The following is a 121,896-nucleotide window of genomic DNA, read 5'->3' on the forward strand; positions in this document are numbered from 1 at the left end:
AGTGCTGATACTTCCCGCATGGACAGTCATTTAGATGTCTCAAGACAGCTTACAAGGAATCCCTGAATTGTGTACTGTTCTCTGAAGTTGCCAGATGTTGTATATATTTAATATTTTCTGCCAAGTGTTGTTTTGTACACCCCACACATGTTCTTAAAGGGAAACCTTTCTATTTATGATTAAAACAGCTTTACACTGGTTTTGTACTGGGGGTGATTGCAAAATGTCTTGTTTCCTGTGGTGAAGATTTGTCCATTTCTGAAGAGGACACCTGATTTGGAGGCGCTGTTGCACTAGTAACCAAAAATGTATATATGTATATGACTATGAGAGGTTTAAGGGAAGACCAAATTCTTCATAAACAAGTAGGAAATGGTAATTTTAATTGGCACCTGCTGTTAATGTGTATTGTCAGTCGTGTTATAAGCAGAACGAGTTGGCAGGCTGCTGGTAGACCTTCTGTGGAGGGAGGGGGTTGCACAAAACATGGCTCCACATCTGTGGTTTCCCTCATCATGGCTATTAAGGTTTGATTTGGTCCTTATAGAGATGAAGTAACTCTACTAAGATAAATTCATACACAACTTTGGTCCTGGCACTTTTTGGACCAAGAAAGCCTAAAAAAAAGAAAAAAAAATTTGTAGCGTTTTTTAGGCATTTTTGACCATAGAGTACATTTTAGCACCAATTTTATTGCTGTTGTTGGTATGCCTAGTGTGTTTTGTTTTTATTTTTTTAGTAAAGAATGTGAATGTGCCATCGTGTGATGTCACTTCCTTTGTAGGACTGTATGGGGTCAGAAAACATTAGTAAAAAAATTACAACACACATTCTACTAAAGAAGTTTTGGAAGAAGGGGAATAAATGCCAGGCCTACAGCATGCTGTGATTTGAAGAACAAACATACATTCTGGCACCAAAAAAAACCACTGTAAGGCTACATGCACATGAACGTATGTGTTTTGCAGTCCGCAAAAAAAACAAAAAACGTTTTTTTTGCGGCTCCATTGTAACAATGCCTAAAATGGACAAGAATAGGACATGTTCTATTTTTTTTTTGCGGGGCTACGGAATGGACATACTGATGCAGAATGGACACATTTTTTGCAGACCCATTGAAATGAATGGGTCCACATCCTATCCGCAAAAGAAAAAACGGAACGGACACTGAAACAAACAACGTTCGTGTGCATGTAGCCTAAGGGTGAAAAAACACCACTACAAAAAACCTGTAGTGGAAAGTTTTATTATTTTGCACCCCCCCCCTCCCTTCTCTCCAGTTTCTGCTTAGTTTTGACATTTGACAAACAGCTGAAATGTGACAGTCCATTATAGAGGACAGCTTGAATGACTGCTCCTTAGGCCTTGTCGTGTGGCCCGCATACGGTGGGTCCGTAATACACGGGCACCGGCCTGTGTGCACTCCGCATCATGGATGTGGACCGATTTAATTTAAATGGGTCCGCAATCACGGAGATGCGGAACGGAAGCACGGATCGGAAGCATTACGGAGTGTTTCCGTGGTGTTTCTGTCCGTGCCTCTGCACCGCAAAAAAATAGAACTGGATCACGGACCCATTCAACGGACGTTGCCCATGCATTGGGGACCGCAAGTTGCGGTCCCCAATGCACTGAACGGGTGCACAACGTTCGTGTGCAAGAGGCCTTATTTGGAGTTTGCTTTGTGACAGAAATCTCCCTTAGGGCTTATGCATACGAACGTATTTTCTTTCCGCGTCCGTTCTGGGGCTTTTTGCGGACCGTATACGGAAGCATTCTTGCGGACCGCAAAATACATACGGTCGTGTGCATGAGTCCTAACTAAGCAATCTCTTCTAGGCGCAAAGGCATCAGACAGATACTCGGTAGGGAGTGAAATGGAAGATCTTGAGAAAATGGAGCAAGCAGCCGTAAGGGAGGATCTGAGGAGCTTCCTAAGGTGTACTCACCAGGACCTGGAGGATGGGTCATCGGAGTCCAAGGGGTTCCAGGGCTGCAATAGTGGTATACAGCCTGGCATTTCCACAAAGGCTTTGTTAGTGAGGGAGACGTACTGCACTATTTTGGTATTAGAGTGTGGGCCCAGTCCGAGTCGCATGCATGGGTCGCTGCCTGCCGGTGGTAGGAAACAGGACATGCAGAGGGGCTCTGACTGATTGCATCGGAATTTAGTGTGGCAAGAGGAGCACGCAAAATGAGTGACCAAGGAGATTGTTTAGGGGTTCACAGTTCTGGGGTCTGACGTGGCTAAGATTAAGGCCGATCCTTGCGGCCAGCGGGGCATACTAAAAGGAATGACAGAATGGAATGCCCATAGACTTTGACAGGGGAAGAGAATGTCCAGAGACTATAATGAAGCCAAACGGAATGCCCATAGCGTGTAATGGGAAGCAAAGCATCAGATAATTTGTAGGCAAATCTGCAAAAAATATATCAATTTATCCTTTACCACAGATCTTCCCCGTCTATAGTAACATCTTTTACAATTGAAATAACTTTGGATTTTTCCTGTTTTCTATGGAATGACAGGTGAATAGCACAATGGAATGCCCATAGAGTATAATGGGAAGAAAGATGGGTCTTGGAGTCGAGAACCATATGACACATCAAATAAATCTTTAGCAGGCATACTATCCGAACACAGTAGCATTGATCTAAATTGAGATTAGATTTGAAATAAGTAGTTGTGGATAGCTCACCACCTTTCTCCGTGTGGTAAAGGTGCTCTAGTCTGGGACTGATCACCCAATCAGTCAGAATAAGGTAAAAATAAGTAAATGGGCGACTGGCACTCACTATGTGGGTCACAACAACAGCATTTATTAACCATAAAATAGCAAGAATTATATAGCATAATATTAAAACATCACAATTTCCACAAAAATTGTCACATAAAATATCCCCCTAAAAAATATAAGATAAGCAATCCACTGATGTATAAGCCCTGTGTATCAGACAGGGGGTCTTCTGTATGTCATACAGCCTGTCCTATCATCTTAATACAGTCCCAATGTTCCGCTTGTATAGTTAGCAGGTCTGTAACAGTGTCCCTTTAAATAAAGGTAATGTACATCCTGATAGTCAATGCTATCGTAAGGGCTGTTTATTTGAATCTCAATGTCCACAATATATTGCGGTCCGGACCTTATGGGGTCAAGTACCTCTTTCACAATATCTCATTTGCATCTGGTGGTCAATGCTGTGGAGAGATGTCGCTTACCGGTGTGTCCAAATGTCCGGCACTCTCGTTCTCCAGCTTTCCACACTGTGCGGCTGCAGTTGCTTCCGGCGTCCTCGCTCTCTGGTATATGTCACGTGCTCTCCTAGAGATATCGCGGGACTTGGTAACTCTGTTCCGGTATTCAAGTGCGATTGTCCTCGCAGCAAGAAGAGAAAAAATGGAGCGCTCCAAATTAGAAAGATGGTTTAAATGATCTCGATCATATCCGGATTTTTATCGGAGCAGGGATATAACGCCAGACGCGTTTCGGGGACTTCACTCCCCTTCGTCAGTGGCTATATCCCTGCTGTAAAGTCACATCCTTTTATATCGCCACAGGTCCATTGCAAACTTCGGACTGGAGTATGTATTGCGCACATTGTTGCATTTTTCATGCGTTTTTTGTGCAACACATGCGTTTTTTCTATATTTTCATCATAGTATCATAATGAATGCAGGCAATAAAGGAAAAGTTGCTGCCGGGTTGCTTTCCATTAATAAATATAAACAATGTAAAAATTGTATCAAAACACCATACATATATATAAGACGGGAATGATAGTCACTTCTGAGGTCTATATCAGTAAAAGAGCCCAATTCATAGGACTAAAAACAGCGTAGTCATCGTTATAATCACACTATCCCCCTTTGAAACTCTATCTTTTCAGACTGTCCAGTATCATATGGGTAGAAATGGGGAAGTGGGCCATTTCTACCCATATGATACTGGACAGTCTAAAAAGATAGAGTTTCAAAGGGGGATAGTGTGATTATAACGATGACTACGCTGTTTTTAGTCCTATGAATTGGGCTCTTTTACTGATATAGACCTCAGAAGTGACTATCATTCCCGTCTTATATATATGTATGGTGTTTTGATACAATTTTTTAATTTTTTATATTTTTTTATATTTATTAATGGAAAGCAACCCGGCAGCAACTTTTCCTTTATTGCCTGCATTCATTATGATACTATGATGAAAATATAGAAAAAACGCATGCGTTGCATGAAAAACGCAACAATATCGCAATGTGCGCAATACATACTCCAGTCCGAAGTTTGCAATGGACCTGTGGCGATATAAAAGGATGTGACGTTACAGCAGGGATATAGCCACTGAGGAAGGGGAGTGAAGTCCACGAAACGCGTCTGACGTTATATCCCTGCTCCGATTAAAAATCCGGATATGATAGAGATCATTTAAACCATCTTTCAAATTTGGAGCGCTCCATTTTTTCTCTTTGTGTGTGCACTCTTGGTCCCCAAATAAAAGTCACACTGGATATGCTGCTGTGAAACTCTCTTCTTATCTATTAGCACACGGAGTGCTGTCCGCATCTTTTGCGGCCCCATTGAAGTGAATGGGTTTTTGCGGCTCGAATACGGACCACATAAATGGTCGTGTGCATGAGGCCTTACACAGATTTACCTGCAAATGAGCTCATAGTTTACTTCCTATTATAGTCTATGGGCATTCCATTGTGTCATTACTCTTCATTTCAGAGAAACCAATGATAATCCCACTTAATCTCAATTTTAAATAATCCCACTGAATTTGAAGAGTAAGCCTGCTAAAGATTTACTTGATATGTTGAATGGTTCAGACTCCAAATGAAATTTTGCCCCCCATTATAGTCTATCAGCATTCCATTATTGCATTCTCTAGAAAACAGTTATAATCCAAGGTAATTTTCATTTTACAATATGCTACTCTACCCAGGGAACACTTGCTGTAAAGGTTAATTTCCTACATAACACAGATTTACCTGCAAATAAACTAATATTTTACTTCCCATTATAATCTGTGGGCATTCCATTGTGTCATTCACCCTCGTCATTCTGCAGAGAACAGTGATAATGTCTCCTAAATAATTATTAGATATGTCAAATGGTTTTGTCTCTAATTCAAATATTACATTTCCATTATTCTCTATGGGCATTCCACTCGGGTCCATTATTCTCTATGGGCATTCCACTCGGGTCCATTATTCTCTATGGGCATTCCACTCGGGTCCATTATTCTCTATGGACATTCCACTCTGTCATTCCTTTTAGTATGCACCGCCAGCAAGGGCAGATCTTAGCCGGTCTGTGAAAGTGTCCCCTGGAAATGTAGAAGAGAATGAGCTCTTGAAGAAGCTAGAAGAGGCCAGCTGTAAGTCGATGTTGCACAGTAGGTGCTGAACCATGAGGAGCCAGAGTGGAGACGACAGCCAAGAGCAGAGAAAAGTATTTGCGCCATGAAAGGTGCAGATAGATCCAGAGCCCACACTGTAGCCAGAAGTCCTGCCCCCGGAAGTGCAGCCAATGGATGAACACAGCTTATTATAGTCATAGAAAAAGAATATTGTAATCTTCCAATGACTTCAATAGAAAATTGCATTATTAAAAATAGAGGTTAATTAGGAGAACAAAACTGAAATGAATGATTTACAGCACTGGGGTCCTGGGTTCACATCTGACCAGGAGCAACATCTGCATGGAGTTTGTATATTCTGGTAGGCTGGTTTTCTACAAACACCATAATGAGGTTAATTGGCTTTCTATTAAATTATTCCTCATGTGTGTCTGAGACAGAGGAAGCCAAAATCAGGTGTGGATCGTAGGAGGACAGAAAGGGGTTATCCGATATCTAAAATATCCCCAGGTCCTTGAATAGATTATACTCCAGATTCCTGGACAGCCGCTGCTGCATCTCCACCATGGCCTGCTGTTTGCTGCACCGGCTGTTTTGATCTGAGTGACAGGGAGATGCAGTGGCGGCCGTGCAGGGATCTGGAGCGACGCGGGTGTCGGGGACTAGGCAGGTATAATCCATACAAGGGGCCTGGGGGGGGTATTTTAGATATCGGATAAGATACAACCCTTAGGCCTCATGCTCATGACCATGGTTTTTGTTCGCATCCTATCAGCTTTTTTTGTGGATCAGATGCGAACCCGTTCACTTTAATGGGGCCACAAAAGATAAGGACAACACACCCATGTGCTGTCCGCATCCGTAAGTCTGTTCCGTTTTGTGGACAAAGAACAGACATATGGGAAGGAGTGCAAAAAAAAAAATATGGCAACATCTTGGCCAGTATCCATTTTTTGCAAAAAGGGCAACAGCCATGTGCATGAGCCCTTAGGCCCTTTCACACGGGCAAGAATTCCGCGCGGGTGCAAAGCGTGAGGTGAACGCATTGCACCCCCACTGAATCTGGACCCATTCACTTCAATGGGGCTGGGCAGATGAGCGGTGATTTTTAAGCATCACTTGTGCGTTGCGTGAAAATCGCAGCATGTTCTATATTCTGCGTTTTTCACGCAACGCAGGCCCTATAGAAATGAATGGGGCTGTGTGAAAATCGCATAGCATCCGCAAGCAAGTGCGGATGCGGTGCGATTTTCACACATGGTTGCTAGGAGATGATAGGGTGAGAAACCCTGGACCCCATTAAAGTCTATTCACTGTATTATTTTCCCTTATAACATGGTTATAAAGGAAAATAATAGCATGCTTAATACAGAATGCTTACTAAAATGTGCCTTGAGGGGTTAAAAAAAATAATAATAATAACTCACCTAATCCACTTGATCGCGCAGCCGGAATAGTCTTCTTCTTTCAGGACCTGCAAAAGGACCTTTGATGACGTAATCGGGGACATCAGTGCAGGTCTTTCTGAATGAAGATAGAAGAACCTTCCATCTTCATTCAGCAGGACCTGCGCTGACGTCACCGCACTCACCACGTGGTGAGCACAATTACGTCATCAAAGGTCCTTTTACAGGTCCTGAAAGAAGAAGATGCCGGCTGCGCGATCAAGTGGATGAGGTGAGTTAATTTTTTTTATTTTTTAACCCTCAATTGACATTATACTTAGTTTTCTGAATAAAAGAATGCTATTATAACCATGTTATAATGGAAAATAATAAAATCTACAGAACACCAAACCCGAACTTCAGTGAAGAAGTCCTGGTTCGGGTCTGGGTACCACAGTCAGTTTTTTCTCATGTGCATGCAAAACGCATTGCACTCGTGCGGAAACAACTGAACAACGGAACGCAATCGCAGTCATAACTGTCTGAAATTGCGTGCCTACTCGCACGATTTTCCCTGAACGCACCTGCATCGCATCCGGCCCTCACCTGCGACGCCCGTGTGAAGGGGGCCGTAGAGTTCAAATCCTGTTGGTGAAATGGCTGATGTGCATGATAATCTGTACAGCAGTGGGAAATGATGGCATGTATGCGCACTGCTCATGGTCTGCAGGGTTTTACTAACCCGTGAACAGTTTTTTCCTACAAAATCTAGATTTCCAATATTTCTTCATGTTATAAAAGTACATTTCAAATTTTATGATTGTTAAAGGTCCATTATTTTTTTTTTTACAAAACTAAAAATTTAAAACTAATTTTTCCTTTAATTTATCCCCACAATTTAAAGGAACACTCTAGGAAAAATGTACACACTAGAACAGGTTCTTTCTTCGGTCTCTGGGCCATGCACGGCCCTCTCATAAGACAGTAGTGTGTGGTATCACAGGTCAGCCCTATTAAAGGGTTTGTCCAGGCTTTTTGTATTGATGACCTATTCTCAGGGTAGGTCATCAATAGGAGATCAGCGGGGGTCCGACACCCAGTACCCCGCCAATCAGCTGTATGAGGAGACATTGCACGCACATTGCCATCTCCCTTCTCTCTTCCTGTCAGCTGCTGCTGTCCCATATAGCACTGAGTCAAAACCACAGCTCACGATGCCTGGATGTGTTGTGCGGGAAGGGGCTGTCCCCATACACCAGCTAAAGAGATAATCCCAGCAACAATTTCTTCTGAAGAGTATACTTTTATTTCATCCAAAAATTATAAGATAGCAGGACGCGTTTCGGCATTGAGAAAGGCTGGACGAGCCGAAACGCCTCCTGCTATCTTATAATTTCTGGATGAAATAAAAGTATACTCTTCTATACAGAAGAAATTGTTGCTGGGATTATCTCTTTAGCTGCTGTCCCATAGACACACAGCAGAGAGCAGGAAGAGCACGTGCGCACAGTCTCCTCATACAGCTGATCGTCGGGGGTGCTGGGTGTTGGACACCTGCCGATCTGATATTGATGACCTACTCTAAGGATAGGTCATCAATACAAAAAGCCCAGAAAACCCTTTTAAAGTAATAGGGCTGAAGTGAAATATCAGACACACCACGCTGACAGGAGTAGCATGGTTTCTGAATCTCATAGAACTCCTGTAAAGGGGTTCAGTCATTACAGAGGACCTGTCCTACCTCCTGACTTGTCTGATTAGTTGTTACATGGAGAATGCAAGTAGCTACTAAAACAAACGTCTATTCACATAATGATGTTGTCACATTTCTCTATTATTCCTACTACAAGTTTATGAATGAATTGCCATCGGTCCAGCTGGGTGTTACACTGTGATAACACTGGCAGCACTGATTGGATAGTGTTAGACTGTACAGGGACACCCCCAACTGGTAACACCCAGAAAGACCTTTATTGCAGACTGCCAGTAATTCATTTGTACACTTCTAGTTGGGATAACAGAGGAACAGCACAACACAGCGTTATATAAACAGATGATCCAGAATTGTTATTACACAGGGAATTAACAGACACGTCAGGAGAGCTGACAGGTACATCAGAAAATAAAACAGATTATAAAATAAGGGTATGAGTCAATAACTGGCAGAAAACAATTATAGATCACACATTCCCTTTAATGTCCTTTCATTTATAGATAGAAATTATACAGATCTTTCAGGCATTAAGATGTTAGAGTTATTATTTTCTCAGCCTTTCACAGTAAGAATTGCCCCGTGCACCTTTACATTATAATGTGCTTACATACGGGGGGCAACATAACCTGAGAAAGTTAAAAGCGTAAACTACGGAGGGGTCCAACCAAAGTGTGAATTTGCTGTTCGGAGCACCCCCATCAAAGAGTAACCTCTTACGTCTCACTCTGACCAGATCAGGTCATTTACAGTGACATGCAAAGTTTGGGCACCCCTTGTCAAAATTACTGTAACTATGAACAGTTAAGAAAGTCAAAGATAAAATGATCTCCAAAAGGCATAAATATGAAACACACTTTTTGACATTTTAAGCAATATCAGTGTGTTATGTTGGTTTTGTACAATTTTAGAGTGAACAAAAGGAAAGGAGTGCCTTGCAAAAGTATGGGAACCCAAGGAGATTTGAGCGCTCAGATAACTTTGACTGAGGTCTCAGCTCACAATCATCGTTAGGAAAGGTCAGATGATGCACATTTCAAAGCTTTATAAATACCCAGACTCCTCTAAACTTGTCCCAAAAAACGGCAGCCATGGGTTTTAAGCAGCTGCCTGGAATTCTAAAAATGCAGTAGAAAGCATTTAGAAAGCAGTAGAAAGCTATAAAGACCAGTACAGTGGAAGTCAAGAGAAGATCTGAAAGACCAAGAAAAAATGTCATAGACAGTGGCTTGTAGGATTGCTAGAAAGGCAAATCAGAGCACCCACTTGACTGCAAAAGACCTTCAGGAAGAGTTAGCAGACTCTGGAGTTGTGGTACATTGTTCTACTGTTCAGCGACACCTGCACAAATATGGCCTTCATGGAAAAGTCATCAGAAGAAGACCTTTCCTGCCTGTTCACCACAAAATTCAGTGTCAGACGTTTCATCTAAACATGTCTAATGCATTTTGGAAACAAGTCCTGTGGACCGAGAAGGTTAAAACAGAATTTTTTGGCCACAATGAGCAAAGGTGTGTTTGGAATAAAAAGGACACAGAATTTCATGAAAAGAACACCTCTCCAACATTAAGCATGGGGGTGGATCAATCATGCTTTGGGGTTGTATTGAAGCCAATGGCTCGAGGAACATTTCACAGGAGGAATGGATTCAATGAAATTCCAGCAAATTCTGAAAGCAAACATAACACCAACTGTAAAAGAGCCTTAGATGAAAAGAGGATGGCTTCTACAAATGGATAATGATCCTAAACACACCTCAAAATTCACAATAGATTTACATCACAAGGCGCAAGCTGAAGGTTTTACCATGACCCTCACAGTCCCCGGATCTGAACATCACTGGAAAATCTGTGGATAGACCTCAAAAGAGCAGTGCATGCAAAACGGCCCAGGAATCTTACAGAACTGAAAGACGTTTGCAAGAAAGAGTGGATGAAAATCCCTTAAAGGGATTCTGTCACCTCCCCTAAGGCAAAAAACGATTTAAAACCAGCCATGCAGCACAGCTTACCTGGATTAGGCTGTGCTGTTCAATCTTGAAATCCGTCCAGCAGTTAGTTCAAAAAACGAGTTTGATCAATGAGGAAATGCGTCCTGAAGGTGCCCAGAGGGGCGTTTTTTTCTTCTGAGAGAGCCCAGTCCCGCCCCTCTTTCAGTGCCCAGCCCGCCTTCCTTGTATTTTCTAACTGCCGCCCCCAGCCTGCCACAGCCTCTCCTGCCTCTCCTCCCCCTCCCTCACGCCGAACGAAGTCTCGCACAGGCGCAGTACCCACTGAGGGCTGCGCCTGTGCGATCATCAGGAGACTGAGGGCGGCAGCTTCATCTTCGTCACTGGGCATGCGCCGAGCCCAGTGACGTCCGATGCTCGCTCTTCCCTGCTGACTGAGGGAAGAGCGAGCATCGGACGTCACTGGGCTCGGCGCATGCCCAGTGACGAAGATGAAGCTGCCGCCCTCAGTCTCCTGATGATCGCACAGGCGCAGCCCTCAGTGGGTACTGCGCCTGTGCGAGACTTCGTTCGGCAAGAGGGAGGGGGAGGAGAGGAAGGGGAGGCTGTGGCAGGCTGGGGGCGGCGGTTAGGAAGTAAAAGGAAGGCGGGCTGGGCACTGAAAAAGGGGCGGGACTGGGCTCTCTCAGAAGAAAAAAACGCCCCTCTGGGCACCTTCAGGACGCATTTCCTCATTGATCAAACTCGTTTTTTGAACTAACTGCTGGACGGATTTCAAGATTGAACAGCACAGCCTAATCCAGGTAAGCTGTGCTGCATGGCTGGTTTTAAATCGTTTTTTGCCTTAGGGGAGGTGACAGAATCCCCTTAAACAAGAATTGAAAGACTCCAGTCTGGCTACAAAAAGCATTTGTAAGTTGTGCTACTTGCCAAAGGGGGTGCTACTAGGTACTAACCATGCAGGGTGCCCAAACTTTTGCTTCGGGACCTTTTCCGTTTTTGTTATTTTGAAAATGTAAATGATAAAAATAAAAAAATATTGTTTTTGCTTAAAATACAAAGGGAATGTGTCATCTTTAATTTGATGCCTTTTGGAGATCACTTCATCTCCAACTTGCTTAACTGTTCACAGTAACAGTAATTTGAACCAGGGGTGCCCAAACTTTTGCATACCACTGTATATTAGAGAAGTCTAGTGTATGTAACAGGCTACATGGATAATTCTGATGCTATAACGTCGTCCATGTAGACTGTATGTTCTTTAACCATGGAGGGTGATACTGTCCCCAAATGCAGCATTGGACACCCCTATATCCCTAGTTCTAAGGTAGAACCTGGTTTGGTGAAGCGGATCACTAGTCTTTCTTTTTGGTGATGTTTTGGAAAAGAGAGGATTCTAGGTTATTATTGTCCACATCATTCCAATAAGGTAAGATAAAAGGCAGGGCCCCCAACTTCTTCTCCAAGAGAGGCCACAGCTTGGACTCCAGGAATTGGTTGCCTTCCTCTGATAAATGGAGCCCATCTGACAAATACACTGCGTAGTCCTGCAATGAACACAAGAACCGGTTACAAGTCGTGATGGGTTCTATATCAGATTATACGAGGATCACACTGTGGATTATTCCTGAAATAAAAGCCACCACATCCTCCATACAAACCACCTCCCATACCAAGTGACAGTAAACCACATATTCTGTGTTTTCTATGTTTAAAGAGGTTGTCCAGGATTTAAAATATATATATCTGTCTGATTACATCCAAAAACCAGCACCCCCTTGTCCACAGGTTATGTACGGTACTGCAGCTTTGTCTCATTGAGTACAGTGGAGATGAGCTGCAATAACAGACACAACCCATGGACGGAGGTGAAGCTGTTTTTGGATTTCCATTCAGGGCTGACTTACATGACCCTGCTTGGTCCAGGATACATGGCTGTGTGTCAGCTGCAGCCCCCAGACCAATCGCGGCTCCTCTGACCCAATACAGTCAGTTCCTATGCGATTGCGGGTCTATTGTACACATCATCATGTGAGTACAGCACAATAGACCCACGATCAGATTGGACCAGGACAGGGTCTCTGTAGTTGGTCCAGCAGATGCGGCTGATACATGGACCATGTTTTCTGGACCGAGCATGGTCGTGTGAATCAGCCCTTAGTGAATATTCATGGTGAGTTCAGCATATACTGATTACATTGAGCCTTAACATGGACATAAATCCTACTTTCCAGGGATGAATTCACATGTGGGAGACTTGTTGCAGAAAATCCCTGCACTTGTCAGATTGAACTTTATTGTCATAGATCAGCTGTATTTTATACTTGCTCAGAGTCAGGTTTGCAGAGTTCAGTGCACATGCTGCTGAAGCCACCAATCCAGATGTACAGAACTGATTTTCAGTTGCAGACATTTCTGCAATAAATCTGCCTCATGCAAATGTGCCCTATTTAGGTGCAGTACCCTCTACAGCCAGCAGGTGACCTGTTTTACTGGGATTATAATAAACGAGATAACGGTTAGCCATATACTACTTCGGCACACAGCTCTCTCTTCCTATTCCCCCATACACATGCATGCTTGGCTGAGCATGCATGTGCTGTAAATAGTAGAGGGAAGAAAGACACTGCCAGACACCTCTAGTGGATTGCTTATCTCCTCAAGGACTGAAGGGTCTGGCATATCAAAGGGGTTTTCTAGGATTTTTATACTAATTGATAGGGATCCGACACCTGGGACCACCGCTGATCAGCTGTTTGAGAAGGCACCAGCGCTCGCTGTAGCTCCATGGCCTTCTCTCGGCTCACCAAGCACAGTGCTGTCCATTATACAGTGGCTGTGCTTGGTATTGCACTCAGCCCCATTCACTTCTAAGAGACTGAGCTGCTCCTAAGCCACGTGACCGATGAACATGACGTCACATGGCCTAGGCTATGCTGTGGCACTACTGCGAGCACAGGAGCCTTCTCAAACAGCTCATCAGTGTGGTCCAGGGTGTCAGAGCTCCAGCGATCATATACTAATGACCTATTCAGAGGATAGGTCATCAGTGTAAAGGTCTTGGATAACCCATTTAATATCCTACATGTCCAACCCTTCTCTCCTCTGATATCAGATGTCCGATTCTGCTGAAATAGGTATGTAAGGGTTAAGCCGAGATAATCTAATGAGTATGACCAATGTAACGCTGATAGAATTGTTTTTATGGTCTGTCTAATATTAAAGGTGCAGTATAAGCTTTAGCCAGCAGGGGGGGGGGGGGGGTAGTTACTATATGTACACAGATGACAAAGCCCTGATTCCTAACTGTCATTAATGAGGCCACAATTCCTCTTACCGAGCCACCTTCCTGCATCAGCGTCCACAAATCCACAACATCCGCTCCATACTTAGCGCCAACCTGGGCACAGGCCCTGGCATACGCCTCGGTCACAGCGTTCAGACGGTTTAGTTTGTATCCTGTATAATGAGAGAACGGACAAAGATATCAGTGCAGGCAAAATATAAAGGTTCTGGAATTCTCGTCACATCTGTAATCAAGAGCAGCAGGACGCCACATCGCTGCTGTAAACGGGGTTGCAGACAGGGCTGTGTTTGTTGTGTGTGTGCATGTAGTAGGGCTGTGCATGTAGTAGGGCTGTGCGTGTGCATGTAGTAGGGCTGTGTTTGTTGTGTGATTTAGCAGTCCTGTGTGTGTGCATGTAGCAGGGCTGTGCGTGTGCATGTAGCAGGGCTGTGTTTGTTGTGTGCATGTAGCAGGGCTGTGATTGTTGTGTGCATGTAGCAGGGCTGTGTTTGTTGTGTGCATGTAGCAGGGCTGTGTTTGTTGTGTGCATGTAGCAGGGCTGTGTTTGTTGTGTGCATGTAGCAGGGCTGTGTTTGTTGTGTAGATGTAGTGGGGCTGTGTTTCTTGTGTAGATGTAGTAGGGCTGTGTGTGTGCATGTAGTAGGGCTGTGTTTGTTGTGTGCATGTAGTAAGGCTGTGTTTCTTGTGTAGATGTAGTGGGGCTGTGTTTCTTGTGTAGATGTAGCAGGGCTGTGTTTGTTGTGTGCATGTAGCAGGGCTGTGTGTGTGCATGTAGCAAAGAAATAGTTTTTTTTTTTACTTTCTGTTGTCTAATCCTGGTGTGCACCTTATAGTTGGGTGCATTTTATATTCTGTAAAATACAGCAGATTATTCTAATCACTTGCTAGTAGTATAGGGCCAGTTTATGAGAGCAGAAACAAGCTTCACCATGAGGTTACACCGACTGAACCGAAGATCCAAGTATCCCGAGCCCGATGCTGCCAGGGCTACACGTCTGCAATGCACATTTAATTATTTCCTTTGGGGAAAGAAACTGCAGGGAACCTCGTGACTATACGAAAAATCTGGAACCTCTGCAATATATGTAAGGCCGTCTGCACCTTCTTCCCCCAGTCAGATATGACTATTCATCTTAGTCACAGCTTGTGTTCCTCCACATCTCAGGACAATTTCTGCCGCACCCAGCAGTGTGATCCTGATGCCGTTACCTTTCATGAAGCAATGTTTTTCCCAAGACGGTTCGTGAATCGGCGGCGGTGCGATCAGAACGATTTTCTCCTCCTTGATATTGACGCTCTTCAAATACTGGACCATGCTTCTCAGATTCTCTGCGTATTCTTCCAGCGGGACGTGCTGCTGAGGGTTTTCCTCTATGTGAAAGGAGGTGAAATGAAAAGTAATTGTGTGTAATTCCCAGCGTGGGGATGTGGCCAGCAGGGGGCGCCCTCATTACTTGCAGGCAGAGTCTGGAAGGGTGAATAATACAGAGTTTCCAGGAGGAAGCCCTCGTGCAGGGCTTATTCTACAGCAGCGTAAAAACACAGCGCTGTACAATAACGTCCGACACAAAAAGGTCGGGGGAATGGTGGGCAATCCATTCTAGGTAAAGCAGCAGAGGCTTCTGGCTCACCCACTGTCACCCAATAAACCTTTATATCTTCTGGTGGGAGAGGCTTCAGGACTTTATTTGACCAGTGGGCCTATGCCTAGTAGGCCACCTGAGTCCGCAGCAGGCCACCGGCCAGGTACAAAACGATCTGATACTCTCAGCATTAATCAATGCAAGGAGCATCAGGTACGAGGTGTTCTTCTGAATTCAACTGAATCGCCGCCCTCAGGACAGTGATGCAGTTGAATACTGTGGCCGGGGTGGCAGTATTTTGTGCTGCACTGTGGTATTTGGTTCTGCTGGGGCAGTATTTGGTGTTGCACTATGGTATTGTTGGCCCTGCTTACGTGTGCTGCTCGGACCCCTCGTCAATCGGTACCCACTTACAACATGGGGCCACTTTTAGTTTTTTGCCGCCATGCCCTGACCCAGCAGTTTACAATGTAAATTTTAAAGGGTCACAAGCAAGATATCTGGATGGTTCCTCAGTTTGGATCACAACCAACCCCTCCGGGCTTCAGGTGACAGCACATTGTAACAAAGCGGATGGGGGTCCACTGAACAGATTTGTCTTTGGACTGACTACTCCTAAGAGCGTTATCTAAGTAGCCCCCCTGGTCTTCACACTTTAACCCCTACACAGGAATCTGGACTTTCCGTACAGTACACTGCTGACCCATGGAGGTCAAGAGCAGGGGCGTAGCCACCATGGAAGCAGGGAAGTGGCTGCTACAAGGCCAGAACTAAGGAACGGGCCCAGGAGGAGGACAAATGGATTTATTTTCTGGACGCAGGGAGCGCTGAGTATAGTGCTCTTGGCATTACTCCCCACTCCCTGGTCTTCTTCTCTGGACGCCTGCGCTTCTCTAAGCCCTTGCAGCACACAGCTTCAGGACAGGACGTAGCATGTGTAGGAGCACAGTATGACCTGCTGCTGGGCGACGTCAGGTCACAGGAGGAGTAGAGAGGTCATTTGTTTTGTTTGGTTTGAGGTCTGCATTAAGGGGACTGGGGGGTGGGTTGGGGATGGCATTTAAAAATCTGCTGTAGGACCCAGTCAGTTCTAGTTACGCAACTGGTCAAGAGACACCGGTTCGAGCGGTAAAGTGCACATCTCCCTGCAGCACCCGCGCCCAGTCCTCTAGTACATATTCAACTCAATAACAGAGGTCGGTGCGGTGCGGAGTTCTCCCTTTTTGTGACGTCCATACATCCTAATAGAGCACAGTGTGCTGTGATAGCAGAGCCCTTATAAATATGATTTAGCACAAAGTACGTTTACCTCTTATAGAACTGTCATTAGCGCCAAAGAAAATGGTAACGGCAGCAATGTCTGCAGCATGGGCACTGTCAGGGATGAGTTTTGGTAGGATCTGTTTAGCCCATCTGGTGTTGTAACCTGACAGGCCACGGTTCAGGACGTCACATTTTCTGCAACAAAAAACAAACAAAAAAACACACATTATACATGGTGAATATGGTGCACGCTGCACTGGGGCGGACCGGTAATCCGGTAATAATAACAACCTTTCCCTTTCTGTCCTGTGGAAACTGGGCTGTACTCACCGCACAAGCTTATTAGCCAGCGTAGCCCCCCAACCATTTGTTTCAAAGGCAAACTAAAAGACAAAAAATTAATATTTATTAACCCTGGTTTGTTAAAATTCCAGATTCCAGTTCTGGGGGGAAAAACTAGTTCTGGGTCATTTACTAAAGGCTGATGTTTCCAATACCACTCAGAGTAAAAAGTCCACCGAAGTAAGATGCAGTACATTTATTAAAAGGGTTTAAAGGCCATCTTTATCTTATCGGTGGGGGTCTGGCTCCTGACACCCCCACAATCAGCTATTTAAAGAGACTACAGTGCTCTAGGTAGTGCTGCGTCCTCCTCAACCAGAGACACCACATTCATCAGTCACGTGGCCTCCGCGCAGCTCAGTCCCATAGAAGTGAATGGGGCTGAGCTGCATTACCAAGCACAGCCACTATACAATGTACGGCGCTGTACTCATCAGAGCACCACTGTCTCTTCAAACAGCTAAACAGCTGATCGGCGGGGGTGTCAGGAGTCAGACCACCAGCTGATCGGGTGTCAGAGCCCCACAGTCTGATATCGATGACCTGTCATGAGAACAGGCAGTCAATACCAAATTCCTAGAAAACCCCTTTAAGAGGTGGAGTCCTCTTGATAGATTTGTCACATGTTCTGATTCCAGCTGGGAGCGTAGATTGAAATGATTGTAAATGTGTCCGGCTGTGCTGGACCAGTAAGAAACATAAAAAGCCACAAAATACGAACTGGGCACAAATCTGCAACTGTAATATGCCACAAAAATGGCGTACAAGTTTTTGTAACTGACCCCCAATATGTTCTATAAAGCTGGGACTAGCCAGTGATTTGATGGAAGTGGGTGTGCAGCTATCTTACAGATGACTTAAAGGGGTTATCCCATGATTAATGCACAAAATGAAAATCAGACATCATATTGGACATGACAATCTCTTTCTAACAAAGCTAGAACCAGCCCTGCACCTCACGTGGATCCAGAGATCTCCCCATTCATTGCTCTGCAGGATTATCTTCAGGCTGGCAGATGAGAGGGTGTGTCCTTCCTGCTGCAGTTCTCTCCCTATCACAGCTCAGGGTGTGTCCTTCCTGCGGCAGCTCTCTCCCTATCACATCTCAGAGGCATGTCCTTTCTGCTACAGCTCTTTCCCTTTAACTGCCACAGCTTCTAACAGAAGATATGGTTGGTGGCAGATGAAGATTTTAACTGAGCATGTGCGACCACCTCAGGTGGACAAGAAATAAGGAAAAGAACAAACAGCAGGTGGCACTATACATATAGATTTCATTAGCTCAGTGGCTATACTAAATTTTTAATTACATGCAATTACAAAAGTATTCAGATCCAGGTACTGGTTTTAAAAAAAGTTGAATATTTTTGGGGGCACAACCCCTTTAAATGTATTAAAATCGCCTGAAGGTCCCAGCTTAAAAGGGAAACTCTATTTCTGTGCAAAATATTGAAAACATGACACAGATGGCTCCGGATGTGTCCCGGGTGCATTGCGGCAAACCCGCACGAATAGGTACACAATTGCAGTCAGTTTTGACTGCGATTGCGTTCCGTTGTTCAGTTTTTATCGCGCGGGTGCAATGTGTTTTGCACGCTCGTGATAAAAAACTGAATGTGGTACCCAGACCCGAACTTCTTCACAGAAGTTCAGATTTGGGTTCAAGGTTGTGTAGATGTTATTATTTTCCCCTATAACATGGTTATAAGGAAAAATAATAGCATTCTGAATACAGAATGCATAGTACAATAGGGCTGTTCATTGTCCGTCAAAGTTTTGTTCTCCTTTTATCACTATATGTTTGTTGGAAGCACCTTTCAATATGCTTACAAGTATGTCATTTCATTCTTTCTGGGCATTTTTGTTTATAAGGCCAGGAGCACGTTTTCATCAATATCTCCCGACAAGGTTTCTGCTTAGACAAATCAGATCCTTTTTCAACGGGGTTCTTCACCTCATACTACAGTTGCCAGCAGGCTTTATTAAGATGACTGTAAAATGATGACCTCTTATTGTAGTGCATTATCTTCGAAGTACTCAATGTATTCTATCTACTTTGTTGATGCACGGTTTGTTATCCGTATATATTTAAATAATTAATAAAAAATAAAAAAAGTAGAGCTTGCTGCGTTTTTCACGCAACGCACAAGTGATGCGTGAAAATCACCGCTCATGTGCACAGCCCCATAGAAATGAATGGGTCCGGATTCAGTGCGGGTGCAATGCGTTCACCTCACGCATTGCACCCGTGCGGAAATCTCGCCCGTCTGAAAGAGGCCTAAGGATAAATACTTTTATATAAAACCAATCCCTCCAGGTCGAGAGTCTAAATTCCAAAGTCAACCTCTTGTTGGCGCCCATTTAAATGAATGGCGGCTATGTCCATACTGAAAGGGGATATCTTGTCTGTTGAGGCAGGAATTTAATAGATATCCATTGCCAGAGAGCAGTGCATTGTGGGATGCCAGAGCTCAGATAATCTGCGGTGATGTCTCTATAGGGACATGGCAGGGCGGTAATGATTATAAATGACCCTCTCCGGATAGAACGCCATTTATACGCTGAAGCGACGTCTCAGCACTTTTCATCACCTCAGGGTGAAGACTACGGATGCAAGCGAGCGGAAAATCTCCTTACCTGAGTGATCGAATCTCCAAAGAGGAGGACACGGGGATAAGAAATCATCTTGAGATTCGCTGTGGAAATCTACAAGACACAGAAGATGGGGATTAATAACGGCACAGCAGCCGTGGTACTACGTATTCCTATGTGAAGTACCGCGGCGGCCATGTCACAGGATAAACCATGTGAGGACTATAGGACCACTGCACACGTGGTGTATCTGTGTGCAGAGAAAGCGCCTCAAAACCGCACAGAAATCCACACTATTAGGGCTCACGCACACAACCAAAAAAAAGGAATGGACACGGACAAAAAAAAGACGTTTGTGTGCATGAGCCCTCAAATGCAATTTTTAGCGTGGATTTTCTATTTTAACAACCCCACTGACGTATGGGGAAAACCGCGACATATAACGTGCAGAATCACACACATAATTGACATTTTAAAATCTACATGGCATTTCTAATTCCGTGCAGAAAATACGTGTAAAGTGACCTGCGACCTATCAAATCTCATTCACTTCGCTGGTACTGTATTGGCGTTTTTTCTGCATGAGCGTCCGCACGTAGCCTGCATTCGGGCATTAAAATGCGCCAGTATTGAGGAGCTATAAATGGCAGGCATACAGCCACAGGGCTCGAGAGAATTACACATCTGTGTGAGTGTAGAAGGGACACAACACTGAACCTTAAAGGGGTTCTCCGGTATTTTCATATTGAGAGCCTATCCTCCGGATATCAGAGACTGGCAGGGGTCCGACCCTCCCCCCCAGCCGATCAGCGGTTAACGCTCCCGGAGATATGCAGCCTCCTCGCAGCTCACCAAGCACAGCACTGTTCACTGTATAGTGGCTGTACTTGGTATCGCTAGGATATGCCCCCATTGTCTGTCCGGCTACCACCAAGCGTTCTCCCCATAGAAGTGAAAGGGAGCACACCGCGCATGACCGGCCACCGCTCCCATTCACTTCCATGGGCCCGACAGAAATAGCAGAGCCAGTGCTCGGCTATTTTCGGTGGCCCCATAGAAAATAAATGGAGGGCAGCTGCGCATGCACAGTGTGTCCTCCACCACTTTCGGGGCTCCGTTCTCGATATAGGTGCAGGTCCCAGCAGCGGGAACTGCACCTATAGGACAATGGGGGCATATCCTAGCGACCCCCAGACACTGATGACCTATACTAAGGATATTATTAAAATCTCAGAGAACCCCATTAAAGTCAACGTATTCAAGTTCTACACAAGTTTTTTTAGTGTAGAAAAGGCACACAGTTTGTCTCAAGTCCGGTTTCGCAACTTTTTTGTTAAAACAGAAATGGGCAAGGCTTGTGCAGGAAGCGGCGGGAGCATCGCGGTCAGACCCATTTACCGACATGGCGCACATTACACCATAAATCTGCTCCCGCGTGGAGAGCGGAAGGGGAGACAGGGGGCGTGCCCGTTTTAATAATCTGCCCAGATGTTCCGCCCATGAGGTTCTTACTAAAACCAGTGTGTGAAGGCCGTCTTTAGCTTGATGGTTGCTAGGAGACTCTGGACGGACAGTTTTTTTTTTTTTTGACAGTTGTAGAAAATGGAAACAAAATGGACAAACGGAACGCAGTCCGAGATTATCCTGATTCCAAATCGGGTGAGTTTTACAGGTCTAGCCTGAACGAGTCCTTACAGTGCAAAGACACTACCATGAGCGATCTCACAAGTTGTTGTGAAAGTACAACTCCTATCATTCTGTGGCTCTCCAGGCCTGCTAGGAGTTGTAGTTTCACAACAGCATATATAACATATATAAGTGCACGTGATTAGTCTGTGTCACAGCAGGGGGCAGTAGTGAGCTTAGTGATCCCCTTCAGCACAGTATGGGAGGATCTTCCTGGTCTCCCTATAGAGAAGTGACCCCGGGGCCCTCCGCACATCCTGCGGACGATCCCGGCAGCCGCTGCTCAGTGACACGGACTCTAGATCCATAAACAGCAATGAGAACACTCACAGAACCCTACCCAAGTGTCGGAGCCGGCTCCGGGAGAGGAGGAGCGTGACGCGTCACATGACCAGATCTGCACACAAGCCACGCCTCCTCCCAGACACAATGCCGCAGCTTCCTCCTCCTTGAATGACCAGAACAGCGACATCTAGGGACATGTTACTATAATTACTCCTGGTGTAACAGGTTTGGTAAAATGGCGCCAACTTTCTTTGCTCTTTATAATGGTCAGTATATGATAAATGGTTCTCAAATTCCACAGGGAGGACACAGAAATGAGTCCAGGTTCCGTCTGTACAAGGGGTTATTGACAGCAGCGTGTAAATGCAGCCGTCTGTGGTCGCCACACATGGAGGCACCAAGGCCGCGGATCAGTATCAGCAAATAAAGCTCATGTGTGTCATGGAAAGCTGTGCTGCTGTGGTCTCATATACTTTGTGTATCAGTTGTTCATGATTTCTGCTTGCCGACATTGAATGGAAACCTTCATTGTTTACTTGCAGTGGATAAAACGGTGTCCTGGTCATGTAATAAGTAAACAAAACAACGTATGGCAGCACAACGTTACACATACAAACAATTAAACTAGGGATTATTCTGAATTAAAGTGGTATTAAACCTACTATAAATGGAAAAATAGAAGCTCTTTGTGCACATTTTTGATCAAACATATGTCAGGCCCATCTACCAGCCGTCAAGGTGGCTTCCGCAGACGGGTACCTAGCACTAACAGAACTGCGTCTCCTGGGCCTAACCTAAGCCTACAATGTTCAGGGCGGTGTAGGAACCAGCTACATTATACTCTGCTCAGAAGTGGTGGGTGGGGAGTGCTCAACCTACAGGAGGAAGCTACTCTCAATACTACAAGGACATTTAGACTGGCACATGTAATGGACATAACCATACCAACTTTTGAAAAGAAGGAAGAGGGTCACCATGTCGGGGAATTTTTTCTTCAGCACTAGGCCATGCCTCTAACTCCACGCAAAACATAAGTAAACACCTAATCCCAGCCAGTCCCCTAAATGCCCCCACATAGTAATTATTCCCCCTTTATGCCACCACACAGTATTTATGCCCACAGTGCCCCCTTCACAGGTTATGGCAAGATATGTGCCCCCTCACAGAATTGTGCTACCTTCACATGATTATGCCCAGCTGTGCCCCCTTCATAGGTTATGCCCAGCATTGTGCCCCCTTCACAGAACTATGCCCAGCATTGTGCCCCCTCACAGTAATATGCCCAGCTGTGCCCCTTCACATGATTATGCCCAGCTGTGCTCCCTCCATAGGTTATTTCCAGCATTGTGCCCCCTTCACAGAATTATGCCCAGCTGTGCCCCCTCACAGAATTATGCCCAGCTGTGCCCCCTCACAGAATTATGCCCAGCTGTGCCCCCTCACAGTAATATGCCCAGCTGTGCCCCTTCACAGGATTATGCCCAGCTGTGCCCCCTCCATAGGTTATGCCCAGCATTGTGACCTCTTCACCTTGTTTCTAGCAGCAGCAGCAGGATACATCGGCTGCTCTGGTCTGTGGAGGAGCCAAGGCTGACTGCTGGCCCGGCCCCGCACAGACCTGCAGGGGGGGGGGGGGGGGGAATGATGGAGCAGGGAGCCCACCGCTATCTGCTTTATCATTACAGGCAGATGTCTCTGCTTCCTATGGACGCTTCCTTATGGGACAGCTGCCAGAAAGCAGGACATACCTCCCCCTTGAGGTGAAAAGCATTGCACCCGCACTGAATCCGGACCCATTCACTTCAATGGGGCTGTGTACATGAGCAGGTTCTATATTCTGCGTTTTTCACGCAACGCAGGCCCCATAGAATTGAATGCGAATGCGGTGCGATTTTCACGCATGGTTGCTAGGAGATGATAGGGATGAAAGCAACCCCGGACCCCATTAAAGTCTATTCCCTGTATTATTTTCCCTTTAAACATGGTTATAAGAGAAAATATTGTCATTCTTAATACAGAATGTTCAGGCCCCCCAGAGCATTTCGCTTGGGGGACACATGGGGGCAATGACACCATTAATTTTTGTATTTCGGTATGGTTTTATTCTTTTTTCTCTACCCCCTCCCTTTTTTTTTCTTGCTTTCCCGCTCTTTTATTTCAGGTTTACATGGAATGGTTAAGTTCTGTCAGAATCAGCAGGTTTTATCCGGTCTCATCTGAGCCTTGGATGACAAGCAGGGGTCTTCTGATTGGTGCAGCTGGTTGCTGAGGGAGATTTACGGACAGCTGATTGGTGTGGATGCCAGCAGCGGGAAAATATCGTCCTTAAAAAGAGGGTTTCGGCGGCGCTTCTGGGCCAGTATTATCAAGACCGGATCGTCGCCCCTCCCTCCCTATTCTTATGCTTTATGTTGCTTTGCTTTATTAGAGGGGCTGTATCACTCAGCTATTGCTGAGTGGATTTTGGTAATTATTGGAATTTGAATTGGTTATTTATTTAATGAATTTGAAGTTTTAATTATTTATTAATTTATTTACCCTTAATAAAGCATTGCGGCCATTTTTATTCCAACACAAGGTGTCATGTCATTATTTTATGAATTACTATGTTTTAGTTATTAAGTCTGAAAGGGGTCATTTGCCTCCATGCTTAGTAAACTGTAGATTGAGGTGTTAAAAAAAAAAAAAAAATTAACTTACCTGTTCCAATTGATTACGAAGTCGGCATCATCTTCTTGCTTCTTCTTTCAGGACCTGCAAAAGGACCTTTGGTGACATAATCGCGTGTGAGCGTGGTGACGTCAGTGCAGGTCCTGAATTAAAGAATGTTATTATTTTCCATTATAACCATGTTATAATGGAAAATAATAAAATATAACGAACATCGATCCCAAACCCGAACTTCAGTGAAGAAGGTTGCTATGACGCCATGTATTACTGTACAGCAGCGGCTGCATGAAGCGCACGGCGTCATAGCAACCAATAACGCCGTGCGCTCATGCTGTCAGCAGGAATCACGGCCGGGTTTCCACGGTCCGCTCTCGGAATGAGGCCTTAGTAACACAGACACGTTAGATTTCTCCGTTTTTCCATCAACCTCCCCATCCTGGTGTCCCCACAGTGTCACCCCCCAATACTGTGCCCGTTGTGCCCCCCCAATGCCCCAGGTACTATACTGCTGAAAAAATAGTGACCCCAGTAGACATAATTGGGGTCATTTATCAAACTGGTGTAAAGTAGAACTGGATTTCCAAAGGAGCTGTCGAAATAAAAGCTGGAATCTGATTGGTTGCTATGGGCAACTAAGCCAGTTCTACTCTACACCAGTTTGATAAATGACCCCAAATGTCCCTATAGTGTCTACAGCAGTTATAATGTCCCCTAGAGTGCCCCAGTAATAATAACACCCTATATTGTGCTCCAGGCAATAATCAATGTATAGTGTCCCCAGAAATAAAAGAATTGCCCCTACAGTGCCTCCCCAATAGAAAGGCCCCCCACGCTGCCCTCATATAGTAATTTCCCCCACACTGCCCCATATAGTAATTTCCCCCACATTGCCCCCCCCATAGTAATTTGACCTACCCCACAGTAATTCACCCACACTGCCCCCATATAGTAGTTTGCCCCCAAACAAAATGGCCTATGGCGGTGATCGGCGGCGGGGCAGGGAACTATGTGCTCCCGTGCCTCGCAGCAGTATGTGGGCGTTCGGGTCGGCGTTGGGCCCCCCAGTGGTGCTGGGCCCGGGGCTGCTGACCCGAATGTCCCTATTGTAATCCACCACTGGCCATGCAGTTCTCTTGGCTTAGCGGAGCAGCCAGAAGCAGGAGCCCGCTCTGCTCAGCTAGTCCTGGCATAGTACTTGGGTACAGGGTACCCATGTACTATGTCAGGAGTTAGTAATAGTCCAGGGAGCAGCAATGAGCGCTTCTGCCCGTACTCACAGCGCTGCTGCTGCCCATTCATAAAATGAGTACTCCGTACACTGCCGAGCTGTCAGCGATGTACGAAGATCTGAGTTTTAAGTGCACAGTGAATGGGATGTAAAAGTATAGTAAAACTAGAAAATTAATAAATAAAGTATATTAGAAATTTAGTTTTTAGGGGATTAGGGACAACATATTAAAAATTATTATAAAAGTTTAGTTACTCTATAATGTTATGCCTGTGTCACCATTGCAGACTATTCTACCGTTCCATTCCGTAGTCTGCCTGCTCTTTTCAATCCACTCTGTAATCTGCCTTGCTATTTGTCTCCATTTAACATGCTGATGTTAAATCCGCAGGTCAATTCACCCTGCAGAATTTTCCAACAGTGTGTGGGTGAGATTACTGCGCATTTACCTCATGAAAATCTATGAAGGCAAATCCGGAACTTATACATCCCATGTGTGATAGACTATGAGGGGGGGGGGGGGGGGGGGGGGGGGCGGCACATCACTGGACTGAGAGAAGCAGGAGGGGTGTCTGTCCTAGCTGTGGGAGCCGTGGTTATGTGAGGGCACACACATGGTGAACAGGCTCGGGATGCCCCAGACAGTCCACCAGTAGAAGGGACTGTGTCATCTGTCAGCAAGCACAACCAGCTCCCACAGTTGTGTTCTCCACCCTCCAGACCCAGGTGGCTCCTTCATTACACACCCCTGTCTCTGCCCGGACCATTTCCAGGCGCTTAGTGGAAAGAAATTTGGTGTCATGATACCCATTACGTGTCCTGCCATTGATAGCCAGCCACCATCACCTTCATTTACAGTGGTATCATAAACAAGAAACATGGACTGCCACGGATCGGAACCGTATTGTCTTTGGTGACACATCCAGGTTCTGTTTGGGATCTGATGACAGTCAGGTTGGAGTATGGAGGCCTCGTGGTGAGCGCTTCAATCTTGTCTTTGCTGTGGAGCGACACACTGCCCCAACTGCTGATGTGATGATCTGCGGAGCCATCACATACGACAGTGGGTCGCCCCTAGTAGTAATACGAGGGACACTAACAGCTCAGCGGTATGTACAGGACATCCTGCGGCTACATGTGTCTCCAGGGGTGGACTGGGAACTTAAAGTGGCCCTGGAAAAAATACTAAAATTGGCGCCGTTTTGTAGTTCGGTCCAAACTGATGGAAGGCAGGGGCCAGCAATACCATATTGTGGCACACTATACCACCCCAACAGAGACAAATACCACAGTCCATCACAAAATACTGCCAACAGCACAAAATACATCCCCAAAAACTTCCACTGGCCGGCAGTGAGGAGGGCCCAGGCGGCCCCCTGCGCATTGGCCCCCGGGAGATTTCCATGTAAGGTCTAGGGCCAGTCTACCCCAGTATGTCTCTAATGGTAGGGCTTCCAACTGGCATTTTTCAGCAGGATAATGTTCACCTGTGATCTCCAGCAATGTACTGTGCATGCGCTGAATGCACTGCCACGAGATTTCAGGGCCAAGCGTGATTACATCTACACTGCCAGGCCCTGATAGTCAAAGAGGTGGTGGCACAGCCTGCAGGGAACACTAGTGGAGCCTCTGGGTGCAACTGCAATGTCCTCGTTGCACCAAGGGGCTTATTAGAATAAATAAAAAATGGTTATTTCTCTGAATAGAACAAGAGGGCACAAAGTGTACTGAGTCAGTGGAGGAGCACACCTATACAGGGAGATGGTTTCTTTGGAAGGTTTACAGTGACAGGTTCCTTTTAAGTCACAAAGCGACCCTATTTGTTTTATTATGCTGTGATGTACAGTAGTACGCAGTATTTTTTTTTTTCGTCTAAAAACCGGATCTCAGATGGAAATGGCTCAAATGGATGCCAAATGTGCTTAAAGAGGACCTTTCATCAATATAATTTTATTTAAATGACCCCCCTACCTAATAGTCCGGCATCCACTGATGTTCCCCCTTTTTTTTTTTTTTCAAATCGACCCCCGAATCTTGAAATAACAGCCTTTTTCTTCTGCTGCAGCGTCTGTCAATCAGACGCTTTTTTGTAGGGGGCGTTGCTCAAGTCTTTTCTTTGCTATTCTCCTTGGCTGAGAGCGCAGCCAATCGCAGCGCTCTCTCTCAGCCAGGGAGAAGGAGCTCAAGTTCTCGCGAGAATCGCGAGAACTTGAGCTTCCTAACATCCGGTTCCAGCGCCATCTTGGATTCCCCTGACGAGGATTGCGGCGGGTGAGGAAGCAGCGCAACGAGCGGCAGGGTAAGTATTAGAATATACCCCTAGACATCGAGCAAAAGGGGTATATTCTAATACTTACCCTGCCGCTCGTTGCGCTGCTTCCTCACCCGCCGCGATCCTCGTCAGGGGAATCCAAGATGGCGCTGGAACCGGATGTTAGGAAGCTCAAGTTCTCGCGATTCTCGCGAGAACTTGAGCTCCTTCTCCCTGGCTGAGAGAGAGCGCTGCGATTGGCTGCGCTCTCAGCCAAGGAGAATAGCAAAGAAAAGACTTGAGCAACGCCCCCTACAAAAAAGCGTCTGATTGACAGACGCTGCAGCAGAAGAAAAAGGCTGTTATTTCAAGATTCGGGGGTCGATTTGAAAAAAAAAAAAAAGGGGGAACATCAGTGGATGCCGGACTATTAGGTAGGGGGGTCATTTAAATAAAATTATATTGATGAAAGGTCCTCTTTAAGGCTACTTTCACACTAGCGTTTTTTTATTCCATCATAGGATCTCAATAGCTTCAGTTTTCATTGTCAATGGGAACAAAACTGAACGAAACAGAATGCAACAAAATGCATTCCGTTCCGTTTGGTTGCGCGTTTTTCTGTCCGCGATGTGGTGCGGAGCAAGACGGATCCGTCCTGACACACAATGTAAGTCATTGGGGACTAATCCGTTTTCTCTGACACAATAGAAAATGGATTGGTCCCCCATTGACTTTCAATGGTGTTCCTGACGGATCCGTCATGGCAATATAAGACATAATACAACCGGATCAGTTCATGACGGATGCATGCGGTTGTATTATTGTAATGGAAGCGTTTTTGCAGATCCGTGATGGATCCGCAAAAAACGCTAGTGTGAAAGTATCTAATCATGTTCAGGAAATAGAAAAAAAAAAATTATCATCAGAAAATAAAAACAGATGAGAAAATAAGGATATGTGTTGCTATCTGGTTGTAACTGGCAGAAAAAAAATGATAGGCAACAAATTCCCTTTTACACCCTTTAATTTATACAGATAGAAATTACACAGATCTTACAGACATTGAGATTATAGAGTTGTATCCTTCTCCCTTCTCCACAACTCATTTTCACTTACTATAGTGCAGTAAGAATTGCCCCAGTGCCCCTTACATTATAATGTCATTACATACAGGGGGCAGCAACATAACCTGAGAAAGTTAAAAGTGTAAACTACGGCTGGGTCCACCCAAAGTGTGAATCTGCTGTTCGGAGCTCCCCCATCACAGAGGAGTCTGTTACTTCTCCCTCTGACTAGATCAGGTCATTTACAATGCATTTGAAAAATCTTCAGACACTTTCACTTTTTCACATTTTGTTATGTTGCGGCCTTGTGCTAAAATCCAGATTTCCCCATCAATCTGAAATCTTTGCTAATTTATTGAAAAGGAAAGACTAAAATCTTGCATTGACATAAGTACTTAGGCCCTTTACTCTGTACTTACCGTATTTTTCGCCCCATAAGACGCACTTTTTCCCCCCAAAAAATCGGGGGGAAATGCCCCTGCGTCTTATGGGGCGAATGCGGACAATTTAACATCGCTGGATGCGATGTAGCGTGAGCGGGGGCCGGGGGAGGGACTGGAGGAGGAGCTGGGGGCCGGGAATAGCGGCGGGGCGGTGCAATCAATGTACTGTAGCCCCGCCCCGCCGCTCCGATATACTAATATTAAATGTCTTATTCGATTAAAATATATTAGATATGCCCCCTCACTCCTAAATTGCTAATCGTACCTTAAATCCTATTCCTAGGTGCTGTAATGCAGGCCGGGCGGGCGGCAGCGTAACTCCCTGATGTCACGTGCCTGCGCCGCCTACTTTATGAATAAAGCAGGCGGCGCAGGCAAGTGACGTCAGCGAGTGACGCGCCGGCCGCCCGGCCTGCATTACAGAAGCTAGGAATAGGATGTAAGGTACGATTAGCAATATAGGAGTGAGGGGGCATATCTAATACATTTTAATCGAATAAGACATGTAATATTAGCATACTGGGGGCGGCAGAGGCGGGGGCGGCGGCGGGCGGGCGAGCTGATCCGTGGATGGCACAGTTAAGGGGGGGGGTCTGTGGATGCCACTGTTATGGGCTGGGGGGCTGTGTATGCCACTGTTTTGGGCTGGGGGCTGTGGATGGCACTGTTATGGGGTGGGGGGGTCTGTGGATGACACATATATAACAGTGCCATCCACAGATCCCCCCTGTAACAGTGCCATCCACAGATCCCCCCCCCCTGTAACAGTGCCATCCACAGATCCCCCCCCCTGTAACAGTGCCATCCACAGATCCCCCCCCCCGTAACAGTGCCATCCACAGATCCCCCCCCTGTAACAGTGCCATCCACAGATCCCCCCTGTAACAGTGTGTCAGTCATCCACAGATCCCCCCCATAACAGTGTCCGTCATCCACAGATCCCCCCCATAACAGTGTCCGTCATGCACAGATCCCCCCATAACAGTGTCCGTCATGCACAGATCCCCCCATAACAGTGTCCGTCATGCACAGATCCCCCCATAACAGTGTCCGTCATCCACAGATCCCCCCCATAACGGTGTCCTTCACAGATCCTCAGTAATAGTGCCACCCACAGACCACCATTAGTTCCAAACCCACCAAAAGCACACCTTTTGGTTAAAAATATTTTTTTTCTTATTTTCCTCCCCAAAAACCTAGGTGCGTCTTATGGGCCGGTGCGTCTTATAGGGCGAAAAATACGGTAGTTGAAGCCACTTTGGCAGTGATTACAGCCTCCAGTCTTCTTGGGTATGATGCCACAAGGTTTGCACACTTGAATTGGGGAATTTTCTGCCATTCTTCTCTGCAGATCCTCTCAGGATATGTCAGGTTGAATGAGGACATTAGGTGGACAGCCATTTTCAGGTCTCTCCAGAGATGTTCAATTGGGCTCAAGTCAGGGCTCTGGCTGGGCCACTCAAGAATATTCCCACAGTTTTCCCTATGCCACTCTTGTGTTGTCTTGGCTGTGTGCTTAGGGTCATTGTCTTGTTGGAAGGTAAACCTTCGGCCCAGTCTGAGGTCCACAGCATCCTGGATAAGGTTTTCATTAAAAATATCTCTGTACTTTGCTTGACCTTCTGGAAGTTTCTCCCATCTGCACACAGGATCTTTGGAGCTCAGCCAGAGTGACCATTGGGTCACCTCTCTCACCTAGGCCCTTCCCTCCCTATTACTTAGTTTGGTTTGGCAGCCAGCTCTAGGAAGAGTCATGGTTGTCTCAAGCTTCTTCCATTTAAGAATTATTGATCCCACTGTGATCTTAGGAACTTTCAGTGCAGCAGAAATTTTGGTAACCTTCTCCAGATCTGTACCTCCACACAATCCTGTCTCTGAGCTCTACATGCAGTTCTTTTTCCCCTCATGGCTTGTTTTTTGCTCTGATATGAATTGTCAGCTGTGAGACCTTCTATTGCCAGGGTTGTGACTTTCCTAATCATATCCAATGCACTGAATTTACCATAGGTTGACTCCAATCAAGGTGTAGAAACATCTCAAACATGATCAAGAGAAATGGAAGGTCCCCAGAGCTAAATTTCAAGTATCATAGCAAAGGGTCTCAACAGATGTCCTGGTGAAATTTAAGCTATTCCTTTTAAATCAATTTGCAAAACATTTTACAATTCTGTTTGCACTTTCTCATTATGGGGTATTGAGTGCAGAATGATGGAGAACCCTTTTTTATTTTTTTTATTTTAGCACAAGGCCAAAACATAACATCATGTGAAAAAAATGAAAGTGTCTGAAGACTTTCTGAATGCATTGTGCATAGAAGTCTAGTGTATGTAACAGGCTACATGGATAATTCTGATGCTATAACGTCGTCCATATAGACTGTATGTTCTGTAACCACGGAGAGTGATCCTGTCCACAAATGCAGCATTGGACACCCCTATATCCCTAGTTCTAAGGTAGAACCTGGTTTGGTGAAGTGGATCACTAGTCTTTCTTTTCAGTGATGTTTTGGAAAAGAGAGGATTCTGGGTTATTATTGTCCACATCATTCCAATAAGGTAAGATAAAAGGCAGGGTCCCCAACTTCTTCTCCAAGAGAGGCCACAGCTTGGACTCCAGGAATTGGTTGCCTTCCTCTGATAAATGGAGCCCATCTGACAAATACACTGCGTAGTCCTGCAATGAACACAAGAACCGGTTACAAGTCGTGATGGGTTCTATATCAGATCATACGAGGATCACACTGTGGATTATTCCTGAAATAAAAGCCACCATATAAACCTCCTCATGACTATAAACCACATATATATACTGCTGCAGTGATTTAGAGGGGAGGCGAGGATGGGAGAAGTGGTAGGGGCTATGATGGTGGTAGTAGTTCTCACAGGTAACGGTGGCAATCTTCCCTCTGCCTCTCCCAGGGTCATGCACAGTGAATGGAGGCTTTCTCCCCTCAGAGCACACCCTGACTGAGGCTCCGGCCTGGTGGTAGTTGGGGTGCCCTTGATGGAGGATGTTTAGCAATGCAGGAGATCAGGTAGAGTGAGGGCCGGCGAATGGTGGCGACAATGACCAGGCCATTTGGTTGCAATAAATTACATTTTATTGAATAGATAATGGGAGTAGTATTTCATACAGGAGTAAAAAGTCTACTTCCAGCTAGTTCCTGCGCCAGAGGCTGTAAGGAACAGCTGCTTGGTGAGGGTGCTCAGTGTCGGACCCTCACTGATCAGATATTGATGATCTATCCTGAGGAGCCTGGAAAACCCCTTTAAGCGCCCATTTTACAGAAAGACAATCACTTGAATTTTTGTATAGTCATTTGAATGTTACAGAGTAAAATTTTCCCAATAGTTGGCAGCATCAATGATGGTAGTAGTAGTCCTCCCCGAGTCCCACTCTAAGTTCACTTTGCAATCCTCCTAAATAACCACAAGCGTGCAATTCCGTTCTCATTAACTATTTCTGCAATTCTCAGGCTGAGGGGGCAGATCTCTGATATGTATGGTCAGTTCGTCTCAAAGTGTGGTGGGTGCCAGAGGCATATAACCTTGTCAGCATGCAGTAAAGTCTGAATGCCATCAATGAGCAGTATCTTACTGTCTGAATCCAGTGCACGGCCTTGTAATGTGGTCTGAGGCCTTCCGTGGACGTCTGTTCTCTTTCCCTCAGGGATGCTCTATCCGTTAAAGTGGTATTCCGTTTTTTATTTTATTTCTTTGTATAATAGGAAATAATATAGTATTCAAATACACATGTATTTAAAATTTTGCTTAAATATCTTTCTTCTATAGGGTGGTTTACCCCTATCTGCACAGCAGAATGGTTTAGTTTAGCCCATGAATCAGTCAGTCCCATGTAATGCATCCATGGCCTAACTGAAACATGGCAACAGTCATTTGACACTCCACTGACATTCAGTAAGCAACAGTGTTACATGACATATGTGCTGGGTCAGCACACAGGACATGGGATAGCTACATAGGAGTAATGGTGGAAACCATTGTGGCTATTATAACAACTACTTGACTGTATTTGGGTTTACATGGCTATCTGTTTCCAGGTGATTTGTAAAATGGCTGCCTGTCTCTAGGTGATGTTGTCATGTTGTTAATAAAGTTAACTGTAAATTAGAAACACAACACATACAGGGAAAACAGGGTGAACAAAGTCAAATGTGCTTCTACACAGGCACTGACAGACATGAAATGCTGAAGTGCTGCTGCAGCCATTAATACTGCATACGTGTGCTGCACCTCAGTAAACTGCCATTCACCAGTAAGATATCTGGGCAGTTAACTAAATGCCAGAGATCACATGACAGGATTGAGGGTCACATGACTGACCCCATCTTTAGTCCTACGGATGCATTTTACAGGACAAAAATGGGCCATACCATTTTTTTTCTTTAGAGACTGACTATTGTGTGAATATAATAAAGGTCTGTGAGCAAAATTTTAAATAAATGTATATTAGAGAATTGTAACTGACTATTCACTAAACAAATAAATGTAAGCTTTAAAACCGGAATACCTCTTTAAGTTGTTCTCTGGCAGCTTTTCATTCACTTCAGTGGGAGCTGAGCTGCAGTAACCCAGCAAGGCCACTGCACTTTAAATGGCGCTGCGCTTCTTATTCCATTTACAGTGCAAGTTCCAGCACCGGAGGCTGCAAGGAACAGCTGATTGGTGGGGGTGCTCGGCGTCGGACCCTCACCGATCAGATATTGATGATCTATGCTGAAAATAAGCCATCAATATTAGGAGCCTGGAAAACCCCTTTAAGCGCCCATTATACAGAAAGATAATGGCAAAAATTTGAGAAATTATTGCTGCATGTAATATTGTGCAGAGGTCAAATAATGAGTGATAAACCGTTCCTTTTCCGTGGATTGGACGTATTTCGTTAGTCACCGTATCCCCTCATCTAATCAGAAATCTGCCAGTAGTTGGCAGTGTAAATGCTCTAGGGTCGAATGAGCAATGATCACAATAACGAGCAAGCAGCAATTATTGTATCATGTAACTGAATGTCGCAAACAACTCGCTAAACCGTCACTTGCTACTCGTCTAGAATGTTTGCCCATCTAATAGAACTCCAAATGTTGAAGGTGAAGTATAAGCTGTAGCCAGCAGGGGGAGTGACTGCTATATGTACACTACTGTCAGTGATTGAAAGCCCCCCGGGTGATATATAAACTGTCATTAATGAGGCCACGATTCCTCTTACCGAGCCACCTTCCTGCATCAGCGTCCACAAATCCACAACATCTGCTCCATACTCAACGCCAACCTTGGCACAGGCCCTGGCATACGCCCCGGTCACGGCGTTCAGACGGTTTAGCTTGAATCCTGTACTGACAGAGATATTAGTGTGAACAATATATGAAGGACCTGCAATTCTCGTCACTTGTAATCACTTTCTAAGAGCAGCAGGACGCCACATCGCTGCTGTAGGGGCAGTAGTAAACTTCAATAAAAGTATAAAAGTTTTCCTGCAGTGTGGATGTTTGAAACCTGCGGCATGGCAATTCTTTCTGCAGATTTCATTCTTTGCAAATCTGCCCAAAAAATCACACATGGATTTGGCAGGGGAACACACCAAATTGCACAGAAAATCTGGGTAAAAAACAATCATGTGGGCAAGAGGAGAAGAAGATAGCCGCGGCACTTAATGTCTTCAGAAATATTCCAGTGTTTATTCACCAAAAATGCAATGTTTCGACTTGTGTGAGTCTTTTTCAAGCTCCATCTTGAAAAAGACTCACACGAGTCGAAACGTTACTCGTTTGGTGAATTAACACTGGAATATTTCTGAAGACATTGAGTGCCGCGGCTATCTTCTTCTCCTCTTGGCTATTGGGAGCCCAGCAGGCTAGGGCTCAACACTACTGGCACCGCCACTTCATGGACCTACAGAGAAGTCTCAGTGAGTAGTGCTGTCTTACCTATTTATGCCTTAGGGCTCATGCACACGAACGTATTTTCTTTCCGTGTTCGTTCCGTTTTTTTTTTTGTGGGGAACATATGCAAAACCATTCATTTCAATGGATCTGCAAAAAAAATGGAAGGTGCTCCGTGTGCATTCCATTTCCATATGTCCATATTTCTGTTCCACAAAAAATAGAACATGTCCTATTATTGTCCGCATTACGGATAAGGATAGTACTGTTCTATTAGGGGCCAGCTGTTCCGTTCCGCAAAATAAGGAATGCACACGGACGTCATCTGTATTTTTTGTGGATCCGTTTTTTGCAGACTGCAAAATACATAAGGTCATGTGCATGAGCCCTTAATCATGTGTGCAGGTACCCTGAGGGGTTTGGAAAAAACCAGGTTAACGGGAGGAAGTGTGCTTAAAAAAAAAAAAAAAAAAAAAAAAAAAAAAAAAAGTGAAATGACAAATCCCTGGCAGGTCCCAGACACTCTCTGTTTGCATGTCCTGTGGCGATGATGTCACATACATCCACATCACCGCTGCAACCAATCACTGGCCTCAGTGTTCTTACGTCACACATGCTAACACCACCCCTGAGGCCAGTGATTGGCTGCAGTGATGAAGTAGATGTACGTTATGTCATCACAAGTAAAGAAAGACAGGTGGGAACCACCAGAGTAGCAGGGGATGTATCGGGTTATTTTTTATTATTATTTTAGGGCATTTCCTCCTTTTAACTTAAAGGAAATGTGTCACCAAAATTGTATCTCCAAGTTAAAACCAGACAGTAACACATATCCTTTTTTTCTAATCTCTTTTTATTTTCTGATTGCAGATATATTTATTCTATTGCTGAACATGATTACGGGGGCGGCCATCTTGCCTGAGATGTTCTTAACAGCATTTAGAAAGCATTAAGAAAATTGCTTTACGGCAGCCCCATGGTCCATAGACACAATGCTCAGGAGGCGATCTTATTGACTTCAATAGGAGAGTCCTCTAGGCATGCTCTGTGACAAGGAAAGAATAAAAAAGCTTTGATAATCACCTACTGTGAATAGTGGATCTGCCTTATCTACACACAGAGGTGATATCACTACAGGCAGGATTAGAATGACAGACAAGCAGATAACGTCAGCAAAGTGAACTGTACAGGCCAAGAAGTGGCACCTATTATTAGGCTTAGTTTCCAGTGGGAAATATGAAGGATTTTTGTTTTTTTGTTTAAATATAGAGAGTGACAAGGAAAATTAAAAATATCAACAAAATTCTTTAAAAATGTGTTAAACATAAAAATGTAACTTAAACAATAGGTCATTTTCTGATGACACGTTGCCTTTAACTGTTTCACCCTCCAATGAACCCCTTTATGTCACAGTGCACCCTCAATCACTATCTCATATTAAAACAGTATAGGGTTAGTTTTGAAGGCACGTGTCTACATGTATCTAACCCACCAGCAGAAACACGTTTAGCCTATCCATTAGGTTATATAGAAGCTGTCAGGGATACACGACTGCTATACAAAGTTAATTATTTTCTTTTGGGGAAAGAAGCGGCAGGCAACCTTGCGACTATACCAAAACTTAGGTACACGTAAGGTACACGTAAGGTTGTCTGCGACTTTTTCCCCCAGTCAGATATGACTATTCAGCTCAGTTACAGCTTGTGTTCTTCCCCATATCAGGCTGGAGAAGAGAATACCACGATGGAAGATTTCTGCCCTGCCCCGCCGCGATCCGATGCTATTACCGTTTGTGAGGCAATGCTTTTCCAAAGTTGGTTCGTGAATCGGCGGCGGCGTGATCAGAACGATTTTCTCCTCCTTGATATTGACGCTCTTCAAATACTGAACCATGCTTCTCAGATTCTCTGTGTATTCTTCCAGCGGAACGTGCTTTTGAGGATTTTGCTCTATGTGAACGGAGGCGAAATAAAAAGAAAATGAAAAGTAATTGTGTGTAATTCCAAGCAGAGCTTTTGTGGCCAGCAGGGGGCGCCCTCATTACTTATGAAGGATGCTTTGCAGGCAGAGTCTGGAGGGGTGAATAATACAGCGGTTCCAGAAGGATACAGAACAGATGAGGCATGGCCATTAAAGTCTGGAGGAGCTGATGAAATGTGGTATAACGTGAAAACACTGGTAAAGTGCCCCTCCCCCGCCACAAATCTTACTTCCCCTAGACACAGAGAACCCGGCAAACGTACGGCCACTGTTCATGTTTGTCACTAAGTAAATGCAATTCTCTGGACATTATGTGTATCATGTGGACACCGAACAAGTGACTTTTTTTGGTTGTTTTTGCATTTATGTAGTAATGTCTTAAAATTTATTTTAAACCAAATAATTGTCTTTTTTTTGCAGACTTGAATTATTATTATTTTTTTATGGTTCAATCTCTTTTTTATTGAAACATTTTTAAACAATAAAGCGTTACTAACTTTTGAATGTCTTGTGATGAGCAGGTGCAAGAGACTTCTAGGATATTGAATGCATATACACTAACAAATCTGAGAAGTCCAAAAAAAGAATAGTACAATGCAGTACAGGTATAAAAAAAAAAGATAATTCCAACACCTGTTGGTTGAAACATACAATTCCAATTCGAAATTTAGTTATTTTTAATTTTTTACTTTTTTTATCCCATATCCAAACCTGCTAGATTTCTGTGTGTCAACGCAAGTCACAGTGAACTTGGTGTGTAGACAGCCCTGTGGTTCCCCAGGCCCCTCTTATTATGCTGCTTGATCTCCACAATCATACAGTTAAATGGCTGAGATCAGAGGTTCCTCCAATCTCGACCATCAGAGCAGGAGTCGGACTGTCAGCAGACATCCAGGCACCATCTTCAGGAAACCACAGGACGCTCATGCAGGGCTTTTTCTACAGCAGCATAAAAACGAAGGGGCATATTTATTAAGACCGGCGTTTTAGACACCAGTCTTAATAAACCCCTAAGCTGGCGGTGGTTCTGACGAAGTTATGAAGACCTGGCGTAAGCGGGGAGAGGTCGCAGATTGAGGTGCAACTAACAGTTGCGCCTCAATCTGCGCCTGAAATACGCTAATATAGGCGTATTTCAGCATCATAAATGAACCCCATTGTGCTGTACAATAAGGTCTTCTACAAAAAGGTTAGGGGAATTGTGGACAATCCATTCTAGGTAAAGCAGGAAAGGGTTCTGGCATCAAATGGCTGGCTAACCAACTAGATCACCCATTGTAACCCAATAACCCTTTTGAACTTCTGGTGGGAGACACTTCTGGAGTTTATTTGATCCTCTGTACCCTCAAGCGGTGACATATAACATCAGGCAGAGGTCAGGGCAGGCAGCTCAGAGTCAGTATAGCGATCAGGCAGAGGTCAGGGCAGCCAGGTCAGAGTCAGTATGGAGATCAGGCAGAGGTAAGGGCAGGCAGCTCAGAGTCAGTATGGAGATCAGGCAGAGGTCAGGGCAGCCAGGTCAGAGTCAGTATGGAGATCAGGCAGAGGTAAGGGCAGGCAGCTCAGAGTCAGTATGGAGATCAGGCAGAGGTAAGGGCAGGCAGCTCAGAGTCAGTATGGAAATCAGGCAGAGGTCAGGGCAGGCAGCTCAGAGTCAGTATGGAGATCAGGCAGAGGTAAGGGCAGGCAGCTCAGAGTCAGTATGGAGATCAGGCAGAGGTAAGGGCAGGCAGCTCAGAGTCAGTATGGAGATCAGGCAGAGGTCAGGGCAGGCAGCTCAGAGTCAGTATGGAGATCAGGCAGAGGTAAGGGCAGGCTGCTCAGAGACAGTATGCAGATCAGGAAGAGGTCAGGGCAGGCAGCTCAGTCAGTATGGAGATCAGACAGAGGTCAGGGCAGGCAGCTCAGAGTCAGTATGGAGATCAGGCAGAGGTCAGGGCAGGCAGCTCAGAGTCAGTATGGAGATCAGACAAAGGTCAGGGCAGGCAGCTCAGAATCAGTAAAGAGATCAGGCAGAGGTCAGGGCAGGCAGCTCAGAGTCAGTATGATCAGGCAGAGGTCAGGGCAGGCAGCTCAGAGTCAGTATGGAGATCAGGCAGAGGTAAGGGCAGGCTGCTCAGAGACAGTATGCAGATCAGGAAGAGGTCAGGGCAGGCAGCTCAGTCAGTATGGAGATCAGACAAAGGTCAGGGCAGGCAGCTCAGAGTCAGTATGGAGATCAGGCAGAGGTCAGGGCAGGCAGCTCAGAGTCAGTATGGAGATCAGACAAAGGTCAGGGCAGGCAGCTCAGAATCAGTAAAGAGATCAGGCAGAGGTCAGGGCAGGCAGCTCAGAGTCAGTATGATCAGGAAGAGGTAAGGGCAGGCAGCTCAGAGTCAGTATGGAGATCAGACAAAGGTCAGGGCAGGCAGCTCAGAATCAGTAAAGAGATCAGGCAGAGGTCAGGGCAGGCAGCTCAGAGTCAGTATGATCAGGCAGAGGTCAGGGCAGGCAGCTCAGAGTCAGTATGGAGATCAGGTAGAGGTAAGGGCAGGCAGCTCAGAGTCAGTATGGAGATCAGGCAGAGGTCAGGGCAGGCAGCTCAGAGTCAGTATGGAGATCAGACAAAGGTCAGGGCAGGCAGCTCAGAGTCAGTATGAAGATCAAACAGATGTAAGGGCAGTCATCAATATGGAGATAAGGCAGAGGTCAGAGCGATCAGGTAAGGAAGCGAAGGGTCAAATTCAGAGACATGCAGAAGCTGGTATACGGGAGAGAGCACACAAGATAAGTAGCACACCTTTGCAGGAAACTAGACATCTAGAGCCTTAAATACTGTGAGGTGTACAGCCATTGGCTGGGGAAGATTAAAGAGGACCTGTCCCCTCTCCTGACGTGCCTGTTTTAATAGCTTCATGCATTCCCCGTGTAATAACAATTCTGGAGCATCTATTCTTATGGCGCTATGTTGTGCCATTCCTTTATTATTTCTACTAGAAGTTATGAATGAATTGCTAGCAGTCTGCAGTAAGGGTACAGAGAGGTGGTAACCAGATTGGGGGGGGGGGGGGGGGGGGGTGTACCTGCACAGTCTGACTCTATCCAATCAGTGCTGCCATTTTCAGACTGTGCAGGTACACCCCCCCCCCCCCCAACTGGTTACCTCCCCTCTGTACCCTTACTGCAGACTGCTAGCAATTCATTCATAACTTCTAGTAGAAATAATAAAGGAATTGCACAACATAGAGACATAAGAATAGATGTTCCAGAATTGTGATTACACGGGGAATGCATGAAGCTATTAAAACAGGCATGTCAGGAGAGGGGACAGGTCCTCTTTAATGTGTACGCTTGATGGCACTTTAAGAGGCAAGGGCGTGTGCACTCTATAGGCAGACAGAAGCAAACTAGGCATCTTCCCTGCAACACCCGTGCCAAATCCTCCAGTACATCCACCACTCCACTCAATAACAGAGGTGCGGTGCGGAGTAATCCCCCCCTGTGACGTCCATACATCCTAATAGAGCACAGTGTGCTGTGATAGCAGAGCCCTTATAAATATGATTTAGCACAAAGTACATTTACCTCTTATAGAACTGTCATTAGCGCCAAAGAAAATGGTAACGGCAGCAATGTCTGCGGCACGGGCACTGTCAGGGATGAGTTTTGGTAGAATGGGTTTAGCCAATCTGGTGTTGTAACCTGACAGGCCACGGTTCAGGACGTCACATTTTCTGCAAAAAAACAAACATTATACCCTATTTATGAAGCTACACCACTTTCTACAACTGCTGCATTTGTCATCAAAAGTGGATGGGGCTTTGGAACTGTAATGTACATGAATATGGTGCACGCTGCACTGGGGGAGACCGGTGATCCGGTTGTACGGTGCATCGGTAATAATAACCTTCCCCTTTCTGTCCTGTGGAAACTGGGCTGTACTCACCGTACAAGCTTATTTGCTAGGGTAGCCCCCCAACCATTTGTTTCAAAGGCAAGCTAAAAGACAAAAATTGAATATAACAGAATTGTATTAAAATTCCAGATCATCTGCAAAAAGAAAAAGGGGGTCATTTGTTAAAGGCTGGCATTTCAGATACCAGTTTTAGTACAAAGTCCACAGGAGCATGATGTAGTAAATTTTCCAGGAGTTAAATATTGATGACCCATCCTCAGGATATGTCATCAATATCTGATCAGTGGGGGAATCACACTGCTGGCACCCCAACCGATCAGCTCGCTGATCAGAGGCGCTGACCTGATATTACGTTCAATGGTCGCATGGCCTATTTGAAGCTCAGTCCCATTCACTGACCTGTAAAATCGTTTTCTCACTATGTTCAGTGGGGGACACAGAAGACCGTGGGTATAGCTGCTGCCACTAGGAGGTGACACTAAGGAGTTAGCTCCTCCTGTCAGCTATACCCCTTCTGCAGATACTGAGCTAATCATTTTGTACCCAAGCAGTAGGAGCAGCTAGGAGAACCCAACCGAAGGAGAATCGCAGAACTAGAGAAAATTCCTCAGAACCACAAACAGTGGAACCCATCCCCCCAAAAAAACTGCTAAATAACTGGGTCCCCCAATGAACGTAGTTAAGTGAGAAAAGGATTTTACAGGCGAGTACAAAAATTACAATTTCTCGCTACTGTTTTTGGGGCATTAAGAGGACGATGGGATTTTCCAAAGAAGTTGCAGAGGGGGAAAACCAAAGACAGAGCCCAGCAACCGGGAAGTATCTTGAGATGCCAAGGGAATCGATCCATATACAAAAGGGGCAAGGATAAGACAAGAAAGAACCTTGCCTTATTGAGCTATGCTGATCAGAAGGCCATCCTAATACAGGGAACAATAGGGGGCCTAGATCCTGCATGACAAGTGAGAAGAAGTCGTCTGGTTGGAGAACGAAGAGATTGCTGGGCACATGATAGGATGAGAGACAGCCGAATGGACTGCCCAAACAGGCCTTATCGAATGTAGTAAAACAAAGAGAAAATACTTCAGTAGGGATTCCAAAGAGAGGATGAGTGACCACAAGAGGACCCAGATAGTATAAACGGCAAGGGGGCGTCCACCCACCAGTGGGAAAGTCTTGGAAAAAATGCCAGGACCAACCCATGCTGGGGATAAAATTATAACCTTGGAATAAAAACTCAAGGAATAAACCTTGAAAAAGGAATAAACCTTGTGTGCACCAGTAAGATGAACTGAACCACAGAGCATCTACTGGAGATCCTGGAGAGAACAGATCCTGTGAGGGACCCAAGGAATTACATATATAGGACTGCAGAGAACCCCCTCCTCTGTGGCTCTATGGAAACACAGACTGAAGACTATGCTGGTGGGATGCGGAATTACTCTTCAGTGGGAGCACTGAAAACAGGAACATCAAGAGAAATAGAGATGGTCCAGGGAAACTGGAGAATAGAATGGGGCTGTAGAAAATACAGAAGTTACTCCGTGTGCATTCCGTTTGTCCACATGGCCGTTCCGCAAAAAAGTAGTGCATGTCCTATTATTGTCCGCAAATCACGGCCCGAGGCCCCATATTGCTCATGTGTTTGGCGCTTAATAAGTTAATGTTTCTGTATACGATCCGCAAAAAACGGATCAAATACGGAAACCATACGGATATGTTTTGTGCAATAACGTAACGGAAGACTTAAATCAGAGAGAATAAAACCTCAGATACCGAACAACGGATCAGTGAAAAATGGACCGCAAAACAACAACGGTCGTGAGCATGAGCCCTAAGACTAAGATAGAGAGGAGGAAAGATAATGACCCAACTGGTGACCAGAAGTCTGGATAGTCCTGATAGATCGGTATTCACGTAAGAGGGGAGCTAGCCATGTGCTTCCAGACCTGGACCTGTGAGATATTCTGGTGGCAACAGAAAGAAACCTTACCGCTGGGACAAAGAGCACCCTGTCAAGTCGAGTACCCAGGGGAGACCTACAGAGGTAGGCTCATCTAGATACAAAGATAGTCCTCAGGCCAATGCTGAGGAGACAAAACGGCATCTCGGAACCAGGCAGGAATGATGAAGCATAGTGCCTAGTAAGGAAATATACTATGTCAACAACATGACTACTATATATAAGAAAGCAATAATATGGAAAACACTTGACAGCTGCAGCGGAGAGCAGGCAGGTGAGTCGAATTCAGGTCAGAAACCCGGTTCTAGTGAGTTTCCCGAAATTGTCATAACCCTTATTTGGCAAGAGAGAAATCACACCGGCTGTTAAAGGAGGTTGCACGTTTCACATTAGAACTGCGTTAGTTTGTCAGAGACAGCATCGAGCAACGGCAAGAAAACTCTGGCATAAGAGCAGGATTTTTGGTAATGTGGTTGTCTGGTACATGTCAGAACTGCATAGGCTTACCGAAACTGAATGAAATGATACTTAATTTACTTTGAGGGGTAATGCGGGTGCCAGAGGCACTACACAGGCTTCCTACAAAGTGCCTATGGAGTAAGTGCAGAAAAAACCTGTCACAATGATATGAATTGCATCCTCAGGAGCCCCTAAGATAAAGGACAAAGAACAAGGGGGGCCTGCCTGAACATAGAGCCCTCTTTCTGATAGCGAAGTAGTGGCAGAGTAGGCCAAAAATAGGGTCAGGAGAGGAAAGGGGACCTGGTGGATGGCAAGGGAGATATGCTGTTGGTCCAGTGCTCCTGCACCACTAAGGGTGCTGTAGAGGAGTCTGCTGGACATGCCACCTACTAAACCACAAAAGCAGCGGCTTTTATTATCGGAGAGGCAGGGGCTGAAAGGGGCAGATGAGACCCATGTCCCTCACAGCGGCTTTGGGCACAGTAGGAGATTGAGAGCCGGGGGGGGGGGGGGGGGGGGGGGGGAGAAAATGATGATTACACTTACCGGTAATCGGATTTTCCTGACCCCACGACAGCACCACTGAGAGATGGCTCCGCCTCCATGGACAGGAAACCTGTAGCATAAAAAGGTGGAGCCGCTCTCCCACCTCAGTGGGTTTACAGAGCATGAGAGGGACTCCCCTTTTGGTTAATTCGACATATACACACACATTTTAATTTTTTATTTTATTTTTTTGCATCACACCACGTGAACTTCTTCACCAACCACCACCTTAGGGAGGGAATTAGACGGGTGCTGTCGTGGGGTCAGGAAAATCCGATTACCGGTAAGTGTAATCATCATTTTTCCCCTCCCCCACGACAGCACCACTGAGAGAGATTACATAGAACTTCAAGGGAGGGTGACCACTTCTAACACCTTAGTACCAAAAAGGAGGTCAGAAACAGAGTCGAGTTGAAGCCTATAGTGCTTATAAAAGGTAGAAGGAGAAGCCCATGTGGCCGCCCTGCAGATCTGGTCAATAGAAACATTGGACCTTTCTGCCCAGGAGGTAGACATTGCCCTGGTAGAGTGAGCCTTCAGGGACAGTGGAGGAGAAAGACCAGAACACGAATAGGCTAGAGAAATAAGTTCTCGTATCCATCTAGCAATAGTACTCTTAGAGGCCGTATTACCTTTCCGAGCCCCCGCAAATAATACAAACAAGGAAGAGGTTTTTCTCCAGTCTTTTGATCTTTCCAGATAATGGATCAGGCATCGTCTTACGTCCAATAAGTGCCATCTATCTTCCTCCTCAGTTTTTGGGTCTGGAAAAAAGACTGGCAAGACAATTTCCTGTACCCTATTAGTTCTAGAAGGTACTTTGGGGATAAACTTTGGATCTGGCCTAAGAATCACTCTATCTTCCCGTATGGACATAAACGGGGGGTTGATGGACACTGCCTGAAGCTCGCTAACCCTACGAGCCGAAGTTAATGCTATTAGCATGACTAATTTTAGTGTAAGATTCCTAATAGAACTTTCCACCATAGGCTCAAAGGGGGGGCTGGTCAAAGCCTTTAAAACTAAGTTTAAATCCCAGGGGGGGAACCTGGGGCCCCTGACAGGTGCAACCCTATCTACTGCCCTAAAGAACCTGACTACCCAGGGATCCATAGCCAGACTCCTACCACTTAATGCTGAGAGGGCCGAAACCTGCACCTTTAAAGTGCTCTTGGCCAAACCTAACGACAGACCCCTCTGTAAGAATTCTAGGACCTGCCTGGTGGAGATTTTCTCAGGCCAGACCTCTGTGTCTATACCTGAAAAGGAAAGGAATCTCTTCCATATTCTCGCATAAATGGTATTAGATACCCTCTTCCTACTACTAAGCATGGTGGAAGTCAAGGCTTCTGAGAAGCCTTTCCTAATCAGGTACACCCTCTCAATCTCCACGCCGTTAGATGTAAAGATCCTATCTCTGGATGCATTACTGGGCCCTGCCTCAGGAGATCCGGAAAGTCGGGAAGGACCCATGGTTCCGCTATCGACATGGATCTGAGTAGGGAGAACCAGGCTCTTTTTGGCCAAAAGGGGGCGATGACTATCATGTCCGACCTCTCTTCCCTTATCTTCCTGAGAACTCTGGGTAGGAGCTGTAGGGGGGGAAAGGCATAACCTAGGCGGAATGTCCAATCCAGGAGGAAGGCGTCTACCCCATAAGGGGATTCGCAGGGATTGAGGGAGCAAAACCTCTCTACCTGTCTGTTCTCCCTGGTGGCAAATAGATCTATTTCTGGCACCTCCCACCGATCCACAATCTTTGTGAATATGGCTGGATTCAGAGACCACTCCCCCTGTCTTAGACGATGACGGCTCAGGAAGTCGGCCTGGACATTTTCTTTCCCCCTTATATGTAGGGCGGATATGTGGATTAGCTCTTCCTCGAACTCTGAGAATATTATCTCTGCCTCCCTCATCAAAGATAGGGATCTGGTACCCCCTTGGCGGTTCAGATACGAAACCACTGTACTGTTGTCCGACATCACTCTGACATGTTGGTGCTGGAGTTCTGGCAGGGCTGTTCGTAAAGCCAGTAACACTGCCCTTAATTCCTTCCTGTTGGATGAAAACTGTCTCTGTACCGGGGACCATATTCCCTGCTCCAACCGACCCTGAAAATGTGCACCCCACCCCCAAGGACTGGCGTCCGTAGTGATTACTACTGGATTGGGGTAACTCCATGGAGTGCCCTGGTCTAAGTTTTTCACCTTTAGCCACCAATTGAGGGAGCTCAGTGTCCTCTGGCTGAGACATATCTGAGAGTCTAACATTATCTCTTTTCGTTTTGTCCAATTTAAAATCTCCCATTGTAACGTCCTTGAATGGAACTGAGCCCAACGGACTGCTGGGATACAGGCCGTCATTAATCCTAATAGAGACATTGCTTTCCTGACCGACATCTCTGGGTTCTGCTGAGCCTTGCGGGCTTCGTTCTGGATCTTCCCTATCTTCTCTGCTGGTAGGAAAGTCCTTTGTTGTAGAGAATCTAACCGAAGACCCAGAAATATTTGATTTGTGCTGGGTTCCAACCTTGATTTTTTGGAGTTGATCATCCACCCCAGCCTTCCCAGGATCTGAATTACTGTCTGGACTGATCTCTGACATATTTCCCGTGATCCCGCAATAATCAAGAGATCGTCCAAATAAGGAAGGAATAAGATGTTTTCTTTCCGAATGAAGGACGCTACCTCCGCCATTACCTTGGTAAAGGTTCTCGGGGCAGTTGCTAGGCCGAAAGGCATAGCCTGGAACTGAAGGTGTCTGATATTGGTACCCTCTGTCACTGCTACCCTTAGGAATTTTTGAAAAAGGGGATGCATCGGGATATGTAAGTATGCATCCTTTAGATCCACCACTGCCATAAAGCAGCCCTGGAACACCAAATGAATCGCAGATTTTATGGTCTCCATCTTGAACTTTTTTATTATTAGATGTTTGTTCAAATGCTTCAAATTTATAATTGTACGGTAAGATCCATCCGGTTTTTTGACTAAGAACAGTGTGGAATAGAAGCCTTTTCCCTGTTCTGTTTTTGGCACTGGGACTAACACCTTTTTCCCTATTAGCAGATCTACCTCTTCTGATAATCTCCTGGATTCCTTTGTCACTATAAATTTTTGAGGACGATGACCTAGAAACTGCAACCTTAAGCCCTCTGTTATGATGTTGCTCACCCATGCCCCTGCTACCTCTCTCCAGGCGGAGGGAAAGAACTTTAGTCTTCCCCCTACCTGCAATCTGGCGTCATTTCTTTGAAGGTTTATCCTTCTGGGAAGAAGAGGAACCTCCAAACATGAAACCTCTGTTCCCTGAACCCCTGGGCCTGGGAAACTGATCTCTATCTCCCGGCTGTCTTCTCCCCTGAGATCTGGGGCCGTACTGAAAGGGACGTCTATAGGGCCGAAACTGGGAAAAAGAGGACTCCTGAGGCATTCTCTTTTTCCTATCAGCCGCCTTCTCCAGAAGGGCATCTAATTCAGGCCCGAATAAAAACTGTCCCTGACAGGGGATGCCACATAAGCGCTGCTTTGAGGCCATGTCGCCCCCCCTCCAGTTTTTTAGCCAAAGGGCCCTACGGGCGGAATTAGAGGTGGACGCAGACCTGGCTGCTAAACGAACTGCCTCCACCGAGGCGTCTGATAGGAAATCTACAGCCTTCTGAAGGGTCGGTAGAGAGTTTAAAATCTGGTCTCTGGGGCATTTATCCCTCAACTGACCTTCTAACCTCTCTAACCATAAAGCTAGGGATCTGGCAGTAACTGTTGCTGCAATGTTGGGCCTAAAGGAGGCAGTGGATGCTTCCCAAGTATTCCTTAGGCAAGAGTCGATTTTTTTGTCTAACGGATCCTTCAAAAAACCCATGTCATCAAACGGCAATGAAGATTTCCTGGACACCTTGGAAATGGCCACGTCCAGCTTTGGCGCTTTATCCCATGAAGTGGAAGCCTCTTCCTCGAATGGGTATTTCCTTTTAAAATTTTTACTAACAAAGGCCTTCTTATCCGGCTTTTTCCACTCCCTTTCTATTAGAGCCGATATGCTTTTATGCAATGGAAAACATCTCCTCTTCTTTTCTCGCAATCCCTCAAAGACTGCATCTGCAACGGACCTATCTTCCCTGATATCCTCCAGCTCTAAAGTGGCCCTAATCGTTTTTAATAATTTCTCTGTGTCCGACACTGGGAACATGAATCTTTTCTCCTGTTCTTCCTCCGCAAATGATGAATCCTCGGACCGGTCATCTCTATCTTCTTCGCTAACCGAATCCGGTTCTGAATCTGTTTTATCTACCACCTTCTTAGATTTCTTTGACGTCTTAAGGGATTCCTTAACTTCTGTTTTAATGAGACTCCTAATGTCTCGCATAAGGTTGGGGGATTCCTCCGCCAGGGTCTTTTCAATACAGTCCTGGCATAACCTTTTACTATATGACGAGGCCAGGGGACATCTACATAAAGCACACTCTTTGTTCTTTTTCTTAGATGCGGCTTTCTTAGCTGCCATCTATAACCAATAACAGAACAAGGTACACATCAGAGACTTCATAAAACTTCAGTGCCTTACCCCATAGGAAGCCTGTCCTATACCGGCTGCTTTTCTGGTTCCGTCTCCTCTGGTCTCTTCTCTTCCTCCATGATAACCCTGGAGGTATAGGGAATAGAAGAGTCAATACAGCACAGGGAACAGCACCTCTCTTCTGAGAGTTCCGCATGTTCCCTGGGAGCGCCTCCAAGATGCTGCCAACCTCTCACTGCAAGGAAAAAGGGGAGTCTGGCCGAATTCTGGTCCTCCTCTGTCCAGCCGAGAGCACAGCTATCCTCCAACTGATCGCCGCTGTGTTCCGATCTGTTGGAACGCAAAACGCTTCCTATATCCGGCCCGGAACCGGAAGTCGCGTCAGTGGAACGCACGTCATAATCGACGTCATTCCTGCGACTTCCGGTTTGGCGCTCCGACACGCTCCACTGCCCGGCGTCTGCCCGCAGTCCCCGCTGGGTGCGCGCCAGGGATGTCTGCCCTCTGGCATGTTCCCCCTCGCCGCCTGCCTCGCGGCCACACTCGGGCCTCTCCTTTGAGGGACCGGTGTCTTCAGCCCCTAGGAGCAGCAGCTGGCCCGGACCAACTCCCGTCCCTCAGCAACGAACTGGTAAGGGCTGGCGTGACCCATGGTTCTCTAGGCTTTCCTAGGATTTCCAAGCCATGGGTCCCTGCAAGAAAATACTACAAGTCTCCTGCCCAGGGACAGGAAACCTCACTGAGGTGGGAGAGCGGCTCCACCTTTTTATGCTACAGGTTTCCTGTCCATGGAGGCGGAGCCATCTCTCAGTGGTGCTGTCGTGGGGGAGGGGAAAATCTCCCCTATGCTAAGGAGGCAGCTCCGGTGAAAGTAGAAGGCCTTGATCCAGATGAAGGGGTGGAGGTGCAAACTAGAGCAGATTTTACCAGGTATGCCATGGATGAGGTCTCCCAGGTGCTCATGAAGAATGCTGCCTGGATGTTAAGAAGGACATTGGAGGATAAATAGCCGTCCTCCCAACAGGCGGATGCAAAGGGGCCCAAATAACATGAACACTGCGGGAGTCCAGTCAGCAAATCCAGAGGGAAGCCAGGGCCTGGAAGTAGGTGCTGGGGTAGGATGTAGTAGGTCCACCGGGTGCAGGGCCACAGCTGGGCAGGGAGGCCAGGTGGAGAGGGGTCCCTACCTAATACCCTGGAGGGCTGCCCTGGAACTAGAAGGGAGAAGTCCTAGATCCAGGGAAATTCAGGGAGCACAGACCAGCTGTGGTGATATAGGGATTAACCTCTCAGTGACCAGAGTGTCGGGACAGGAGAAGAAGTCCCCAGTTCTGGCTGGAGCCCGGTCAGCTAGGTGGACGTGTTAACCCTTGGAGTTGGTTGGGTTGTGTGTAGGGGGGAGTAATACCTTTCCACCATTTTATGCCCCTTCCTCATGTCCAGCCGGGTCACCTTCGTCGGCATGCTGTCTCTTGGGCAGGGAAGCTACACCTGAAAATGCAGTGACTTGATGAATAAGGTGATTTGATGGTTGGTGAGTTATGGTGGATTTACATTCTAAAGGCAGGGAACGAGCAAAAGCTGCTGGTCTCCCTCCTCGACTGTGGGGTAACAGGAGGTTAGAACCGTCCATGTTCCTACTAGAAGATGAAGAAAAAAATAACAAAAAATTTCAGAAGATCTGCAAGCAGACGTGTCTACCTCCTACCAGACATTAGCTCAAGAGGGGTAGAGCGGACAGGAGGAGCTAACTCCTTTTTTTCATTTAGTGTCTCCTTCTTTTGGTAGCTATACGCACGGTCTTTTATGTCCCCAATGACATGAGCGAGAAAACTGAAATCTAATTCAGATGTGAGCAAAGATTTCAGTAACAATCACGTCAGCTTTCTGCGGTGGTCCTGCCATTGTGGGATGCCAGAGCTCAGAATCCGCGGTGATGTCTCCATAGAGGCATGGCAGGGCGGTAAGGATTATAAATGACCCTCTCTGGACAGAACGCCATTTATACACTGAAGCGACGTCTCAGCGCTTTGCCTCCAAATCACCTTCAGAGTGAAGACTGCGGATGCAAGCGAGCGGACTCTCCTTACCTCAGTAATCGAATCTCCAAAGAGGAGGACACGGGGATAAGAAATCATCTTGAGATTCACTGTGGAAATCTACAAGACACAGAAGATGGGGATTAATGACAGCGCAGCAGCCGCAGTTTTAGGACTGTGTATCTCGTATTCCTATGTGAAGTACCGCGGCAGCCGAGCCCCAAGATATTAGTTCTCCTATGTGAGGACTAAAAACTAATTCTAATTGTGAATTATAGAACCGTCATATTGGGCAATAAAGAGTAAAACGGGGACTGGCATTTCACTGAGTGTCAAATCTGGTGTGCTGTATAGTTAAAGGGAACCTGTCACCGGGATTTTGTGTATAGAGCTGAGGACATGGGTTGCTAGATGGCCGCTAGCACATCCCCAATACCCAGTCCCCATAGCTCTGTGTGCTTTTATTGTGTAAAAAAAAACACGATTTTAAACATATGCAGATTAACCTGAGATGAGTCCTGTATGTGAGATGAGTCAGGGACAGGACTCATCTCAGGTTAATTTGCATATGTATCAAATCGTGTTTTTCCCCACGATAAAAGCACACAGAGCTATGGGGACTGGGTATTGTGGATGTGCTAGCGGCCATCTAGCAACCCATGTCCTCAGCTCTATACACAAAACCCCGGTGACAGGTTTCCTTTAAGTATTCAAAGGACGGAGCAGCTGGGGGGCTGGGGCCCAGTGTAGTGCATACTAATGAAGCTGTGTGGCCCTCCAGTTCACATGGGTTGGGGAAGGAGCCCTCTCCCCACACAGAGACATTGACTAAAAATATTATTTTACAGGGAGGGATTGAACCCCAGACCTTCTGTATGGAAATTTACCACTATACTATAGAACTGCCCTGGTGTAAGAAGAGGATTTTCTGGGCTTAAACAGATACTTAAATATATTACTGTTTTCTTCATGTAATAAATAATATTACTGAAATTAAGAAAAAAATTGCACTATTTTTATTTCCGCTCTGTACCAATCACCATACATAATGTGTTCACCAAATTTTTTATTTTATTTTTTTGGATGACAGGGCTACCAAATACTGTTATTGTAATGGTTTTTCCTCTGTTATTTTATTTTTATTTTTTATAACAGCTACAAAGTAAACGTTACTTTTTATTCTAAAGTTATTTTATAGGAATTTAACCCCCGGCCTTCTCTATGGCAGGCAGCAGGTTTACCACTACACTATAGACCTGCCCTGTTATAAAAATATAACTTTTACTTTTCAGGTTTTATAATAAAATTTTAAATTTTCTGCAATAAATACAAAACAATACAATAAATGCGTTTTTTGTCACATACCTACTATTAAATATCACAAAACAGTATTTGGTATCCCTGTAATCATAATAACCCGCACAATATAGGGAACACGTCACTTATGGTGATCGGTGAACAGCAAAAATAAAAATGGCGCAAAACATTTTTTATTATTGTTCATTTAAGGCTACTTTCACATATGCAATTTTCTTTCCAGTTTTGAGATGCAGCAGAGGATCTAAAAACGCTTCAGTTTGATTTAATACAACCGGCTGCTTCCGTTCCACTTGGATGCGTCTGCATTAAATAAAAAATGAACAAAGCAAATCCGGCACTAACACTATTGTAAGTCAATGGTGCCAAAACCGAAAAAAATGAATCTGGTACTTACATTGTTTTTTAGCGCCAGATCCGGCTTGTTCAGTTTTGCAAACCGGACACAAAACCACAGTCTGCAGCGGTTTTGTGTCCGGTTACAGAACGCAACAAACCAGAACAGAATGCATTCTGAGCACTCAGTTCCGGGTTGTTCAGTTTTGTCCCCATTGACAATGAATGGGTCCAAAACTGAAGCGTTTTCCTCCGGTTTTGAGACCCTGTGCCGGATCTCAAAACCGGAAAGAAAATCGCATATGTGAAAGTAGCCTTACCCTAAGGGCTCATGCCCATGAACATGTGCCGGCCGGGCCTGTATTGCGGCCCGCAAAATACGGGCCCTGGCCGTTCTGGAACGAAGGCGCAGAACCCCACGGAAGCACTACGGAGTGCTTCCGTGGGGTTTCTGTCCATGCCTCCGTACCACAAAAAAGTAGTGCATGCACTACTTTTTTGCGGTGTGGACCGTGGACCCCATTCAAGTGAATGGGTCCGCAATCCACACGTGGCGGCCCCGAGGTCGGTGCCTGTGCATTGCGGACCGCAGCATGGCCCCGGCCGGCACACGATTGTGGGCATGAGCCCTTAAGTTGATAGAAATTTAAAATCTTAGGGTGGGTTCACATCACGTTTTATGCCTCTTTTTGACATACACGTTAGAAAAAAAAAGGGATACAAAAACGCAGCACACCACGTTCTTGTATCCTGCACAGTCCGTTTTTTTCAATGGAACTCTATGGGGAACGGATGCCACTGTATGGTATCAGTCTGAGGCATCCGTTTAACGTATACTTTTTTTATATACGTTAAGCGGACAGGAAAAAACGTGATTTGAACTCACCCTTACTAATGTGTATGGCAAAATGGCCTGACGCAAAATAGAAAGTTATGGCTATGAATGCAGGAAGGGCCTAGGGGTTAGGGGCCCACACGGTTTGCCTGCATGGGGCCCTGAAAGTCCTGATGGCGGTCCCGGACATGACTGGAGGCCATTACCCGCACCCCAAACCACAAGATGATACACTGGAGAGTTGTCCGGACTCCCGGGTGGTAACATAATCTGCTGATATAAGGGCATATACAGGGCCGATATTGGCGGCTGCGGAGCTATAAGTAGCTGGTGACGGGGCTCGAGTGTAGAATGGACACCACACCAACTCATCAGTGAAAGGAGGATGGGTGGGCGGGGGTCATGTGCGAATGATCTACACCAGCTTTTTAGCATAAAAAAATCATCACCAATTTTCTCACAAGTGCAGTTTTGCTACTTTTTAGCCATTTCTGGCACCCTACTTTTCAAAAAAGTGAGCAGGGGAAGGCGGGATCTCCGTGGGGCGACACTTCCACACATTACACCAGAAATCTACATCTAGGGATCTGGCGCACGGACAGCAGACGTGACAAATGTATCAAGGAATGCGCCTCTTAACTGGTCGGATCTTCCACCAGTGGAGATTTTACTCAAACCGGTGTGTAATGCTGGTCAATGACCCCCGCTTGGGTCCGTTCTTCACCGAGGGCGGCATTATTCTGATTTTATTTTTTATTTTTTTAGGGTTAGGAAAAATGGACGACATGCTGACGCAACACAGCTGAAAAAAAGGGACAATTGGAACAAAGTCAGAGATAATCGTGGAGCCACATGGAAGGAAAATGGTCAGACAGAACACGGATGAGTTTTACGTCGCTTGTATGAATGAGCCCTAAGGGTACTTTCACACTAGCGTTTTTGTTTTCCGGTGTTGAGTTCCGTCACGATTCACAGGAGCTCAATAACGGAAAAAAACAGTTTTATCCTAATGCATTCGGAATAGAGAGCAATCCGTTCAGGATGCATCAGTTCAGTCCCTCTTACGTTTTTTAGCCGGAGAAAATACCGCAGCATGCTACAGTTTTCTCTCCAGCCAAAAATCCTGAACACTTGCCGGAATGTCGGATCAGGCATAAATTTACATTGAAGTGTATTAGTGCCGGATCCAGCATTGTGTTCCGGCAAAAAGGAACCGGCTCTCTGGTCTGCGCATCAGCAGACCTTTAAAGATGCAAAAAAAAAATTATATGGATCCGTTTTTCCAGATGACACTGGAGAGACGGATCCGGTATTTCAATGCATTTGTCAGACGGATCCGCATCCAGATCTGTCTGACAAATGCCATCCGTTTTCGTCTGGATTACCGGTTGGTTCCAGCGACGGAACTGCCTGCCGGAATCCTCTGCCGCAAGTGTGAAAGTACCGTTAATGCAATGACGCAACCATGAGTGATCTCACCCAGTTGTGAAACTACAACTCCCAGCATGACCTGCCATCCTGTGGCTATCAGGGCTTGCTGGGAGTGGTAGTTTCAGCAGGGGGCAGTAGTGAGCTTAGTGATCCCCTTCAGCACAGTATGGGAGGATCTTCCTGGTCTCCCTATAGAGAAGTGACCCCGGGGCCCTCCGCATATCCTGCGGACGATCCCGGCAGCCGCTGCTCAGTGACACGGACTCTAGATCCATAAACAGCAATGAGAACACACACAGAACCCTACCCAAGTGTCGGAGCCGGCTCCGGGAGAGGAGGAGCGTGACGCGTCACATGACCAGATCTGCACACAAGCCACGCCTCCTCCCAGACACAATGCCGCAGCTTCTTCCTCCTAGAATGACCAGAACAGCGACATCTAGTGTCCATTGCCGGAAGACCGACTTGTCTTCATATTGCATCTAATTTTCCTCAAGGGAAAACATATCGTTTTGTACTTTTTTTTACGTTGCATGGATTCATCATTTATCATAAATGTTACTATAATTACTCCTGGTGTAACAGGTTCGGTAATATGGCGCCAAATGTCTTTGCTAATGGCCTGGTCCATAGCTGTATAGTGAAATACAATTACTGCAGGGAAGACACAGACATGAGTCCAGGTTCCATCTGAGCAAGGCGTGATTGGCAGAACGGGGCCGTCTGTGGTCGCCACACATGGAGGCACCAAGGCCGCGGATCAGTATCAGCAAATAAAGCTCATGTGTCATAGAAAGCTGTGCTGTGGTCTCATATAGCTTGTGGATCAGTTGTTCAGTTTTCATGATCTCTGCTTGCCGACATTGAATGGAATCCTTTGTTGGTCACTTGCAGTGGATAAATATGTCCTGATCACGTACTGGACGCACTGGTGCACGGCTTCTCTGATAACTGGAGTATTATGAGCCGTGCACTGGCCGCAGTTCTGTCCTCTGGAGGGTGATGTCCATGTGGGACCTCATTAGCTGCAGCAGCAGACTCTGCAGGTACCTGCGGACATGCTGCGCATAGCAAGAGGTAAGACCTGGAGTGACGACGTGAAGAACAAATTGACATGCTGCTGATCTCAGACCCACACCACAGGTCACATCACACTAACATTTTCCAGAAGTGTGTCGCTACAATAAGGTAAAATGCCCCCACGTTAAAGGGAACCTGTCACCAGGATTTTGGGTATAGAGCTGAGGACATGGGTTGCTAGATGGCCACTAGCACATCCACAATACCCAGTCCCCATAGCTCTGTGTGCTTTTATTGTGTGTAAAAAAAAAAATTCACATTAATTGGAGAATGAACAGAACACTTGCCCGTCTCCTCCTTTTCATGTGCCGATTTGCAGGCACCTCTTCGGTCATCCAAGATGGCCGCATTGTTCCTCATCTGATCATCACTGGCATCTTGTAGTCAGACACTTCCCGCCTGTCCAGCCCTGCTCTTGGGTTGCTCACGTCAGCAGTGCTGTCCAACCCAAGGGCAGCAGGAGCGTCTTGTTCTACCAAATGCAGTCTGAGAAGCAGTGCGCCGCCTTGGATGGCAGAATCAGACTTGCGCTGAAAACATGACAAGGAGGGCACCATTGTTCTAGTCATTCTCCAGTTTATGTGAACTTTTGTCTTGACACAGAGGGTCCCTTTATTAGGCCTGTGGTTGGGTGCTATATAATCCCCGTAAAGAGCTACTTAAATTTGCCACTTGTCGCCATTTTGAAATGTTGGAGGGTATCCAGTGCTGGGTATTACAGCACGTGAGAAGAGCTTGTAGGAATCTCATAAGATTTTATTTTTCTTATTTAAAAAAAAAATGTATTCACTTATATAGCGCTGACATATTCTGCATAGTTTTAGAGACGTTGTCATCACTGACTGTCCCCAGTGGGGCTCACAATCTAAGGTCCCCATCAGTCTGTCTTTGGAGTGTGGGAGGAAACCAGAGAACCTGGAGGAAACCCGAGAAAACACGGGGAGAACATACAAACTCCATGCAGATGTTGTCCATGGTCAGAACTGAGCTAGTGTGCTGCCTGAACATCAATGCTACAGGATGGGTTAGTTTTGCACTCGTATTACTTCCCTATGAGCGAATGCAAGGCTACTTTCACACTCCCGTTTTCTGCAGATCTGCACAGACGGATCAGTTTGTATTATCTTTAACATAGCCAAGGCGGAACAATATTGAAAGTCAATGGGGGACAGGTCCGTTTTCTATTGTGTCAGTGAAAACAGATCCGTCCCCATGGACTTACATTGTGTGCCAGGACGGATACGTTTGGCTCAGTTTCGTCAGATGGACAACAAAACACTTCAAGCAGCGTTTTGGTGTCCGCCTCCGGAGCGGAATGGAGGCATACTGATGCATTCTGAGCGGATCCTTATTCATTCAGAATGCATTAAAGGGTTTCTACCACTTTGATTTCACATAATTAGGTGTCAGACACTAGCGATCCGCTAGTGTCTGCTCTGCCAAACTATCCTGCTATAATAGCTTTTGGGGCAGCCGTTTACCTAAAAAAAGAACTTATATTGATATGTTAATGACCCTCTAGGTGCTATGGGGGTGTCATTAGCACCTAGAGGATCGGTCTACCTTCTCAAGATGCCGCCGCCCAGCGCCTCCCTCCAGCCCACCCATCTGCTTCAGAATGCGATCAAACGGACGACTTCACGCGCATGCGCAGTGAATGTCCGACCGCTTCCCTGCTCAGACATCTCCACTGCGCCTGCGCCGATGGAGCACTATGACGTCATCGGCGCAGGCGCAGTGGAGATGTCTGAGCAGGGAAGCGGTCGGACATTCACTGCGCATGCACCGAATACAGCCGCGCACGGCGCATGCGCGTGCTGGAGGGACGCGCTGGGCGGCGGCATCTTGAGAAGGTAGACCGATCCTCTAGGTGCTAATGACGCCCCCATAGCACCTAGAGGATCACACACACACGCTGGGGATTATATATAATTTACACACACACACACACACACACACACACACACACACACACACACCTCTTTCTGGAGATCTGAAATGGAATACAAGGCACACAAGTCATTACCTATAAAATATTTAATGTTGCTTCTTATTCACAGCTCCGGTATCAGTCATTACAACTCATTATTTACAGCCTGGAAACCACTAGGGGCGATTTGGGCAGATCCAGCAATGGTTAGGCTCATTCACATACGAGCCATAGGTGCATTACTTATTAAAAGGAAACAAAACCCCCCAGACAGGTTAAAGGTTGGCAGGGCCGAGGGCGTCGTACAGTCTCTGAGCTGCCAGCTGCACCAATTCCCGCAGGGATTCATCTTCATCCAACCCTTCCTCACATTCCACGGTCTAAGGGGTAAAATAAGGGAGATGAGTAAAAGGAAAACCACATGAATTCTGTGAAGAACAAGCATCATGCAATCTGTCAAATTCAAAAAGCCTTTCCCGATAGGACCCCTGTATGAGCCATTATGGCGGCCATATTAATTGTGATGCAGCTTTTCCAGGGACGGATATACAGACGTGGACAAAATTGTTGGTACCCTTTGGTCAATGAAAGAAAAAGTCACAATGGTCACAGAAATAACTTTAATCTGACAAAAGTAATAATAAATTAAAATTCTATAAATGTTAACCAATGAAAGTCAGACATTGTTTTTCAACCATGCTTCAACAGAATTATGTAAAAAAATAAACTCATGAAACAGGCATGGACAAAAATGATGGTACCCCTAGAAAACACAGAACATAATGTGACCAAAGGGACATGTTAATTCAAGGTGTGTCCACTAATTAGCATCACAGGTGTCTACAACCTTGTAATCAGCCATTGGGCCTATATATATGGCTCCAGGTAATCACTGTGTTGTTTGGTGATATGGTGTGTACCACACTCGACATGGACCAGAGGAAGCAAAGGAAAGAGCTGTCTCAAGAGATCAGAAAGAAAATTATAGACAAGCATGTTAAAGGTAAAGGCTATAAGACCATCTCCAAGCAACTAGATGTTCCTGTGAGTACAGTTGCACATATTATTCATAAGTTTAAGATCCATGGGACTGTAGCCAACCTCCCTGGACGTGGCCGCAGGAGGAAAATTGATGACAAATCTAAGAGACGGATAATCCGAATGGTAACAAAAGAGCCTAGAAAGACTTCTAAAGAGATTCAAGGTGAACTTCATGCTCAAGGAACATCAGTGTCAGATCGCACCATCCGTCGTTGTTTGAGCCAAAGTGGACTACATGGGAGACGACCAAGGAGGACACCATTGTTGAAAACGAATCATAAAAAAGCAAGACTGGAATATGCCAAACTACATGTTGACAAGCCACAAAGCTTCTGGGAGAATGTCCTGTGGACAGATGAGACAAAAATCGAAGTTTTTGCCAAGGCACATCAGCTGTATGTTCACAGACGAAAAAATGAAGCATATCAAGAAAAGAACACTGTCCCTACTGTGAAACATGGAGGAGGCTCTGTTATGTTCTGGGGCTGCTTTGCTGCGTCTGGCACAGGGTGTCTTGAATCTGTGCAGGGTACAATGAAATCTCAAGACTATCAAGGAATTCTAGAGAGAAATGTACTAGCCAGTGTCAGAAAGCTTGGTCTCAGTCGCAGGTCATGGGTCTTGCAACAGGACAATGACCCAAAACACACCGCTAAAAACACCCAAGAATGGCTAAGAGGAAAAAATTGGACTATTCTAAAGTGGCCTTCTATGAGCCCTGACCTCAATCCTATTGAGCATCTTTGGAAGGAGCTGAAACATGCAGTCTGGAAAAGGCACCCTTCAAACCGGACACAACTGGAGCAGTTTGCTCATGAGGAGTGGGCCAAAATACCTGCTGAGAGGTGCAGATGTCTCATTGACAGTTACAGGAAGCGTTTGATTGCAGTGATTGCCTCAAAAGGTTGCGCAACAAAATATTAAGTTAGGGGTACCATCATTTTTGTCCATGCCTGTTTCATGAGTTTATTTTTTTACATAATTCTGTTGAAGCATGGTTGAAAAACAATGTCTGACTTTCATTGGTTAACATTTATAGAATTTTAATTTATTATTACTTTTGTCAGATTAAAGTTATTTCTGTGACCATTGTGACTTTTTCTTTCATTGACCAAAGGGTACCAACAATTTTGTCCACGTCTGTAAATAAGGAGCAGACAAATAGGATTTTAAAACAGGAACCAATTGGTAAAGGCGTTGTATCATGTCGCCGTTACTAAGGCAAGATGACAGTCCCGACCACCTCCCGGACGGGAAACTGCAGAACGCTCAGGCGCTCGCCGTATCAGTAGCTCTCATCGCCGTGCATGAGAGCTACGGAAACCATGTAGCACAGCAAGACCTCTCCAACGATGTCTATAGAATTTACAGAAAGTCAAGCAACTAACTTGGCCAATTCTTCCTTGAAGTTTATGGAGCCTCCAAAAATCTGAGAAAGGGAAGCACCATAACCCTGTTCATCCCAGAGGTAAGTAATAAGCCTTGTGGATCTGCCATAAATGATTACAATGGAAGTAACCCTTTAAATCTGTCTCGCTGCTGGAAAGGGCTGAAGGCAGGTTTTGAGGCTCCTGGGCAAACAGGACTAAGGCCAGATTACAGGAAAGGAAATAAAAAAAAAAATATAATATATAATATATACACACACATACACACACATATATACATACATACATACATACATACACTTTATTTTATTACACACAGACTCTTATGTATCCAGATTTGTGCTTCCATTTCTGTAACGGACATACCCGAGTTTCCAAAGACAAGATAGCCGATTTCCCGTCCACAGTGACTGTGACAGTGTTGTCATCGTTACTGGTCACGCACTCCTCGCCAAACATGTCCCTGTAGTGAGAACATTGTGGAAGACATAACCAGGCCTGTTATACACCGTGAAATTCCAATCATCTCTATCCTTCCCAAACGAGCTTCATTTGCTTTGCTATTGCGGTCTGATAATCTGCAGGTTACTGTACTAGTTGAAGCTCCCAGTACAATCTCACTATGGTTCCATTAGGTAAGGCCTGTGCCCCCATACTTACTGAAGCATAATCTCCAGTCTCTTCCTGTACGCCTCCATGTCCACTCCTTTACTGACTCTATGAGTCGCCGCTGGGAAAATACAAAAAATAAATAAAAATAATGAGTCACTGTAAATAGCATGACCTGAATATGTTACTGAGGTGCAACTAAATAAATGGCTCCTAGTACATGCCAGAGACAACAGTTTAGAGTCACTTTAAAGGGGTACTCCCATCTTAGACAATGGGGGCATATGGCTAGGATATGCCCCCATTGTCTGATAGGTGCGGGTCCCACTGTTGAGACCCGCACCTATATCGAGAACAGAGCAGGGAGCGCTGTGGCTGGAGGACCCCAGATTTTCCGGGGTCCATACATCACCAAGCACTAATCCCCGCCTATCCCATAGAAGTAAAATGGGAGAGTGCCGCGCATGCTCCCATTCATTTCTATGGGGCAGACAGCAATAGCCGAGCCAGCGTTCGGCTATTTTCGGCGGCCCCATAGAAATGAATGGAGGGCGGCTGCGCATGCGCTCTCCTTCACTTTCGGGGCTCCGTTCTCGATATAGGTGCGGGACCTGCATCTATAAGACAATGGGGGCATATCCTAGAGCTCTGCCCCCATTGTTTGAGAAGAGAAAACCCCTTTAAGGCTCTATTCACAAGTCCGCAATTCTGTTCCGCATTTTGCGGAACAGAATTGCGGACCCATTAATTTTTATGGGGCCACACGATGTGCTGCCTGGATCCGCACTTGCGGGTCTGCAATTCCGTTCCCCCCAAAAATAGAACATGTCCTATTCTTGTCCGCAATTGAGGACAAGATTAGGTATTTTCTATTATAGTGCCGGCGATGTGCTGTCTGCAAAATGCAGAACTCACATTGCCGGTGTCCGTGTTTTGTGGATCCGCAAAACACATATACGGATGTGTAAATGGACTCTAAAGAGAACCCATTGTCTCTCTACCATGCTGTCCTCACTGATTTCAGTGGGCTAGAATTCAGTACTTGTACAGTACGGACAGGGTGAACCTCACAGCTGTGCGGGGGAAGAGTCCAATGAGACTTGGGGCTTCACCCTCTATCCACCTCCTGCCCATGACTGGCAGGTTGCTTTCATGTTACGCATAGAAATAAACCCGCCAGTCATAGGCAGGAGACGGGGAAAGAATGGGGCCACGAGTAACACAGCCCTGGCGCACACCATGAGGTTCGTCCTGTCAGTGCCCTACAAGTACTGAATACTAGCCCAGAAGTGACATCCCCCTGATTTGAGCAGGTCTGTCACTATACTATGCTGCTCCCAGTGAGGGCATCATAGTAGATGTGACTAGTTCCCTTTAACACAGACACATACAAAGCAGGGAACACCGAAAAAAAAAAAAATATATAGCATCTGATCACCTGTCAGCAGAGTTCCTCTTTATAACTTGAAGCAGATGGTGATTATTGGCAGAGATCTACATACTAATAAAACCTGTCAGCATCTAGAACACAATAATCTGCTAATGCCTAATATCTGACAACAGATTGCAATAGCATCAGATAAGTGCAGACCGTCAGTCCCTTGTACCGTAAACAATTTTTACTTAAACTTTTTTTTTTTTGGTCCCTCTATGGGACTTCAACATGTGAATGCTAACAACATACATGAATATTAATACCACAGACTGCAATATTTCACTAGGCTCCAGGCTGACATCATGAGCGATTTTGCAGCTGGGGAGCCGTTCTGAGGTCTGAAGACCGGCTCAATAGCATCTGCGGGATGAGCTGTCCATGATTGGAGATATCTGGTAGGTGGTCAGCTGCACAACACAGTCATCACCCGCTGGCTATGACGCCAGTTCAGCTCCATCTTTATATTCTGACGGGAATACAGGGGAAGGGAGCGATCACTGGCTGACTGCTCCCTTCCTTATCAGAATCTACAATCTATGAGACTGATAGAGTATCAGTACTAGGAGTATAACTACTACTGCAAGCATGTAATATACGAGATGGGTGTGGTATTAGGTAGAACCATACAATTCTGGCCCTCCTACCTTTCTGTATACGAGGATTTGACTGCAGCTCCAGGACCACTGTGGCCACGGTGTCGGCATACATATCATTGGAGGGATTTGCCACCCACTGGAAGGAAGAAGATGCAATCAGGTTAAACAATCAGATAACCACATAACCCTATAATATCGTTAAGTCCTTTAGGGCAAAGTCATGTTTGGCCTTCAGGACGGCTCAAAACCTCAGACTATTTTAATAGTGATGCCAGCCCTTGAAATCATGGCTCCAAGGCGGTCCCTCCCACTTGATGGAGGCACCAAGGGGGTTATCTCATCACATAGGCACAGTGGCAGTGCTCATCTTAATGTAACTGTATTTCAAGGTGTTTTAACTACCAAAGATTCCTGATGTAGCATTACATCAATGAGACTTTAAAGGGGTTGTCCAGGCTTTTAACATTGATGACCTATCCTCATGATAGGTCATCAATATCAGATCAGCGGGGGTCTGACACCCCCACCGATCAGCTGTATGAGGACAGGGCACGGGCAGGGTGCACGTGCCGTCACTCTTCCAGCTGCTATGTCTATGGCAAAGCAGACTGTGCACACTGTCTGCTCATACAGCTGATCATTCATCTGATATTCGTGACCCATCTTGAGGATAGTTCATAGATATTAAAAGCCCGAATAACCCCTTTAAGATTGCTGAGGCTGAGTGGCCTATCAATGTGGACCTGTGTGGTCCCGTAGTTGTGGGCTGCCTAAGTTGATTGCTATTAGCAAAGCTAGTTAGGCTTAGAGGCCATACGTGGGTTGACATTGTAGTGACATTTCATGAAGGTCAAAAAGGGTAAGCCAGCACTCCCCATATTATCTCTCGTGCAAGGGCCCGATCCATTCCATAGTATAATCCAGGAAAACAACGAAACAGCGACATTTCATGCATGTCCGTAAAGAGCCACTGGATGGTGCAGCCAGGTGACCATACATTACTATGGCAAAATTTAAATGGGAACAGAAAAACAGACTAGTTCACAAGAATGTTTTTTTTCCTACAAATCCTTGTGTTTTAGTACTGCCTACAAAATCTTTCACAATTTGCGCACCACCGTTAAGAGTCTACGCTACTTCACCCTTTCTGAACATAAAAACTTTTCTACTGAAAATGAACAAAACGACCCTGAATAGTTTCAGTTAAGAGGAAAACGTATAAGAAAACTCTGCTCACCTCCAATATGACCATTCCTTGCTCCTTTACCACTGTGATTGCCTTGAAGACCCTCACACAGTCCTTTTCATTCACTTCAATTTCTTCCACTTCTCCTGAAAGAGTGAAAACACCAGGAAAGCATTATCATGTGTGGCTACAACGGCTTGATTTTCATAGTAGAGTATCCTGCTCCAGATATTCTTCAGAATAAGTTTGCGTCTGTAATTTTAAGCCAAAACCAGGAGCCGGTCAAAAAATACTGACCAAAACAGGTAAGTGTAAAAGTGGACTGACTAATATTTGGATTACCCCCTTTGCATCTTGTGACACACATGTACTGGATCTGTGCATGGGGAGTGTATGAAGAAGTCTCAGGAGCCAAGCTCTCTCCATGCATGGAGCGTGGCCACTGTGTTAGGCCTCATGCACACAACCATTTTTTTTTTAGGTCCGCAAAAACGGGTTCCGTAGTTCCGTGATCCGTGTCCGTTTTTTATTCCGTGGGTCTTCCTTGATTTTTGGAGGATTCACGGACATGAAGGAAAAAGTCGTTTTGGTGTCTGCCTGGCCGTGCGGAGCCAAACGGATCCGTCCTGACTTACAATGCAAGTCAATGGTGACGGATCAGTTTGACGTTGACACAATATGGTGCAATTGCAAACGGATCCGTCCCCCATTGACTCAATGTAAAGTCAGGAGTCCCTATTAATATACCATAGGTTCGGAGTGTTCTCCAATCCGATGGTATATTTTAACTTGAAGCATCCCCATCACCATGGGAACGCCTCTATGTTAGAATATACCATCGGATTTGAGTTAGATCGTCAAAACTCAGATCCGACAGTATATTCTAACAGAGGCGTTCCCATAGTGATGGGGATGCCTCAAGTTAGAATATTCTAAGAACTGTGTACATGACTGCCCCCTGCTGCCTGGCAGCACCCGATCTCTTACAGGGGGCTGTGATCCGCACAATTAACCCCTCAGGTGCGGATCATAGACCCCTGTACGAGATCAGGTGCTGCCAGGCAGCAGGGGGCAGACCCGCCTTTCTCCCCTGAATTTAACTCCTTGGTGGCCAGTGCGGCCTCCCCCCCTAATTAAAATCCCCACCCACCCCCCCATCATTGGTGGCAGCGGAGAGTTCCGATCGGCGTCCCAGTTTAATCGCTGGGGCTCCGATCGGTTACCATGGAAACCAGGACACTACTGCAGTCCCGGATGCCATGGTTACTTAGCAATTTTAGAAGCATTATACTTACCTGCGCTGTCTGTGACCGGCCGGGCGCTCCTCCTACTGCTAAATGACAGGTCTGAGCGGCACATTGCCTATAGCCACCAATTAGTTAAATACAGGGGAGGGAGGGGGCAGCACTGGCCACCAATGAGTTAAATACAGGGGAGGGAGGGAGGCGGGCCGCACTGGCCACCAATGAGTTAAATACAGGGGAGGGAGGGGGGCCACACTGGCCACCAATGAGTTAAATACAGGGGAGGGAGGCCGCACTGGCCACCAATTAGTTAAATACAGGGGAGGGAGGCCGCACTGGCCACCATTGAGTGAAATACAGAGGAGGGAGGCCGCACTGGCCACCAATGAATGTAATACAGGGGAGGGAGGGGGTCTGCCCCCTTGTGCCTGGAAGCACCTGATCTCTTACAGGGGGGGGGGCTATGATTCGCACAATTAACCCCTCAGGTGCGGCACCTGAGGGGTTAATTGTGCGGATCACAGCCCCCTGTAAGAGATCGGGTGCTGCCAGGCAGCAGTCATGTACACAGTTCGTAGTATATTCTAACTTGAAGCATCCCCATCACTATGGGAACGCCTCTGTGTTAGAATATACTGTCGGATCTGAGTTTTGACGAAGTGAAAACTCAGCTCTGAAAAAGCTTTTATGCAGAAGGATATTCGGATCCGTCTGTATGAAAGTAGCCTACGGCCACGGACGTCAATCTTGTGTGCATCCGTGTTTTTTCACGGACCCATTGACTTGAATGGGTCTGTGAACCGTTGTCCGTCAAAAGAGGAGGAGGGAGGGAGGAGGTCCTTATTGTCCGCATTACGGACAAGGATAGTAATGTTCTATTAGGGGCCAGCCGCTTCGTTCCGCAAAATATGGAACATGGTCGTCGTCCGTATTTTTTGCGGATCCGTTTTTTGGTGGACCGCAAAATACATACGGTCATGTGCATGAGGCCTTAAATAAATAAAAAAAATACGAATAAACTTGGACTGCTAAACATTCCTACAGCCAAAGCTTTCCAGCACTATAAGTGATTACGGATGAGTCACCAACCTGTGAGCTGCTGTAACTGGTAAGATAACAGGTTGAAAGGGCCTGTGTAAGGAATCGCCTGTGTCTGTGTCACTGTGCTCATCGCCAGATCAGTGTAATCTAAGAGAAAGCAGAGCGTGAAAATAAGTTATTATAACACTTAGAACAGTTTGGGGTGGATATCGGAGGATTATTGAGACAAGCAATTGTAGCTGTCAAACATCAGTCGTGAAACATCAGGTCTGTACAGGTTTTTAATCCTGGGTTCACATTACTCCCCCCCCCTATGTTTAACATACGTGTTGGGAAAAAACAAAGGATGCAAAAAACACAGTACACTATACTTTTCCATCCCGTATCGATTAAAAAAAAATATGCATAAAATAATGTATACTTTTTTTGTACAATGGAACTCTATGGTGATGTATGCCACCTAGTATGACATACGTTTCTTCGCCCAGCTGAGAATCAGCGCGGTCTCCACCACGACTGCCGGGCGCCACCCTGGTGATTGATGTACGCCACCGCCGTGGAGTTGTCAGACTGAACCCGCATCGGACAACCCCTAAGATGGTCGGTCCAATCTCGCAGAGAGCCGAATCGCCCTCAACTTCAGAACAATGATTGGAAGGGAGCGCTACTCGCGTGACTATACTCCTTGAACAGAGATATTTTCCCAAACTCCTGGTGGTTGGGGAAACATGTGCGAGTGACGGGACCTTCTAAAAGAAAAACCCAAGCAGGCAGATTACGTGCGGGATCCTCAACGTGCAACATCTCAATAACCGCTGTAATTAGATTTTCCACCATGGAGGACAGTTTGGACAACTGACCCTCCGGCGAGACAACATCCTCATCTGACTCTCTCCTCAGAACATGCCTCTTCAACTGAGGACTCGTCGGAGTGAACCTCTCTAGTAGGAGGAGAGGCCGAGGAAACGGGAGACACAGACACCCTTTTTTGGGGGGGATGTTCTGGCCCGTTTTGTGGGAGGACCGCGATGGGCACGCGCCCCATAATCCCCACAGTCGGACCAGTCAGAGGACTGCCTTGCCGACAAACGCCCCAATATTTCCACAATGGGCCTGTTGGTATTGGAGACATCCTGTACGGGCCCATTCCGGTTTTTCCGTAGCTTGGACAGCAGGGACCATCGGGGGAGTCTGACTGAGGGGATGGAAATTTTGCGCGACAACACACAAGCAAAATGAAGCACCAAAGAGACCATCTGCTTTGGGACCTGGGGCCAGACATAATGACACCCCTGGCACCCCAATGAGGATAAGGGGAAGGCAAGGCCCTGTAAGAAGGAGGACACGCCGGTGTGTGGCCACACAGCAGGAGCAGCCCCCTGTGCCCTGCACGCTGGCCCTGGAAGACGGACGCCCCCGATGCCATTTAAACAATTAAAGGGCTCTCATTGCCAAATAACATGCAGGGAGGAGAGGGTACTGGCAGGAGGGGCACTATGACTATGGGGCAGTCTCCAAAACAAAATTACATATTTCTTTTTATATGCTCACCTGTCTGGCGTCTTCTGCCCCCCTGGCTCCAGCCGGATCACCACCTTCAGTGTGCCCCTTGGTGAGGGACACTACACCGGAAACAGAGGGGACTTGCGGTGTGCGGCCGTGGTGATGCGAATGCTGGCGGGATGCAGAGGTTTTTACAGGAACCTCTGGTCCTCCTTTTCTTCTGGAGCACAGGAAGGAGCAGGGGGTTTTGGTGACCCCCTGGTCTGCCGTCTCCTGGTTGGGAGTGCAGGCAGTTTTACGGACAAAAAAACAGCAGACCTGCAACGCAGGGAGGTCTGCCTCCTATAGACACTAAGCTAAAACTGATTTAGCTTGGTCCCTGTAGGAAGGGAATAGCTGAAGAGGGAGGAGCTCACATTTTGTGTGCTTAGTGTCCACCTCCTAACAGCAACAGCTATACCCATGGTCAAAGCCTGTGTCCCCCAATGAGACGGATGAGAAAACTGGCCCATTAGTACCGGTGAGGTCACCAGGCTCAATGCTAGGTGGAAGCCTCCGCTTTGGAGAGCAGAGTACGTCACCGGATCGCCCAAAAAAGCCTTTGCCCTGCGTGATTCAGCACAGGGCAAAAACGAGATTTTTGTATAACTTACCAGTAAAATCTCTTTCTCGCTCTTTCCTTGGGGGACACAGAAGACCTTGGGTATAGCTCATCTCCATAGGAGGCGTGACACTAAGTGAAAACTGTTAAGCCCCTCCTCCACAGCTATACCCTCAGCCTGGAGAGAGAGACTGCCAGTTGCGTGTCCAAGCAGTGAGAAAAGGCAAAGCCCAACAAGGAACCAACAAGCCAACTACCCAACGGGTAACAAAAAACTCGGAAACTGTACAGAGAAAAACAATGAATGGGTGGGCGCTGTGTCCCCCAAGGAAAGAGCGAGAAAGAGATTTTACTGGTAAGTTATACAAAAATCTCGTTTTCTCGCCCAGTTTCCTTGGGGGACACAGAAGACCTTGGGACGTTCAAAAGCAGTCCAAAAGGGGGAGGGACCACAGCACCAAGGTGAAGCACCCGAAAGGCATCAATGAACCGCCGCCCGCAAACCCAGGCGGGGCAGGCAGCATCTGCCAAAGTCAGAGTATGCACCCTGTAGAACTTGTCAAGGCGTGCAAGGTAGACCTGTGGCCGCCTTGCCCAAATGCATGGCCGAAGCCCAATGCCTCCGGCCCAGGAGGCACCGACCGCTCTGGTGAAATGAACGGTGACACCAAGACAGAATCCTGCCCTAGGTGCGGAAACCTCAGCAATAGCCAATCTGAGCAAGCGGAGGACAACCACCCTGGAGTCCGTCAACCCTATGCACAGACCTCCTGGAAACCCAAGAGGCCGAACATCTACAAGAGTCGGAGATCTCCAAGTAAAAAAAAAAAAAAAACGGCAAGGCCCAAACAACGTCCAAATAGGTGAGGTGTTGAAGCGAAAGGCAAACACCACCTTCAGAAGGAAGGAAGGAAGGAAGGAACGAAGAAAAACGGGATGTAGAACAGCCCTGTCCTGGAAAAGACAGAAGGCTCGTAACAAAAAAAGGGCCATTCCGGCACCCGTCAGAGACACGACTGATACAGAACACAACCGTACCGGACAGAAGGGGTAGAGAGAACCTCTGTAACGGCCCCAAGGACAAGATTGGAGCGCCGAGATCTCAGTATATAGTCCCAGGGCGGTACCGAAGGACAGTACAGAGGAACCAAAGAGCCACTCCGAGGAAGAAGGTCTTGGCAGGCCCAGAGGGCCGGGAACGCTGGAAGAGGAAGAACAGCGCCGACACTTGACACCCCAAGTAAACGACAGAACCATGGGGAGAGAAATTCAGAGTGGGGAATGCACAGCTTCCCACTGAACCCCATACAAAAAACCCTAAGCCTTACGACAGATCCTGGACGAAACATAGCCAGGAGTGGACAGTAGCGAACCCGCTGGAGTCGCCTGGCAAGCGGGCGAAAACCCAATGTGATCAGGCGCAGACCAGTAACACGGGCAGAAGGGTCGACAAAAATAGCCCCGTCGGCCCTCGAACAACGTTGTCCCGTATCCACCCGAGTGGGGGAGCAGAGGACAGATGGAAAGAACCCAAAGGATCCGCCAGATACCAGGAGAAGACAGGCAAAAGTCCATGCTGATGTAACCACGTTGTACAGCCCCGGTGTGGGAGATCAAAGGACAATCTGGATCGAAAAAGGTAGTCCCCCCAAGTTATCAAGAAGGCAAGTCTACAGCAGGACCATGCAATCTGCACTCAGCGGGAGGACAGCACGCGGTAGACTCGGTAAATAGGCACACAGCTAATACAGCCAGTGTGAACCAGGGAGACAGCACGAGGCCAAAAGGAACACCGGAACCATCCACATGAACAACCATGCTCTCCCCAGAGGGGAGGACAGTGAAAGAACAGCCTCTGAAGTCCGGCGGGAAGCCACATCGGAGTGATCCGTACCGAGCGGGAGCCAAACAAAGCCGGCGAGATAAGGCAGTGGAGACAGAGGCCGGCATAACACCCTCCAACCGAAAGGAGGAGGGGTGGGCAACAGGGAAGCCATAGGCCAGCTGAAAAGCAGAACCCGCTACACTGAGAGACGCCCGGTCCACCGCCTCGCAGAAGGCGAATACCTTGGAGAACCCAGGGCGGAGGTCCTCCGGACCTGGGTAATCGAGCACCCAAGAGAAGTTGGGTGACCTTCCAGAGAATAGCAGCCCGAACCTGGCAGCAGATCAGACAGAAGCGCAGAGGCGCCAAGAGGAAGGACTCATACCACACTGCATCCGAAGAGGAGGAAATTGCAGCAGGCAAGGGAATCGCAGTCCTGCACGAGCCAACGAAGAATTCGAGAGGCGCTGCAGACAACAGCACTCTCGAGCATGTGACCACTAGCGCAGGGGAACAATGCCGCGGGAGGACGAATGGGTACGTATCTAGAGACCACGAACACACCCCGGGCGGAAGGGCCACGAAAGGAATGAGTACCACCCAGCTAGGTGCAGTAGCGAACAAGTAGAGCCCGTCTACTTATAAAAAGGTATATACCTTGAATACATTGGGCATTCATCTGCTGTTTGTTGGACACCACCTCAGGCCCACACAGTTGGACCGAATGAGCTCTTTAGAGAATAGTGCAAGGCTTGCTGGAAGCACCATATCCCAAGAGAAAAAAGTACATCTCAGGATAAAGGGGGGCATACGGACGAGTAGCCCCGTAAGCAGTGAGAAGGCCAACCCACCTATGGGAGGAGAAGGCATACACAGCCCAAACAACGGATAGAGCGCACAAGAAAGTCCGCCCACTGCAAAAAATAGTCACTCAGCGAAGAATCAGCCAGAGTCCAACCGTAACAATGGAAGTGCAAAGTGCAACCCGAAAGGTAGTCATGCACAAGACTAGTACGGCATGCGATGGAACGCAAACAGTCCGCCCAGAAAGGGGGGAAAATGTACCTGGCAACCACTGCAGAGGCCTGCCCAAAAAAAAAAAAAAAAAAAAAAAAAGGGGATGCCAAGGCCAGTACCTACTCCGGAAAGGTAGGGCATACCATACTCCGCCCAGAAGGGGGCCATGCCCATGGCCGCACATATCCAGCAGAACGCAGGAAGGTCCACTTTAGTGAAAGGGGGCATGCACAGGTTATTCTATCATTAAGTGATTGTGCAAAAATCCACCCAACACCGAAAGTCGTGAGAGTGCACCACTCCGCCAATGAAGGGGGACGTGTACCAGTCCAGCACAGCATAAACAAGGACAGCCGTGGATCGTGTGAGCGTGCAAAATGCCGCCCATGGAATAATGGGGGGTCATGCACAAGACCAGCACCGTATCCAATGGAAGTGCCAGCATTCCACCCAAGTTAGAGGGCATGCTCATGACCGGCAATGCATCCAGTGAGTGCAGTATTCCGCCCAGAAATGGGGGTCATGCACATGGCCAGCCACGCATCCAGTGAGAGCGCCGCCATGGATGAGAGTGCACGTATGTCGCCTGAGGAAAGGAGACATGTCCATGGCCGGCAGCGAATCCAGTGAGAGTGCGGCACACCGCCCACGGAAGGGGGGGGGTGGTCATGCAGATGGCCTGCAACGGATCCAGTGAGAGTGCAGTGTACCTATGAAAGGGGTTCTCGCACACGGCCGGCACCGTATCCGGTGAAAGTGCAGTATTCCGCCTAAGGAAGGTTTCATGCACATGGCCGGCAGCGAATCCAGTGTTCCGCCTATGGAAGGGGAACGTGCACATGGCCGGCACCGTAACCGGGGAAAGTGCAGTATACCTCCTTATCCGGGGAGAGTGCAGTATACCTCTCATGGAAGGGGTTCATGCACATGGCCAGCACCGTATCCGGTAAGAGTGCAATATTCCACCTATGGAAGGGTTCATGCACATAGCCGGCAGCGAATCCAGTGAGTGCAGCGTCCCGCCTGTGGAAGGGGGTCGTGCATATGGCCAACACAGCATCCGGCGAGAGTGCAGCAGTCCGCCTAGAAAAGGGGGATCATGCACGAGGCCAGGCCGCAGCCAGGGAGAGTGCAGTATTCCGCCTAGGAAGGAGGGTCATGCACCTGCAGCCACCAGAACTGGAGTGGGTGACGAAGTCTGGTCAGAAAAAAATCTGCATGCACTTGGCCAGCGCCGAATCCCGGGAGAGGGCAAGAAAAAACGCCTGGGAGGCGCCGCGGCCGGGGAACACGACACACCGCCTAAGAGAGGGGGGCATGCATACAGACAGCAGTACTGAATGATGAGGCTGCCGCGTCCTGCGCAGCCCACAAGTCCAGTTATTTAAAACAAAATAATAGTATTCTTTTTTTTTTTTTTATTATTATTTTTATTATCATTATTATTTATTTATTAATATTACAGCCTCCCTGAGGCAGAAGGGGGGCCACCATACAGGGGCACAGGCCCTCAGGAGCCGGCCAGTACCCAAAGGGTTAACAGGCATCTGGCCTGGGGGCGGCGCAGCGAACCCCTGGGGGTGGGGGAACCTCCAGGCGGGAAGAATCCGCGCCTGGAGAGTTCCCGCCCCCCCCCCAGAGGCCAGAATGTTGCGGCCTAGTAGGCCGTGAAGCCGGGGCCTAAATTTTAGCGTCGCCCGGCTGACCGGGGCCGCAAGTATTTAAAGTATCGGCCGGGCCTAAGCCGGCCGCGGGAGCCCCCGTACCGGTCGCGGGTGCCCAACCCGAGCGCCGGAAGTGCGCAGCAGGCCGCGAAGCCTGAACAAACTATGCAGCGCCCCGGCCGGCCGGAATGCACCGATGGCCGGCCGGGACCTGTTGGAACACAGCGCTATCCAATGCCGGCTGCGGGAGCCCACCCGGCAGCCGGGAGAATCAGGGACCCGAGAGGAGCGTGGAGGTGCGGCCCAGTAGGCCGCGATGTCTGGGCCCAAAGTTGCGGCGTCCGGCCAACCGGACGGATGGTCGGCCGGCCTAGTTAGAGCATAGTGCGCACATGCAATGCAGACCGCGGGTGCCCACCCCGCGGCCCGGAAGAGTCAGGGGCCCGAGGAAGGAGCACCGGATGGTGCGGGCCAGCAGGCCGCGAAGCCTGGACTAAATTTTGGCGGCGCCCAGGATTACCCATGCCGTCAGGAGCGGCAGCAGGTCCTGAGCAGCGCACCGGTAAGCGCCCCCTCTTTGCGCGCGTCCTGCACCAGCGGTATGATCTATGGCGGGGAAGAGAGGAGCAGATTGCCGCCTTGCGGCACCCCAGGGACCACCCTAGGTCCAGCAGGGCCACCCTATAGCCACTCTGCTATAAGAGACAAACATTTTAAATCTGTCTTTGGTAAAGCAATGGGTAATGCCTAAACCTTGCACCTCTCCGCTCTCGGATAGGCTACCAGTATGGGGGTCAGTCACGCAGGAGACCGGGGAGGGAGGGGACGTAGGGCTGGAGAAGCCACTCTCTCACCACAGATGTCTTCACCCTCGGTCCGTTCCAGCAGGGTCGCCCCTTCAGCTACTGGCACCGTAGTGGCAGGACGCTGGAAGAGGGGCTTGGCGTGCGGGCGACCCTTGCGCTGGCGGGATGCAGGGGAGCTGGGCTGCCCTGGTCCACCTTGCCTTCTGTGGGGGAGGCAGCAGTGCGGATGACCGGCACTGGCGCAGCTCAACCCCGGGAGAAACAGAGAGGTCTAGTGCGTCTCTGTTGTCCCGTATTCTGGAACAAAAAGAAAAGAAAAAGTAAAAATCAAAAATTTTAAAACAACAAAGGAGAAAACAGCCCTGCAGTAGCAGGGAGTGTCTTGCCTCCTTGGACACTAAGCAAAAACTGGCAGTCTCTCTCTCCAGGCTGAGGGTATAGCTGTGGAGGAGGGGCTTAACAGTTTTCACTTAGTGTCACGCCTCCTATGGAGATGAGCTATACCCAAGGTCTTCTGTGTCCCCCAAGGAAACTGGGCGAGAAAGAGAGCTTTGGAGCTTGAAGCTGTCTGGGTGAAAATGTGGATATGTCAAGGTTCAGCTCTGAACCCAGACAGCTCCTTTAACTTAAACTTTTTTATACATTAAGCGCAAGACAAAAACTTGATGCCACCCCGATCTAAGAATTCCTATTCACTGATGTGGGAAAAAAAAATAAAAAATAATAAAAGTGAGAAATTAAAATATAAAGTATAACAAAAAGTATAACCCTGTACCATACAACGAAGAAACTTTATTTCCATACAATCCTTTTAATATTTGATATCTGATGCAGTGTACTTTGGCTCAAAGAAATAAGCCAGGATAAGACTACTTTCATATCTGTGTTGTTAATTCCGGTTTTGAGATCCAGAAGAGGAACTGAAAACCGGAATTAAACGGATCTGTGACATTTAAAGGGAACCTGTCACCAGGATTTGTGTATAGAGCCGAGGACATGGGTTGCTAGATGGCCGCTAGCACATCCACCTGAGATGAGTCCTGTGCCTGATTGGGGATGTGCTAGCGGCCATCTAGCAACCCATGTCCTCAGCTCTATGCACAAAATCCCAGTGACAGGTTCCCTTTAAGGCATTTGTTTCAGACGGATCATGTTGCATTAAACTTAACAAACTGGATCCGGTATGAAAATCATTGCAATTCAATGGAGGCCAGATCCATTTTTTCCACAAAAAAAAAAAAAAAAAAAAAAACACGATCCGGCATAAAAACAAATTAAATAATCGACAAAACGGTACGTTTTGTACCCATTCATTGTCAAATATATACTGTGAACTTACTGGAGAGGTCACCTGGAGAAAGGATATGATAGTTGAAGTTTCTTTTTACCAGGATTCCCGAGATTCTTTGACCTTGTCCCGGCTTCTTATCAGCAAGCAAACCCATTACCTATGATAAAGTAGATTCTGAATTGCAACAGAGTATAACACCTTCAGAAAACCAGACAGGGGCCGCCCATAGACTGGGGCCGACAAGGTAAAACTGGTATAATGGCAGGGGCGTAGCTATAGGGCGTGCAGAGGTAGCAGTCGCTACCGGGCCCAGGAGCCTGAGGGGGCCCAAAGACCCTTGTGCCACACAAGAAGACACCAGTATTATACAGAAGTGCATGCGTTTCAATGTTTGCCTCAGGTAGCATGTAGGCAATGTGCTTCCCTGCCCCTGCAAACAAATCACTGAGGGAAGGGGGGCCACCAAGCTGAGAGGCTTCTTACATCTGACCTCTTACCTTGGCCAGTTTTTCTCCTCGGAAGTTTAGGGTAACAGCTTCAGTGTTCCTGGGGTTGTGAACCTCAATATCGACCTCATCGTTGTCTTCATATTCACGGATGAGAGCAGCTTTAAGACGCGCCATTTCATTCTGCTCACCGTGCACCAGTATCTGTATATGAATTCAGTTACGTGTCATCCATGAAACACCAGGAAGGCAGGAGAACTCTGTTCCATTCATAGATTTCCCAAGAATACTAATAAATAGTACATAAAAGATTCTTATAACCATCTGAAGGACTCACCACATGAGGGGGCTTTAGTGCACGGATAAATTCACTGGTTTGCTGGTAATCTGTGTGTGCAGAGAAAGAAATGTAATCCACAGACATCTTCAGAGGCAGCTTCTGGCCAGACATGGTGGTGATCTCCTCAGGCTCCGACATAATGTGCTGGGGAGAGAAGTTGTTGTTTGGTAACTGGGAATTGGGCCGTAAGTCTTACAAAAGGATGTAACTTAGTTTTCTTCTACCACTTCCAGGTGGAATAATGTGAATAAAGCCAACACGTCCACCAAGCTGGAGACAGCAATGTTAGATACTACAAAAGTAATAACATATCGTATTCTAAAATGGGAGAAACTTGCTCCATGAAAGTATATAATTCTGGAGTAATAACACTGCATAAAGCAAAATAAGTCATCCTATTATACCAGGCATCCTCAAACTGCGGCCCTCCAGCTGTTGTAAAACTACAACTCCCACAATGCCCTGCTGAGGACCGATACCTGTGCGCTGTTCGGGCATGCTGGGAGTTGTAGTTTTGCAACAGCTGGAGGGCCGCAGTTTGAGGATGCCTGTATTATACCCTGCCTCTGGCAGGAGCTTATAGGTGTACAAAGATGTCAGACGTAGGGTGTCACACATTGTGTCAAACCCCTTAGTCACTAGGTATTGCAGCAACATCTCCACTAGGTCTCTGACACTATTTCTCACATGGGATCTCCCTTTTCTACATACAGATATGCTGCTGATCCTCATGGGACCAGCATCTGAAACTGCCAGCAAATATGTGATATCACTGGGGAAAGTTCTTGGCAGCCACAGATTTCCAATATGGTACGACAAACCATCTACTAAAAAAAAAAAAAAAAAAAAAGGACAACCATGTAATGCATATATCTGAGTCTTCTAGAGTGTAAAATCTTTTCAACGGCTATGTTCTGGCCAAGTGGGATCCAGAGCGGGGAACCACTCCGCAGAGATGTGGAAAAGGACAATGTTCTGAGGAACAACAAATACAGGTCTCATAACTGCAGCTATAAAGTTCTGCAGGCACATACCTGATAACATCAGGCTCCAATGGTTTATGATGAAAGCTGCCCAGGTGTAAAGTACTCACAGACCTCACTTACCTTTGCTAGCGTTCCCTCCACACAGTACCCAGCGATGATCACACCGTTTCTTTTATCGGTACACCAGCTCTCAAACAGCTCTCTAGATAAACCGCTCTGCATCATACCCGGAGAGGCCATCACTACACTGGGACCTATGTCGTCAAAGTGATCCATGCTCTGAAATTGGAAGATGTAAAGTTTCCCTCTTGTAAACACATAGCAAATGCATTTATAGAAAGCCCAGAGATTGCAGCACACAATATGCAGTCAGACCTTCAGGTTGCTGATGTGCTTGAAGACAAACGGGTTATTGATGTTGATTTGCTTGCGGATCTTGTCGTTCATAGCGTTGACATAAGTCTGGTACACGGCCATACACTTCTTAGCCAGCGACGAGGCGTAGTATATGGGGATGTCGTGTAGCTCCGGGTGGTTCTGCCAGTATTCATCTGCAAGGAGGATTACAGACCATACATTATAGCTGATCTTAAGATCACCGTACAGATTGGCTAAGGATCGTCATTGCACTTTTGTAGTCGGGGACAAGACTGTGCTAGAAGTTGCAGGTTGTGCTGATGCAATACGAGCATAGTAGAAGACTGGCTAGAGGGATTTTGCTCCCTGCCGTTTGTTAAAGGCAGACATCATGTGGGTAGTGAAGACCAATACTATCCTGTATTAAAAGGGTTGTCTAATCTTGACATTTATGCATATCAAACGGATATACCAGGGATGCTCAACCTGCTGCCCTCCAGCTGTTTTAAAAAAACACAACTCCCAGCATGCCTGCACAACCTACAGCTATTATTTGTAGTTTTGCAACAGCTGGAGGGCCGCAGGTTGAGCATCCCTGAGTTATACCACACATGTCTGACAGATGCAGGTCCTATCTATGGGACCTGCTCATATGGCAAGAATGAGGCCCCAAGGTGAATGAAGACCAAGCAGTGCATGCACACCCACCTCCCCATTCATTCACTGTGGGACGGGCCCATAGACCTGTTAAGTGCATCTATTAGATATGTATGACCTATTCAACCCATATGCCATTAATGTCCAGATGGAAATACCCCTTTAAAGTGAACTGATGACCTATCCTCTTCCATAGCCTTCTCCCTGCTCACCAAGGACAGCACTATATAAAGCCAATGTGGTTGGTATCGCAGCTCGGCCCCCTTCACTTCAATGGAGCGAAGCTGCACCTAGGCCAGGTGAACGATGAACCTGACGTCACATGGCCTAGGGAATGCTCAGAGAAGGCTGTGGCGCCTTCTCAAACAGCTGATGCACGGGGATCATGGGTGTCAGATTCCAACTGATCAGATACTGATGACCTACTTGGAAGATAGGCCATCAGTTTTAAAATCTCAGAAAACCTTTTTAAAGATGCTATGGGAAGATAATCAAAACCATTCACCTAAGATTAACAGAAGTTCTTGAGCTCGTCCAAGAGCAAACACCGGGATGAGTCCTCTTCCTCCCCGGTTCACGATGTCATGTACTGTGTTACAGAATCTGGCCTCCCTCTCCTCCCGCTTCTCATGTATATGTGTGCCATAGGTTGACTCCTACAATGGATGGAAACAGGTTGTTTGTACAGACATAACTAGGACTAAACGCATAATGACCTCCTTTCCCAAGACACTGTCTAGCCCATTTCTCCAAACCAGCAGTATATTTCAGCCAGTTGTAGAGGTTTAAGGCTCACCTAGCCTTCCTTCGGTGCACCTACATGTATATAGGAGAAAACTGGTAACACAGCAATTCCATCACAAGGTTTTATTATCAGAAGTGAGCAGGCACGAGCCAGTAACTAAGCAAGGTATGTGCGGATCTCCATCATCTTCCTGCAATAAAGTTATAAGAAGGCATGCCTGCCATTCCCATTTTAGATCGGATGTCATTTACAATGCGCGATGAGAGAAGTTATTGGAAGCAGGACTTTCCTGCTGCTTTTCTGCAGCATTAGTTATACTCGGGGCAAAAAAAAATATACCACACCAAGAAGCTGTTGGAATGGAATGAAACTTTCTATGTGCGAATGTGATAATGATGTGTGTAAGTGATAACAATATAGGAGTGAAAGGATGAGTTTATTGGGGAAAATGTTACAATTGTTGTGCCGCCTCTATCCTGAATACAAGAAGAGATACGGTTGGGCATGGAGGCATACAGATTTTGTACGGTATCCTGCGGCACAAGTGCCCACAGATGTTGCAGTTGGGCCAGTAGATCCTTCACTCTCGAAGGTGGTGATAAACCTGGTTACTGGGCAGGTCAATGAAGTGTGCAACCCATGCTTTGTGTGGGCAAACATTTGGCTGAAAAATGCCAGCTGGAACCCCTGCCATGGCATTTCTACCCGAGTGTGTTATTTCTTTTTGTCAATGAACGTATATATGGGAGAATTTCTGATAATAAACACAAAGGGATTTTTCTATATGCAGTTCACTAATATAAGAAGAGTAGCTCTATGTAAGGCTCTGCTCACATAGGCGGTGTGGCTTCCATTCATACAGGGGCCATAATGGTTACGCTGGATACCAGCAAATCATGACAGTTCCCACTGACTTTAACGAAGTCCATAACATTCTTGCTCTCATCAGGTGTCAGACTTTATAGAAAGATCTTGAAATATGACACTTACAATGATTAGAATATCTGGCTTAATATTTGGAATTTCTGCTGCCATGAGATGTCTGTCCTCTTGTCTGGAAAAATCACCAGTGTACAGCAACTGTAAAATAAAGAAAACAAGAGTAAATCTAAAAAAATAAAATAAATGTAAAGTGTATTTTGCATAAAGAACAAAAACCATACCAATGAAATCTGAGTAACTTCTATACTTAACGCTTGTCAAGGATTTTCTTAAAGTTCTCCCAACCCAGCGGAACCTGTGAAGACAGCAATACTCACTGGCTCCCTGATGCTCCGTTCGGACGTCTTTATTGGACTTCCTGCATGGACGGGGTCATGTGTGCCACTAAAGCCAATGACTGGCCTCAGCAGTGATGTGCTGAGGGCAGATATTGGCTGCGGCAGCACATGTCCGTTTACAGGCTGGGGTAGGTAGGCTAGTGAGGAGCCTGAACGGAGCAAAGCAAGTAAGTACTGCTTGCTGGCTTCACATTTCCCGCTTGGTAGTGTGGGGGAGGGGGGGTTTACGGTAAGTACAAAAATCTAGTTCTCATATGTCTCATTGGGGGACACAGGTTTTGAACATGGGATGTTACAGAGCAGTCCCCAAGGGGGGGCATAACAAGAAACCCTCCCGTCAATCAGAGAACCGCCATCTGCAAAACTCTACGCCCCACAGACGCATCTAGAAAGATGCCAGCTGGGACAGAGACTCGAACGGCTCGTACCAAATCCAGGGTATGGAGCAACTGCTCCCGAGGATGACATGGGTGTGGACAAAATGAAGGGAGAATAATCTCATTTAGATGGAATGCTGACACCACCTTTGGCAGGAAGGAATGCACAGGGCGAAGGACCACCTTATCCTGATGGAGGATCAGGAAGGGCAACCAACATGACAGAGCCACGAGTTCCGACACCCTACGAATAGAAGTAATTGCAACCAAAAAAGCCACCTTATAAGACAGGAAGCGCAGTAACACCTGCTGCAAAGGCTCAAATGGAGAAGATTGGAGAGCGTTGAGCACTAGATTAAGATCCCAAGGATCCAATGGAGGATGGAAAGGGGGCGCACCCCCTGCAGAAAAGTTTGAACTGCCGAAAGCTAAATTCCGCTAAAAAAAGAATGGAGAGAGCTAAAATTTGCCCTTTTAGGGAGCTGAGAGACAACCCCAAGTCCATGCCTGACTGCAGGAAAGCCAAAAGTCGCGGCAAAGAAAAACAAACGGTAGACAGCTGTCGCCGCTCGCACCAACTAAAGTAGGACTTCCAGGTCCGGTGGTAGATTTTGGAAGACGACTGCTTCCTGGCCCGAATCATAGTCTGGACCACCACATCCGAAAAACACAGAGCCTTCAGTACGGCGGCTTCAACAGTCATGCCGGTAAATGTAGCAACCCTAAATTCGGGTGGAAGATCGGCCCCTGTGACAGCAACCAGCACGTTGCATGCCATGGGGTCCATGGACCGCGCAACAAAGTCCTCGACCTTGTTGTTGAACCGTGAGGCCATGAGATCCACATCCGGCTGACCCCACCTCTCGCAGATGGCCCGGAAGACCTGCGGGTGAAGAGCCCACTCGCTGGGATCGAGACACTCCCAGCAGAGGAAGTCTGCAATCCAGATGTCGACGCCAGGTATGTGAACTGCCGACAGTGCCGGCACAGGTTTCTCCGTCAAGCTGAGAATCAGCGCAGTCTCCGCCATGACTGCCGGGTGCCTCTGATTGATGTACGCCACCGCCGTGGAGTTGTCGGACTGAACCCGCACCGGACAGCCCCCGAGATGGTCGGCCTAATGCCTCAGAGAGTCTAATCGACCTCAACTCCAGAACATTGATTGGAAGGGAGCGCTCCTTGCGTGACCCTTAAAACAGAGATTTTCCAACACTCCCCCCCAAGCCTTGAGGATTGCGTCCATTGTTAAAGCTTTCCAATGGAGAGGGAAGAACGAGCGGCCCGACGCCAACATCGGAGAGACCATCCACCATCTGAGGGCCCAGCGCACTAGGACAAGGAGACGCATTGGCCGATCCAAGGAGGCTGGGGAGCGATCCCAGCTGGACAGAATGACTCGCTGAAGCGTTCTGGTATGGAATAGAGCATAGGGAACTGCTTCAAAGGCAGAGACCATGTGCCCCAAAGCCCACACTAGGGATCGACCGATTATCGGATTTACCGATATTATCGGCCGATATTCAGGATTTTGAACGTTATCGGTATCGGCATTTATTTTGCCGATATTCCGATAGCGTATGGGGAACACAGATCGCGCTGCTGACAGCGCTCTCCGTGTTCCCTCAGCAGCAGCACAGGGGAGAAGGAGCAGTGTCTCCTCCCCCTGTGCTGCTGCTGCCGCTCCAGCCAATGGGAGGACAGGGGACAAGAGGAGGGGAGGAGCTATGGCCACTGCGCCACCAATGAAGCTTAATCTCACATTAATTCATATACAGGAGGCGGGAGCTGCAGGATCACATAGCCGGCTCCCGGCCTCTATGAGCTGTAGCTGCGATCTGCGGTAGTTAACTCCTCAGGTGCCGCGGATCGCAGCTACTGCTCATAGAGGTCGGGAGCCGGCTATGTGATCCTGCAGCTCCCGCCTCCTGTATATGAATTAATGTGAGATTAAGCTTCATTGGTGGCGCAGTGCGCCCCCCCCCCCAAGCCCCCCAGTATCAGACATTGGTGGCGCAGTGCGCCCCCCCAATATTAGGCATTGGTGGCGCAGTGCGCCTCCCCCTCAAGCCCCCAGAGTATTAAGTATTGGTGGCGCAGTGCGCCCCCCCTCCCCCCCAGTATTAAACAGTGGTGCGCCCCACCCCAGTCGCAGTGCGCGTCCCACAGGATTCCCTCTCCCCTGCTCCTCCGATCGGAGCCCCAGCAGTGTAATGCTGGGGCTCCGATCGGTTACCATGGAAGCCAGGACGCTATTGAAGCCCTGGCTGCCATGATAAGCTCCATGCTACTGTGTGCACAAAGCACACAGCAGCAGGGACAGTGTGAGCTCCTATTTACCCTGATAGAGCTCTATCAGGGTGAATAGGACAAGGGTTCTAGTCCCTAAGGGGGCTAAAAGTTAGTTAAAAAAAAAAAAAAAAAAAAAAAAAAAAAAAAAAGAAAGTAATAAAAATAAAAAACACCAAAATATTAAATATAAATGAAAAAGAAAGATTTACAAAAAAATAAAAATACACATTAACAATAAACATTAATTTTCAGCAGATTTGTGGGAATTTTAATTTTTTTTCCCAAAAATGAAAATTCCCAGAATATCGGTATAAATTATCGGCTATCGGCCTGAAAGTTCACAAATTATCGGTATCGGCCCTAAAAAATCAATATCGGTCGATCCCTAGCCCACACGCAGCGACGAATGGGAACGGGAGCTGGCTGCAACAAGGGGAAAATCTGAAGACGGAAAGTGTTTTCGGAGGCAAGAACACCTTGGCATGACAAGTGTCCAGTACAATGCCCAGATAAATCAACTGCTGCGATGGATAAAGACAAAACTTGTGTCTGTTCACTATCCATCCAAAGCGCTTCAGGGTCTAGAACAATGTTCAAGCTGTCCGCCGTCCCCTATTAAGGGATTGCCATGATTCCCCTGTCATGGAGCAGGGCCATGACCTTCGTAAAGACCCTGGGAGCCGTGGCCAGGCCGAACGGGAGGGCTACAAAACTGGTAGTGAAATGGACCCACTGCGAACTGGAGAAAACGGTTGAGCGCCTTGAAGTCCAGAATGGGACGGACTGTCCCCTCTTTTTTGGGGACCACAAAGAGATTGGAGTAAAACCCCTGAAAACGGTCTTGCGCAGGAACCGGAACAACCACACCTTCCTGAAGCAGCTGCGGGAGAGGCCGGAGGAGACTACCGAAAAAAACGGGAAGGAGGGGAGGATTTGAAATCCAGCGTGTAGCCCTCTGCAATGACCTCCCTCACCCAAGCATGCCGAAACACATGAAGCCGGCCGCACACCCGAACGGAGGGCTCCAGGAGCCGCCCGTCATGCCACGGAGTTCTTAGGGTTAAAGGACTCGGAGCCCTGTTGACGGGAACACCAGGAACGGCGAGGCTTGAAGGAAGATTTGCGCTTCTAATCCGTGGCCAACTTGTCGGACTCCCTCTTGGGGCTGTAAAAACTCTGAAAGGAGCGAAAAAAAAGGTTTCCGCTTTTTTGACCTATTAGACTGCCCCCTGTTCTATGGTAAATGGGTGCTCTTAATACCTGTAACGTCTGGAATGATCTCATCCAGACGCTTCCCAAAAAGTCTGCTGCCAGTAAAGGGGAGGGCCGTCAGGGTCCACTTTGAAGCATTATCTGCCGCCCAGCAGGAGAGCCATAGAGTACGGCGAATAGCCACCAACAGGGCTGATGAGAGAGCCATAAACCTGGCCGTGTCCAAAGATGCTTAACAAATATATGCACTAGCATGCGAGAGCTGCAGGGCCACAACTGCAAGTTCCCCCGAGGGGACTCCCGAGTCGAGACCCTGACATAAATTACTTGCCCACTCCCCCATAGCCTTGCTCACCCATGTAGAGGCAAACACCGACTGCAGTGCTCACTGCTTCAAAGGCAGATTTTGCAAACGCTTCCAGCTTCTCATCTTTGAGATCAGAAAAAGAATCCCCATCCGCCATTGGCAAGGTAGTATGTTTAGCCAAGCGGGAAACTGGCGTGTCCACTATAGGTGGAGCCAACCATTTCTTAGTCAAATCCTCCGGAAAAGGATAAAGGACGTTCAAGCGTTTTGGCAACATAAAACGTCTATCAGGGAAATTCTACTCCTTGGAGAGAGAGGAATCAAACTCCTGGTGGTTGAGGAAACACTTGTGCGAGTGACGGGACCTTCTGAAGGCAAAACCCAAGCTGGCAGATGACGGTGCAGGATCCTCAACCTGCAACGTCTCAATAACTGCCGTAATTAGATTGTCCACCATGGAGGACAGTTTGGACGGTGAGAACACATCCTCATCTGACCCTCTCTCCTCAGAACATGCCTCTTCAACTGAGGACACGTCGGAGTGAATCTCTCTAGTAGGAGGAGGCGTGGCCGAGAAAACGGGAGACACAGATACCCTTTTGGGGGAGTATGTTCTGGCCCATTTTGTGGGACGGCCACGATGAGCATACGCCCCATGATCCCCAGAGTCAGACCGGTCAGAGGATTGCCTTGCCGACAAACGGCCCAATATTTCCACAATGGCCCTGTTGGTATTGGAGACATCCTGTACCACCCTAGACAGGAAACGTGCCCATTACGGTTCTTCCGTAGGTTGGGCAGTGGGAAGCAACGGGTCCGAGGCCAAGCCACTTGATGGCGGCACAGCACACGCAAAGCAGGAGTCTGACTGAGGGGTCGGAAATTTTGCGCGACACGACACACAAGCAAAATGACGCTCCAAAGGGACCACCTGCTTCGGGACCTGGGCTCTGGGCTCAGACATAGTGACAATCCTGGCGCCAAGAGGGGAAGGTTAGGCCCTGTAAGAAGGGACAAACAGCACTTACCCAGCCTGTGTCCCTCCAAACAAGCCAGTCCATTAGCGTCCCACTTTGAATCCAAAAGTAGGTGGAGCACATTCTACCTCTGCTCTGTTGCTGCCCCCCCCCCCGTGTCCGCCTCCTAGCGGCAACAGCTATACTCATGTTTAAAGCCTGTGTCCCCCAATGAGACGGATGAGAAAAGAAAAATCTTGGAAAACCCCATAAAATTGCACCCTAAAAGACCTATAGATGTGAATGGAGCTGTGGTAAAGTATGTGCACTGTTGTTCCATTCACGTGGGTAATGGAGAATTCACATGTGAGGGTCCAAGCAGTGGCACCCCTGTGATCAGAGACTTTTACGCAATTTTAAAGACAGGTAGCTAGAGGACAAGTGTCCTTTGTGAGGAAACGCCTTTAAAGGGAGTCTGTCAGCAGATTTACCCCTTTTTAACAGTTGCCATACCGCTGTAGCCGCAACACAGATGATTAACACAGTACCTTTATATGCTTTGGTGGACTTTTAAATATGCCAAAAACGAACTTTGATGAGGGCTCGCAAGTGCCCAGGGCTGAGTCCACCGTGTTGGAGCCCAGGCAGCTCTGCCTCTTCGGCTCTTATCCCCGCCCAGCCTCCTCCTCCTCTCAATTACAAGGCATAATGCACTAAGGGGGCACATTTATTAAGATCAGCGTATTAGACTGCGCTGGTGGTGGGTCGCTGAAGTTATGTAGAGGAGCTGGCCTCTTCATGACTTTGGCGTATCCACTGCCGATTCTAAATGTAAGCCAGCTTCCTTGCCGTTTTACATTTAGATCATTTTCTATGCCTAAACCAGGCGTAGAAAATTATGAATGAGACGTCCTGTCCCCTTCTCCGCTGGCGTGAGCGGGGGAAGAAGTTGCAGATTCTGCCGCAACATGGCGTGTAACAGGATCTGCTCTAGATTTTGTGGCGTATATCTGTTCATAAATGAACCCCTAAATCTTTAAGACAATGAGAACGTACTTTGACACCTGCAATCTCTATCATAAACATGGCGGCTCCCAGGACATGTCCAGCGTGATAACACCAAAACTTGATTCCTGCTACTTCTTTCACTTCATGGAAATTGATGGTCTCAATTTTGTCCATACTTTCTTCAAGGTCAGTTTCTGTGTACAGCATGTCATCAGCAGAGATGTTACTGAAGACAAGGAGAAGACAAACTACATTACAACAATGACTAATTGTGCTGAAAAAAACGATGCAAAAAAATGTGGGATTGTAAATAGCATAAAACAAATTAATGGATACACACCTGTTTCTTCGAGTGAGGCTCTCTTGTCCTTTCACTGCTGATGTCATCTTTGTGGCTGCATCAATGACGTCCGGTGCACAGGTCTCCACTGCAGCCAATTGCTGGCCTCAGCCGCGTATGGGACGTCTCAGCTGAGGCCAGCGATTGGCTGCATCGGTGACTTGTGCACAGAATGTCACCACTGCAGTCTGACATCAACAGCTGAATGACGGATCACAGAAAATGAGTATTCATTTATTTGTTATTTTAGGCTATTTACAGGGGTTGCCTATTTTATATAGCGCTGACAATATATCTTTAACCGCCTCCGGACCACCTAACGCAGATGTGCGGTCCGGAGGCGGCAGCCCTGCGCACGACGACGCATATACGCATCATCTCGCGAGGGCCGGGATTTCCTGTGAATGCGCGCGCGCTCACAGGAACGGAAGGTAAGCGAGTGGATCTCCAGCCTGCCAGCGGCGATCGCTCGCTGGCAGGCTGGAGATCCGAATTTTTTAACCCCCAACAGGTATATTAGACGCTGTTTTGATAACAGCGTCTAATATACAGTCATGTGAAAAAATTAGGACACCCTTTGAAAGCATGTGGTTTTTTGTAACATTTTTAATAAAAGGTTATTTCATCTCCGTTTCAACAATACAGAGAGATTAAAGTAATCCGACTAAACAAAGAAAACTGAAGAAAAGTCTTTTCAAGATCTTCTGTAAATGTCATTCTACAAAAATGCCTATTCTAACTGAGGAAAAAGATAGGACACCCTTGCCCCTAATAGCGAGTGTTACCTCCTTTGGCTGAAATAACTGCAGTGAGACGGTTCTTGTAGCCATCTACCAGTCTTCGACATCGGTCTGAGGAAATTTTACCCCACTCCTCAATGCAGAACTTTTTCAGCTGTGAGATGTTTGAGGGGTTTCTTGCACGTACAGCCCTTTTCAAGTCACCCCACAGCATCTCAATGGGATTCAAATCTGGACTTTGACTTGGCCATTCCAGGACTCTCCATTTCTTCTTTTTCAGCCAATCTTTGGTTGATTTACTAGTATGTTTTGGGTCATTGTCATGTTGCATGGTCCAGTTCCGCTTCAGCTTTAATTTTCTAACTGATGGTCTCACATGTTCTTCAAGCACCTTCTGATACACAGTAGAATTCATCGTGGATTCTATGATGGTGAGCTGACCAGGTCCTGCTGCAGCAAAGCAGCCCCAAACCATGACACTTCCACCTCCATGCTTCACAGTTGGTATGAGGTTCTTTTCTTGGAATGCTGTGTTTGGTTTACGCCAAACATGTCCTCTGCTGTCGTGTCCAAATAATTCAATTTTGGACTCATCTGTCCAAAGAACATTATTCCAGAAGTCCTGGTCTTTGTCAACTTTATCTCTGGCAAATGTCAGTCTGGCCTCGATGTTTCTCTTGGAAAGCAAAGGTTTCCTCCTTGCACACCTCCCATGCAAGTTAAACTTGTACAGTCTCTTTCTGATTGTAGAGGCATGTACTTCTACATCAACAGTAGCCAGAGCCTGCTGTAGTTCTCGAGATGACACTTTAGGGTTTTTGGAGACCTCTTTTAGCATCTTGCGGTCTGCTCTTGGGGTGAACTTGCTGGGGCGACCAGTCCTGGGCATGTTGGCAGTTGTTTTGAAAGCCCTCCACTTGTAGACTATCTTCCGGACAGTGGAATGGCTGATTTCAAAATCTTTTGAGATCTTTTTAAATCCCTTCCCAGACTCATAGGCTGCTACAATCTTTTTTCTGAAGTCCTCTGACAGCTCTTTTGCTCTCACCATGGTGCTCACTCTCACTTCAACAGTCAGGAGCACACCAAACTAAATGTCTGAGGTTTAAATAGGGCAAGCCTCATTCAACATGCAGAGTAACGATCTACTAATTATGTGCACATGGTGTGATATACCTGTGTGAGATCTGAGCCAATTTAAGAGGGAATACATGTGAGGGTGTCCTATCTTTTTCCTCAGTTAGAATAGGCATTTTTGTAGAATGACATTTACAGAAGATCTTGAAAAGACTTTTCTTCAGTTTTCTTTGTTTAGTTGGATTACTTTAATCTCTCTGTATTGTTGAAACGGAGATGAAATAACCTTTTATTAAAAATGTTACAAAAAACCACATGCTTTCAAAGGGTGTCCTAATTTTTTTCACATGACTGTACCTCCTACCTGGTCCTCTGGTGGTCCCTTTTGTTAGGATCGACCACCAGAGGACATAGGTAGGTCAGTAAAGTCGCACCAAACACTACACTACACCCCCCCCCGTCACTTATTAACCCTTTATGAACCCATGATCACCCCCCTGTCATTGATCACCCCCCCCCCTGTCATTGATCACCCCCCCCTGTCATTGATCACCCCCCCCTGTCATTGATCACCCCCCCCCTGTCATTGATCACCCCCCCCCTGTCATTGATCACCCCCCCCCTGTCATTGATCACCCCCCCCCTGTCATTGATCACCCCCCCCCTGTCAGGCTCCGTTCAGACGTCCGTATGATTTTTACGGATCCACGGATACATGGATCGGATCCGCAAAACACATGCGGACGTCTGAATGGAGCCTTACAGGGGGGTGATCAATGACAGGCGGGTGATCACCCATATACACTCCCTGATCACCCCCTGTCATTGATCACCCCCCTGTAAGGCTCCATTCAGACGTCCGCATGTGTTTTGCGGATCCGATCCATGTATCCATGGATTCGTAAAAATCATATGGACGTCTGAATGGAGCCTTACAGGGGGGGTGATCAGTGACAGGGGGGTGATCACCCTGATCACCCCCTGTCATTGATAACCCCCCTGTAAGGCTCCATTCAGACGTCCGCATGTGTTTTGCGGATCCGATCCATGGATCCGTAAAAATCATACGGACGTCTGAATGGAGCCTTACCAGGGGGGTGATCAATGACAGGGGGGTGATCCGGGAGTCTATATGGGTGATCACCCCCCTGTCATTGATCACCCCCCCCCCTGTAAGGCTCCATTCAGACATTTTTTTGGCACAAGTTAGCGGAAATTTTTTGTTTGTTTTTGTTTTTTCTTACTAAGTCTCATATTCCACTAACTTGTGTCAAAAAATAAAATCTCACATGAACTCACCATGCCCCTCACGGAATCCAAATGCGTAAACATTTTTAGACATTTACAGTGGAGGAAATAATTATTTGACCCCTCACTGATTTTGTAAGTTTGTCCAATGACAAAGAAATGAAAAGTCTCAGAACAGTATCATTTCAATGGTAGGTTTATTGTAACAGTGGCAGATAGCACATCAAAAGGAAAATCGAAAAAATAACTTTAAATAAAAGATAGCAACTGATTTGCATTTCATTGAGTGAAATAAGTATTTGAACCCTCTAACAAAAAAAGACTTAATACTTGGTGGAAAAACCCTTGTTTGCAAGCACAGAGGTCAAATGTTTCTTGTAATTGATGACCAAGTTTGCGCACATTTTAGGAGGAATGTTGGTCCACTCCTCTTTGCAGATCATCTCTAAATCCCTAAGGTTTCGAGGCTGTCTCTGTGCAACTCTGAGCTTGAGCTCCCTCCATAGGTTTTCGATTGGATTAAGGTCCGGAGACTGACTAGGCCACTCCATGACCTTAATGTGCTTCTTCTTGAGCCACTCCTTTGTTGCCTTTGCTGTATGTTTTGGGTCATTGTCGTGCTGGAACACCCATCCACGACCCATTTTCAGTTTCCTGGCAGAGGGAAGGAGGTTGTCGCTCAGGATTTCACGATACATGGCTCCGTCCATTTTCCCGTTTATGCGAATAAGTTGTCCTGTGCCCTTAGCAGAAAAACACCCCCAAAGCAAAATGTTTCCACCCCCATGCTTGACGGTGGGGACGGTGTTTTGGGGGTCATAGGCAGCATTTTTCTTCCTCCAAACACAGCGAGTTGAGTTAATGCCAAAGAGCTCTATTTTGGTCTCATCAGACCACAGCACCTTCTCCCAGTCACTCTCTGAATCATTCAGGTGTTCATTGGCAAACTTCAGACGGGCCTGCACATGTGCCTTCCTGAGCAGGGGGACCTTGCGAGCCCTGCAGGATTTTAATCCATTGCGGTGTAATGTGTTTCCAATGGTTTTCTTGGTGACTGTGGTCCCTGCTAATTTGAGGTCATTAACTAACTCCTCCCGTGTAGTTCTAGGATGCTTTTTCACCTTTCTCAGAACCATTGACACCCCACGAGGTGAGATCTTGCGTGGAGCCCCAGAGCGAGGTCGATTGATGGTCATTTTGTGCTCCTTCCATTTTCGAACAATCGCACCAACAGTTGTCACCTTCTCTCCCAGCTTCTTGCTAATGGTTTTGTAGCCCATTCCAGCCTTGTGCAGGTCTACAATTTTGTCTCTGACATCCTTGGACAGCTCTTTGGTCTTTCCCATGTTGGAGAGTTTGGAGTCTGCTTGATTGATTGATTCTGTGGACAGGTGTCTTTTATACAGGTGACTAGTTAAGACAGGTGTCCTTAATGAGGGTGACTAATTGAGTAGAAGTGTCTAACCACTCTGTGGGAGCCAGAACTCTTAATGGTTGGTAGGGGTTCAAATACTTATTTCACTCAATTAAATGCAAATCAGTTGCTATCTTTTATTTAAAGTTATTTTTTCGATTTTCCTTTTGATGTGCTATCTGCCACTGTTACAATAAACCTACCATTGAAATGATACTGTTCTGAGACTTTTCATTTCTTTGTCATTGGACAAACTTACAAAATCAGTGAGGGGTCAAATAATTATTTCCGCCACTGTATATTCCAGACTTCTCACGCTTTAGGGCCCCTAAAAAGCCAGGGCAGTATAAATACCCCACATGTGACCCCATTTCGGAAAGAATACACCCCAAGGTATTCCGTGAGGGGCATGGCGAGTCCATGAAAGATTGAAATTTTTGTCCTAAGTTAGCGGAAAGTGAGACTGTGAGAAAAAATAAATAAAAATATCAATATCCGCTAACTTATGCAAAAAAAAAAAATTAATTCTATGAACTCGCCAGGCCCCTCATTGAATACCTTGGGGTGTCTTCTTTCCAAAGTGGGGTCACATGTGGGGTATTTATACTGCCCTGGCTTTTTAGGGGCCCGAAAGTGTGAGAAGAAGTCTGGGATCCAAATGTCTAAAAATGCCCTCCTAAAAGGAATTTGGGCCCCTTTGCGCATCTAGGCTGCACAAAAGTGTCACACATCTGGTATCGCCGTACTCAGGAGAAGTTGGGGAATGTGTTTTGGGGTGTCATTTTACATATACCCATGCTGGGTGAGAAAAATATCTTGGTCAAATGCCAACTTTGTATAAAAAAATTGGAAAAGTTGTCTTTTGCCAAGATATTTCTCTCACCCAGCATGGGTATATGTAAAATGACACCCCAAAACACATTCCCCAACTTCTCCTGAGTACGGCGATACCAGATGTGTGACACTTTTTTGCAGCCAAGGTGGGCAAAGGGGCACATATTCCAAAGTGCACCTTTTGGATTTCACCGGTCATTTTTTACACATTTCGATTGCAAAGTTCTTCTCACACATTTGGGCCCCTAAATTGCCAGGGCAGTATAACTACCCCACAAGTGACCCCATTTTGGAAAGAAGACACCCCAAGGTATTCCGTGAGGGGCATGGCGAGTTCCTAGAATTTTTTATTTTTTGTCGCAAGTTAGTGGAATATGAGACTTTGTAAGAAAAAAATAAAAATAAAAAATCATCATCATTTTCCGCTAACTTGTGACAAAAAATAAAAAGTTCTATGAACTCACTATGCCCATCAGCGAATACCTTAGGGTGTCTACTTTCCGAAATGGGGTCATTTGTGGGGTTTTTCTACTGTCTGGGCATTGTAGAACCTCAGGAAACATGACAGGTGCTCAGAAAGTCAGAGCTGCTTCAAAAAGTGGAAATTCACATTTTTGTACCATAGTTTGTAAACGCTATAACTTTTACCCAAACCATTTTTTTTTTTTATCAAAGACATGTAGAACTATAAATTTAGCGAAAAATTTATATATGGATGTCGTTTTTTTTGCTAACTTTTACAGCTGAAAGTGAAAAATGTCATTTTTTTGCAAAAAAATCGTTACATTTCGATTAATAACAAAAAAAGTAAAAATGTCAGCAGCAATAAAATACCACCAAATGAAAGCTCTATTAGTGAGAAGAAAAGGAGGTAAAATTCATTTGGGTGGTAAGTTGCATGACCGAGCGATAAGCGGTGAAAGTAGTGTAGTGCCGAAGTGTAAAAAGTGCTCTGGTCATGAAGGGGGTTTCAGCTAGCGGGGCTGAAGTGGTTAATATGCATTGTGACAATCACAAACAGAAACCATCACATTGCCCGTAACCAAGCTTTCCAAAGACTGCTAGGATATGCCATCAATGTCAGATCATTGCAGGACAAGCAGTTGTAGTTACACACTGCACCACCTCTATAAGCTAGATGGCTTGCAGTAAAACAGTGAGGAGAAGGCAGCACTCGCATGAGCGCCGCACCCTCTTCTAACAGCAGATCATCAGGGGTGCCAGGAGTCAGACCACCGCTGATTCTGGTATTGATGACCTATCCAGATTCTCTTCAACCACTTGTGTGAACCATTCCTTACATCTAGATTACCTGACTTTGACGTAATCTGACAGCAGCCATCGATAAATTGCCTTAGTAGCATGTGTCATAAATGTCCTGCCTTTAAAGCTTGTCTTCTGCAGAAACCATGGTAGTGCCCCGCAGTGATCCAAGTGGAAGCTGAAGAGCAAACAAGGGAATTATAAACATGCAGGCAGCTAAATAGAAATTATTTAGTGATCCCCTAGACCAGGGCTGGCCAACCTGCAGCTCTCCAGCTGTTGTAAAACTACAATTCCCACAATGCCCTGCTGTAGGCTGATAGCTGTAGGCAGTCTTTGCATGCTGGGAGGTTTAGTTTTGCAACATCTGGAGAGCCGCAGGTTGGCCATCCCTGCCCTAGACCATACATGTCCAAACTGCGTCCCTCCAGCTGTTGCTAAACTACAACTCCCAGCATGCCCTAATAGCTCTAAGCTATCCAGGCATGCTGGGAGTTGTAGTTTAGCAGCAGCTGGAGGGCCGCAGTTTGGGCATGCCTGCCCTAGACGCTCATACAATGCTCAAGGACCAGACATTAAATATAGAAATGTACACCTATCATATGTGGACAATCTGCACAGTCATAAGAATTTCAATTCAGCCTTACAAGTAGTACATGGAATAAAAGAAAAGAAAACAACACGTTCATGTGGATTTCAATGTGGCATCAATGAGGAAAGAACAGTAGTAAATTGGGAATGTTTTGTTAGCGTAATCGCCTTAAAAAGAATGGCGGTCCATATTCATCAAGCCGTGAACTGTAAAGGGATGGCAAAAATGGAGCATGGCTTTAAAGTCTCAAAAGGCAAGTCTTATTTACAGCTAACCTTCACTGCTTGGACACATGGCAGAGAGCGGAGACAGATAAGACCCTGTAGTAGATGGATAAACCGGTTTCAGCTCAGTAGATGCCCCATATTCATCACTGTGGTCTGCACAGAGAATACATACTGGTGCAGCGCTCAGAGGTTTTGCTAGATTGCACCTTTTGTGTGGTACAGATTAGCGTTGAGTGAACTTGTGTTTTCAAGTTCGGCGTACAAGGTTCAGGTTAGCTAAGAATTGCAGTACGTAGGCAGTCTTTTTAAAGTAGTCAATAAGTCTACAGTTCGGAGAAAGGCAGCGCTGGATCCATGTTCTCTATTCAAGAATTCTGTTATGGATTCCGTTACCAAGGACCATAGCTTATGGTCCGTGGTAGCGGAATCCATTACGGAATTCTTGAATAACCTGAACCTTGTACGCCGAAGTTAAAAACAGAAGTTCGCTCATCTCTACTCAGGATGCGTTCAGTGAAACTCACGTTCAGTCAGTTTTGTCTGCGATTGCGTTCAATGTCTCAGTTTTTTCCACGCAGGTGTAATCCGTTTTCACACGCGTGAAAAAAAAACACGGAAGGTTTACAAACAACAACTCCTAGCAACTATCAGTGAAAAACACATTGCGCCCGGACTGCTTCTAGATTACATCAATGCAATGCGTTTTTCACTGAAGCCCCATTCACTTCTATGGGGCCAGGGCTGCGTGAAAAACGCAGAATATGGCCTCATACGCATGACCGTTCTGTTTTTTGCAGTCCGCAAACCGTGGATCCACCAAAAACGGAAGCCACCTATGTGCGGAACGGAAGGGGCGGCCCATTGTAGACATGTCTATTCTTGTCCGCAAAACGGACAAGAATAGGACACGTTATATTTTTTTTGCGGGGCCGTGGAACGGAGCAACGGATGCGGACAGCACACTGAGTGCTGTCCGCATCTTTTACAGCCCCATTGAAGTGAATGGGTCTGCACCCGAGCCGCAAAAACTGTGGCTCGGATGGGGACCCGAACTACGGTCATGTGCATGAGGCCTATAGAACATGCTGCAATTCTCACGCAACGCAGAACTGATGCATTTCAATGTACACAGACCCATTGAAATGAATGCGTCAGGACTCAGTGTGGCTGCTGTGTGTTCACATCACGCATTGCACCCGCATGGAAGACTCGTTCGTATGAAAGGGGCCTTAGTGTTGTGGAAGCCATTGCTGTAAGTGCACAGAAGACAAGATACTAGAATAGATTTTCAGGATGCTCATGGATACTATACACATTATATGTACATGTGATGAATTTGCTCATGGTAAAATGAATAATAACCAATACTCAATATGTCCATCAGTTAAAAAACTGCACTTTACTTACTGACTTATCAGAAGGAGATCAATCTCTGCAGGATCAATCAAATCAATATATGGAAGGGCATCCATTCCTTCCAGCCCGGGGTGAATGCCGCAATCCAGCTAAGGTTAGCAGAAAAAAAATACTGTTAACAATTGGTCATACAATACAAGGAGCTATTCTATGCTATCGGACAGACAGCGCATGTCACTGCTGTGAGGGAAGCAGCCATGTTCTTCTAACTCTGGGCCCAACCCAGACAGAGAATGGAACCGTGGAGTTAAAGGGTAACTGTCATATGTTTATTTTTTTTTATTTGATAGTTTATTAGAGCTAGGCATGTATACCTACGTTAGTCTGTCAATGATTGTCAAAAGATCTGTAATTACCTTATAATAACAGCTTTTATTAATGTCCTCTGTCCCTTTCCACTGCTCCCTTAACATACCGTTGCTAGGGCTTGTCTGTCTTCCTTTAGTATAAACAGAAGACAGAGGGGCGGTCCTTCACACTGCATGCCTGCATTAGGCTTCAGAGTGAGGAGGCGTGTCTCTCAGTAATCCAATCTGATTGGCTGGCAGGGAGCAGCTGGCTACAGCAAGTGTGTATGTGAAGTGAGGGAAAGCAGTTTTCCCCTCAGAGAACTGGCATCTTGAGAAGGTCCTCATATTGTAAATGTTTAAACAGCCGTAACTAAGGGAAAAACTCAAGGCAAACAGTGGTAAGTGAAGAAACTAAAGATTGCTTTATGCATAATGCTGTTCCACCAGTGACATGCTAAAACTGATTTTTTTTATTAAAACATAACAGTTACACTTTAAGGGGACGGTGTAAAACCAAATGTACTTTTCCAATGGCGTATGTACAGCAGGAAATACAGGGTTAGAGAATATTCCACTGGCGTTCAGTATGTCCAGGGGTATCTTGTGAGGAATATCCATTAGCCCTCACATCTGCCTTCCTTCTATACAGTGCCCTGCTGGTCCTCAGGATAACCTGATATAATGGCAGAATAACTGTAGCGCCCGTCAGAGAAGGCTCCTATCAAATACAAGTTACCTGGGTAGAAGGCTTCATGCACACAACTGTATGTATTCTGCAAATACTGTCCGTGTTGCATCTGCATTTTTTGTGGACCCATTGACTTCGTGGTCCACGTACTGTAGCCAAGTATAGGACGTGTTCTATATTTTTGTGGAATGGATATACAGATGTGGAAAGTACACAGATCATCCATGGGCTTTCTGTCTTCATATGTTCATTCTGCAAAATGCAGACCATGGACCCACAGAAGCCAAAGGGTCTGCAAGAAAAAAATAAATAAAATGCAGACGGCCCATAAACCGCATCCGTATTTTGCAGATCACAAAATGGACACGGTCGTGTGCATGAGGCCTAAAGCTGAGGGGAAAAAGTATTATAAATAAAGCACCTTAAAAATGATATAGCCCTCCCCTGTTGCCCGGAGGGGTCACTCACCATGATCTTTCTTCCTTTGAATTCTAGGATAATACATGATCTTCCGACCTCCTGACCAGCACCACTGAAAAATACACGGAACGCTCAGAAATTTGGCAGATCGATTTGCTCAGCAGCCTAATAAGAGTCAGACCTGGGCCTCCGGATTTTCTAGGCCTTGTTACTGCATAGAGGGCTGGACCCACACTGGCGCTCTTCACTAAGGCTGGGTTCAGACCTGAGCGTGTTACAGCGTAACAGCTGTAAAACGCCCGACGCCCCAAGAAGTACAGGAGCTTCTTTGGGGCGTCTTGTCGCGCGTTCCCGTACATAGACTTCCGGGAACGCGCGACAATGGGCGTTCGCTTGTTCCAGAGACGCGATTGTAAACGCGCATACAATCGCGCAGAAAGAGCGCTCCATCCAGAACGCTCAGATCTGAAACCAGCCTTAGGCTAGGTTCAGATCTGCAGTAAAATTTTAATTTTCTCTTTCGGAATAAGAACAGAAAAATGGATGCGCCTGATCCGGCATATGCCATACACCACCGGCCCCCAGTGGATCCCACTGACTATAATGGGTTCATCAGATTTCTAGTATGGATTCCGATATTCTGCTGGACAGGTATATGCTCAGGTCTGAACCCTTGTATTCTTCTACTGCATTATAGAAGCAGAACAAAAATGACGGCAGCTCTAGAACGTCACATCACAGGTTCCCAATGGACCCTATGACTATAATGAGATCCGTCAGGTTTCCATAATTTCTAAGCTCTTAAAGGGATACTCCCATCTGAGACAATGGGGGCATATTGCTAGGATATGCCCCCCATTGTCTGATAGGTGTGGGTCCCAGCGGTATATCGAGGTTCCCGGCGACCACCGAGCGCTCTCCCCACAGAAGTAAATGGGAGCGCACCATGGATGTGCGGCCACCGCTCCCTTTCACTTCTATGGGCCCGATGGAAAACGCTGAGCCAGCACCTCATAGAAATGAATGGACGGATGCGCAGTGCACCCTCCACCACTTTCAGGGTTCTGTTCTCGATATAGGTGTGGGTCCCAGAGGAGAGACACACACCTATCAGACAACGGGGGCATATCCTAGCGATATGTCCCCATTGTCTGAGATGGGAGTACCCCTTTAACAGCCTTCAATGCACAACTCCATACAGCGCAGTGGTGTCTAAGAGCCGCTTCATAAAATCCTTAAAAAGGGTTTTCCAAAACTTTAGCGCAAGACATTAAATGTTAAGAAATAAGAAGCATTAGGGCAGTGATGGCTAACCTTGGCACTCCAGCTGTGGTAAAACTACAACTCCCAAGATGCCCCCCTTGCTTGGCTGCTCTCAGAACTGTATAGATATAAATAGAGCATGCTGGGAGTCGTAGTTTCACCACAGCTGGAGTGCCAAAGTTAGCCATCACTGCATTAGGGTATGTTCACACAATAGATTTTTGGTGCGGATCCTGCAGATGTTCCCCATTGTATCCGTGTGTTAATTCACATATCTATTTTCCATCTTGCGCTTTGAAAAACTGCTCTGCGGACAAAAATAAGTGTCCCGTCAATTCTTGATGTGGAATCCTCGATCCAAAACCCCACTGAAAACGGGCAGGAATTAAAGTCGTCGCCAAAAAATGCAGCAGGAAAAAAAATAAAAAAAGTCCCAAAAAAAGTGATGAGGATTCAGCACAGAAAATCCTCTGTGTGAACAGACCCTTACTTTGCTGTTAATCTTCGGTGGTTCCAGTGATTCACGTCGCGGGCGCCACCACCAGAAAGACAATGGGGGGCTTAGGTGAGAAAGGCTTCTTTTAACAATTCCTTCCTACTTCCTAGGACCCCTTCAAGACATCGTCTGTTAAATTCATTCTACAGTTGTTTCTTAGTTATATTCGTTTATGGGAAAGCTGGGTGACAGCAGATGTGGCCCCTGTGACAGGCTCCTCAGCTTCCCAACAGTACTGAAAGGCAGAAGAATGGAGAGGATACCACTGAGCACCCAGACTGACTCCAGAATGGAACAGTGTGAAGGACTAGGGAGATCTGCCCTTCAGAACACTGGGAAAGCTGGGTGGCAGCCGTCATGGCGGACAGATCGTGGAGGGCGCACTCACAGCGGTCTGATCAGCAGCTGGTCACTCTCCTCCGCCGGGACCACACTCTCCGCTTTCCTCTTCACAGACATCTTCAAACCAAGCACATTCCCGGCATGACTTCCGGTCTCTCAGTGTTTTCTCTCCCACTATCTGTCCGTGTCAGATTCTCCCCGCCACTTCCGGTGCAAAGTGTTCCCCACAGGAAGGTTCCGCTGGCTTTTTACTCCCAGGCGTTGCGACCAGTACTTGCCCGTTTTATGTTGCCAGGAGCAGCTCGGTAGGTGAGTGATAGCCCGGGCTGGGGGAGGTAATGATGCAGTCAGTGACAGCGGTGTGTGCTGCCGGTACCGCTCCGTGCTGCTCTGCAACTGGGCCTCAAGTTTACAAAAAAAAAAAAAAGAGCCTACTTGGAGCGGTCTCCCATAGCAACCAATCAGATTGCAGCTTTTATTTTCCCGGCGCAGGTTACAACATGAAAGAAGTGATCCTATTGGATGCTGTGGGTGACCGCACCACTTGTAGAGAAGCATGCTGGTGTAGTCTGCTGCCTCTGCTCTCTACAGCCCTGTCTGTCCCCTGCGTCCCTCCACCTGTTTACAAGTACTACTTGGACACTGGGAGTTGTAGTTCCACAACAGCTGGAGTAAGGGTACTTTCACACTAGCTTTATTCTTTTCTGGCATTGAGTCGCGTCCTAGGAACTTTCTCGGGAGACTTTCAGACATTCCAGGTGAGTATCATTGTGTGACAGTGACTTGTAGAGCGGAGCACTGCAACCTGTAAGGGTACTTTCACACTTGCGGCAGAGGATTGCGGCAGGCAGTTCCGTCTACGTCAAAACGTATGCAAACTGATGGCATTTGTCAGACGGATCAGGATCCTGATCCGTCTGACAAATGCATTGAAATGCCGGATCCATCTCTCTGGTGTCATCCAGAAAAATAGATCCGGCATTTATTTTTATCACATTTTTTGCGGTCTGTGCATGCGCAGACCGCAAAAACTGATCCATTTTGCTGGCATTAATGCATGTCAATGGAAAAAATGCCGGCATTCCGGCAAGTGTTCTGGAATTTTGGACGGAGATAAAACCGCAGCAACTGATCAGTTCTATTCCGGTATTGAGCCCCTAGGACGGAACTCAATACCGGAAAAGAATAACGCTAGTGTGAAAGTACCCTATACCGCAGCATGCTGCGGTTTTATCTCCGTCCAAAATTACAGAACACTTTTTTTTCCCATTGACATGCATTATTGCCAGATCCGGACTCGAGTGTTCCGGCAAAACGAATCAGTTTTTGCGGTCTGCGCATGCTCAGACCGCAAAAAATGTGAAAAAAAAAATGCTGGATCCGTTTTTCCGGATGACACCGGATCCGGCATTTCAATGCATTTGTCAGATGGATCAGGATCCTGATCCGTCTGACAAATGCCAATCAGTTTGCATGTGTTTTGACGGATCCTGCAGGCAGTTCCGGTGACGGAATCCTCTGCCGCAAGTGCGAATGTACCCTTACAGGTTGCAGTGTTCCGCTCTACAAGTCACTGTCACACAATGATACTCACCTGGATACTCAGCTGGTGCCGGGTCAGTGCCGGCAGGGGGAGCCACCATTTGTCCCTGCTCAGTACTTGCGCAGTGTCTGAACATGCGTGTACAAGTATGCACCTGCTGCTGTGCGGGTAGATGCCGCTCCCTGGTGAACCAGTAATGATGGGACTGCAGCCGACAATATAAAGCGAGAGCACTGACAGGGCTTCAAGGATGTTGGTTTGGGAACATTTGGAGGAGCATAAGGTTCACACAGTTTCGTGGAGGATGATTTGAGGCTGATTTTTCCTGCAGGTTTTTCAACCAAAGCCAGAAGTCGATTCAAAAGAAGTATAACGGAAGGACATGTACTTCTCCTTCCTGCTGGGTCCACTTTCGGCCTTAAAAAACCTGCAGGAAAATCTGCTTTAGGCCTCATGCACACAAGCGTATCGTGTTTTGCCGTCAGCAAAACACAATATACCAGCAGTGTGCGTTTTGCAGAACGGAACTTCCCACCCTATGATAGAAATGCCTATTCTTGTCTGCACAAAATGTCCCGTTTTTTTTTGTTTGTTTTTTGCGGGGCTGTGGAACGGAGCAACAGATGCAGACAGCATGCCGAGTGCTGTCCGCGCCTTTTGCAGCCCCAATGAAGTGAATGGGTCCGCATCCGAGCCACAAAAAAATGCTGCTCTGATGCGGGCCAAAACAACGGTCATGTGCATGAGGCCTTAAAGGGGTTTTCCCATCAGAGACAATGAGGGCATATCGCTAGGATATGCCCCCATTGTCTGATAGGTGTGGGTGCCACCTCTGGGACCTGCACCTACGCCTAGAACGGAGCAGGGAGAGTGGTAGCTGGAGGACCTCGGGTTTCTCGAAGTCCAGCCACCGCCAAGCACTCTCCCCATACAAGTGAATTCCACTCCCATTCATTTCTATGGGGCAGACGGACATAGCCGAGCCAGCGCTTGTCTATTTTCGGCAGCCCCATAGAAATCAATGGAGGGCGGCTGTGCATGCGCAGTGCACCCTCCGCCACTTTTCTCGCTCTGTTCTTGGCGTAGGTGCGGGTCCCAGTGGTGGGACCCGCACCTATCAGACAATGGGGACATATTCTAGCGATATGCCCCCATTGTCTGTGATGGGAAAACCATTTAAAGGGGTTGTCTCACTTCAGCCGATGGCATTCAGCAGAAGGGGTTCTCCGCTTTTGTAATATTGATGACCTTTCCTCAGGATAGGTAATCAGCATCTGATCGGTGGGGTTTTCACAGTCATATGAACACGCTTGTCTGAAACTAGCCTTAAAGGGGTTGTGAACGTGTTTTTTTTGATGACCTCTCCTCAGGAGAGGCCATCAGCATCTGATCAGTGGGTGTCCGACACCCAGAACCCCTGTCAATCAGCTGTTTGAAGAGGAGGCGGCGCTCCATGTGAGAGCTCTTCTTTATACTGCCTGTTGTCTCAGAAGTCTTCACTTGAATGGAGCGCCATCAGGATTTGCGGGCATAAAATTTACAGGGCATTTAAGTAGCAGTAAATTGGGAGATGTGAGCCTCATGCACACAACCGTATTTTTGGTCCACATCAGATCCACGGATGTGGACCCATTCATCTCACTGGGCCCACAAATAATCTGTTTGTCCGTGCCGTAATCCTGCAAGAAAGATAAAACATGTCCTATACTTGTCCGTTTTGCAGACAACAATAGGACATTTCTACTGAAAGGAAAAAGAAAATAGCAGCACGTACTCGCCCTGTGTTTTGCGGATCTGCAGTTTGTCAACCGCAAAAAATACATCTAGTCGTGTCCATGAGGCCTTAAAAATATCTCATCCACGCTGGTTGTAAATCTGCAGCGTGTCAATTCTTTCTGCGGATTCTCACCATAGATTTGGCAAATCTGGGGCAAAATCTGCAGCATATTTCCATGTCAAAATCCGCATGTTACATATTCGGATTTTGCTGCAGATTTGTGGTGGATTTTCTACTCTTTTAATTGAACAGTAAAGATTATGCAATCAAGAGCAGTAAATGGGGACAATAGTGAAAAGACGGATCAAGCCTTAGTGGATTGGCAGATAACATAAAGGTGAAGTGGATTTGGGAAGGACCGTATGCCTCCACGTCACACCGCAGAAAATGTTACTACAAAATAATAAATCTATATTCTATGTGGACAGGGCACTTTTACTCCGGTGCTGGTTGCAGGAATATTCTGGTGACAGTCACACTTTATATGTCTTTTCCCTGCAGGAAGTCCGGATGGAACTGTGATAAGAGAATGTTCCGCAAGGGGAAAAAGAGACACAGTAGTAGTAGCTCCCAGAGCAGTGAGATCAGCACCAAGAGTAAGGTCTGTATACTTTATGATAAGAGGCCTTGCCTCAGGTATCAGGGTGGACTATGAAGCTACAGCATGTCTGATCTTTTCATGCAGTTATGTCTCAGACCGCAAGCTTTATTTATTTTTATTGAAAACCCAGTAAATGGAGATATCACTGATGTCAATAGGAGGAGAAGTTGGCTACTTCCTCCCCCCGCTGAAGTCAATAGGAGGAGAAGTTGGCTATTTCCTTCCCCCACTGATGTCAATAGGAGAAGTCAGCTACTTCCTCCCCCCACTGAAGTCAATAGGAGGAGAAGTTGGCTACTTCCTCCCCCTGCTGAAGTCAATAGGAGGAGAAGTCAGCTACTTCCTCCCCCCACTGAAGTCAATAGGAGGAGAAGTCAGCTACTTCCTCCCCCCACTGAAGTCAATAGGAGGAGAAGTTGGCTACTTCCTACCCCTGCTTAAGTCAATAGGAGGAGAAGTTGGCTTCTTCAACCCCCCACTGATGTCAATAAGAGGAGAAGTTGGTGTTCATTGGTCAAATGGCCTATGTACAACTCGGTCCCCTGGGCTGCAATACTACAAACAGCCACTATACAATGTATAGTACTGTGCTTGGTATGCTGTGAGCAGGTCGCATTAGTCATACAGGTGATATTGGTGGTGGTGCCAGGAGACAACCCCACAGATCTAATATTGATGAGCTATCCTGAGGATAGGTCATTCATATCGTACTCATTTAAAACCCCCTTTAAAAGTAGTTGTAGAAAACTAAGCTAGTTGGGAGAAGTATTTCCCAAGGAAAGAGAACCATCCCGCTAGCGCCACCTTGTGTAAGTGGCTACCAACTGAGTGCAATGTTTGGATGCAGTTTAGGCAGGGTACTAGCTGTCCTTAAAGAGACCAATATCCTGCCTAAGCTGAATTCAAGGCGTTGCACTCAGCCAGCCCGCATCCTACTCCATACTGATGAGAGGCAAGCACCTTGAAACAGCTGTCTACAGATGGATAGTTAACTCAAGGCTTCTTTTCCTTGGGAGATACCTCTTTGCATATTGTTTTCCCATGGAGCATTGCCACTAAGTCTTTATACACGGCTGGTGTCTTTAAGGAGAGCCAGTACCCTGCCTAAGCTAAGTTAGTGGGGAAAAGTGTCACCTAAATGCCACAAAAACAAGAGCCATACAACAGGTCCTAAAATCTACCTTGTGCATCATGTGAATTGGATTTACCAGCTGTCAACCCTACCATGGAAGGTGGCATAAATATTATAAAACTTCTAGTTGTTTCATAGATGAGTCTCCCACACAGGATGATGATCACAGTTTTTTTGTTTTTTTTTACTGTGGGGACCCCCAACAATCAGTTATAATCTGTGAGAGAGCCCAATAGCAAGTGCCGAATGTCCCTGTAGTGCATCCTCTGAGAAATTAAAGGGGGTTATCTTGTGAGACAACCCCTTCAAGCAGCCATGTAGCTTGGGTTTCCTTCACCCAGGGTAAAGATCTGCCTACCTCCAACACATCACTTTGCCTCTGCCAAAAAGGTAACGTGAAGGGGTATTCCAGCCAGGAGCATTTAGATCATGGGAGTCCAACTGCCAGGGCTTCCTCCAATCACCAGAAACGGGGACCCTAGTTCTCCCTTAACCACAAGACAATAGGAGGGGTTTTGATGCAGTAGCAGCCCACCATGTGTCCTACCGTCTATTTACAGTCTATAGTGCTAATGGAAACAACTGTTGTGAATTTGAGCTTGGGATCATAAATGATGCATAGATAGTAGTCGGATCATCACTTACACAGGTAATATGAAGAGACACCTGCCTTCATTACACTATAAATGTGTCTTTCGATGCATTCTCAGTGGTCTGAGCAGTTATGGGATTATAGCTCAAACAGGGTGGGTTTCCCTTTCACATTGATCATGAGAACAAGGACTGATGTATTTGCAGTATTGTGTTGACTGATAATTATGGTTTCTTAGTCGGTAGATTCCAGCCTTGGAGGACTCTCCAGATCCAGCACCGTGGCTAGCCTTGATACTGACTCTACGAAAAGCTTTGGTAAGTTACTGTCTGAGCCAGGAAGCGATGGTCTGAGGTCACGGTGACAGTAGTCACCACGGCTAGCACTGAGATCAGTCTAGCAGATAGAAACTGCAATGCTTTTAAAGAAAAGATGTTATATACACTTCAATGACATCGTATTTAAAGGTACTGTGTAGCCTGTAAGTTTAAAGGCCCCATGTACATGGTCCGATGGAGCAGACGATTGCCGAGAAGGAAGCGTTCCATCCTGACTATCATTTGGGGATAGTATGGAGAGAAGAGATGCCATTGTTCATCCCATACAGAATCATTATTTGCTGGCAGCAGAGGCTGTTTACACAGCACGAGTTGCTGATTATGTAGGTGACCACATGAAAGATCCAATTACCTGATGAAAGACCGTTTTGCTCGTTCATCGGATAATTGGTGGCACCTTTACACTGGCAGATCATCGCTGGCAAGCATTCTTGCAAATTCTTATTAGCGATAATCTGGCAGAATGTCAGGCAGTGTAAAGTCCCCTTTCAGACTCGCAGTGTGATTATGTGGCAGCTCCTGTACTGAACTCCCAGTGCCGGGGTCGCATAGCATTATATTAATTTATGATGCTATGTAACCCTATATATTGCAGAACTGTAAGGGTTACATAGCATCATAAATCAATATAATGCTCTGCCATCCTATCAGTGCTGGGAGGTCAGTACGGGAGCTGCCGCATACTCGCACTGCGAGTCTAAAAGGGGCCTAAAGAGGCCTTAAGCTTTACAAACACGATTTTTGAAAATAATGTGGGATATGGATCCATTTGATGGTTATTAAGTGGATTCTCTGCATCTGAATTGCATGCAGAAAATCTGCATTTACATGCGATGCGGATATGTTTTCAGAAATTTCATCCGCACACTGCAGAGAAAACCTGTAGGGTAAACTGGCTTGTACTGCAGGTTGTACATCCGTAGCTTGTCAGTTTATGTTTTGTGTTTTACTTGCAGTCTCAGTCTTTGTAATACAAAGGCTGAAAGCAGCAGAAGACCCGGTATAATTCCTGCAGCTCATTTCGGCCTTTCTTTTGTTGTGGTGGATTTCAGCCATATCTACTGCGCACTTGCTACATGTGGCCATACCCTACGAAGGATTTTCCGCAGGGGAATTGCATGCAGAAAATGACTGTAGCAGCGAAGTGGATGAGATTTTGATAAATCTCATGCACACGCAGCCGTCATTTTCTGCATTCAAAGCCGCACATAACGTGACATGTGGTGAGGGTTTTATAAACCAATTACAGCTATTAGATTTCAACCTTTACAGTGTAGAAGGTGATATCTTTGTCAAATCTGCAGCACTTCCACACCAAAATCTATGCTTTTCGGTGCGGATTTTGTCGCTGTGGGTTTCCGTCAGGTATGCTGCAGATTGTCCTTTGGAAACAAAATCCACAGGGCACCCATGGCTTGTGGCCGTAACCATTCGCAATTCAGAAACCAAGGCAGAAATCTGAGGCTTATGCTACGATTCTGCATGGCTCAGGTCATTTCCATGTCGTGTATGGACACTCGATAAGGCTATCGCCAATTTCTGCGAGGAATCCTTGCCAAACATTGTGATGTCGGACAGAGAACTTACGGGAAAGCAGAAGAATAAATCTCTATTCTGAAGGCCAGAAAACCACTTTGGCATAGCGTGCACATCTGCAGAATCCACTTACTATTGGTCATTTGGACAGTTTCCAATCTTGGCTCTCTTCTTAATGAATCTTGAGTAACGAGGAGATCAGCCTGTTAGGCCCACATTAAGTGCTGCGCATTGATAAATGTGCATGTCTCCTTTAAAAGGCTTGGAGCAGTTGCATGAAACAAGCTCACAGGAAGTGCACTTCCTCTCATCGCTGCAGAGAGAGCTCAGTTGCCCACCATGCACTGCTGTGTGAATTATGCAGGACATAAGAGCGCAGAAGAGAAGTAATTGGGCAGCTTTGGTGCAAGGAATTCTTGGGTGTATGGCTGTTTATTAACCTCTTCATCTCTGCTCCCCACAGGACAAGCCTCAAGTAATTCAGAGCCCTGTGCTGAGTTCAAGGTGAAATATGTGGGATCCATTGAAAGAGTAAAGCCTGAGGATAGCAAGACGTTGCAGGGATCGCTGGATCTGATAAATTATATCGATGTTGCCCAGGTAAGGGTTATACAAGTTGGGTGGGAGCAAGGTGCACAATGGATGCACTAGTTACTTACGATTCTATAATGGTATGTATTCTTCTAAGTGCTTCTTAAGGAACTATAGGGACTCCTTGTTCTGCACCATGGTGCAATGCTGTCGTTTCCTCTCAGTGATGCCCAAATATACAGTATTTTTTGGACTATGACACCCCTGACTATAGGAGCCATCCAGAATATTGGAAAAAAAAAATTCATACTAACTAAAAGGCTTTTTTTCAGCCAATGGCATATCGCCTAGATATGCCATCAGTGTCAGGTAGGTTCAATCTCCAGATCGGGGGCCCCAGAGTGAAGGAGGGCACACTGCGCATGTGCTTGGTGCTCTTATTTCAGCGCTATGGCAGTTCAGAAAAATAGCTGAGCAAGCGTGCTCACCTATTTTCAGAAGTCCCATAAGGGTGAATGGAGAGTGCACCACTCAAGTGCAGCCACCACTCTATTCACCGCCAGTACTGGAAGTAGCCGAGCCGGTGCCAGCTATTTTCAGAGCTCCCATGGTGGTGAATGGAAGGTGTCTGCTCATGTGGAGGGCCTGTTATGAGATTTACATGGTTTCTTTGTAGCGCCCGTTACAATGGATGATCCCATCCTCTTCAACACTGCAGACATCTGCCAGGGGGGTTTATTCCCGGAGTGACATCTTTAACTTTGTAAACCTGCAAACACGATGCATTTAGAGAACAATCTGCTGTGCAATGAAGGCTTCAGCAGCCCTAAGGAGAATGCTTTATTGCTGCGGAGGCAGCAGCAACACGGAGCAAAGGGCACAGCAGTCTGTTACAAGGCAGGAGTCGACAAGCGGAGAGCAGGACGTGCAGAGAGCAGTCAGTACAGTAGAGGAAGGAGACAGTTGTGAGAAACAGGAATCAATGATCTAACAGAACGCACTGCCTGATCATTGAGGAGGTGGTCAGGGGGTCTAGAGCTCCCCAGACTTTGGACTATAAGATGCAGACACTTTTTAGCAAGGTTTTTCTAGCTACCTGTTCATTTCCAGAGGAGTGGCATTACCGGGCACATAAGATCCCCATTATCACCAACAGCAGCTTATCATCCACTCCTGCATTGAAGACTGGTTTAGCAAAAAGCACTGACGGCAGCGCTCTGACATCGCTGTTCTTGACCTACAGCTCCATCCTCTGGCTAGAAGTGGAATAGATTCATTGTCAGCACTTTTTGTGTCTTTAGCAGTATTGCGGCACCCATTCTTCCACAGACACAGGATATCTCTGAGCTGCACGATTATAATTGATGCTTTTATTCTCTACTTTAGCAAGATGGAAAACTTCCTTTTGTGCCTTCGGATGAAGATTTCAACATGGTGGTTTCAAAATACGGCATCAAAGTCACAACCTTGGATCAGTATGTAAGTGATTGTAAATGTGCTGTACCTGAATGTATACAACCTCTGAAACCAGGGGGCAGATATAACAGACATAGGCTGTACAGCTGCACAGGGGCAAGGAGGAGCACTGCAAGCCTAATAGAAGAAGTGCCTCCCACACTCTATTAGACAGGACGGGGTTAACGTTTCTCTATTATTTAACATTGTCGGCCTTAGAACAGGCTTATTGTGTGATATGTGTGCCCAACACAGCGCCATCCATGTTTGTGTGGTTGTGCCTGGTACTGCAGCTCATCCTTAGGCTAGTTTCATACAATAAAGGCACATTTCTGTGCCTGTATTACTGCTAAATGTCACAGCTCGACTGTGGATCTAATAAAACCAACTGACAGCATCATTGGGGACTATGCTGCAGTTAGATGAGGTCATTAGCCCCACAAGCAGGCAAGGACGTTTGGCCATAATACAGACGCCAATATATATGAAATATATATATATTCATCCCGATATTTTATATATTTGGGTTATAAAACCGCATTGTACTCTCAAATAGTGATGTAAACATTTGGCAGGTTGTCTTTCGATGGCTGCAGTTCATGTCGCGCTCTCTGGGGTTCAGTCTCTCCTTCATCTCTGTCCCTGGGCCATCTGAGGTTCCTGTTATCATTTTGGCCCAGGTACTTCTTGGTGTGGAGATCAGGAGGTGGCTGCGCAGGACACAGACTCTGGTGTGTGGAGGAAGGGGGGGGGTTAACGATGAGGACACTGAACAGCATAGCCCTGGACACTAAGAACCTTACCCACACACGCATCCTCTGTGACCATCCCAGGGCCAGACATAAAAATAAAATAAAACTCAGACCCCCTGCAGCTTCTCCTGTTACTCTCTAGAAGTATCACATCTGCTAGATGCAAGGGGAAGATTTTTTTCATAAAGATCCATACTGGACAGGGAAAATCTGGAACTCTGCAGCTGTTGCACAAGGACAGCTTAATAAGGGCATTAAAACAGGTAATGGGAGTTATAAATGTGTGACATGAAGTTATGCTGGGAGCCACAGGCCCTGGAAAACAGCCATCCAGAATGCACAAATTATAATTTGCAGCTGGTCTTGAGAGAGACTCCATCGCCGTTACATTATAAGAAAACCCCCTCTAACACTGCTGAGGAGAAGGGGTCCACAAGTCCTGCTGCCTGTGTCCTCCTTGCCCCGAATGGTCTTTTTCTATTCTCTGTCTGAACCCTGCTGTATCTGGCCCTCTAACTCCTTTTGGTTGATGATGCAGATCCTTGCAGGTTATATTGTGGCTCTATCGAGCAAGAAATCTGCTATCATTTTCCACTTTTTTACAAACCGGATTCCAAAAAAGTTGGGACACTAAACAAATTGTGAATAAAAACTGAATGCAATGATGTGGAGATGGCAAATGTCAATATTTTATTTGTAATAGAACGTAGATGACAGATCAAACGTTTAATCCGAGTAAATGTATCATTTTAAAGGAAAAATACGTTGATTCAAATTTTCACGGTGTCAACAAATCCCAAAAAAGTTGGGACAAGTAGCAATAAGAGGCTGGAAAAAGTAAATTTGAGCATAACGAAGAGCTGGAAGACCAATTAACACTAATTAGGTCAATTGGCAACATGATTGGGTATACAAAGAGCTTCTCAGAGTGGCAGTGTCTCTCAGAAGCCAAGATGGTAGAGGATCACCAATTCCCACAATGTTGCGCAGAAAGATAGTGGAGCAATATCAGAAAGGTGTTACCCAGCGAAAAATTGCAAAAGACTTTGCATCTATCATCATCAACTGTGCATAACATCATCCGAAGATTCCGAGAATCTGGAACAATCTCTGTGCGTAAGGGTCAAGGCCGTAAAACCATACTGGATGCCCGTGATCTCCGGGCCCTTAAACGACACTGCACCACAAACAGGAATGCTCCTGTAAAGGAAATCACAGAATGGGCTCAGGAATACTTCCAGAAACCATTGTCAGTGAACACAATCCACCGTGCCATCCGCCGTTGCCAGCTGAAACTCTACAGTGCAAAGAAGAAGCCATTTCTAAGCAAGATCCACAAGCTCAGGCGTTTTCACTGGGCCAGGGATCATTTAAAATGGAGTTTGGCAAAATGGAAGACTGTTCTGTGGTCAGACGAGTCACAATTCAAAGTTCTTTTTGGAAATCTGGGACGCCATGTCATCTGGACCAAAGAGGACAAGGACAACCCAAGTTGTTATCAACGCTCAGTTCAGGAAGCCTGCATCTCTGATGGTATGGGGTTGCATGAGTGCGTGTGGCATGGGCAGCTTGCATGTCTGGAAAGGCACCATCAATGCAGAAAAATATATTCAGGTTCTAGAACAACATATGCTCCCATCCAGACGTCATCTCTTTCAGGGAAGACCCTGCATTTAACAAGATAATGCCAGACCACATTCTGCATCAATCACAACATCATGGCTGCGTAGGAGAAGGATCGGGTACTGAAATGGCCAGTCTGCAGTCCAGATCTTTCACCTATAGAGAACATTTGGTGCATCATAAAGAGGAAGGTGCAACAAAGAAGGCCCAAGACGATTGAACAGTTAGAGGCCTGTATTAGACAAGAATGGGAGAGCATTCCTATTTCTAAACTTGAGAAACTGGTCTCCTCGGTCCCCAGACGTCTGTTGAGTGTTGTAAGAAGAAGGGAAGATGCCACACAGTGGTGAAAATGGCCTTGTCCCAACTTTTTGGGGATTTGTTGACACCATGAAATTCTGATTCAACATATTTTTCCCTTAAAATGGTACATTTTATCAGTTTAAACTTTTGTTCCGTGATTTATGTTCTATTCTGAATAAAATATTAGAAGTTGGCACCTCCACATCATTGCATTCAGTATTTATTCACGATTTGTATAGTGTCCCAACTTTTTTGGAATCCGGTTTGTATTTTACGTCTTGGTTTTCAGTAGATCTCTGTTACTAAATGGGTTTGAAGGTAGATTTCACCTGAGTTTAAATCTCAGCTTCTCTTCCCCTCAATAAATCCTGGAAATCCTAACACTAGAGCGTAGAGTCACTTGTTGCCTGTGGTTTCAGGATGTGTTGCACCGACACCCGCTCTATCTCATTGTCTCCATGGTGTGCTATGATGATGGACTGGTGGCTGGCAAGAGTTTGCTAGCTCTGAAGACCAAAGTTGCCAGTGAGGACCAGTGTAGCCTGTGGGTTTATCAGTGTGCCAATCTGGTGAGTACTCCTTACACACATGAATTTGGCTCTGGTGGAAAAAAAAAACCGCAAGAATATACATTTCTTTGCTGTAGTGTTTTTGGCATAGTGAAAAAGATGTAAAAATGCCTGAAAAAAAGAAAAAATATACCGTACTAGTTACAATATACTACGTTTTTTTAAAGAAAGCAGAAAGACAAAATACGCACCTAATGAACAAAAATTACAGTAGCAAAAAAACACTTGCGTGCCCCGTGTTTCATACTGTATTTCCCATAGACCTTCAGCTAATACCTGGAGCTGATGTTTTTACTGCCAAAAAAAGTATAATAAAATAGACATGCAAAAACACAGCAAAGTGCAGAAAAACGGCACTAAAAAAAGAAAAATGTGCAAAAGCAACAAATCCTATAGTAAGGGTACCTGCACACGGAAGTGGGTGTATGTGCCAAAGAACCGCTGATTTCTGTGTGTTTCTGCACCATTTCTCATATCGGGTTGTGATGCAGTTTTGCTGCAGATCTCACCTTTCATTTGAAAAGGGTAAAATCCGCAGCTAAAACCGCAACATAATTGCTACGGATTTGGAAATTCAAGACAGTATTCAAGACGTAATCTGCAAAGTATACATGGGAATCCGTGTGGAAAAAGACGCACGTAATCCGCACTGTGTGCAGGTACCCTAACAGATCCGATTGCATTTGTGTTTCTTCACTATCATGTACTCGATTGCCATCAGTTAAAATCAACCAAATCTGCTTCACCCAAATGACTGAATGTAGAATGATATGTAGTGTGCAGTTCTCACCCGTCTGTTACATTCTTTATATAGGAACATGCCCAGTCCATCTGTAAGGTCCTGTCCACAGCGTTTGATTCTGTCCTCACTGAGAAGACGCGAGTGCCTCCAGAATGACTGCTGGGATAGTGACAACCCTACCAGGATCATTCCAGAATGTTCTATACAGAAGAAAGCCACAAGCCAGGATTTGTGAGGACATGTATATATCACAGAGCTATATTTTTTTATATTCACCTATTGCTGCAGTTACTAAAGTCACTCACAGTCCTGTAATGTCATTGGCATTTAAGTTCCAGACCATGTCAGGTATGAAACTTCCATCCACTTATTACATGGGTGGAGGTGCAGTGGTACAGTATTTACCTGTGCATGTAGGTACCCATACAAGAGCGTACTACAAGCCGGGGTAGAAACCCATGTAACGCAGGTAGTAGCTAGAATATTGACTGTTCGGCAGTTATGAAATTACAACTCTCAGCATCCTCTGACAGGCTCCATCAATCAGGGCAAGCTTATTGTTGTAGGTTTCATACAGCTGGAGAGCCACAGGTTGGTAGCCACTGAGTAATGGGTATGCTGCCCTGTGATATGGCTACATTTCACATCTACCTGGTAGTCACTAATGAGACGATAAAAAAAACAATGGCGGCTTGTCTCATCAGTACATTAATATTGCAATGCTGCTACAGCGATACCGGCCCCTGCCTAAAAGTTATTGGTACATAATATTTAATGTTTCATTCCAATATGTGTTGCTTTTATGAGCATTTTCTAACTGGTTTCTATCAGAAACACTCCTAGAGCTCCTCAGATATTCAATCCAATTGTTTTCTGTGGTCAGTGAAAGGGGTTGTTCTCAGGATAGGTCATCAATATCAGATCAGTGGGGATCCAGCATCCGGCACTCCTGCCGATCAGCTGTATGTGGAGACGGCAAGCGCAGTGTGCACGTGGCATCTCCCGTCTCTCTTCGGGTCCATTGCTGCTGTCTATGGCAAAGACCATAGACAGCAGTGGTGAACAGGAAGAGAGACGGCACATGCACACTGGGCGCTCCGTATCCTCATACAGCTGATCTGTGGGGGTGTCGGACCCCCGCCGATCTGATATTGATGACCTATCCTGTGGCTAGGTCATCAATATTAAAAGCCTGGACAACCTCTTTAAAGAGGACCTTTCATGGGTCCAGACATTATGAAATAACTAGTAAGTTATGTAGGGAAAAGTGCACTGATGTAATATTACTTACCAGTTTGTCTGGGCGCCGCTCCGTTCGCCCGCTGTGCCCCCCTGCAGTTTTCCCAGCTGGTATGCTAATGAATAGCATTGGTACAGGAAGAGGGAGACTGCCCTGTTTCTCAAAGGGCGTCTCCTTCTCCCTGGCTGTAGCGTGGTCAAATCACAGCAGAGAGCGTCACAGCCAGGGAGAAGGTGAATTATTATTTTTTTCTCATCCGTATCATTGGGGGTCACAGACTTGACCTTGGGTATAGCTGTTGCTGCTAGGAGGCGGAAACTATGCACAAAAGTGTGAGCTCCTCCCTTTTTTTGATTTTCTTCTAGCGGGATTACAGGCCGTCTTAGCTGCCTGCACTCCCAGACAGGAGACCAGGGGGTCCACAAGCCCGCTGCTCCTTCCCGGTCTCCAGAAGACAAGAAGGACCAGAGGTTCCTAATCCCGCCATCCTTCGGGTCACCACGGCCGCCCACGACAAGTCCCCTCTTTCCGGTGTAGCAGTCCTCCCCAAGGGGGGCCGCACACCGAAGGTGGTGAACTGGCTGGAACAAGGGGGACAGAACACGCCAGACGGGTAAGTATTCCTGGCTCCAACCTCCCTTTCCCCCTTCTCAGGTTACTTGCTGTGGATGATCCTCACAAAGCCTTGTCCCCCCTAGCGTTAGGAAAGAGTTAGCTGCATGGCGGGTCTTCTGTGGGGGTGGTAGCCCTCTGTGCTTGCCAAACCTCTTTCTGTCACAGACGCCATAGTAGCCCATGGTAGAGCCGGAGTGGGTGTGCTCTCTGTCTAAGATGGTGCAGGACGTTTCCCAGTCCAACAGGGCCATTGTGGAAATGCTGGGGCGTTTGGCCGCGCGGCCACCCTCTGACCAGTCAGACTCTGGGGACCCCTCTGCTACTCCCCATCGCGGCCGCCCTGCAAAACGGGCCAGACCACCCTCTCTTCGAAAGCGTCTGTGTCCCCCTGTTTCCTCCATCTCCCCGCCACTTCCCAGGGAGTCTCGCTCCGACGCGTCCTCATTAGAAGAGGCGTATTCTGAGGATAAGTTGTCCGACGCTGACTTTATCTCACCGGAGGACCAGTCTTTCAAACTGTCCACTATGGTAGACAATCTCATTGCAGCGGTCGCTCGCCAATAGTTTTCCCCAACTACCCGGAGTTTGATTTCTCCCTTTCCAAGGAATGGAACTTCCCTGACAGGCGTTTTGCTTTGCCGAAACGCTTAGATATCTTATATCCCTTTTCAGAGGATTTGATAAAGAAGTGGTCCTCCTCTCCTGTTGTTGACCCTCCGTTATCCTGCCTGGCTAAGAATACCACCTTGCCTATGGCAGATAGGGCTTCCTTCTCGGACCCCAGGGATAAGAAATTGGAATCTTTTGCCAAATCTGCCTTTGAAGCAGCTGGCACTGCCCTACACCAGGTTTTTTGCCTTTACATGGATCAGCAAGGCTATGACAGAGTGGGCAAACAAGCTACGTCTCAGGGCCTCACCTCGGGGGACTCCTTGGAGGAACTTTTGGATATTGCAGTGCAACTTCCCCTCGCAAGCTCTTACATCTGTGAGGCCTCTCTGGATGTGGCCAGGCTTTTGGCCTGCTCTTCAGCCCTTTTGGTGGCTATTCGCCGTACCCTGTGGCTATCTTGCTGGGGGCAGATAATGCTTCTAAACGGGCCTTGACGTCCCTCCCCTTTGCAGGTAACAGGCTTTTCGGCAAGCGTCTGGATGACATTATCTCTGCTGCTACAGGGGGTAAAAGCACCCATTTGCCGCAGAGTAGGACGCAGACCTCTTCTTCGGCCCTTTCAGAGTTCCTCCAGCCCGAAGCAGCCAGCCCACAAATCTGCCCCAGAGTAGAAGCACAAGCCATCTTTCAAGCCTCGCCAGCAGAGCTCCAAGCCCTATACCCCTAAGTCTTCCTCTGCATGACGTGCGGTCTCTGGCACCCCCCAGTTGAGTGGGAGGTCATCTTCATCTGTTCCAGCATGTTTGGCTAGCTCACATCTTGGATGCCTGGGTACGAGAAGTCATCTCGGAGGGTTACAAACTGGAGTTCCGGTCCCCACTTCCGCCCTAGTTTTTTCGCTCGTCCCCCCCTGACCTCTCCCTCCGCCACCCACTTCTTTTTTCAGGCTATTTTCACCATTTTGCGGCAGGGAGTGATTGTTCCATTTCCGCCTTAAGACCGCCCCCTTACTGGCCTCTGTTGAATCCTTGGGACCTTAATCTGGTGCGCAGCGCTCTCCAGTCCTCTCCTTTTGAGTCTTTGCAGCAGGTGTCCCTTCGCATCCTACAAGGTGGCCTTTCTGGTGGCAATCACTTCCATCCGTAGGGTGTCAGAACTCACGGCTCTTTCCTGTCAGTCACCCTTCCTTATCCTCCATCAAGACAAGGTAGTCCTTCGTCCATTCCAGTCTTCCTTCTGAAGGTCGTGTCGGTATTACATCTCAATGAAGAGATCATTCTCCTTTCCTTTTGTCCTGCCCCGTTTCATCCTCGTGAGCAGTCGCTCCACACTCTGGATTTGGTTTGGGCCCGACAGACGGATTCATTATTAATCATTTCAGAGGGACCGAGACAAGGGCTGGCTGCGTCCAAAGTTTCCATTTCCCGATGGATTTGTTTGGCCATTATGGAAATGTACAGCATCAGTGACCGGGTTACTGCTCATTCTGCTCAGGCAGTAGGGACCTCTTGGGCAGTACATCATGGGGCTTCGGGCCTTCAGGTGTGCAGTCAAGCCTGTGTCCACCAATAAACGGAAGAGAAACAGATTTTACGGTAAGTACAAAAATCTAGTTTTTTTTCCCTGGCTGTGACGCTCTCTGCTGTGATTGGACCGCGCTACAGCCAGGGAGAAGGAGACGCCCTTTGAGAAACAGGGCAGTCTCCTCCTCCCTGGCCGATGCTATTCATTAGCATACCAGCCAGGAAAACTGCAGGGGGGCACAGCGGGCGAATGGAGCGGCGCCCAGACAAACTAGTAAGCAATATTACATCTGTGCACAGTGCCCCACCTGCTAGTTATTTCATAATGTCTGGACCCATGAAAGGTCCTCTTTAACACTTGCCTTCCCGTTCCTAATGGGATACAATCCATATGACTCCATCACTTTGTATACACAAAAGTCAAAACTGGTGCAAAAGAAAAGCGGAGCAGTTACTCCTGGCATCCAATCAGGCCGCTGCTTATTCCAAAGAGCCTCCAAAATGAATAGGTGGAATATGATTGGTTACTATGGGCAACTGTACCACTTTTCCTTTCCGCCAATTCCGATAAACCACCCCCTCAGTTTACACGGCCATGCTTTTTAGGCCATTTCTCGATTCCAGTTGCCTTCACTCTGACCTAAGAGGAATATGTGCTCATTCCCAGGATGAGACAATTTCTCTTTATTTGCCACATAAATAAGAGAAGATTCGTGGATATGGAGCTGTGGGATCGTCTTTACTTTTATTTTACCTGTAGATAGCTGGTTTACCCCCACTGACCTTCCATCATGGAAGATGGGGAATGAAGGGGCAGGACCCCCCTTAGGCTTGTGCTATACAGTCCACATGTTAGATGTTACTTCAGGTACATGTATATCTCTATGTCAGGCAGTCATCTATGCTTGAGATCAGGAAGTTCTTTATTCTCACCACGAGACGCCTCACAGCTGCTTATCCTCCTTTCCCTTATGAAATAATGAGAGATACAGCCATGTTCGGTGCAGTCAGCATTAAAGAGTAAGTAAACGTTTAATTAACTTTTTGGAAATAGTCCCTAATGCCCTAATAATACTTTTTGTAATGTATTTTATGAATGTATTTTTAATAGAGTTTACCCCCGTCCTAAAGCGCACCTTCCCCAGTGCGCCTAAAATCCACTTTTCTGTACACAGTTATACGGAGTACACAGTCTTCAGATTATGAATGGGAGTGCAGCTCATGGAGTACAGGCAGGAGTGCACATTTACTAAATGCTGGCATAGCACATGGGTACCCTGTAACCATGTGCTATGCCAGGATGAGCAGAGCGGCTCCTGCCTGTGCCTGCTTCGCTAAGCTAAAAGTTGAAATGCAGGAAGTTTAGCTTAGTGAAGCAGGCACAGACATGTGCTATGCCTGGATTTAGTAAACCTCAGGGAGGGGGCGGCAGAAGCAGCAATGTGCGTTCCTGCCCGTACTTCATGCGCTGTGGTCCCATTGATAAACTGTACAGCCTGTACTCCGTACACCACTGAGAAGTCAGCGATATACAGAAAAGTGGATTTTAAGTGCACAGGGAAAGGTACGCTTTATGGGGGGAAAACTCTATTAAAAATCCATTAAAGTATTATTTGGGCATTAGGGACATTTTTGAAAAAAGTTACTCTTCGAAGGGGATGTCCAGTACTTTTATATGGATGGCCTATCACTACTGTTCCCACTGAAGTGAATGGGAGAAGCACTGCAGTAACCAGCACCGTCCACTACACAATAGACAGAGCTACTCCAGAAAAGCTCATTAACAGGTCTGCAGAGTGTCGACCTCCAGAGAGTCTGATATTGAAGGCTCTTCCTGAGGATAGGCTATCAATATACTGGAGTGCCCCTTTAAGCTAGGGCCGCACAGCCAACGCTGGCAGTATTGTCATGGTTTATCTCTGCATAATGAAAGTGAACGTGGAGCGACTGCAACATGTAAGCCACAAGTAATCCAACAGGCTTGGATTTCTGCCAACTTGCAGGTCGCAGATGTGGCCATGTTCACTTTCATTATGTTGTGACATAACGATACTGCAGTATTTGCCAGTCATCGCAGCATTGGCTTATCTACATCAGAGTGTCTGTACCAGGTATGCAGAGTGGGAGTTGCAGTTCTTGCTGTTGTAGCCTATAATGGTTTGATACAGGCAAGCAAACTACAGCTGCCAAAGTGCAAGACGTATTATAGGACCTCAGCGAAGATGTTAGAGGTATTTCAGTCCTGTCATCATTGCTAGTTTAGTAAACCTCATTCCGACACTTGGGACTATGTACCATACAGACAATATTTAAGATGATCATGCTGTGGATGCAATGTCAACTTACCCATCCCCATCAATATAGGGTCTCTCTGCCTCACCAGTGGGGTGATGTAGGGATTTAGTGTGTTCTCCTCTGTATCTTAATGCTGCATTTACCATTGTGGTACATCTTTTATTTATTTTTTAAATCACAATATTATTTTTGACTTCGTTTTTTTGCCTTGTGATTTTTATACAATTGCCTTGCATTGGTCAGTTAAGATAATAAAAATGTATTGTACATTACAATAAACCTCCAGAGCAAAAAGTTATATAATTTTGACCTCTGTGTTTTTATGCTTTTACTGTGTGAACATCCACAAAACCTTCCATTTAGCTGACTGGTCCACTGATCTCAGAAATCTCCATCATGGGTTACCCCCCATATATGAGGCCGGACCACGGTAGCGGGAGTGAACGTTTCTGTTCATCTGTTTCCTTGGAATAAAGTAGCAATTTGATTGGGTGCCATGAATAACTAACTACTTCACGTTTCCTTTGTACTACTCAATGTGTAAACATACACCATGAAGAGGCTATGGGGGAGATTTATCAAGACCGGTGCTTTCTGCACTGGTCTTGATATCCCCTGTGCTGCCAGAGGATGCGGTACACGCCTTGTCATAAATTAGGTGTGTCCTCCAGCTGTTTGTTTGCCTAAACAGAAATCTACATAAGCTCTGAGCTGGCTTCATTTGTGCCAGAAAACTGGTGTAAATGAAGATACATTTGTCTCTGGTGTTGGCCATGCCCCTTTCCTGCCCTTGTCACGTCCACCTGAAAAGTGTTGTCGGTGGCGTAAAAAGATGTACTTTGCCTTTTTTTCCTTTTAAAAAGTTGCATTCCCTTACGTCCTAACCAGCAGCACAAGTGGGGAGTTCTCCCCTGTGAAACTAGTAGGACAGGTGGAATTTTTGATGACTAAAAATTTCCTACCAAGCACTAATTAAATAATTAGTAGAAAACCCACGCCTATAAAGGGCAGACTGCCCATAAGCCCGAATGCACACGGCCGTGAGCGGTCCGTGGAACCGCGGCCTGGATTCCTCCTGAGAGCAGGAGCGCACGGCGTCATGGGTTGCTATGACGCCGTGCGCTCCCTGCTGCCGCCGCAATACAGTAGCACACTGGTATGATCTATACCAGTGTATTACCGTACTGTGGCGGCAGCAGGGAGCGCACGGCGTCATAGCAACCCATGACGCCGTGCGCTCCTGCTCTCAGGAGGAATCCAGGCCGCGGTTCCACGGACCGCTCACGGCCGTGAACAATGGCCGTGTGCATTCGGCCTAATCCAGTTCTTTTTTTCCTCTGTCCCTGTGGACAGTAGGACGGGTCAGGCTGCGGCCTGTTACCTTAAAAATGTTTTTTTTTTTTTCTGATACAGATATTCCTACCACTCAATAGCTGGATCTAGCTCTTGGCCCAAAGTCATCCTCGGTCACTCGTTGGTCCGCGATCCGCCGCCTGCTGCACCGAGGTAGCGGCGGTCCAGGCTACAGGGGCGGTGCCTGTCGGCACTCTGTCCGCTTGGTAGTCTGTGGATCGCCGGCATCTCTGTCGCCGGCTCCGGCTGCACGGCCGACAGGAAGTGCGTCATCGACTTCCGGTTCTCGCGCCAGTTTTGTTTTTTCCTAAATACAGCTGTATTTCTGTATTATGAGCCCTGGGGGCTACAGGATTTAAAGAGATATGTAATATATATATTGTTTAAAACTAATATTCCTGGGGTTTTTAGAAAAAATTTGGTTGAGGCGGAGCTATCGATGGGGGGGCAGAGCTAAGGTCAGAGGTGGAGCTAGTCCACCTATATAAGCCCACAACAAGAGTAGTACTTCCTCTTTCTGAGCAGAGAGCTAAGGCTACAGTTCTGTGGCTGCTACTACTACTAAACCTAAAGTTTCTTTCTAGATGGCGTCTCCTTATGGTGATCAGCGCGGGAAAGCCTCCCACAAGCAGAGACATCTAGTCTGTGCTTCCTGCGAGATGCCAATGCCGGACTCCTATGAGTATAATAGGTGTCAGTTATGTCGTCCTTCTCTGTCGCAACCCACCGTAAGCGACATGTTTGGGTGGATGAAGTTTTTTTGGGGAAATTCCATTTCCGAGATTAAGAGCGCCCTCGCATCCAAGAGATCAAGAGCATCATCTCCGGGTCCGATGCCTATGCTGGAAGCGATCTCCGTGGACGACCATTCTTCTTCGGACGACGAAGACTCGCTGTTCCTGTTTCCAGCTGAAAAAAACCAAAGGCTTTTACGCCCCATCCGGTCAAGGGATCGTAATGTTGAGCAAGGGGAAGCTCCGCCTTCCACCTTCCAGTCTAGGGGGTTAAGGACCTTCAAAGTGGACGAAAACCTTAAGGGTTTTATGCTGACCGAATGGAAGCATTCGGAGAAGGGTCCAATACTCAACAAGTGGTTTAAACTCATGTTCCCCCTCCAGGAATCGGAGTCCGACCTTTGGGTACCGCCTCCGAAGGTCGACATGGCGATATCCAAATTGTCCAAAAGGACCCTATTCCCGACAGATGACGGTAGTAATCTCCAGGACCCGTTAGACCGAAGGGTCGAATGCACCCTAAGGCGCAATTACTCTTTTGCGGCAGCTTCCGTGTCAGTAGCTGTTGCCTCGTCTGAGACGGCGGACTTTGTACGTTCCCGCATCCTAAGAATTCAGGCTGACCTGGAGGCCGGAGTGGCCAGAACGAACATTCTGGATCAGTTTAAGACCCTCCTGTTAGGAGCAGATTATCTATGCAACGCCTCTGCGCAGCATTTAAACCTGGCTGCGAAAAGTATGGCACTTTCTTCTGCCAGCCGTAGGCCCCTCTGGTTGTGACCTTGGGTTGCTGATAACACCTCTAAGTTTAACTTATGCGGCCTCCCCTATGAGCCAGGAAGGCTATTTGGTTCTGAGCTGGACAAGCTCATGGAAAGCTTGGCAGACAAAAAAGGGAAAAATCTCCCTCAGCAGTCCTTTCGGGGTCGCAGTAGGTCCAGAAACACAAGACACCAGGGCCTCTCTAGATCCCAAAGACGTCAGGGGTCCTCCAGACGCGGACGGGGTAGGGATCGCAAGACCGACCTATGACTCTCCTGTTTACCTTCCCCTCCAGACCCTCAGTGCGATGCACAACTTTCAAGTGTTCCTCCGGTCGGAGGTCGTTTACGTTTTTTTCAGCAGGCCTGGCTGCAAGAAATTCCGGATCAGTGGGTCCTAAATATAATTTTGTCCGGCTACACGATAGATTTCGTGTCTCCCCCTCAGGAGAAATTTGTGTTAACTCGGCCTTTACCCCAAATCAAACAGAAGATCCTGGAGGACGCGGTCCTCCTTTACCTTCACAAAAAAGCCCTAGAGGAGGTTCCCTCCCACGAACGAGGGGTGTATTCCCCCATGTTTCTAGTCCCAAAGCCTTTCTGGCGCATGATAATAGATCTGCGCTACCTAAACCGCTTCATAAGGCAGAAGCGCTTCAGGATGGAGACCATCCGCTCCTTAATCAATATTCTAAATCCCGGAGACCTCATGGTCGCTATAGATCTAAAGGACGCTTATCTTTAGGGCTGCAACGATTAATCGATTATATTCGATAACTGGATTCGTTGTCGACGAATCCAGTTATCGAATAATCGCCGATTCGTTGCTATGCGGGCGGGCGCTGCATCTTTATTTTACCTTTTTACAATGACGCTCCTGTAACAGCCAGGCAGAGCGGACGGCGGCGTAACGTCACTCACTCACGTGACACGCCTTCTCCGCCTCCTTCATTCATGAGGTGGGCGGAGCAGGTGCGTCACGTGAGTGAGTGAGTGACGTTACGCCGCCGTCCGCTCTGCCTGGCTGTTACAGGAGCGTCATTGCAAAAAGGTAAAATAAAGATGCAG

The 121,896-nt window shown here is 46.7% G+C and overlaps 5 protein-coding genes across 9 annotated transcripts in view; 2 read left to right on the forward strand and 3 right to left on the reverse strand.

Moving 5' to 3' along the window:
- Nucleotides 1–198, forward strand: part of LOC122933687 (disintegrin and metalloproteinase domain-containing protein 17-like) — a 25,641-nt gene extending 25,443 nt beyond the window's left edge. Inside the window, exon 14 of the mRNA XM_044288643.1 lies at nucleotides 1–198. This exon is cut by the window's left edge and continues 331 nt beyond it. Within this exon, the coding sequence (XP_044144578.1) occupies nucleotides 1–8 (8 nt within the window). The 3' untranslated portion in view covers nucleotides 9–198.
- Nucleotides 1–21,581, reverse strand: part of LOC122933688 (isoamyl acetate-hydrolyzing esterase 1 homolog) — a 64,736-nt gene extending 43,155 nt beyond the window's left edge. Inside the window, exons 1-7 of one of the 2 annotated variants that reach the window (XM_044288644.1) lie at nucleotides 21,516–21,581; nucleotides 19,535–19,603; nucleotides 16,886–16,938; nucleotides 16,602–16,750; nucleotides 14,919–15,080; nucleotides 13,740–13,861; nucleotides 11,470–11,949 (exon numbers count right to left, since the gene is read on the reverse strand). In XM_044288644.1, coding sequence (XP_044144579.1) covers nucleotides 11,758–11,949; nucleotides 13,740–13,861; nucleotides 14,919–15,080; nucleotides 16,602–16,750; nucleotides 16,886–16,938; nucleotides 19,535–19,582 — 726 coding nt within the window. In that variant the 5' untranslated portion in view covers nucleotides 19,583–19,603; nucleotides 21,516–21,581 and the 3' untranslated portion in view covers nucleotides 11,470–11,757. Of the gene's footprint in view, nucleotides 1–11,469; nucleotides 11,950–13,739; nucleotides 13,862–14,918; nucleotides 15,081–16,601; nucleotides 16,751–16,885; nucleotides 16,939–19,534; nucleotides 19,604–21,515 lie in introns of those variants that run through there. The other variant, XM_044288645.1, reaches the window with a different exon arrangement.
- An 8,772-nt stretch (nucleotides 21,582–30,353) lies between these two features.
- On the reverse strand, nucleotides 30,354–54,693 carry LOC122936083 (isoamyl acetate-hydrolyzing esterase 1 homolog). Its single transcript, XM_044292091.1, has 7 exons — nucleotides 54,642–54,693; nucleotides 50,467–50,535; nucleotides 40,921–40,973; nucleotides 40,560–40,708; nucleotides 36,803–36,964; nucleotides 34,343–34,464; nucleotides 30,354–31,789 (listed from the first exon to the last, which is right to left on the reverse strand). Exons 2-7 carry the CDS (start codon nucleotides 50,512–50,514, stop codon nucleotides 31,598–31,600), a joined length of 726 nt encoding a protein of 241 aa, XP_044148026.1. The 5' UTR covers nucleotides 50,515–50,535; nucleotides 54,642–54,693; the 3' UTR covers nucleotides 30,354–31,597.
- Nucleotides 54,694–57,436: 2,743 nt separating this feature from the next.
- CPSF3 (cleavage and polyadenylation specific factor 3) lies at nucleotides 57,437–98,396 on the reverse strand. Its single transcript, XM_044289825.1, has 18 exons — nucleotides 98,248–98,396; nucleotides 96,149–96,212; nucleotides 94,694–94,791; nucleotides 92,517–92,645; nucleotides 85,600–85,777; nucleotides 79,113–79,202; nucleotides 77,883–78,033; nucleotides 76,739–76,914; nucleotides 76,484–76,642; nucleotides 75,375–75,521; nucleotides 75,089–75,241; nucleotides 74,640–74,748; nucleotides 65,933–66,031; nucleotides 63,651–63,745; nucleotides 62,462–62,549; nucleotides 60,434–60,503; nucleotides 60,140–60,236; nucleotides 57,437–57,724 (listed from the first exon to the last, which is right to left on the reverse strand). Exons 1-18 carry the CDS (start codon nucleotides 98,316–98,318, stop codon nucleotides 57,620–57,622), a joined length of 2,079 nt encoding a protein of 692 aa, XP_044145760.1. The 5' UTR covers nucleotides 98,319–98,396; the 3' UTR covers nucleotides 57,437–57,619.
- Nucleotides 98,343–112,816, forward strand: ITGB1BP1 (integrin subunit beta 1 binding protein 1). 4 transcript variants are annotated; one of them, XM_044289826.1, is made up of 7 exons: nucleotides 98,343–98,506; nucleotides 102,023–102,122; nucleotides 104,085–104,163; nucleotides 106,184–106,320; nucleotides 107,638–107,730; nucleotides 110,804–110,953; nucleotides 111,768–112,816. In XM_044289826.1, the coding sequence occupies exons 1-7, from the start codon at nucleotides 98,343–98,345 to the stop codon at nucleotides 111,849–111,851; spliced, it is 807 nt and encodes a 268-aa protein (XP_044145761.1). In that variant the 3' UTR covers nucleotides 111,852–112,816. The 4 variants fall into 4 exon arrangements, with proteins under 4 accessions (XP_044145761.1, XP_044145762.1, XP_044145763.1 ...); XM_044289828.1 differs by having other exon boundaries at nucleotides 98,427–98,510; XM_044289827.1 differs by lacking the exon at nucleotides 110,804–110,953.
- The last annotated feature ends 9,080 nt before the right edge of the window (nucleotides 112,817–121,896 follow it).

This window comes from Bufo gargarizans, chromosome 4, assembly GCF_014858855.1.
Source record: "Bufo gargarizans isolate SCDJY-AF-19 chromosome 4, ASM1485885v1, whole genome shotgun sequence".
Classification (NCBI taxonomy): Eukaryota; Metazoa; Chordata; class Amphibia; order Anura; family Bufonidae; genus Bufo; species Bufo gargarizans.

What these genes read in the sequence shown, in the direction of transcription:
- LOC122936083 (XM_044292091.1), bottom strand. Translation starts at nt 50,514, where the DNA reads ATGATTTCTTATCCCCGTGTCCTCCTCTTTGGAGATTCGATTACTGAG. An exon ending in CTAGCAAATAAGCTTGTACG is followed by an intron (nt 40,709 to 40,920) that starts GTGAGTACAGCC and finishes GTTTTTTTGCAG; the next exon opens with AAAATGTGACGTCCTGAACC. An exon ending in TGATGCAGGAAGGTGGCTCG is followed by an intron (nt 31,790 to 34,342) that starts GTAAGAGGAATC and finishes TGTTCATTGCAG; the next exon opens with GACTACGCAGTGTATTTGTC.
- CPSF3 (XM_044289825.1), bottom strand. Translation starts at nt 98,318, where the DNA reads ATGTCTGTGAAGAGGAAAGCGGAGAGTGTGGTCCCGGCGGAGGAGAGT. An exon ending in CAGCTGCTGATCAGACCGCT is followed by an intron (nt 96,213 to 98,247) that starts GTGAGTGCGCCC and finishes TGTATTTTTCAG; the next exon opens with TGGTGCTGGTCAGGAGGTCG. An exon ending in AAGGAATGGTCATATTGGAG is followed by an intron (nt 62,550 to 63,650) that starts GTGAGCAGAGTT and finishes TCTTCCTTCCAG; the next exon opens with TGGGTGGCAAATCCCTCCAA.
- ITGB1BP1 (XM_044289826.1), top strand. Translation starts at nt 98,343, where the DNA reads ATGACTTCCGGTCTCTCAGTGTTTTCTCTCCCACTATCTGTCCGTGTC. An exon ending in AGATCAGCACCAAGAGTAAG is followed by an intron (nt 102,123 to 104,084) that starts GTCTGTATACTT and finishes ATGGTTTCTTAG; the next exon opens with TCGGTAGATTCCAGCCTTGG. An exon ending in TTTATCAGTGTGCCAATCTG is followed by an intron (nt 110,954 to 111,767) that starts GTGAGTACTCCT and finishes TTCTTTATATAG; the next exon opens with GAACATGCCCAGTCCATCTG.